The sequence below is a fragment of the Salvelinus alpinus genome, chromosome 32 (genome assembly GCF_045679555.1).
Source record: "Salvelinus alpinus chromosome 32, SLU_Salpinus.1, whole genome shotgun sequence".
Classification (NCBI taxonomy): Eukaryota; Metazoa; Chordata; class Actinopteri; order Salmoniformes; family Salmonidae; genus Salvelinus; species Salvelinus alpinus.
In genome coordinates, this window is record NC_092117.1 from 6,468,051 (window position 1) to 6,597,219 (window position 129,169).

The following is a 129,169-nucleotide window of genomic DNA, read 5'->3' on the forward strand; positions in this document are numbered from 1 at the left end:
AGGTCCCGAATGGCAGGAAGCTTGGCCACAGTGATGTACTGGGCCATACGCACTACACTCTGTAGCGCCTTGCGGTCAGATGCCGAGCAGTTGCCATACCAGGCGGTGATGCAACCTGTCAAGATGCTTTCGATGGTGCAGCTGAAGAACCTTTTGAGCATCTGGGGACCCATGCTAAATCTTTTCAGTCTCCTGAGGGGGAAAAGGTGTTGTCGTGCCCTTTTACGACTGTCTTGGTGTGTTTGGACCATGATAGTTCGTTGGTGATGTGGACACCAAGGAACTTGAAACTCTCGACCCGCTTCACTACAGCCCTGTCGATGTTAATGGGGGCCTGTTCGGCCTGCCTTTTCCTGTAGTCCACGATCAGCTCCTTTGTCTTGCTCACATTGAGGGAGAGGTTGTTGTCCTGGCAACACACTGCCAGGTCTCTGACCTCCTCCCCATATATTGTCTCATTGTTGTCCGTGATCAGGCCTACCACTGTTATGTTGTCAGCAAACTTAATGATGGTGTTGGAGTCATGTTTGGCCACACAGTCTTGGGTGAACAGGGAGTACAGGAGGGGACTAAGTACACACCCCTGAGGGGTCCCAGTGTTGAGGATCAGCGTGGCAGACATGTTGTTGCCTACCCTTACCACCTGGGGTCGGCCCATCAGGAAGTCCAGGATCAATTGCAGAGGGAGGTGTTTAGTCCCAGGGTCCTTAGCTTAGTGATGAGCTTTGTGGGCACCATAGTGTTGAACACTGAGCTGTAGTCAATGAACAGCATTCGTACATAGGTGTTCCTATCATCCAGGTGGGAAAGGGCAGCGTGGAGTACGATTGAGATTGCGTCATCTGTGGATCTGTTGGGGCGGTATGCGAATTGGAGTGGGTCTAGGGTATACGGGAGGATGCTGTTGATGTGAGCCATGACCAGCCTTTCAAAGCACTTCATGGCTACCGACGTGAGTGCTACGGCGTGGTAATCATTTAGGTAGGTTACCTTCGCTTCCTTGGGCACAGGGACTATGGTGGTCTGCTTGAAACATGTAGGTATTACAGACTCAGTCAGGGAGAGGTTGAACATGTCAGTGAAGACACTTGACAATTGATCCGCGCATGCTTTGAGTACACGTCCTGGTAATCCGTCTGGCCCTGCGGCTTTGTGAATGTTGACCTGTTTAAAGGTCTTGCTCACATCGTCTACAGAGCATTATCACACAGTCGTCCAGAACAGCTGGTGCTCTTGTGCATGCTTCAGTGTTGCTTGCCTCAAAACGAACATGAAAGGCATTTAGCTCGTCTGGTAGTCTCGCGTCACTGGGCAGCTCGCGTCTGGGTTTCCCTTTGTAGTCCGTAATAGTTTTCAAGCCCTGCCAAATCGATGAGCATCATAGCCGGTGTAGTAGGATTCAATCTTAATGCTGTACTGAAGCTTTACTTGTTTGATGGTTCGTCTGAGGGCATAGCGGATTTCTTATAAACATCCGGATTAGTCTCCCACTCCTTGAAAGCGGCAGCTCTAGCCTTTCGCTCAATGCGGATGTTGCCTGTAATCCATAGCTTCTGGTTTGGGATGTACGTACGGTCACTGTGGAGACGACATCGTCAATACACTTATTGATGAAGCCAATGACTGAGGTGGTATACTCAATGCCATTGGATGAATCCTGGAACATATTTCACTCTGTGCTAGCAAAACAGTCCTGTAGCATAGCATCCGTGTCATCTGACCACTTCTGTATTGAGTGAGTCACTGGTACTTCCTGCTTTAGTTTTTGCTTGTGAACAGGAATCAGGAGGATAGAATTATGGTCAGATTTGCCAAATGGAGGATGGGGGAGAGCTTTGTATGCATCTCTGTGTGTGGAGTAAAGGTGGTCTAGAGTTTTTCCTTTGGTTGCACATGTGACATTCTGGTAGAAATGAGGTAAAACGGATTTAAATTTGCCTGCGTTAAAGTCCCCGGCAACTAGGTGCGCCGCTTCTGGATGAGCATTTTCTTGTTTGCTTATGGCCTTATAGAGTTGGTTGAGTGCGGTCTTAGTGCCAGCATCGGTTTGTGGTGGTAAATAGACGTCTACGAATAATATAGATGAGAACTCTCTTGGTAGATAGTGTGGTCTACAGCTTATTATAAGGTACTCTACCTCAGGTGAGAAATACCTTGAGACTTCTTTAATATTAGACATCGCGCACCAGCTGTTATTGACAAATAGACACACACCCCAACCCCTCGTCTTACCAGATGTAGCTTCTCTGTTCTGCCGGTGCATGGAAAATCGCGCCAGTTTTATATTATCCGTGTCGTCGTTCAGCCACGACTCGGTGAAACATAAGATATTACAGTTTTTAATGTCTCGTAGGTAGGATAATCTTGATCGTAGGTTTGTCGATTTTATTTTCCAATGATTGCACGTTGGCCAATAGAACAGATGGCAGTGGGAGTTTACTCGCTCGCCTATGAATTCTCAGAAGGCAGCTGACCTCCGCCCCATTTTTCTCCGTATTTTCTTCACGCAAATGATGGGGATTTGGGCCTGTTCCCCGGAAAGCAGTGTATCCTTCTCGTCGGACTCGTTAAAGGAAAAAGCTTCTTCCAGTTCGAGGTGAGTAGTCGCTGTTATGATGCCCAGAAGTTATTTTCGGTCATAAGAGTCAGTAGCAGTAACATTATTTACACAATAAGTTAAAAAAATAAGTTACAAATGCAAAAAAACTGACAAAATAGCATTAAAAGGGAAATCTGCAGTTGCTACATTCATTTTTGGACTTATAAATGAATGATATGTACCCATTGATTCTAATTCATTCATAGTTCAGCTGGCGTATCCCATCAGAACCCAAAATATAAGCTTATTGTATGCCAATGTTTGTAAACAAATACTAGATAGCCTCAAAACACGGTTGAAACTATAATTGTGATATCATGGATTGTCAGTCCTTGCATCGTTAGCTCAGTCTATGAATTTGAGAGTGGTTACATTTCTCCAGCCCCATCCCTCAGCTTTATACCGAAAGAGGGGTGTGGAGTACGCTTTATTGTTGTTTCAACTGCTGATTGCCGCTTGAACAATTTGCTAGCTACCTTCTTCATAGCAATACAAAACTTTTGGACTGCATTGATCACTTTCACTCAGGGGTTCAATTGGGATGTCGTTGGTGGTGTCTGCCTCCCTGTAGCCAAAACTGTTTACTTTTCCATGATCATTTAAACAAACATCTGTTCATTACTGACTGTGCTGTCGCCTCCATAATTCATTATATGATCAGTGTTACCCAGGACATCTTAGGTTACAGCATGTCTTTTTTGGAGTATACCTGTTCTGTGAGTCTGCGGTGTGCATGTGTTTGTGAAAAAATAATCCGAATAAGCTAAGTCAAACGATGTGTACAAATAGCTGTAAAACAGTTTTTTTTAACCCTTCAGTTGTTTCAAAGTTAGACCTTAACACAGGACATTAAGACACATGGTACTTCAGGATACTTTATATCGTTTATTAAATATTGCATAATACCGAAATATCAATAATATCACTGCAGTAAATAGTGTTGTCTTCATTTTAATATTGACATGGTAACAGCACCGCAAAAAATAAGCAAACAAAAACTGTTGCAGGTTGAGTCTCGAAAAACGAATGAAAACATATTTATGATGATTAATAATTTACTTGAAGCGTTGTGTCACACTTTAGTCCAGTAGCTATCGTGTTCTTTAGTACATGTCTTCTCCCATCACAAATACTAAAAAACAACGGGGGAAACAATAGTAATATCCTTAAATATGACATATGGATACATTTCTGTGATAATCAATAAAAGCTAATGAAAATGAGGCACAATTTGCATCTGACACAAGGCATTTACGATCCTCATCAAATGGCAGCGTAACGTTACTTCATATGCATCAAACGGTCTGTGCTCAATAACTCTTCACTCTGTGCTTTGCCCCCCCCCCCCCCCCCCCAAAAAAAATTCCTTCGGGAACAACAGAGCTTCATGTGACTTTTCCCATCGCTTGCATCGCATACTTCTTTATTATACATATTTACAATTCTTATTGTGCCAGGCTGTTTAATGTTTAACATGTTAATTCAAGCTGACAGCACGGATCCTTGTTACATAACGAGTGTTATACAGTACTCCACAATCGTACATTCATACATCCTGCGATGCTTCACGGAGCACATTATCCCATCAACATTTTACACTGACTTGTGAGGCTATGATATGATACCACAAGAAGAGGGATTGCTTGTTGCCAAAGTCTATCATACAGTCAGTTTGACATGGAACAGACCTTTCCGTGTTCAATTGTCTCGGGACCTTATTCTGTAAGCTTTGCTTTGACTTTGGATGCCATTGTCTCTGAGTTGGAGATGGGTAGTAATAGCTATAGCGCAAGTGCTAGCATGGTGGAAACCACAGAATTAAATAGAACACATTTTTTTATACTGTATCTCTATGGGGTAAACAGCTCACAGCTGAGTCACAATACAACCACTCGGATTATCCTTCAGAAACAAGTTATGGAAGTTATGTACAGCGAACCAAGGGGAGAAATACTGAAATTTACAAACACATGAATGGCCATACAGTAGAAACCATCATCTATGTTCTGTATCTCTACACCGTCTCTACTGTATCTCTAGAGTCACAATACTACCACTCGGATTATCCTTCAGAAACAAGTTATGGAAGTTATGTACAGTGAACCAAGGGGAGAAATACCGACATTTACAAACACATGAATGGCCATACAGTAGAAACCCTCATCTATGTTCTCCTAGTGCTGCAAAATACTTCTTGATAGTCATATGAATGATGTAGAGACAAACTCAGCAACTTAGTACAATGTAACTGGTTTCGTTAAAAACAACTGTCACACAAGACTATATTCTCATCAATGTTGGCAATTGGCAGTTAACAAGCTAGGGAAAAACAATGATGTTGAATGTTTGGGTGTTGTATTGTCTCATGTCGATTACAAACTAGTTAGTTACCACATGTTCTTGTCAAATGGTCAACAAAGTAGCTAGTAGTTAGCCAAATAAGTCTAAAAACCACTTGAGGGCAAATAAATCAGATTCGACCATTAAGACAAGTCACATGGCCAGAAATCAGATATGTATCTGACTTCAAACCACCTTCGAAATGTGGCTTTAAATATCAAGATTCCATGTGGTTTTTGGCTGTTCAGACTGCAGGACAAAGAAAAGATTTGAATCGGAAATGAAAATAAATAGGATTTGAGTCACTTCAAACTGACAATGTGAACATGGCATTAATAGCTTTAAACGATATTTAACGCAAGTCATCATTAAGTAGATGAAGTATTACTATAAAGGTAATAATACTAGTTAGATGTTGATACTCTTATGACAGATATACTTCTTTTGTCTTAGAAACACGTTTAAATTCTATTGCCTAGTGAACCCAGACTACTGTCACTCATGACATTGAGGATTCCTTTGAAGAACGCATAGCAGTGAGTCATAAGGAGGAATAATTTGATACGAACAAAGTAAGAGAGGAGAAAGTAGAGCCGCCACGACACAATACATTCTTATATCAATCTGCTGCGTTTTTAGGATATATTCTGACGTATGGTGGCTGTTACCGGCGTAGTGATCTAATGTAGCTCTCAGATTGAGGACCTCTGTCCTCACAGGAAGACTGTCTCGATGCGTTGATATCCGAATTCAAAGCAATCTTCACTGAAGGAGCAGTCCAGTTCAAAGATAATGAGTGATGTTTTTCTGGTTGTACCTGCTGGCCTCCAAATAATAATGGCATTGATATAGTTTAATGCTCTTAAATAGCTTAGCACTCTCAGATGCTACACTGAGGCTACACATAGCCTACTGTGTATAAAAGGCCCCTGTATCCAACAATATTGGGATATATAATTTGTCAAATGTAAAAAGTAAAATGCTCACAAATTAAAATCAATCGTTACTCAAACAAAGAGTTACATTTACATTTTAATCATTTAGCAGACACTCTTATCCAGAGCGACGTACAGTTAGTGCATTTATCTTAAGATAGCTAGGTGGGTCAACCACATATCACAGTCATAGTAAGTACATTTTTCCTCAATAAAGTAGCTATTAGCAAAGTCAGAGCTAGTAAGGGGGAAAAAAGTAAAGTGCGAGTGTTAGTTCACGAAAGGCTTTTTTAAACTTCAAATGAATTAGTATACAATTGGTGTGAGGAGAAAGCTCAAAAATTACCTCGGGGCGGAAGTTAAGTGCTTTAAATTAAAAAGAGTGGCATACCACCCCTGTCCTGTGGTTTCACTGGAGCCAGTATAGCTTAGGCAGCTGTCTGCCACCAGCTACCTCACAGGAATCACAAAAGATCAGACAGCTAATGTTACTTATAATTTTAAGGGACAGATATGCTGTACAAGATGACAGAAAATCTTTTTTTGATAAGAGATGTGCGACACATAGGTGTGACACACAGGCGTATACGCTTGCTTGCACGTACACTCCTTCATACCCATGCGCGATCTCTCTTAATCAGGTATGTACATAGCACAACCAGTCTTCCTGATTGTATTAATCACTTCAACTGACAGAAAGCTTAGCTAATATTAGCTAACGTGTTTGAGCATTTCCAGATTTCTATCATATACATGAACATGCTCGAATTATAGTACACACCTTGGTTAGAAAACAAAGGCAATACTAAAATGGCATTGGAAGCTTTTGGACTACACTGAGGTAAGAAACGCTCTGCTATTTTACGAAGACTACAATTCTACATTGACTACATTGTCAAAAACATAGCTTTATAGTTTTCAGTGCATTCTGAGTGAATAAAACCAAGCCATTCCACGATTCTACAAATGTTTTTTTTTTTTTTTTTTTTTTAGAAGTTCACTGTCAGGTCAATGAGTTTTCGAAATTCGAATCAAGGAATATGGTTTGTTGGACACTGTCCAAGTATGTGCCGTCACACACAGCCTGATACCTCCATGGTATGTCTAACCAAACACTGCTAGTTACCGGGTTTACCTAGGAAAAATATTTGTCTTCTAGACGACTTAGCATGTCATGTAACCTTCAGATGCATGTGTCCGCATTCAAAATGCTTTCGCCAAAAAAGGTCCTGAAAGGTAGCTGATGAATAACAGCTCATATTTCTCTAGCTCATCAACAACACATTTGAGCCCTCCTGATCCATCATGGTAGTTATAAGATCCACTCTCTTGATCCATGAACTGCTCTGCTGCTGACCTCCCCCATATACTGTAGATAGACAGTCATGCGCTTCAAAAAAATACTTTGTGTAGTAGTTAACAATCACAATGACACACCGCAGCTACTATATACACTGTACAAGAATACTGACTGAGTGTACAAAACATTAAGAACACCTTCCTAATATTGAGTTGTTGAAAGCATGTTGAAAGCGTTCCACAGGGATGCTGGCCCATATTGATTCCAATGCTTCCCACAGTTGTGTCAAGTTGGCTGGATGTCCTTTGGGTGGTAGACCATTCGTGAAACACACGGGAAGATTGAGCATTAAAAATCCCAGCAGCGTTGCAGTTCTTGACACAAACCGGTGCGCCTGGCACCTACTACCATACCCTGTTCAAAGGCACTTAAATATTTTGTCTTGCCCATTCACTCTCTGAATGGCACACATACACAATCCATGTCTCAATTGTCTCAAGGATTAAAAATGCTTCTTTAACCTGTCTCCTCCCCTGCATCTACACTGATTTGAAGTGGATTTAACAAGTGACATCAATAAGGGATCATAGCTTTCACCTGGATTCACCTGGTCAGTCTATGTCATGGAAAAATCTTGTGTTCATAATGTTTTGTAAACTCATTGTATAACGTAGTCTGTATGTGTTGACATTTTCGGAGGAGTTTTTTTTACTACAAGTTCCATTGTCAGAATATTATTTTATAAATTCAGCCATGTACTGTATAGGATATGGTTGGAGTACGTATACACCACACTAACGTTTGGGCAATGAGTCAACAGCAAAGCTTCCTCCTGTCTTCGCCTCATGTACATTAACATACCTCACACCAAACTCATCACTTACACCAGACAAACGTATTCACCTGGCTGAATGACTATCCTAATTTAAACAATCAAGCGCAATAGTAATGCCTTCCCAAAACTTGAATGGTAACCAAGGGTTAGAGCTGGGTTCTCCTCACACTATAAATGTTTGTTGACAGGTTACAAGTTGACCTCTTTCACGTAGTTTCCTGGAAACGTGCCAAACTGTTTTGTCCTCTTTGAGGTACCTGAGAATGAAAAACAACAACAATATTTGTTAGTCTTTGCACTCAAATGTGCCTACTCAGGCAGAACCAATGTAAGTTGTGCACTCTTGAACTCTATGTGTTTGAACATCTATGTGAGAATTTCTGAGAAATGACAAACATGGAAGTTTAACCCTCTGCTGTCACCCTATATGGATGGATGTGACACAGTGATTATGACTATATCTTCGGGCAATCTATCCTGAGGCCCCAGGCACATACCAACAAACCAGCCGTCATCGCACTTCTCCATTACGCTGACAAGATCTCCCTCCTGCAGCTCCAGCTCATCTTCATTCTGTGGCACGTAACAGTATAAAGCCTGGAAACTGTAGGGTAACACTACATAAAGTCAGAAATACAACCATAAAAGGACTTGAGAGACATAATATCAAAAACGATAAAATAAATGTATTTACCAAACCAGGGCCGTGTTCATTAGGCACCAAACGGATTGAAACCAACTGAAACAGAGGGACTACTGGGACTTATCCCACCCCTAAAAACGCTCATTTTAATTTTTTCGTTGCAAAGCTTTCAAAAACTTTCCCCGTTGCGTGCCCTAATGAACATGACTCTTGAACTGGGGCTTTGAATCCTTTAGTCGGAGTATAACAGTATAACAGTAACAAGTGTATCCAGAGCTAGACGTAGGGACAGACTTCAGACGGCCATACTCACATTCCACAGCTGAGACGACCTGGCTCCGGGCTGCTGCTGTGGGACTGGGGTTGCTGGGAAATGATGAGAGATTGTTTACTGGGGTGAAGGGGGGGCAGGAGTCGGTGAAGGACAGAGTCATGGGGGTGGGGGGAGAGAGTGCGGCAGTACCTCACCGAGGTCTCAGCTATATTCATGATCTCATTACAAACCGCTTCCTAGTGACAGTGGTCAGGTCAGAGGGAGAATTCCCAGAATTTCCACAGAATTCCCAGTCAGCCCAGAAGAGGAGAGATTATGGAGTTGGGGAGAGGGTTGGGGCGGGGCAGGGCAGGGAGTTAGAGGACGTACAGGAAGAAGGAAGGTAGGATGTCCGGTGAGTAGCAAGGCAGAAAGAGAGGGGTCCGTTAGAAACCAGGAAAAACCAGGAAAGCCGTGAAACACCAGGAGAGATCGTGTTGGAGTCCGGCAAAGGGGTACGCATGGAAGAGCAAGACAGTAGAGTGAGTGGCATGTAGAATGTACACAGTCACAATGAAATATTAGTGAATGGTCTGATACCATTCAAAATAAGACATGCACAACCAATGGAGAGGAACAGATGGCAGCAAGGTCATGCAAGAATGCTGTCATATTAATCTTATTGACTTTTATTTTTTTTATTTTTTTACAGAAAATCGAAATAAAAGTCGGAAGCTGAGTGATGCGGTTTAGGATAAACGATTCGTTAAGTGATGATGTTAAGTCAAATGAATATCTTGACGTTGATGAGTTAAAGGAAACGATCGCCGTAGATCAGGGGTGTCAAACTCATTCCACGGAGGGCCTAGTGTCTGCAGGTTTTTGGTTTTTCCTTTCAATAAAGCCCTAGACAACCAGGTGTGGGGAGTTCCTAACTAATTAGTGATGTTAATTCATCAATCAAGTACAAGGGAGGAGCGAAAACCCGCAGACACTCGGCCCCCCGTGGAATGAGTTTGACACCTGTGCCGTAGATCATCGAGAAACGAACCCCCACCGCATATTTCCAATCCAGAAATAACAAACATATACGTACATTGTCTAATAGTATCGTCAGCCCCACGACATGCAAACCAGCACCTTACCTCAAATGAGTTGGCTTTCATGTTGTTGTCGTGGATGTCAAACAACATGACAGGGCTCCTGGAGGTTCTACCATGGTAGTCACTCTCATTCTTCACCAGCTGCAAGAGGAACAACACACACATTAGACTCATGCATGGATCGCAAATAGGAGTTCATGTCTACAGGACGCAATTCATTTTCAACAGCGTGCGCTGTAAACAGAATTGCAGTGGAAGTCAATTCACACTCTTGGTTAGACGTACACTATACATACAAAAGTATGTGGACACCCCTTCAAATTAGTGGATTCGGCGATTCCAGCCACACCCGTTGTTGACAGGTGTAAAAAAAAATCGAGCACACAACCATGCAATCTCCATAGACAAATATTCGCAGTAGAATTACCTTACTGAAGAGCTCAGTGACTTTCAACGTGGCACCGTCGTAGGATGCCACCTTTCCAACAAGTCAGTTCATCAAATTTCTAGGAGCAACAACGGCTCAGGCGCAAAGTGGTAGGCCACACAAACTCACAGATCGGGACCGCCGAGTGCTGAAGCGCATAAAAATGTACTGTGCTCGGTTGCAACACTCACTACCGAGTTCCAAACTGCCTCTGGAAGCAACGTCAGCACAATAACTGTTCATCAGGAGCTTCATGAAATGGGTTTCCATGGCTGAGCAGCCGCACATAAACCTAAGATCACCATGCGCAATGCCAAGTATCGGCTGGAGTGGTGTAAAGCTCGCAGTCCATTGGACTCTGGAGCTGTGGAAACGCGTTCTCAGGAGTGATGAACCACGCTTCACCATCTGGCAGGCAGACCGACAGACGAATATGGGGTTGGCGGATGTCTGGAGTTTGGGGAAGGCCCTTTGCTGTTTCAATATGACAATGCCCGTGCACAAAGCGAGATCCATACAGAAATAGTTTGTCGAGATCGGTGTGGAAGAACTTGACTGGCCTCTACAGAGCTCTGACCTCAACTCCTTCGAACACCTTTGGGATGAATTGGAACGCCGACTGTGAGCCAGGCCTAAACGCCCAACGTTAGTGCCCGACCTCACTACTGCTCTTGTGGCTGAATGGAAGCAAGTCCCCGCAGCAAAGTTTGCGACATCTAGTGGAAAGCCTCCCCAGAAGAGTGGAGGCTGTTCTAGCAGCAAAGGGGGGACCAACTCCATATTAATTTCCCTTAATTTTGTAATGAGATGTTCGACGAGCAGGTGTCCACATACTTTTGGTCATGTAGTGTGTCTCTCGAACAAAAGTAATTTTCTATTAAAAAAACCAATCACAAAATGTATATGTTCTATAAAAACATTCATACACTTGTTTCATATTGTTCCCAAATCAAACTTGATCGTCAAATAGTAATCAAATTGGCTCCTCTACGACAATATTTTACAACATCCCACTGGGTACACACTGGTTGAATCAATGTTGTTCCCACGTCATTTCAATGAACGTGGAATAGAGGTTGAATTGACGTCTGTGCCCAGTGAGATGATGCTATAGTGGTGGGGGGGGTGGGGGGGTCAAGATTCTGCAACAACTCCCTGAATCATTCAACACATTTCAAAAATACAAATCATGCACAGTCACGTGGTTTTCATTCCAAACGCCTGAGGAGATCATGTACCGCTCAACCATGTGCATGTGAGTAGGGAACACACAAGAAACACATGCAGACCAAAATATGACACAGGAGTCGTGTAAGCTCTGGTGACTGCATTGGAGGGGTCAACATTAGTTCAACATTACAGTTAGTCATCATTCACTGTCTATTTGCACAATTATCTATCTAGAGGCATCATCAATGGAAACATCCTCTTATTGTGGCTCATGGAGGTCAGATCTCCAGTTCCACAGTGAGCCTGAGACGCAACACTGCACACCATGCAGTAGGCCAGATACCTCTGCAGGGCTATTTCGCCAGTAGCCCAGGGCTTCGCGTCCAGTGCCCCTGTCTCCCTCTGCCCCCTCCCCCTCCATCAAATCCCTCTCCAGGAGGCGCAAGGGACTGGCCCCTGTCAGCCAGCTCTCCAGGCCTACCCCCCCACAGGGGCTCAGACTGCGGGACAGACGAGGAGAGGGAGGGGAGAGAAGGAAGTCCTCCCCCTGGGGCGGGGTGAAGGTGAGGTAAGGGGTGGCCGAGCCAGGGCGGGGTGGGGGCAGGGGGGAGGCGGAAGGGGAGGCCATTGGGGAGATGCAGTAGGGGCTGCCGCAGGTGGGCGGCACGGGGCTGGCGGACATGGAAGGGGGCAGGTACTCGCCCCAGCGATAAGACACGGAGGGGAGTGGGGGTAGAGGAGGGGTTGGGGCAGCAGGGGGGCCGGCACCCCCTATGGTCAGGGAGATCCACTCAGAGGAGATGGCGTGGACCTCGGGGGACACAGAGCGGCGGGGGGAGCGGGGGAGGGGCAGGGGGGACGTGATGAGCCGGTTGCTACGGACACGGTTCAGCTTATAGACCAAAATGGCCATCCAGAGAGAGGGGAGGGCGAGGGACAGAAATGGAAAGGAAGGATGAAACATTAGACATGAGCAAAAATGAACACAAATAATAAAGGAGAAAAAAAAGGAATATTACAGCTCCAAAGTAAACAACAACAAAAAAGAGACAAACTTGGAGAGTATTGTTGTATTCCTGGACAGACTGAAGTCTACAAGAGAGTGTGCCATTACCTGAGGGGAAGCATTGAGGCTGCGGTGAGGTGATTGGCCAATGGGTGGGTCTGGATAATCCAATCCATTCTTGATTCTGGGTCGTTTATGCACCTCTATGTAGGTGACGGGGAAGATACCCTGGCGATTGGACCCGGAGACCTTGCCCTCGTACCAGTTCTCATCGACCCTACGAATTAGGATGATCCTCTCTCCCTGTAGACACATTGGTATCGCGTTAGCTCATATGATCGCACATTTCGATGCATAGCATTGAATAACATAACATCAAGCACAAACTAAACACCAGCATGCACAATATTTATGTTAAACATACTGTATTTCCTGTATCATAACACTATGATGTTACTATGCTGTAATACTTTGCGATTTCCATTTTGTATTACGCAAAAAGAGGAACAAATGTTACAACTGCTCCTAAACTCAATAGCTTTAAAACCTCGCTCTTCAGTTTACCTTTCTAAATGACATCTCCACTACCGTGTCCCCTGTGAAGTTGAAACGTGCTATGGCCTCTCCATACTCCAGCACCTGCACTGGGGCACTCTTCTTTGGCTGGGCCTTCTCCGTGGGGGGAAGGAGCTGGAGCAAACATCCACACAAATCCACAAAATACATCAGTCAATTCCAATGCTAGAAACAAGTTTCAAGTTTAGGAGGGTTTCGGTTAAAGTCAACGCAAGGTACCAGTGTCACATTCAGGAGGGCACACTGTAGTAAAAACGCTTTGCGACAGGAAACACATATCTGTGTTTTTAATGGACATGTTCAGGTAGCACCTCCCTGTTTCACTCTGTTTCAGAACAGTTTCTTCTTACTGAACATGACTCCGGTGAATATCATTACTGGGACTCTTACTTAAACTTCTGAACTGACTGGTGTCATAACCCTGATGAATTGACTGGTATCATAATAACCCTGCCCTGACTAATCTATTTGGCACGTCCGTCTGTACTATAGTGAGTTCCATCTAGCAAGAAAAGGTCAGAGTTCATTTTGAGTCAAAACACAGGAAGTGGTTGTACCTCAACATAACTCCGTGGGAAGATGCCGACTCTGCCGTGATGCTCCCCTTCGAACCAATTATTATCCACCTGTCGAATGATGTACACAATGTCTCCCTTTTGAAATGGCAACTCCCTGGAAAAAAAGGGCAACAACAAACATAGGTTAGCTATTGGATTCAACAATATGCATTCATGTCAAAAATGCAATATGAGCATAATGTCAAAGGCATCTGAGCAATATGACAAAGTACGGCAGAAATATGACCACATATCACCCACTGTAAATATTTCACGCAAATACTTAGAATGACGTCTCCCCACGTGTAAATTGCTATGTGAGAGTGGAGATTCATCTAGACCGCCATCAGTCACACAAATGGTACATAGGCCTACATGTTACAGTCACGTGATGATTACAACATGCCAGTGTTTATATTTCACTGCAGCTTCAAATTATTTTGTACATGTTCTTGAAATCACTTATGGTATGTGTGCCAATGACTTTTACCCACTTTAGAGTCTCTGCTCTGAAGTCAAACCGAGCCAGGGCTGGAGTTCTCTGTAAACAAACAAAGCAAGGACTGTTAGAAAATAAGCATGGATAAAGGAGACTGGACTCCAATGCCCTGTGACATGTACGAAATGATGGTTATTCAGTTCAAGCTGATCTTGCATGCTAGTTTGCAAGATTCACACAAGACTATCTTCTGGTTTATGTTCACAGTCAATTATACCCTCATCTTCATACCCTGTACTCCATACATTTTCCCTGACACCCAAAAGTACTCATTACAGTTTGAATGTTTAGCAGGACAGAAAATGGTCCAATTCACATATCTATCAAGAGAACATCTCTGGTCATCCATACTGTCTCTGATCGGGCGGACTCACTAAACACACATTATTTACTTTTGATACTTAAGTATATTTAAAATCAAATACTTTTAGACTTTTACTCCAGTAGTATTTTAGTGGGTGACTAACTTTTACTTGAGTCATTTTCTATGAAGGTATCTTTACTTTTACTCAAGTATGACACCTGCAAATGCACTGCACTGCAAATGAACACTAACTTTGTTATTGTATGCTTCCAAAACTGAATAAAAACATTAACAAATATAATCCAGAGTACTAATTTGTACCGGTTACGTACAATAGTAATTAGTTAAAATGCATAAATGTTTTTGAGTGCTTGATTTCATCTCTGAGCTCATCTGGTTGTTACTTGTGCCCTTTCAGTGTCCCTGATCCACTGAGAATATTCTAGCAATGATCTGAATGAAACAGCTCTTGTGACTGTGTTTCTGTCCGGTGGTAAATACTGTGAGCTACAGTCAAACAGATAGAGCACTGCCAACAGAGGAAGCTGACTGATTAAAACGTAGTGCCTAGTGGTTAGAACGCTGGGCCAGTAACTGAAAGGTTGCTGGATCGAATCACAAAGCTGACAAGGTCAAAATTGTCCGTTCTGTCCCTGAGCAAGGCAGTTAACCCACTGTTCCCCGGGCGCCGAAGAAATAGATGTCGATTAAGACAGTGTTAAATGCGGAAGACACATTTCAGTTGAATGCATTCAGTTGTACAACTGACTAGGTATCCCCCTTTCCCTTTTAAATATGTGCCAGGGAATACACAGTGAACAGCAGGTTTATCATGATGATAATATATGTTTGGCAGATCTATTTAGCTGGTCACTGAAAATAGAGTAGTGTATGGTATTGTAGTGAGGTATGTTGAAATGGTAAATCACAGAAACATAACGGGGGAGGGATCAAAACTGTGTTGTGCAAGCGAGTAATGCTAGCCTATGATCTGCTTACCTATGTTGGGGCGAGGGGGGGGTATATTGGCCCGCTAATACAGGACTAATAAAGGCCCAGTACACTACCTTTATGAAGAAAAAATAAATATATATATTTTTTATATACAGTAGTCGTAAGGTTGCAGATGGGTTACTGGCATTTGCGGGCGGGTACGTGTGAACAAACAGCTGACGCACCACTTACGCACACACACCACCAAAATAGCTGTCATTTTGCACAATGAGAGGGATGTTACTGTACTGTACCTCTGATCCGGATTTCCTCTTGTCTGTGTCGTTGATGTTGATGTTGAGCAGGTCTCCGAAGCGCTCGTTAGTGATGAACTGGTGGTGGGTGGGAACGATTCCTGTGTGTCGCCTCGATGCTGTGTCAGCCTCCTCCTGCTCCCTCTTCAGCCGCCGCTGCTCTTCCAAGATCTTCTGTCAGGGAAACATACCATAATCTGCTAGTACATTTTTTTGTATTTCACTTGTTCTTGTATGCCACATTAATAGTTCTGAGGACCGCAGACATTTTCAAGATGAGGATACAAAAGCAATTTTTTAAATTGTTAAAATATTTCACCGTTTTTGTTTACACAGAAACGTTTAGAGTTCTATTTCTTGGTCAAAAAGAGAGTGAAGCCCTATCAGGTTTTGTTGAGATGACTAGAAACGAAACATTTCAGAATTTATTAAAAACTATAAAGAAATGTTACCTCTTTGTCTCCATGGCGTCTCCTAACCACTTCATCCTGGCCATCACCAAGGTCTCCTTGGGTCAAAGCCTGGGACGAGTCTGAATCTAGTACGAAAAATAAATTCATTATGTCCTGAAAATCTGATTGAACATTTTCACATAACAAAATTCATCAATAATGCTGCTCTCAATATCTGTAATTTACACTACCGTTCAAAAGTTTGGGGTCACTTAGAAATGTCCTTGTTTTTGAAAGAAATAACATCAAATTGATCAGAAATACAGTGTAGAAATTGTTAATGTTGTAAATGACTATCGTTACTGGAAACGGCAGATTTTTTAATGGAATATCTACATAGGCGTACAGAGGCCCATTATCAGCAACCATCACTCCTGTGTTCCAATGGCACGTTGTGTTAGCTAATCCAAGTTTACCATTTTAAAAGGCTAATTGATCATTAGAAAACCCTTTTGCAATTATGTTAGCACAGCTGAAAACGGTTGTTCTGATTTAAAGAAGCAATAAAACTGGCCTTCTTTAGACTAGTTGAGTATCTGGAGCATCAGCATTTGTGGGTTCGATTACAGGCTCAAAATGGCCAGAAACAAAGTACTTTCTTCTGAAACTAGTCAGTCTATTCTTGTTCTGAGAAATTAAGGCTATTCTACACTGTCTACACTATTCTACAATGTCTACACTGTATTTCTGATCAATTTAGATGTTATTTTAATGGACAAAAACATTTGCTTTTCTAAGTGGCCCCAAACTTTTGAACGGTAGTGTATATATTTTAGTTTTTTAAATAACCCTAACGCATTGCAATACCACAATTCCAATAGATGTATAAAGCATAGTTTGACAAAGCAAGGGAACTTGTAACATTGTACCATATAGAACTAGTCATGCTCCAAAGAAAAGGTGTCATTTTCAGTATGATAAAGAAAAAATACACACACAACCCAAAAAAATAAGGAAAAAACATACACTAAATGTACAAAAACATTAATAATACCTGCTCTTTCCATGGCAAATACTGACCAGGTGAATTGAGGTGAAAGCCTTATTGATGTCACTTGTTAAATCCACTTCAATCCATGTAGATGAAGTGGAGGAGACCGGTTAAAGAAGGATTTTTAAGCCTTGAGACAATTGAGACATAGATTGTGTACGTGTGCCATTCAGAGGGTGAATGGACAAGATTTAAGTGCCTTTGAACAGGGTATGGTAGTAGGTGCCAGGCACACCGGTTTGTGTCAAGAACTGCAATGCTGCTGTTTTTTTTTTCATGTTTATCAGTTTCCCGTGTTTATCAAGAATGGTCCACCACCCAAAGGACATCCAGCCAACTTGACACAACTGTGGGTGTTCTGAATGTTTTGTACACTCAGTCTGTATTCTTGTACAGTGTATATAGTAGCTGCGGTGTGTCATTGTGATTGTTAACTACTACACAAAGTCTTTTTTTGAAGCGCATGACTGTCTATCTACAGTATATGGGGGAGGTCAGCAGCAGAGCAGTTCATGGATCAAGAGAGTGGATCTTATAACTACCATGATGGATCAGGAGGGCTCAAATGTGTTATTGATGAGCTAGAGAAATATGAGCTGTTATTCATCAGGTGGGGTGGGGGTGCAAATCACTATAAGGAAGGTGTTCTTCATGTTTTGTACACTCAGTGTATATTCCCGCATGCACGAAACAACAACAAACACAGCAACACACTATGACTAAGCTTTAGGGTGTTGTTGATGGAAAAAAAGGCAGAGAGAGAGAGATCGACAGCTATAGAGGCAACAAATACTGTACAAAACATTCCGATACAATACTGTGACTATGATATGGCTGGTGTACAATGTGAATACATATCACCCTACCCATATTACATATCACCATCACCAATGAGTAATCTAAATTCCACACTGACATGTTTAGTGCCTCATCACAGTCATCACTAATTGTACTATGTTACTCATCTTGCTTCCCACCCAGCCTTTACCAAAATAGACATTGCACAGTGCCTCCAAGCAAAGCACCATAGTAAACCCCTATAACTCCCAACCTCTTGTGACAGAAATCCATGTTTTATCACACAGAATAAACACAGGAAATGCCAATACCAGCTATGAAGACATAAGAGGGAAAGCACATAGTCTCTAATTGAAATACCAGTCCTGTCAGAAGGAGGATGACAGATGAATGGAGGATGCATATTTGTTTACCTCAAAGCTGACCAAAACCAAATCCACAAAGCCTTAAAAAAATTCACGGTAACACATTACTTGAGGGTGTATACAGTACACAAGCCATTTTACACGAAATTCAATATATTTGAATAAAAATGAAGGTGTCATGCAAAGTTACTCAAGTGTTTTGTGATGGGTTGGTGGGGAAACAATTTCGTCGGGCAAGAAAATGAAAATGGAAAAACCACCAAAACACCAAAAACTGAAATGGAGAGGCTGCATTGTCACTTTGTCACGAACCACAGAGACTAAAAAGATGGAAGGTGGTAGCATCACGTTGTGAAAAAAAAACAGACACAATGTCAGGAAGAAAAGTTTTGGAGAATAAACAAAATGAGTGGCCATAGAGATCGGCATGGGTGTGTAGGAAGGGTGACACTCAGGTGAAAGTATGGGGAGGAGATAGCCACCTCGTTGATGAGCTGCCAGTGGCTGCAGAAGATTCCCATTGGCGTCCATGCTTCCCCCATTAGTCAGGTTGTTGTCACTGTCGGTCGGCGCACCAACTCCAGTGCCAAGCCTCTCCAGCACCTCCAAGGAAGAGAGACGCTGTGGGATGAGGGGCCTGGGCTCACTAGAATGGGTCTGTGACCTTTGACCTGCCATCACCTTAGCGGCTGAGAAATAATTTTTGGCCCGGTGAGACTGGAGAGACCTCTTCACCATGAATGGTGCAGGGCCCATGAGCAAGAGGTTTGCGGGGAGAGAGGAGGAGTTCTTTATTTTCTCCTGAGTGGAGAGTTTGTCCTGCTGGGCTGAGGCCTGCTGCTGCCTCTCATGCCGCCGGATGGTGGTGAACCGGGTATAGGAGGCTGGGCAGGAGCCTTTGCACTTGCTGCTGGGTTTAAGGTGGTGGTGGTTGTGGAGGTGGTAGTTGTGTGGGGGAGCAGATGGAGTGACTGGTGCTGGCGGACTGTTTGAGGTTCTGGAGAAAGTGACCACTGGGGGTTTCTCTTTTGGTACTGGGGCTTTCTCTGTGGAGCCGTGCTGCTCTATCTCTATCTCAGTCCCAGAGAGAGACTCGACTCGCAGGGTGTCACTGTACTCCGAGGATGCCACCGCCTCCACTATCTCGCTGCCTGATCGAGAGGCCTCGTCTTGGGCTGCCTTGCCCTCCGTGTCCTCCAGAGGGCAGCCCTCTGTCTGCCCAGGGTCAGTGACCAGCAGCAACTCAGCCGAGACGGCACACGCCATGAAGAGGTTGGCGGCGCCGTGGTTGTGGGTGGTGCCAGTGGGTAGCGTTGGCATGGAGGAGGAGCGTGTGGGAGTCGGGCTGGAGCGCTGGATGATCAGTTCAAACGCCGACACCCTTGACGACACAGCGTCCCGCCGGGGAATGTTCCCCCCTGCCTCGTCCCCCTCCCCATCAGTTTCATTGATCCCCACCTTTTCAAACAGGGAGGTCAGGCTACGGACACTCCCGTGGGGGCTGGAGCCCGCCGAGTAGGAAGGTCTCTGGATGCTGTGCATGTTCCGGTACAGGGTGGAGAACTCTGCTGTGCTCCTTCTAGTCTCAGGGTTGCCATTTTGAAAACCAGTCTCAGAGTCAAGGGGGAGATCATTGGAGTCTGAGTCTGTGTTTGAGTGTAGTCCGCTCTCCCGGGCCTCTGCTCCTGTGCTCCCTGTGTATATATCCTCACAGCTGTGTGCCTTTGGGTGCCTGGCGGGCACAGTCCTCCTGTCCTGGCTGTCACCACTAGGGGCCATCAGCTTAGGTTTGAACTTCGAGGGGAGGATTTGGGGTATGCAGGCTTTGGCGGCGGATAAGGGCTTCTTATTCTTACACTGGTAACCTAGGGCATTACTGGCAAGAACTGATCGACTATTTACAGAAGAGCAGGGTGAAATTATATAGCCATTCCCACCTTGATAATCCACTGGCAAGCATGCAGAACAACAGAATAAACAGCGCATTAGGTTACAGTGGTCACAAATTCACACACACTGAAGAAAAGACAGGGTCAACACATTTCTAAGGTTCCATCAGAAGTTGATGGGAGGGAGAAAAAAAACTTGATTCATTTCACATCAAGTAACAAATGACTGTTATACAACAAATGACTTTGTTATACAATTAGTAAGGATACTTGTAAAATGAAGTAAAACACTTCGCTTTGAGTGGAGCAGTGAAAATGTTGATTTTGACCCAAGTGTGTAGTATTTTCATTGGATCTGATATGCTTATTCAATCACAATCATTCGGAATTAAATTGGTGGTGATCGTAAGCAGCAACATAAAATAAACGAAACAACAGAGAGGGGCAAAGAGCAGGGAAGTATGGCATGCGTGAAATGCTATGTGGACGTAATGTTGGTAAGCTTGTTGTTCGAGTGAAACACTGGACTTCGTTTTCTAATATTTGCAACTTTAACCGCACAACAGAGAGTTAGCTTTGAAAATGTGTATTACATTTTTTTAATCCAGTTAACAGTTCATAATGTACGTGTTCATAAGAAATACAAAATGACTCTATAAGCTACTTGCCTATCTACGCACTACTTAACACAATGCTTACGAAATAAGCCTCAGCGTTGAGGAATTAAGCCCAAAAAAGCCCTTCCTTCTCAGGGACCATCACGGGACACAGTCTCAAATAAAACGGTAAAAAACGACAAGGTCGTTCACACCCCTGTGATGAGTAGGCTATGGTTGACTCTCACCTCAGTAAGCGATGTGCTAGTAATGCCAAGTACTGTATGTGCTGGTTCTACCACAGTAAGGAATGACACATCACAGTAGGGAATGATGACACATAACTGCCACCAGCTGTCGTGAAAGTAACTCTACAAGGATTCCAAATTCTAACTGTCATTATTCTTATGAGTCTGTCATTTTGGCTCAGTCATATACGGCAGATCTGCAATATCCTCAGTGTCCTGTTTGAGCTCCACACACTGAAAAAGTTGAACGCTACTGTTATTTACATGACTATGACATTATAAGGGGACGTTACAATCTTAGCCTCTAGAACAGCCTGCAGGAAGCAACGTTCGGTGACAAACAAAGTGTTCCATTATTGTTTGGAAGAGCACGAAGCAGAGCCACACGATGAGTTGTTTCTTTGTCTCTGTCTGCACTTTATCTTGCGCTGTTTGTACTGTAACCGAGTGTCCACAGAGCTAAGGTGGCGTGTCTCTGGCAAGACATAACGAGAAAGCGCGCTAGTCAGTTGACTAAGTCTTCTCAAGATAACTCTGGGCGGAATTCTCTTTACAGCAGTTTCCACAATGTTATGGAAAAGGGACTTCAGTCAAGACTTTTATAGGATAGGGACTTGAACTGCAGTCAAGTCATCTGGTAACTTTGTTTCCCAATACAGTAGGCCTACTAGCCATCTAAAATCATTCTGCTGAGAACAAATATTTCTTATTAACTGAGAAGGGCAGAAGGCTCACAAAAAAATAAGAATATAAAGAATACATTTGTGCATCTGGCAAAAAACGAAAACAAACTCCAAATGGACTGGCGCGATGGTGGCTTGGGGCAACATCACCTGGCTGTGCCCCTTCCTTTCTCGTCCCCTTCCCTGCTTTCCTCTCCCTCTCCCCATCGCATTTCTCTCCCCTGGTCATGTGTGCAGGAATTACACCCTCTGAACTCCCTCTGACAGCTGACTTCCTCATTCCTGACCACCCTGCTACGTCCTTCTTGTTTATCTCACCCCTGTCTGGCCCAGCCGTGAAAACCAGAGTCCTGTTTATCTCCCCCTTTCCTCCCCATCCGTCCCCTCGCCTGGACCTTTGCTCCCTGGCTTAAGTACCACTTCGGAGCCCTGCCCCCTAAGCCTCTCCAACGACCGCCTGGCCCGCAGAGGCAAATAACTGAAGACGAGGGGAAAACCCAAGGTTAGCCTAATAGCCTTCATTCATTGATTTCGCGTGAAAACCTTCAACAGCCTAACTCTCAATGGATTTCCAAGCGGATATGGACAGTTTGGTGAAAGACCCGTGATTTCAATAATAAATCAAATAAACATCTGAGAAAAAAGAAATGCTGCGAGATGATTGGCCCCTGGTGTGAAAAGAATATGTGAGCCACTCAAGGACATTCAGAGTTAAAAGGAAACACATGTATCCCTGACAGACACTTTTATGGTTCATCATCCCCGTAAGTCATTCGGTTCTGTCTGAGTGGTAAAAAAAAAAAAACTTCCAGAGTCACACTGTGAAGCCAGTTCAGTTCCCCCCACGATTTACTGGCAACATGTGTTGAGTGGTGGAATCCTACCTTTAGAGGAGGTGCTGGCATGGCGCTTGTTGAGGGCCCGCAGGCCTTGCAGGGGAATATCACCGCCCTCCAGGATGCTCTTGTAGACATAGCGGTCGCATTCTGGAGCCGCTGGCTCGCTGCCAGACGATCCTTCGTCCTTCTCCACCTCGCTGTGTCCGGCCTTACACCCGGAGCTAGATATGGGGTGAGAGAAACAGGGAGTAAAGAGTGATTCAACCTAAAAAGCAGCTTTACTCAGAAAGCCTGATTAGAACAGGACTACGTGTTTACACAACCAGCTACTGTAGCTAGAAGGGAGCATGCTTCAGTACATGCCAGTGTGGGCAATTAAGTGCAGTCTAACTGAGTTAAAAATGTTGTATAAAATGCATTTTATGAAAGGATAAAGAAGCATTGCATTTGTATTTACGCAATTTTGCGAGTCGCAATATGGTTCGACTTATTTTGAACATTCTGTGGTTCATTACTTGTTGATTCAGCCTTTTTGTTTACTTGTATTATGGGAACATGAAGAGTATAACGACGCTTTCATATAAGAATGCTTGGAATTTGGACCTTGACGTAAAACACTCACTACTTGTGCTCACCACCCTTATCTTAGCATTCCACAGGGGCCGTTTGGAGAGATTTCGAAAAAAAATTGCCTGAACGTTACCACATGTTGCTCCTGCCTCTCTTCTGCTATGCACCTGTACTTTTCTCAGGATTGCTCTGAGGAGAGGAGAGAACTTGACGTCTCCCTGCCTTTCTATTTGTGCTGCCGTGTACGAGTGGAGGCCATTAAACTGACGATAATTTTCCAGTAACGTAGTAAGTCACGTGGAAAAATAAAACAAAGCCTGACAACAACTTTTTTTCAGCAAAAGGAATCACTCCACCGACAGTATCTTTACAGGGTAACACAAAAGTAGTTTAATTCCCATTGCCGGATATTCTACTTTCCTGTGCTGCAAATGAACAATAAAAAAACTTTTGGGGACACAATAGACACACATTTGAGGGCTCAAGTGAAGTGAGGCGTGAGGAGAGTAACAGGTTTTCCCCAAATGAGTTAGGCACTCTGACATGGTGCCTGGTTACAGTTTAACAGGAAGAACCAAATGTTGGATTATAAATACCTCCTTTTTTTAAATTCAACCCCCTTAATAAGAACCTATTTCATAGTTCTCAGAAGAACCAACCATTTGGGATACTGCCTTCATATTCAATTTAAAAAAAACGTAACTTTATAGGGTACATGCAAATATTCAAATAAATACCCCTTAGCAGGCTACATTGGCTCTACAGCTCCTTGGAACCAACATCCCATCTGTCATACGACTGAAGATGTTCTGACCCAATAACATCTAACCAGCAGGCATCGAGCTCAGAGAGCTTGATTGTTTGATGATGGATAAAATTGCAAGGCTAAGAATAGATTGATAGGAGCTTAGCCTGTTTGAAAAATGGCAATATTTGAAATACAAAGCCTACAGCTGATAGCATCTCATTCAATCGTGAACAGTCGAATGACTGAATCCTGTTTGCGCACACGTCCGTTGCTGACCTATACTGCACTCAGAGCTAAAAATATCTGTTTGAGTCCCTTGTTTATACACACGCCTGTATACAGTAAGCAATGTGGTACACAACAATGAGGTAAATGTGTACTTGAAAGTTCTTGAATATAGGCTAGGCCTCCAATTTCAAAGAAACCCCGGTAAAACTCTCACGCCCTAAACATGTGTCTCGTATCCGCTTGAGGAAAGCACGTGGGACGTACAGCTTCGTCTCAGCAGCTCATGGCTATTTGAAACACATTTCTTGAACAGGCGATAGGCTTCAGAGCACAAACTGTTCTTGACGCATCACAAACATGATAAAACATTATAGCAAATCAAAGCGGTTCGGGCCAACGAAGCCAGTGGTCTGACAGGTATTATTATTTTTGTTCGTCAAAGTAATGTGCAACTATGATTAGCTATTGACCGGAAACAAATCGTTGTTGCTCATTTTAAATGGGAATTTTCAGAACTTGGGAGTAGACAGTTGATGCAACAAGTTACTATACATATTTGTTAGACCTCTACAAATACATGTTTATTTATTGACAAAGAAAGGCTTTAGACTGAACCAATGCATTAAGCAATCCATCTAGACTGTAGGCATTAGTTAAAGCATGTAGTATTCATAAAATTACATATAATATAATATAATAAGTACAAACAGATGTCTCTGTTAATTAACTTATTGCAATACATGGCAATATCAATAAGCTGTGCTACTTCATATCCAACGAGCTGACGACAATGAATGACGTCAAAGATTTAGGATGACAATAAACTGTTCAAAAGAGTTAGGGAATATCATGCAGTGAAATCCTAATATACAGTGCATTCGGAAAGTATTCAGACCCCTAGACTTTTCTCTTTTTTTTTTTTATACGATAGTGCATTATTCAAAAATGCATAATATTATTGTTTTTCCTCATTAATCAACCCCATAATGACAATGCGAAAACAGGTTCTTGCTATGAGACTCGAAATTGAGCTCAGGTGCAATCTGTTTCCATTGATCGTCCTTGAGACGTTTCTACAACTTGACTTGGAAAGGCACACACCTGTCTATATAAGGTCCTACAGTTGACAGTGCATGTCAGAGCAAAAAAGCTGCGAGGTCGAAGGAATTGTCCGTAGAGTTCCGGGATAGAATTGTGTCGAGGCACAGATCTGGGGAAAGGTACCAAAACATTTCTGCAGTATTGAAGGTCCCCAAGAACACAGTGGCCTACTTCACTCTTAAATGGAAGAAGTTTGGAACCACCAAGACTCTTCCTAGAGCTGGCCGCCCGGCCAAACTGAGCAACCAGGGGAGAAGGACCTTGGTCAGGGAGGTGACCATGAACCTGATGGTCACTCTGACAGAGCTCCAGAGTTCCTCTGTGGAGATGGGAGAACCTTACAGAAAGACAACCATCTTTGCAGTACTCCACCAATCATACCTTTATGGTAGAGTGGCCAGACGGAAGCCACTCCTCAGTAAAAGGCACTTCACAGGCCACTTGGAGTTTGTCAAAAGGCACCTAACGGACTCTCAGACCATAAGAAATGAAATTCTCTGGTCTGATGAAACCAAGATTGAACTCTTTGTCCTGAATGCCAAGCGTCACATCTGAAGGAAACCTGGCACCATCCCTGTGGTGAAGCATGGTGGTTGCAGCATCATGCTGTGGGGATGTTTTTCAGCGGCAGGGACTGGGAGATCAGTCAGGATCGAGGGAAAGATGAATGGAGCAAATTACAGAGAGAACCTTGATGAAAACCTGCTCCAGAGTGCTCAGGACCTCAGACTGGGGGCGAAGGTTCACCTTCTAACCGGACAACGACCCTAAGCACACAACCAAGACAACGCAGGAGTGACTTCGGGACAAGTCTCTGAATGTCCTTGAGTGGCCCAGCCAGAGCCCGGACTTGAACCCAATCGAACATCTCTGGAGAGACCTGGAAATAGCTATGCAGCAACGTTCCCCACCCAACCTGACAGAGCATGAGAGGATCTACAGAGAAGAATTGGAGAAACTCCCCAAATACAGGAGTGCCAAGCTTGTAGCATCATACCCAAGAAGACTCGAGGCTGTAATCGCTGCCAAAGGTGCTTCAATAAAGTACTGAGTAAAGGGTCTGAATACTTATGTAAATGTGATATTTCTGTTTTTTATTTGTAATAAATTAGCAAAAATGTCTAAAAACTTGTTTTTACTTTGTCATTATGGGGTATTGTGTGTAGATTGATGAGGGAGAAAAAACGATTTAATCAATTTTAGAATAAGGCTGTAACATAACAAAATGTGGAAAAAGTCAAGGGGTCTGAATACTTTCCAAATGCACTTTAAGTTTGGAGAGAGATGGAAAATTCCATGTTGAAATGGAGGGACAACTTTCAGCCAATGGACCTCAAGAAAGTCACCATGGCGAGGGCTAGAATTCCTTACATTTTATTGCGGAAACAAAAATAGCGCACATAAATCTCTGCTGACAAAAACAAAGTGATCCAAGTCGTAACGCTGCTGGTTTGCTTAATGACCAAACACCCGCTTTCATATAAAAGTTATTCTTGTTATACGATACAGGCGCTTCACACACCCACTCTGGGGGGATAACGTTTTACGTAGCTGTAGGGGTGGAGTAGAGTGCAGTTCCCTGTCTCTCTCCACTCACAAATGACATCCAGGTTTGACTCAGGGACTGTTTTCTTTCAGCTTTAAATAAATTGCCACATAGTAACCATGCCCCCCACCCCCAAATTTTCTCCAAAGCAGACAGAGGACACACTGTACTGGCAGCTTTTACCCTCGTTAATAGGAGCCTCTCTCTTTCTCTCTCTCTCTCCCTCTCTCTCTCTCTCTCTCTCTCTCTCTCTCTCAGGAAGCAGTCTCAGGGGAACTCTTCACAGTGTTCAAATGCACACAAAAAAATCCCTGCTGACAGCACTCCTAAAAACGTACCCTAAACACAGACAAACACACGTTTGGGAATGGATAAGCAATAAGACAGAAGCATAGAGGTAAGATAAGCATGGACTTACTACTTCTGTAGGTCGGAGGGTGTTTCCAGAGGGCTGAAAGAGGGGGCACTCTGCAACAGACCAAACAAAGAAGTCATTGATAAATCCACAGGAAGGTCTCTTCCAGCTAGAACAGATGCAGGAGCATTAGCTGTCGTGAGGTTCTCTTCTCTCGCTCTCCTGTGTCTGTCTGTAGTCTCTCCAACGCCTGGGATTCTTAGCTCTGCTGGACGAAGCTTTTACATGGAGGAGCAAGCGTGTGTTTTGGCCGGCATGCAAGTTGGAGAACAAGCGGCAGTGAGGAGGGGTGCAGGGGGGTGGGCGTGCATCGGTCAGGGGAGGGGGCCCATGTGTGGAGGGGGCTCTCACTCGGCTCAGCCAATAGGCTGGTGTCTCTCACAGAGGGCCTCTCTTTTGTCTGGTATTGAGTCACTCTCATTACCACTGGACCAGACCGGGGGACAATTAACCAGCTGGTGGTGCAAGCAGGCCAAATTACACACACTTGTGCACACACATACACACAGAAACACACACACACAAATATCGTCACAGTATAATGCAAATAACAACAATTCCTGAATACAGTAAAAGCAATTAGAAACGGTGTCAGACATTTACAATAACACACAAATAAAGTAAAACCAACACAATGACATATAGTATAAGCACAAGCATACATACATAAACAAACAAGGAAGGGGTGTTTATAGGACAGCGCCGTGCGAGCTAACAACACACGTTAACGTATTTGATGTTATTCTGGGGAGGTTACTAACCACAAAACACAGGGAGAGCCATTCGCTGGGGGGGGGGGTAGCACCCGCTAGCATTTTGAATGGTTTAGAGCTCGCTAATTTTAGCCCACTGTTTCTGTTGCTTTTCTCCATGCGACGTCACAGAGTGTCAAAATAACAGACATGACATGCGGGCTATGAATAAAAGCACAAGTGTTGTTTGCAAATGAGATTGCACAATCCCAAGCGCCAGCCTGGTCCTTCTCATAACACCACACGTCTTCACACCCGCCCCATCTCAAACAGACGACCAGACCAGTAGCATACGGCACAGGCTTATTTCCCACAACATTCATTCCCTCTGGTTGCCAGGGGAGGAGGATCATTAATAACCTTTCAAAATGAATGCCTATCTTTATAAGACCAGCATTCAGCCTGGAAGGTCTATAGACTAATCTATTTATAAAGCCAAATGTTCCACGGGCACTTCACCCCCTCTTCGAGAACATGCCACTGCCACAGAATTGTCTGTCTTCTCACTTTCTTGTCCTTATATCCCTCTCTGTCTGACAGAATTGGGTTCAAACACTATTGATAATCATTTCAAATACTTTAGCTGGACTTGATTAAGCTTGCCTGGCACAATGGAGCCAATAGAATAGCTGCAAAACTGCATTCCACACCCATCTGGCACGCCAAGCAGGCTAAAGTAAGCGCTCAAATTGAACCCAGGTCTGCTGACTGAACTCCAAGTCCCTCTCAACACGGGATAAAATGAATGGTTTCTCGTGCTACTTGTGGTTAATTGAGCTGACATTACGCTGCTCTGATGGAAAATAAACAGGAAATAGAGGTGAGAGGCTTATCTGAACTAAAAGAAGTAGATCTCATTCTGATTATTTACAAGAGATTTACAAGCCTGGGGATTCTCAGCAATGTACGTTAGATGTATAGATACCAGTGGAGGCTCCTCAGAGGAGCAAGGGGAAGACCATCCTCCTCAGTGAATTTCAGAAAAATGTAAATATTGAAACATTAAAGAGCAAAATATGTAACTTTTTGGGCAACCCGACCAAATTAACATAGAACTGTGAGTTACAGATCTATAATTCTATGTGAAAGTAAGTCTAAGAAGCGGTAGATCTGTTCAATATGTGCTATTTATATGCTTGGTTTTTGGGTCTTCTACTTTCGGTGTTACACCAGCTTCAAACAGCTGAAACAATATTTTTAGTTGTGGGAAATATATTTCACAGCAGTGATTCTCTACACTATACTATCTTATTTTGTCACATAAACTGAAATTAGGCAAACTATTCGAGTTATAGCAACCAGGAAATGGTGTAGAGATTTCTGCATAGAACAACTTTTAAAAAGTGATCATTTTTAGATAAATCTATACTAAATATATTCACGTAATCAAATAATTGAATAAAACACACTGTTTAGCAATGAAAGTCTACAGTAGCCTCAACAGCACTCTGTGGGGTAGCACCGGGTGAAGCCTGAGGACAGCTAGTTTCCGTCCTCCTGTGGGTACATTGACTTCAATACAAAACCTAGGAGGCTCATGGTTCTCAACCCCATCCATAGACTTCCACAGTAATTTTGACAACTTCCAGAGGACGTCCTCCAACCTAGCAGAGCTCTTGCAGCATGAACTGACATTTTGTCCACCTAGTACTGAAAGCATAAGCTACAGCTAGCTAGCACTGCAGCGCATAAAATATGGTGAGTAGTTGACTCAAAGAGAGAGAAAGACAATAGTTGAACAGTTTTAAACAAATTAATTTCTTCAAAAATGAAGGAGAAACAAGAGAGAGAGAGAGAGAGATAGCTATATTTCACTTTCTCTTTCACGTTTTAGCTAGTGAATACAGCTAGCTAGTTTACCCTACTCAAACACCTGCTAAAACAGAGAGAGATGCCATGTTAGCTAGCTGGCTCTGGCTATCCAGCACTGGAACTTTTCCAAGTCAAGGTAAGCTTTTGTTTTTATTAATTCATTGCCACCGGGACCTGCCTGTGTAACTGCTAAACTGCTTGCTGACTGTACACAGTACTGCATGATTGTAGCGGGTTTACTAATGCATTACTTCTAGCAGCTATGTTGACTATGATGTTAGCTAATATGGTGACAATGATGTAGGCTGTGTGTAGCGGTTATGATTTGAAGGTTTGGCTTTGAAAGTTTTTTTTCGCCTGGTCACAGACAGCTGATGTGTTGTACACCAGCGAAGAGAGAAGGTGAGAGGAGGAGAGCGCGTAGACGCGAGAAGGAATTAACGAGCAAAGTGATCATGCTGTTTGTATGTGGCTGCTATAAAAGTGAACTGTGTTTGTGTGTTCAGGGGTGTATTCATTCTGCCGATTCTGTTGAAAAACTTTTCTTAAATGGAAGCAAACGGAACGAAGCGGAAATAAATATAGCAGAATTTGTCCAATAGAAACTCTTGTTTGCAACTGTTGGACTAATGATTACACCCTAGATCAGCTAGATGCAGGCAAAGGTGTGCAAGGCAGTATTGAATGTGTCACTGTCTGTCACCTTGATTACAAAATAATGTATCTTTCATTCATAGGCTAGGTTGTAGCAACGTATGATGGGTATAGGGAAAATTAGAGTATCATGTAGTAGCCTAAAACTATCGACGTTACATTTAGATGGGTAAATGGATTATGAATGACAGTCATCCAATATGCTGTAATAGAAATAAGGCCATGCTCATTAAAAATAGTATCGTCCTCCCTCATCTTAAACGGCACTGATACAGTATAGTCTATGGGCAGGTTGACAGAACAATAAAACGTTGAACAGAAACAGACATGCTTTGCAAAGGTTCACCCATATGTTGGATGCCAAATATGATTAACCCTTCAAATCAGAAACATTCCATAAAAAGTGGACTACAAAAGAATGCCACTGAAGATGGAAAGTTCATGTGCATGAACAACTGTCACTAGCATGCCAAGATCCCTGAAGTCAAACAATGATTTCGGACAGATATTGCAGACATCTGACGTCTCTTTGTGTAATGTGTGGTTTCAATGGAAATTATGGGACACATCATTTTAGAAGCGGTTTACCAATCTGGGCGAATGAAGGTACCGTGAATTCCTTTCCCCTGGCGCGTCAGAGGACCACTGTTTTAACATTGTTTGCCCAATTTCATACGCCTGTTTCCAAACAGGTGTCTGTGATGACTCAAAGAAATGTACTACTTTGCTGGTGGGGGATATAGGCCAACATTGCAGGTTGAGGTGCTATGGGCTTTGTTTATTTACATTCAAAAATAGGAATCATGAGTGTATCACTATGTAATGGGAGCCTTTCCTTCGAAAAGTGAATCCTCATTTAGACAAGTTCTTATAAAAACACTGGCTCCCCTAGCATGTTGTTACAGCTGTATCCTTAACCCTCTCCACATAAAGTGCTTAGAGATAAAGGTTCATTATGAACCGGGTGGCTCGAACCCTGAATGCTGATTGGCTGAAAGCCGTGGTATATCAGACCGTATACCACGGGTATGACCAAACAATTATTTTTACTGTTTACGTAAAAATAATACGTTGGTAACCAGTTTATAATAGCAATAAGGCACCTCTGTATCCAGCCGTTGAGCCTAAGAACAGCCCTTAGCCGTGGTATATTGGCCATATACCACACCCTCTCATGCCTTATTGCTTAGGTATATAACAGAGGTCATATATGAAAACACAATGAGCTGATGGGATTATGAGTTACTTCCGGGCGAACATTAAGGTTGTGATGGAGTATCATAATGGAATGGCACCCTATTCCCATTATAGTGCACTACTTTCCACCTGGGTCTATAGGGCCCTGGTCCAAAGTAGTGCACTATATGGGGAATAGGGTGTCATTTGGGACTGAGTATGACTCAGAGTATGACTCAGAGTATGACTCAGTGCAAAGACTGTGGTCAGAGTCAGACACTTTATCAGTGGTCCCACATGCAGCTGCCCCCTCAGTGACAGCGTTCACTAGACAGACTAGTCACTGACGGAGTCACTCAGTCGGAACACAGAAGGCCAAAATGTTCTTCCTAACCGTAAATATGTATGGCATTTTGGCTTCCGTTCCGCCTTGTATATCCACGGAGCTGTGATTGAACGTAACTGTGATCATACGAATGTCCAGACCCCTGACTGTGACCTCATACATAAGTTGTGACCTTTGAGATGTATTAATGATTGATGTGATTAAACAATAATATCACTGCATCTATCTGGTTATTAGTGATGGGGGGAAGAAATCGATACAGATACATATCGGGATAATATTTTTGACGGTATATCGTGTCGTTTTGACAATATTTCAATTTTCTTTTTGCGCTAGTTTGCTGTAACCTGTACCAAAATTCATCTTCTTTTTAAATAGGGAGCCAATTTGTTTTCAACGTTTGTTTGGAACATCGAATCGCAATAAAATCACAGTATCGAATCACAATACATATAAACTGAACAAAAATATAGACGTAACATGTAAAGTGTTGGCCCCATGTTTCATGAGCTGAAATAAAACACCCCTGACATTTTTTATACACACAAAAAATTGTTTCACGTCGCGTTTTATATATTTGTTCAGTATAGAATCACGAGAATCGCAATACATATCGTATCGGCACCTAAGTATCGCGATAATGTCGGCTCATCAGGTCCCTGGCAATTCCCAGCCATACTGGTTATGACCAGGCTTTTGGAGCAACAGGGATTGTGATTATAAGACAATGTCCTACAAGTATAAGAGGTCCGAAAATCACTTTATCTATTGTTAGATCATTATGCTGTCAAGAAACCATTCAGCTCTTGGACTTAACTTTGGGAAAAATATTAAGAACAAATATTGTGAAAGAATACTCAGGTTTCCTCCTTAGGTTGATCATCATGTGTTACATGGAGTCTAGACTAGCTAGACCTTCCAAGAAGGAGCCATCATCCCATGAGCACTCTAAGAACTCATAGATTGAGTCGCCATAATCCAGACGAGATATGCCAATTTTAACCCAATGTGCCAAGGTGTCTAGCCCACCCCTTGAGGGTCAAATACCAGGTGTATCTGGAGCGTTGAGTCAGTAGATCATCAAATTGAGCTAACCTGGCAACCATCCACGCGCCCTGAGACATCTCGCTTGGAGGCCAAAGTTTCTAGTACTACCCACTCCTAACCCTCATATAACCAACCAGGAGTCGCCGGACAGGAGTTGCTGGAGTCTGAGACGGACAAGACTTTCCATGGATGCCACTGTGACTCAAAGAGAAGGTTGGGAAGAGGAGAATATGTGGTTTCCAGGCAGACTCCAAGGTGGAGGTTGGCCCTGACTGACTGACTGACAGAGCAGACGGCAAGGAGACGGAACATCTGTTTGTGGGCAGCCAGTGAGTCTGAATACTTGTCTGGTGCCAACTGATGCCCGAGGCATGTAGCCTACCGGTATTTATCAAAGCCACCCACCATATCTCAAACTTCTGAATCAACCTTGACAACATGCCCTCCCTTGGAAAAGTTACTATAGTAAATTTACCAGTCTAGACAGCACTCCTGATTCAATAGGGGCTGTCGTGTAATGCTTGCATGGGTACTGTTGGACCCTTTTCAGGCTATAGGGCTGAGCCAAGCCATTTTGTGCTGGCCTGGTTTTATATACTACTACTGTATAGTTGTCAGACACTGTACTGGAAAGGACCACGTGAAAGGAAAATATCAGAGCCAGCACAATACAGTTCGGGTCAGCATGTAAGTATGAAAAGGGTATAACAGTTTTGATCTGAGGGTGTTTCCACAGTTGAATCACCATGCCCAGGACTCTGGCGTTTGCTATGTGTCCCCATTTGTAGGGTTCCCATCAATGCAACAACCAAAAAGTTCCACATGGCTGCTGAGTTAATGACATGGTACAGAGGGCATGGTGACAGTGTTGGCATAGCCGGGAGGATCCTGTTGTAAGGGACAAAATGCAAAGATGGCTTTCTGCCTGATACAGCCATAACAGCTGTGGGATTTATCACTTACATGTATTCTTCCTTATCATATACAGTGGCAGTAGGACACCTAACCCGAATTGTATTGGATATATAATTAGCCTCGCAAATGGACAATGTGTAAAATTGCAAATCATCAAATCACCGGATAAGGCCCATGTCTACTGTTAGGTCGTCATACAATGTTCAGCTGCCAACATAGTTGATATAGCTAAGTTACAATCCAAACTCAGCAAGCCTCACAGATGAAGAGCAGGTGCCAATATTTACAGGATGAAAGTAGAACAGCATTTTACAAAGACAGCCCACTTTCGGGTGTTACTGAAGTCAAAAGATGGGAGTTGACACAGAACGTATAGAACGTACAAAATAAAATAACAAGCAATGATAGCGATGATGGCATGAGCATTGCAAACAACCTAATAGCCATGAACTGCGTTGCTTTGCCACAGACCCACTTGTCTGTCACACTTCTGACTGAGAGTAGAAAGAAAAATGCGTTGTATATACAATGACAGAGCTATATCTAGAGTTCATTGAGTAACTATAGAGCTGGGAAAAGTGATCGCAGGCAAATTACTCAAGGTAAGGTCGCATTGCGAGATTTTTAGGAGGGGATAACAGTTTGTTTATATTCAGTAAAGGTTTGCAGATGTGAGGTAAAGTTGTTGGAGTAGTCCTTACAGACAGACATATTCTGAACAAAAATATAAACGCAACATGTAAAGTGTTGGTCCCATGTTTCACGAGCTGAAATAAGAGATCCCAGAAATCTTCCAAACGCACAAAAAGCTTATTTCTCTTCAATTTTGTGCACAAATTTGCTTACATCCCTGTTAGTGAGCATTTTTCCATCTTGTGCTGGGGACAATAAAAGGCCACTCTAAAATGTGCAGTTTTGTCACACAACACAATGCCACAGATGTCTCAAGTGTTGAGGGAGCGTACAATTAGCATGCTGACTGCAGGAATGTCCAACAGAGCTGTTGCCAGATAATTTAATGCTAATTTCTCTACCATAAGCCGCCTCCAACATAATTTTAGAGAATTTTGCAGTGCGTCCAACCGCAGACCATGTGTAACCACGCCAGCCCAGGACCTTCACATCCGGCTTCTTCACCTGCGGGATCATCTGAGACCAGCCACCCAGACAGCTGATGAAATTGAGGAGCATTTCTGTCCGTAATAAAGCCCTTTTGTCGGGAAAAAATCATTCTGTTTGGCTGGGCCTGGCTCCCCAGTGGGTGGGCTTATGCCCTCCCAGGCGCACCCATGGCTGCACCCCTGTCCAGTCAAGTGAAATCCATAGATTGGGTCCTTATTAATTTATTTTCAATTGATTGATTTCCTTATATGAACTGTAACTCAGTAAAATCGTTGAAATTGTTGCACGTTGCTTTTATATTTTTGTTCAGTAGTTTGTTTAGGCATTTAAACATGGATGTTATTACCACATGCATCGTTTAAATACACTGTCACTTTAAGACAGCGACCACTTACCGCTTTATCAAACTGCATCTCTGAAAAGAATCTATACCAAGGCTCATTCTCTATATCTACATCTTCTGGGCAAATGTGCTGAGTCTACAGGGGCATGGCAACAAGGAGAGGAGAAAGACACAGAGAAGACAGTTCAGACAGCACAGAATTTACAGACACAGGCAGTGAGGCTTTGACACATTCTTGACGTGATCCAGACAACACTCCCACATTCCTGACATGCTGAATTTCTAAACAAAACATTTCCTAATCCAAAGGAATTCCTGGAGATTGGTCTTTATGACAGGTGAGTTGTCCAAGGCGGAAAAACAAGTGGACATTTCTCAAACGTATAAAGACGTAGAACGCATATTACGTGTGACATCAGCAAATCATATTAAGCAGTCGTCAGAATCGTACTCGACCACAGTGTGCAGTCTGTGCACATGTGTAAGAGAAGACACAGACGTGTGCTTTCATAGGTCCCATCTGCTTCTTATGATTGTATCCCTACTGAAATCGTATTATTCTACTTCTTAGAATGTGAATGTATCTCCTAACATGTTTATGTATAGTATATTTCAATCATCGAGCCACAATGGCAATAAGGAAGACCATAATTCACAGAACAACAGATATACTAGGCTAGATGAAAATAAGAGACCGAATAGCCTTCTGCTAATGCTGCCAGGAACCTGACACAGAACCACAGACCGTGTCCTGTAATTAAAGAAATTGTCACGTCACATACAGTGTCTGTCTGACAATGGTGGAAAGCATTAGCAAGGCCTTGATCTCTACTGTTCAGTATGTGGTGCCACTGGGATGGGTCCTAACGCATAACAGCTCACCATAACTGAGCTCCAGACAAACAATGATTACATTATGATATAATCAAATAACTATTGTACTGTAGAGAAGCATCTCTGTTCTCTTCTGTATGAGCCACACAAAGAGGCTATCAACTAAACCAACTGTCAGCTAAAACCCATATGCAGCATTTGTTTAAAGGCCCACTCACTAATGAATCTCATGAGACATTAATAAGTGATACTGTTTAAGAATCAATGGGTGTATGTCATCGAAAAAAAATTGACTGTAAATATCAGTGGGCCTTTAATGTCCCTATCACAGTGGGCCTTTAATGCCCCTATCACAGTGGGCCATTAATGCCCCTATCACAGTGGGCCATTAATGCCCCTATCACAGTGGGTCATTAATGCCCCTATCACAGTGGGCCTTTAATGCCCCTATCACAGTGGGCCATTAATCCCCCTGTCACAGTGGGCCATTAATGCCCCTATCACAGTGGGCCATTAATGCCCCTATCACAGTGGGCCATTTAATGCCCCTATCACAGTGGGCCTTTAATGCCCCTATCACTGTGGGCCTTTAATGCCCCTATCACAGTGGGTCTTTAATGCATCTATCACAGTGGGCCTTTAATGCCCCTATCACAGTGGGCCATTAATGCCTCTATCACAGTGGGCCTTTAATGCCCCTATCACAGTGGGCCTTTAATGCCCCTATCACAGTGGGCCTTTAATGCCCCTATCACAGTGGGCCATTAATGCCCCTATCACAGTGGGTCTTTAATGCCCCTATCACAGTGGGCCTTTAATGCCGCCCGGATTCAGTCCTTTCAGTTGAACCCGGGTGGCATACACTGTATTGGGACACTGATCTACAGGTATTCATACTGTAAAAGATAATGAAAAATATCCATAGCATTTTTTGTCCATAAACTGTGTACTGTGTCAGACTTATTTTCAAGAAGATTCAAGCCAATTTTTGCTGTTGAAATACTGCAAGACAATGGCCAAGGCTTGTAAGTGATACCTCCACACCACCAGCTAGGTCATCTGTCATTGTAATAGTATCCTCCTTTAGGAATGTTGTACACATGGCAATTCAGTCTACACATACAGTGGGGAGAACAAGTATTTGATACACTGCCGATTTTGCAGGTTTTCCTACTTACAAAGCATGTAGAGGTCTGTAATTTTTATCATAGGTACACTTCAACTGTGAGAGACGGAATCTAAAACAAAAATCCAGAAAATCACATTGTATGATTTTTAAGTAATTAATTTGCATTTTATTGCATGACATAAGTATTTGATCACCTACCAACCAGTAGGAATTCCGGCTCTCACAGACCTGTTAGTTTTTCTTCAAGAAGCCCTCCTGTTCTCCACTCATTACCTGTATTAACTGCACCTGTTTGAACTCGTTACCTGTATAAAAGACACCTGTCCACACACTCAATCAAACAGACTCCAACCTCTCCACAATGGCCAAGACCAGAGAGCTGTGTAAGGACATCAGGGATACAATTGTAGACCTGCACAAGGCTGGGATGGGCTACAGGACAATAGGCAAGCAGCTTGGTGAGAAGGCAACAACTGTTGGCGCAATTATTAGAAAATGGAAGAAGTTCAAGATGACGGTCAATCACCCTCGGTCTGGGGCTCCATGCAAGATCTCACCTCGTGGGGCATCAATGATCATGAGGAAGGTGAGGGATCAGCCCAGAACTACATGGCAGGACCTGGTCAATGACCTGAAGAGAGCTGGGACCACAGTCTCAAAGAAAACCATTAGTAACACACTACGCCGTCATGGATTAAAATCCTGCAGCGCACGCAAGGTCCCCCTGCTCAAGCCAGCGCATGTCCAGGCCCGTCTGAAGTTTGCCAATGACCATCTGGATGATCCAGAGGAGGAATGGGAGAAGGTCATGTGGTCTAATGAGACAAAAATAGAGCTTTTTGGTCTAAACTTCACTCGCCGTGTTTGGAGGAAGAAGAAGGATGAGTACATCCCCAAGAACACCATCCCAACTGTGAAGCATGGAGGTGGAAACATCATTCTTTGGGGAAGCTTTTCTGCAAAGGGGACAGGACGACTGCACCGTATTGAGGGGAGGATGGATGGGGCCATGTATCGCGAGATCTTGGCCAACAACCTCCTTCCCTCAGTAAGAGCATTGAAGATGGGTCGTGGCTGGGTCTTCCCGCATGACAACGACCCGAAACACACAGCCAGGGCAACTAAGGAGTGGCTCCGTAAGAAGCATCTCAAGGTCCTGGAGTGGCCTAGCCAGTCTCCAGACCTGAACCCAATAGAAAATCTTTGGAGGGAGCTGAAAGTCCATATTGCCCAGCGACAGCCCCGAAACCTGAAGGATCTGGAGAAGGTCTGTATGGAGGAGTGGGCCAAAATCCCTGCTGCAGTGTGTGCAAACCTGGTCAAGAACTACAGGAAACGTATGATCTCTGTAATTGCAAACAAAGGTTTCTGTACCAAATATTAAGTTCTGCTTTTCTGATGTATCAAATACTTATGTCATGCAATAAAATGCAAATGAATTACTTAAAAATCATACAATGTGCTTTTCTGGATTTTTGTTTTAGATTCCGTCTCTCACAGTTGAAGTGTACCTATGATAAAAAATTACAGACCTCTACATGCTTTGTAAGTAGGAAAACCTGCAAAATCGGCAGTGTATCAAATACTTGTTCTCCCCACTGTACGTACGTTACCTACTAGAGCTGCCCTAGTTAGTGAAGCAGCCACCTAAGCTCTTAGAGGGAAACAGCTTACACAACATGCGTAGAATAGAGACTGCAGAGGCAAACACAGAATCACACGCGTGGCATTGGGAGCATGGCTGTCGTACCTTTCTCTCCAGTTTCAGCACCGACGATTTTCCTGGCTCGTACTCGAAGATGCTCTTGGGCTCGGCACGGTACTTCCTGGTGTCTACCTTTTTGTCAGGGGGCTCCCAGTCGTTCCTGTAGGGGGGAGGGGAGGAGAGAGCAAATCCCTATTAAGTCAAGCAGTCTCCATGGCAACTAGCTGGGGCTAATTCTTTTCTGTGACAGCTCCATCATCAACAGTGTTTTCCTGTACAGTAAAGCTCGTGCCCCTCCCACTCTCCATCTCTTTTAGTCTCCCTCTCTCTCTTTCTCTCTCTCGCGCTCTCTCCATCAGAGCTGTTGTAAGAGATTATTTAATAAAGAATCAAATGTATGGTCATGTCAAGGCATGAATCAAATCATGCTAGCTAACTAGATTGAAATAAAGACCCTAGCTGCATTTCCTGAGAGAATAGACCACAAGGTAGGGGTGGCAGATAGCCTAGTAGTTAGAGTGTTGGGCCAGTAACTGAAAGGTTGCTGGATCGAATCCCTGAGCTGACAAGGTAGAAATCTGTTGTTTTGCTCCTGAACAAGGCAGGTAACCCACTGTTCCCCGGTAGGCCATCATTGTAAATAAGAATTTGTTCTTGTTCTAGTTAAATAAATATTTAAAAATATATATATATATATAAAAAGTGTGGTTAATGAATTTGCTTCAGAATATACAGTGAGCTCCAAAAGTACTGGGATAGTGACAATTTTGTTGTGCGTTTTAGCTCTGTACTCTGGATTTGAAATGATACAATGACTATGAGGTTAAAGTGCAGACTCAGCTTTCATTTGAGTGTATTTTCATCCATATCGGGTGAACTGCTTAGAAATTACAGCACTTTTTGTACATAGTCCCCGCAATTTAGGGGACCAAAAGTATTGGGAGAAATTCACTTATGTGGATTAAAGTAGTCAAAAGTTTACTATTTGGTCCCATAATCCTAGTTTGCAATGATTACATCAAGGTTGTGACTCTACAAACTTGTTGGATGCATTTGCAGATTTTTCTGGTTGTTTTTCAGATGTAAACAACTGGCCCTAGTGTTGCATTAAATACTTTTACGGAAACAAATGCTTTCTATCACACTGAGACCCAGCAATAAAATGTTTTCCTGTCTAGTGGACATCAGTTCTTGGTCCGTATCTCTTAGGACATGCAAGCCACTGTGTTAAGTCCTGTTGTCCCTTTGAGAGGGACAACTTTATCGTCCTGGTTGTTAAAAGAAATGTCTGCCGTCAAAATTAGCACATTTTATGGACATTTGAAAAGAAGTGTGTGTAATTATTAAGGATACTTTTTGAATATTCAAATGGTTTCTAGTAAGTGAATATCTCAGGAATAGTTAAGTGAGTTGTCAGGACTGTGTAATAATTTTGATCACATTAAATAAGAGCTAAATAAGAGCTTATCAAGAAATGTCCTCACTATGTTTTTCATCTCCTGTACCCATTGACTGTAATGTCACGGTTTTCATATTTACGTCCTAATTTTGCACTTACAATAAAAGAGAAATAACAATATTTTTTCACAACATTTTCTTGGTTAAATGATTTTTTTATACCCCAAACACTTACTGTATGTTATGTAACAATGTAATAAAAGAAATAAAATTAATCTACACTTTTTGGGGGGGCCTCAGGAGGCTGTTACCCCCATTACTTATGGATCAAACTGCTTATCGTCGGCAAAGGCCGAGCTGTTCACAAGGGGATGCGTTTTTGGTAGCACTTTTAGATGAGGGACTGTAATGAGATACAATAAGAGGTATACGATTATATTCATTTAAGTAAGTTCATTGGGTTAAGAGGTCTTGGAGGACACACTATACTCCTGTCCATATTTAAAGGAGCGGCAATAGGAAAGGACTTACCTTTTGGCAGGTTTGAGGGAAGAAGACCGTGTTGGCACAGGCATAGACGACCTATGGTCAACTTCAGCAGCACCTTTTGACCGTGGGACCGCTTTCACTGAAAATAAACACACAAGAACACCAGACCCGGCTATGACAGCGGCTTGTAATGTTTTGCTTAAACCAAAATAAATGGAAATCTTTCTCAGTGTCTAAAGTGTTCGTGTAGGGGCTCGTCCTCACAATTTGATTGTACAGTCAATTTAAACAAGATCCAAAAACCATACTATTGAGATCACATTATAGATATTCTGTTATATATATATATATAATATAATATCCAATCCAAATTGCCTCGACTCCCAGCCTTTCATCCAAAGTCATGAAGAGACATTCAATCTCAATCTCTACCATCTCAATTTAAATGTGGCGTTTGTTTGTTCTTGGCTTTTTATTAATGCACTTTGAGACTCTTTTCTGTAATAAAAAGCGCCATACAAGTTAAATCAATTCTTATGATTCATTTCTGAATCTAAGGGGATGACAAAACGCACCATCTTCCACATAACCACAGGGCGAGTGACCCTCATCTGCAACAGAGAGAAACACCATTATTATAGATAGACTATAAACATGCACATACTAGCCTGCTCCACTGGCAGTTCCACTTGTACACGTCTATGCTATGCAATGTTAACCAAGGGTGGGTGACCCCATCTATTGTCTGTTAATAGGCTTGATGTAGTGGTGCTACATATTTAGATCCTCAGTACAACCAGTAGAGGTCGCTTTGATAGCAGCAGTGCCACACTATAAACGACAGAATTCTGGGAACTGCTTACTATAGCAATGTTACAAGCAGTGCACTTGTGGAACGGCAAAGTCAAGTATGTGTTTACTACGTTAATCAACTGCTCAAGACGGACTCCTTAACGCATCGTCGAAGATATCTAAAACAGAAGTGAGATTAATAATAGCAATTAAATGTTTTTAAAAATGTAGACCAAAAAGACATCTACAACAATAGCTTTCCGGGGGTGGGTGGGGGTATAGTTTTTAAAAACATCTAATCACGATACCTGAAAATCAATATTCATTGTTAATTGAAATACATTATGCTGACATACTATAGTTTGTTGACAAGAAATTTGTGGAGTGGTTGTCAAACGAGTTTTAATCACTCAAACCTAAGTGTATGTAAACTTCCGACTTCAACTGTATGTATTCCATACATTTCTGCTGTAACGCATGTTACAGCCAGAGCCGTATGTAATACATCCAAATATAAGGCTGTAAGGACGGGTACAGCTCTTCAAAGGGCACAGTACGCGTCTCTTCCTCCTCTGTTAGTGCACAGTACAGTATGCCCTTAACTCCATCAGGTCAGCTATTACACTTCTTCAAACACACTGTAAACAGAGTGCTTTTCAGAGGCTGTCAGACAAAGCACTTTGGAAGACGCATTGACATATCATCATGAATAAGTAATGCTGTTCTTGGAAATCTTGGAATAGCGTCCAATTTTCGTACACACTTTCTTTGATCAATTATTCGATTGATAAATTGATTGACTCAGTAAATAACCAGACATCAGGTTGCTTGGAAGCAGACATGAGCAGAAACAAAGGGAAAATAAGTAGATCTGTACAGAGCATATACACTGAGTACACCAAACATTAGGAACACTTTCCTAATACTGAGTTGGGATGCCGGCCTATGTTGACTCCAACGCTTCCCACAGTTGTGTCAAGTTAGCTGAATGTCCTTTGGGTGGTGGACCATTCTTGATACACATGGGAAACTGTTGAGCATGAAAAACCCAGCAGCGTTGCGGTTCTTGACACAAACCGGTGCACCTAGCACCTACTTCCATACCTCGTTCAAAGGCAATTACATTTTTTTTGTCTTACCCATTCACCCACGGAATGGCAAATGTACACAATCCATGTCTCCACTTCATCGACACTGATTGATGTGGATTTAACAAGCGACAACAATAAGGCATCATAGCTTTCAACTGGTCAGTCTATGTCATGGACTGACCATGGACTGACCATGGACTGATCTATGAACATTAGCCGTTCCTAATGTTTTGTATGCTCAGTGTATACTGTACAAAACTGCATGCAAGGTGATGTAGGCCTACATTAGACATGCTTGGCATTCATGATTTAAAAACAACTGTCAACTGTTAGATAGTACAAACAGGTTAATAACTATTATTTCAGTGGGTCAATACAGAATAAGTGAATACACATGCACACACAAATAGAGGGCTTTGCACCAACTAGACCGGTTTACAACTTAGTGTAGTGTAAAAATGCTGATATACTGTACATGGAACACAGACAGTGTGATCTACTACCGCCTGGATAGTACATACAGAGCCTCTCTGTCATGCTTGGTTGTTGTAATACATAGCACTTGAGCACCATCTAGTGCAGGGATGGGAAACTTTATTGGGGGTAGGGGCCACATAAAATCTGAACTCATCATGAGGGGCCGCAGTGGCTCGCGGTTCTGCGTACCCACATCCTTACCTACACATGCAGTCAGAGCCTGCCTTAGGCTTTTGGGGGCCCTAAGCACATTTTGGTTTTTCTCTCCTCTTAACAGTGGAGAGAAAAATATGACGTTTTAGAATTGCTTTCCTGCAATTCTACACATTTTGCAATGGGGCTTAGAGAAGATTTAGCAATTTTGCGATTCTACAGATTTTTCCATGGGGCAGAGAGAAAAATTGCAGTTTTGACAGCTAATTTCCTTCAATTCTACACATTTTGCCTTGACTTATAACATGTTAATATGATATCTGAGTGAAAGTGACATACAAACCAATGCCCCCCCCCCCCGGTCCATAATTTGACCATGATTACTACAAGTTTAGAAAGCTGGCTAGACTAAAGACTAGCTTACCAATACATAAAACAATCGCTGGCATGGGCTTATCGAACGTCTGTCATTGACTAACAAACCACGAGAACAACTGCTGATGCACAACCAGATTTTGAAATTGCACCTTGCGTATTCTACGATTCTAACTCTCAACAGTAAGTCGGGACCCTGATTGAGTTCCATTTTAAATTGATCCACGGGCCTACAAAAAGGGCTGCCAGTTGCCCATCCCTGATCTAGTGTCTCAAACGTTCCCAATCTATCTCCAGTACTGCGTCTTTTGATCGCTGATGAAATGTCTGTTCATGAATATATTCATATTAAAAGATGAGCAGAGCTTACAATATATGGTCCGTGAATTAGGTCGTGCAAAACGGTATTCATGTTAAACATTAGTTCAAGTGTATTCATGGCGTAGTCTTGTATTAATCTCACTCTTAGTTTTACTGAGCAAACCAGTGGTCCAATTACTGACCCGTTTTCAAGTCTATCAAACAAAAGGAGAGTCAACACAGTCAGAAGGGCATTATAATGAAGGGATTATACATGATTAGTAAAGTCAGGAAGTGGAGCCATGATTGCTATCGGGTACCTGTTGTTTTCATCTGCCTAGGATCATAGGATTCAGGGAATATGTAGGTGGGGCGATATGGGTTTTCCTCAACAGGTTCTGAGCGAGGCGACGGAGACAAAAAACACACACAACGTGACAACAACGAACACACTCGCAGACTCACAAAGACAACGGGCTTGACGGAAACAACAGACATGTGGGGTCTACATCAAATCAAAACACACACATGAGAACAGGGAGTCCGATTTTTGTTATGATCCCCTTACCTGGAATTCTGTGTATCTGTTTAAACATGTTCTTGTACCAGTCCTTGGACTTATCTGTGTTCTGGAAAAAAACATATTCATGTTATTTATCATATTTAAAAACAAACAGGGGTCCTGACAAAAATATATAAATGGATTGGCATTTGGCAGTGAGGCATATCGTTTTTTCACCACTGTACTCCCTACCTAAGCATTAAATGAAAAATGCCCTGTGAAGGGGGCTTCCGAGTGGCGCAGCGGTCTAAGGCACTGCAGTTCAGTGCTGGAGGCGTCACTACAGACCCTGGTTTGATTTCAGGCTGTATCACAACCGGCCGTGATTGGGAGTCCCATAGGGCGCTGCACAATTGGCCCAGCATCATCCGGGTTAGGGTTTGGCCGGGATAGGCCGTTATTGTAAATAAGAATTTGTTCTTACCTGACTTGCCTAGTTAAATAAAGGTTACATTTTTTAAAAATTAAAAGGCTACAGATTATTTTTAAAAGGCACAAGAAAAAAAAGGGACTTACACTTTACACACAACTCATAACATCTGGACTGTACACTCATAGGTGTGTCTTCTTAGCCTGATTCCAGATCTGTTTGTGCTGTATACGACCATAGGAGTTGGCTATACAGCTCAAACAGATCTGGGACCAGGCATGCTACTGTCCTCTCTTTATACAGTAACTTCATATTGTTTTCTTACCCGTACTGGCACGATGGGCTGGTTCAGTGGGACCAAGACACGGGATTGAGAGTACCTCATCCTCTTGCCGTCCATATCTGGGTGTTGCCTTAGTTCTCTCTCTGTTCCAACTACAGGTCCCGGATCAGGCGATTTGTCCCTCTCTGGGGTGGGGTCTGAAAAAGCCAACATTGCTGTGTCAAAGGGAAGAGAAGTGCTACAGTGGGTCCTACCAGTCAAAATCTGCCCTGGCAAATAGCTCTACATACCCCATACGATCCACAAGCATACTATGCAAACGATAAACAGTCATTTCAATGGTAAAACATGATTATGAACAGATGACACGAAAATACACACAGCAATTGAGATAACGAATTACAAAATGCTTTACAATGAAAAATGTAACCCCCCCCAAAAAAATATAATAAGTGCAGCAATTTATAAGATAGCTTGGTATTGTTATGAAGTACTCTTCTTATGTAAGTATGAAAAATGATCCAATATCTCAGAGCAGGAGCATGAAAATGCGTCACATTGGGCCGACATGAGGCTGACAGCAAACATATTTAGGCACTGTTCAGGCAGCAAGGGGTGAAGGTAGTAGATGGATCCTGCTCATTCGAGACTACACGGAAGAAGATGGACTGAAACAGGTAGGGGCGATTTTGAACCAACAAACGAGCTAAAATCGACCATATTATCAGGTAATGAAACTAAAGCCAGCCAGCAGGAACTAAGATCGAGAAGAGGAAGCAGTGGACAAGACACAAGACGCTCCAGTGCATACCTTCCATATTAGAAAGCTGCTTTTGTTGCTCTGTTGTGAGGAGAGGACCGAGATGGACAAAGGACAATGTAACAATGCTAATCAAAGGGGTCAAGTCTGAGCTGCTTTGAGCTGGTCAATCCATGTTGGGAAACATACAGTAAAAGACCAATCAGCCTTCCTGCCAGTCTCACTTGACTCTCTATTCCAGGCACCTACATTCAGAATTTAGTCCACACTCAACAGATTTCATGGCAATTTCATCCGTAACCCACATACAGAACTACCCAGAATCAGGGGTCCTTACCTCTGTTGTGTTGTAGCAGAACTATGTTTGGGTTGACACTGTTAGTGGTGGATGGGTAGGCAGAGGTGGCCTTTGTGGACAAAATATAGTTCTGAATGTCAAACGAGGCAGGAATCTGGGGTTCTTCTGTCTTCACAGGTGAACTTCCCTGGTAATGAGTGAAGAACACTTGTGAGCGATGCTTGTTCCTTTCTTATATACACGTTTTTGATAATAATAATAATAAACTGGAGTTGTTGAGAGTAGTTGAGCAGGAACATATTCTGGTTAGCTAAGAAAAACACAGCTTTTAGGCAATAACTTCAATTGACACATGATAAACAGCAAAGAAACACCAAATACGGCTATTTATATCACGCTGAAATGTGATTTTATTCACATTAAAACAAGCATGCAATTATCAAATGTATTATCCCATAAATGCCCAAAATAGAGGGAATTAACACAAATCTTAGATGATAACGCACCTGGGCTTGAGTTCTGTTGACTGTAGGTAAATCAGCTGTGATGTCGTGGAAGCGTCCATCAGCCAATCCCGTTTGAGAGCTGTCTCCATTGATCTGGCCAATCCAACCACCTGAAATGATCCCAAAACAATCTCAGTTTGGCCAGCGAATAACCGTGCAAGACGACCAGAAACCTAACAATACTGAAAGATACACAAACAAACCACTGTACTCTTGGCAATCTTTGTCTCTTGGCAATTAACACGTTTCAGAGATTAACACCAAACAACAAACAGGAAACGATTAATCCTCAATTAAATAAATCTCCCGCTGATCCTGCGGTGACCAAACGCTTCCTATAGCGCTTTTCCCGGACAGAGATGCTAATATCTCCATGGAGAAAGAAACCCAATGATTCTCCCACAATCTGTGAACTTTGTCATCAGAACAAGGCGCCTATTCAGTGGTCTGTAAAGGCTGATTGTTCCAATGGCCTTTATATTCAGTCTCAACAACAATTAAAGCATCTCCCCAAAAGCCTTGGCCAGTTTAAAGCCCAGTTGTAACGTGCTGAATTCAACAAACAAGTCCACAATTAAGGCCCTGTTTCCAAAGTGCAGTGTGGGCAGGTCCGAAGTAAAGTTTTTTTTGACAAAACACTGGAAAATATGAGCAATCATTGTCAACGATTCTCTGTTGTGCTGGGCAACCAAATATAAATACACTTTCAAATGTGACAAGTTATCTCACTTTAATATCAAAACAACAGAAATATGTGCATAAGTGAGTCCAGCTGTACTTGAAGTACAGTATCTCAAGAATGTTAAGACTTCTGTGAACAGAAAAGCTTGGCAAAACAGGGAATTTCCCTCCATATGCATCAAGATAGCAAAACAAATGACAAAATAGTCATTATTGCTAGTGAGTCATACTATGACATAATCAAGATATTACAATGTGCTATTTTGTTAACGGGAACATTTCCTTCCAGTTTGCCTCATCAGCTATATTACTCCAGCTATACATCTGGCCTCCAACTTGTCCCTTTCACCGAGCTATGCTGGCGTTTCCCTCGACTCTGTAGTCGAAGGAGAACTCCACACAATACCAGAGATATTAGATATACTGTACATATGTACATGCGCTGTAACATCTACGAGTTTAGAGAGCAGCTTCAGCGTTCTCTTTGACTTACTTGGTGCCGTGTCAACGTTTGATTCTTCACTGACGCAGTCCTCGTCGTCTATGTGGACCAGAGTGGCCCTCAGAGTCACGACCCCCTTCCCTTTACACACCCTTGTAGGGTCCAGCTCTATAGATAGATAGGACAGGTACACACAATGATGTTAGCACCAGACTTTCATTGGATCTTCACAGTCACTCATTGAGGCAAAAAGATGTGTGAAACATCCTCACAGACACGCATTGTTTGACTCTATTCTCAGAGTGAGCTTCAGTAATCACCATGAGACACAGTTCTATTGCCTCAGGTCCTGAGGGAATCCATGTTACTTCACGCCCCAAATTATAAAAATAGAATGTAAATGTCAAATCCAGGCCAGCGCTTTAATACTCCCCTCATCCATATAATTAATTACGCGCTAACACCATTAGACAAACTGAAATGGTCCACACACACAGACAGTGTGGTGAAGAAGGCGCAACAGTGCCTCTTCAACCTCAGGAGGCTGAAGACATTTGGCTTGTCACCTAAAACCCTCACAAATGTCTACAGATGCACAATTGAGAGCATCCTGTCGAGCTGTATCTCCGCCTGGTACGGCAACTGCACCGCCCACAACCGCAGGGTCCTCCAGAGGGTGGTGCGGTCTGCACAACGTATCACCGGGGGCAAACTATCTGCCCTCCAGGACACCTACAGCACCTGATGTCACAGGAAGGGCAAAAAGAGTATCAAGGACGATAACCACCCGAGCCACTGCCTGTTCACCCCGCTACCATCCAGAAGGCGAGGTCAGTACAGGTGCATCAAAGCTGGGACGAAGAGACTGAAAAACAGCTTCTATCTCAAGGCCATCAGACTGTTAAAAAGGCATCACTAGCACAGAGAGGCTGCTGCCTACATACAGACCTGAAATCATTGGCCACTTTAATAAATGGAACACTAGTCACTTTAATAATGGCACTTTAATCATGTTTACATATCTTGCATTACTCATCTCATATGTACACTACCGTTCAACATGTTGGGGTCACTTAGAAATGTCTTTGTTTTTGGAGAAAAGAAAGCTATTTTTTTGTCCATTAAAATAACATCAAATTGATCAGAAATACAGTGTAGACATTGTTAATGTTGTAAATGACAATTGTAGCTGGCAACGGCTGATTTTTTATGGAATATCTACATAGGCGTACAGAGGCCCATTATCAGCAACCATCACTTCTGTGTTCCAATGGCATGTTGTGTTAGCTAATCCAAATGTATCATCTTAAAAGGCTAAATGATCATTAGAAAACCCTGCGCAAACTGTCTCTAACCAGAATAGAAAGAGGAGTGGGAGGCCCCGGTGCACAACTGAGCAAGAGGACAAGTACATTAGAGTGTCTAGTTTGAGAAACAGACACTTCACAAGTCTTCAACTGGCAGCTTCATTAAATAGTACACGCAAAACATCAGTCTCAACGTCAACGGTGAGGAGGCGACTCCGGGATGCTAGCCTTCTAGTTTTCAGCTGTGCTAACATAATTGCAAAAGGGTTTTCTAATGATCATTTAGCCTTTTTAAAATGATACACTTGGATTAGCTAACACAACGTGCCATTGGAACACGGGAGTGATGGTTGCTGATAATGGGCCTCTGCACGCCTATGCAGACATTCCATTAAAAATCTGCCGTTTCCAGCTACAATAGTCATTTACAACATTAACAATGTCTACACGGCCTCCCGGGTGGCGCAGTGGTCTAGGGCACTGCATCGCAGTGCTATGCTGCGCCACCAGAGTCTGGGTTCGCGCCCAGGCTCTGTCGCAGCCGGCCGCGACCGGGAGGTCCGTGGGGCGACGCACAATTGGCTTAGCGTCGTCCGGGTTAGGGAGGGTTTGGCCGGTAGGGATATCCTTGTCTCATCGCGCTCCAGCGACTCCTGTGGCGGGCCGGGCGCAGTGCGCGCTAACTGAGGGGGGCGGGTGCACGGTGTTTCCTCCGACACATTGGTGCGGCTGGCTTCCGGGTTGGAGGCGCGCTGTGTTAAGAAGCAGTGCGGCTGGTTGGGTTGTGCTTCGGAGGACGCATGACTTTCGACCTTCGTCTCTCCCGAGCCCGTACGGGAGTTGTAGCGATGAGACAAGATAGTAATTACTAGCGATTGGATACCACGAAAAATTGGGGAGAAAAGGGGATAAATTAAAAAAAAAAAAAAAAAAAAAAAAAAAAAAAAAAACAATGTCTACACAGTGTTTCTGATCAATTTGATGTTATTTTAATGGACAAAAAAACATGCTTTTCTTTCAAAAACAAGGACATTTCTATCTGTTGCATCTTAGCCTATGCAGCTCTGACATTGCTGACATTGCTCATCCATATATTTATATTTATATATTCTTATTCCATTCCTTTACTTAGATTGGTGTGTATTAGGTACTTGTTGTGGAATTGTTAGATATTACTTGCTAGATATTACTGCACTGTTGGAACTAGAAGCCTAAGCATTTCTCTACACTCGCAATAACATCTGCTAACCATGTGCATGTGACCCCCCCAAAAATTGATTTGAGTCAGTCACTACATCCAATTAGTACAACTGTGTTGTAACACTGGCAGAGACACTATAGTAGCTTATTATTGTTGTTTAACATGGATGCAGATGGTTAACAAGTGATCCTCCTCGGCATATCCAGTGCGTCGAAGGTGTCCTAGAGTTCAGGCTGATGAAAGATAGATGAGAGAAGAGGAGGAGGTGGCAGAGGAGTTAATGAGTGTGTTCACCTGCAGACGGAATCAGATCAGGAGAGCCTTTCATGCTTGTCAGAGGGGTGATTCTGACTGCAGACACACAGCGAGGACCTGAGGGGACCGGAGGAGCTGCCAAAACAACAGACAGACACAGTGTACAAGTGTAAGCTGGGGGCAAATTCTCCAAAGTGAACATTAGCAATGGTAGTTGCATTGGCAGGGAGGGGAGTTCAATGCATCAAGGGGCAAAACAAAGCGGATGTCTTTTTGTTAACACTTGAACTGAACCCCTGGGTGTAAGTGAACCTCAGCAAGGAATGGTCAGCAAAATAGAGCTATAGTACACCTGTGTCTTTTTCTATTACAACATATTTTGGGACATTAGCTGATGCTGTACTACTTAACATTGTATGTTACGACATACGCAACATCCTGATGAAATAAATAACACCCGTTAGTTGACAGATAGCAGCGAGGAGAAGTGTTGACACAGTGAGGAAAGTGGAGCTGGAAGACAGATCGCAGGGAGGAGATGATAGTGGCAGATAGGGACACACTGCTGCAACAATGACCTTTGGAAACATAAAAGACAGTAGGCCACTGTCCTTTTCCCGACAGAGAACAGAACTACAAGTGTACAGTAACAGATGCTGTCGATGATTACTTTACTGGAATATCAACCACGTAGCTACATCACATACAGAATTGTGATGAAATCTTGCATGTTGCCATGCAACTTTCCCTCTGATGATGAGTAGTGGGTGAATACAGTATTTGTGTCCCCTCCACCTAAGCTGTCAATGCCGCAAACGGATGCAATCACAAACTCGGCCCATGCTAACATGTAGCCTACTGTATGTCAGCCCTCCATCATAAATAAGCACTTTCGTTGTTGTTCACTGCTTTTGATTGTTTCTCAATGCTTAGCTGATTGACTGGAATGTATGGTTAGAGTGGTGTAACATTTGATTGGCCTATTTCTTGTATGAGTAAGCTGCTGCAATGATACAAATTAACTTAATCATTGAGGGCTCCCGAGTGGCGCAGCGGTCTAACGCACTGCAACTCATTGCTAGAAGTGTCACTATAGACCCTGGTTTGATTCCAGGCTGTATCACAACCGGCTGGGAGTTCCATAGGGCGGTGCACAATTGGCCCTGCGTCGTTAGGGTTTGGCCAGGGTAGGCTGTCATTGTAAATAAGAATTTGTTCTTAACCGACTTGCCTAGTTAAATAAAGGTTAAATGAAAAAATGACACTCAACAATCAAATACCCTAAACATCACTAGAGCCTTCTGCAACAGCAGAGCTTATTCTTCTCTTCTATGGTATTATGGAGGTCCGCAAACACATGTTAGAGGTGCATGCCGCCACCTACTGTCTGCTGTGAAAACTGGGAAACTTTAACGCAGAAAACAACAAGGGAAAATAAGGAAAGGGTGAAAAAACATACTCATATTATTCACCCCCCCCCATTTAAAAAAAATAATAATATGTTTTTACTCCTTTAGTAAGATTCAAATGTCTACTCAGATCCCTACAGGCTCTGGGGCCTGAAAGGGAAAAACATCTTCAGACAATATTCCCTGTAATGTTTCAGCTACGAAGGCCTGGAGATCCAAAAACATTTAGGCTGCATTCACAACTATGTCCATTGTCTTTGACTTCTTGTTTGTTTGTTGGCCTGTGCAGTATCACCTGTGTAATAAACGCACCCAATCTACCTCCTTCACTATAGTATTTCTGGATCTGTTAACAGATGAACAAGAGTTTCTGCAGGCTGCGGGGCATCCATTTCCACTCCCTCCTTCAACCATTTGCACTGCTTCCATATAGGAGACCTGCTGGACAGCCCTGATTCTTGCTATTTCGACCTCCTTCATCCTTGCAGTGCACTTCCTGGAAGCAGAACGGAGCTATGCAGTACAATGAGAGATACAGTCTGAGGAAAAGAAGTGGATGAAACTTACTCTGGGATTGGTCAAATCTCACACTGCCCTCTGTTGGACAGCCCTGGAACAAAAGAAAGCCAGAGGGAGAGAGTTATTGTAAAGCAAAGCAGATTTGAGAAAAAATGTATTAATTTACAGCATAGTGGTCAGCTCTTTTAGGGTCATCGTGAGAGTGCAGGAAGTCTGAGCAGCAGTTTATTTATGGGCAGGAATAGGCTGGGGGTATGGTGGGAACAAGCATTAATGCATTTGAAGATGAAGGAAAAAAACACTTGCAAACAATGTATAGGCCTACATGGATGGAGAAAGTGATCATACTTATTTAATTATTTGAATTAATCACTTTAACATGATGAACTGTAGGTCAATATGTGCTGCTGGTACTGATGCATACAATATAATATAAATGTAACATTTTCACATGAATCAGACACGTGGTTTTCAGACACGTTTAACGTGTCACGTAAAAAAAAAAATGACACGTTTCTTTTTCACCACTTCCAGCTACGTCTGGTCTCCCATTCGGGAACGATCAGGACAGACCCTGCTTAGCTTCAGAAGCAAACCAGCTGGAAGGAATATGCCAAAACTTGCAAATGAAAAAAAGGCAGAGAACGCAAAGGCCAGGGTAACGAATCCAAAGATAGGGAAAATTGCAGGAAAGAGGAAAGCATTTGTATTAAACTGCATTATCATAACTATTTTCACAAAGAAAAAAATATTTCCTAGAAATATTTTGTTATGCTATCAATACTTTTGGTATCATGTTTTGCTTTCAATATCATTATTTTTGTTTGCAATACTAAGAATGCTGTTCTCGACTTCAGAAGTTTTGCTTGACATTAATGGCACAAAAGTAACTCAATCGCGAGAGGATTGCACCATATATTAACTCTATGACTCTATTAAAAGGTGTTTAAAGCCGGAATCCTTAATTGAAACATTAAGAAAGTGTTCCCCGCCACAGTTTCGGTAAAAAGCTGAGGGAAGGGGCTGGAGATACAACCACTCTCAAATCCATCGATTCGCTATGGATGCCAGGACTGACCATCCATGATATCAATATTATAGTTTTAACCATGTTTTTAGGCTATACATATACTTGCAATTCCACATGTGAAAGTGAGATTTTCACATGTGAAACTGCATATCCAATTCTCACAGAACAATGAGCAGCCAAGGAAGGTATGTGTTCATCACATAGAGGGGGTTCACCTCATTAGTCGGCAGCGGTATGATTAAGTACACAAACAATACTACAGTGATGCGTACTACCACTGTAGACAGTGCTGCTATTGATACTCAATGCAAGGGAACACATCAAACGAGTCCCTTGTGCGACAGCTAAATGTGTCCTCCAGGACTGGTTGAAAGAAAGGAGAACAGGACATACAGTATGCTAATCCTAGCTGCATCATTGGAGCATGCAGAACAACACCAAGGCCACATAAAAGAGGCAGTGAAACACTTCCAGGGAGTCCTCCATTGTATATCGCCCTGAGGACTGATTTAAGAGACACTCAGAACACTCCCATTTATATTGCCCGGCTGTAGAGAAGATTGGAATTCAGTTAACAGACTCAGATGTCTATCCCTCGCTATACCTCTAAACATCTCTCTCTCTCTCTCTCTCTCTCTCTCTCTCTCTCTCTCTCTCTCTCTCTCTCTCTCTCTCTCTCTCTCTCTCTCTCTCTCTCTCTCTCTCTCTCTCTCTCTCTCTCTCTCTCTCTCTCTCTCTCTCTCTCTCTCTCTCTCTCTCTCTCTCTCTCTCTCTCTCTCTCTCTCTCTCTCTCTCTCTCTCTCTCTATATATATATACACACACACACACACACACACAGATTTGAGTGAGTTTCCAGACAAAACCCAAGGGTACAACCAGATCGTAAGCATTTTCTGGAGAGTAATGAGAGTTAACTGCATTGTTTTTGAAGCCCTACCTCTATCTGAAGAAATTATAATCAAATCGGAAAACAATCTATTGAAAGATACAGTACAGATGGTCAATTTACAGGGCCGGTATCCCAGACATAAATGATGCCTAATCCTGGACTAAAAATAATTTTCAATGGAGATTTTCCATTGACAGCAGTTTTAAATCCAGGACTAGGCTTAACCTGTATCCAGGAAACCGTCCCTAAGTGTTTTCAAACACTGAATCATAAATCTACCTTGCTGACAATAGAGAAGACGTAACAGCTAACACCGTACAGTACACTAGGTAAACACATCAGTGCAAAGATTGCTTCAGTCTTTATTAGGAAGAGAGATGCCTCCGAACAGAGATCGTCAGTAGTCCGACCAGAGAGAGAGGGTGGGGGGGACAGGTCTGGCTCATCAGCCAGCAGTGCTCAGGCCAAGACAAACAGGAGACTGAGATAAACTATAATCAAGTAAACCTCCAGTACTAAAGTCCCTACCTAAATGCACATTCTCTTGATCCGGACAATCTGAGATGATTTTAGAGCTCATTTACCTTAACAAATACAGGTCAATTTGGCTCAGTGGCACACACACACTGAAGAACAAACAGATACTGTATGAAATTGAGAAACTCAAAACCAACATTCATAACCAAATTCATTTTGGCATTCTGTTTGGATGATTATATACTGTATAGTGCTCTGCTCTCAGATATCTAATGAGAGGGCTGCTGTAGGTCATACACTTATGAGGCTATGAGGTGGCTGCCTGGCAACTGTTTCCCGCCTCTCAGTGGCCTCTGGTCATTGGTCATTCATTAGTTAAACATGGGGAGGGGTTGGGTCGGAAGAGAGACAGACGCTGAAACCTGACAACAGACAATGAATGACAGCGTCAGTGCATGGACAATTCTTCTGAAAATAAATTATGCTGAACACTGCCAACACTCAGGTCTTTAAAAAAGTCTCAGACTGAAATGTTGACAATAAACTAGCAGAGGTAACCTGTGTTCAGGAATTTCAATTTATTTCTATGAGGTAACTTTCAATTCGGTCTGTAACCACATGGAATTCATCACTTACAGTGGCGGTTTTAGCATGTAAATATTGGTGGGGCAAAGTACTTTAAAAAAATTTTTTTTGATGCATGCCAGCAAAAGCCACTACACAACACAACACAACACCAAACAATAAAAAAAACAAGAGAAGAGAGTCGGACCGAGAATTGAACCCTGTGGCACCCCCATAGAGACTGCCAGAGGTCTGGACAACAGGCCCTCCGATTTGACACACTGAACTCTATCAGAGAAGTAGTTGGTGAACCAGGCGAGACAGTCATTTGAGAAACCAAGGCTGTTGAGTCTGCCAATAAGAATGTGGTGATTGACCGAGTCGAAAGCATTGGCCAGGTCGATGAATACAGCTGCACAGTATTGTCTCTTATCGATGGCAGTTATGATATCGTTTAGGACCTTGAGCGTGGCTGAGGTGCACCCATGACCAGCTCGGAAGCCAGATTGCATAGCGGAGAAGGTACGGTGGGATTGGAAATGGTCGGTGATCTGTTTGTTAATTTGGCTTCCGAAGACCTTAGAAAGGCAGGGTAGGATAGATCTAGGTCTGTAGCAGTTTGGGTCTAGAGTGTCTCCCCCTTTGAAGAGGGGGATGACCGCGGCAGCTTTCCAATCTTTGGAGATCTCAGATGATACGAAAGAGAGGTTGAACAGGCTAGTAACAGGGGTTGCAACAATTTCGGCACATAATTTTAGAAAGAGAGGATCCAGATTGTCTAGCCCGGCTGATTTGTAGGGGTCCAGATTTTGCAGCTCTTTCAGAACATCAGCTATCTGGATTTGGGTGAAGAAGAAATGGGGGAGGCTTGGGCGAGTTGCTGTGGAGGGTGCATGGCAGTTGACCGGGGTAGGGGTAGCCAGGTGGAAAGCATGGCCAGCCGTGGAAAAATTCTTATTGAAATTCGCAATTATCGTGGATTTATCGGCGGTGACAGTGTTTCCTAGCCTCAGTGCAGTGGGCAGCTGGGAGGAGGTGCTCTTATTCTCCATGGACTTTACAGTGTCCCAGAACTTTTTTTAAAGTTTGTGCTACAGGATGCAAATTTCTGTTTGAAAAAGCTAGCCTTAGCTTTCCTAACTGCTTGTGTATATTGGTTCCTAACTTCCCTGAAAAGTTGCATATCACGGGGGCTATTTGATGCTAATACAATACGCCACAGGATGTTTTTGTGCTGGTCAAGGGCAGTCAGGTCTGGAGTGAACCTAGGGCTATATCTGTTCCTGGTTCTACATTTTTTGAACGGGGCATGCTTATTTAAGATGGTGAGGAAGGCACCTTTAAAGAATAACCAGGCATCCTCTACTGATGGGATGAGGTCAATATCCTTCCAGGATACCCGGGCCAGGTTGATTAGAAAAGCCTGCTTGCTGAAGTGTTTTAGGGAGCGTTTGACAGTGATGAGGGGTGGTCGTTTGGAGGCCACTGTGTTCTTGGGGATCTTCAATGCTGCAGTATTTTTTTTGGTACCCTTCCCCAGATCTGTGCCTCGACGCAATCCTGTCTCGGAGCTCTACGGACAATTCCTTCAACCTCATGGCTTGGTTTCTGCTCTGATATGCACTGTCAACTGTGGGACCTTATAGAGACATGTGGGATCCCGGTGGGCTCCCGAGTGGCGCAGCGGTCTAAGGCACTGTATCACAGTGCTAAAGGTGTCACTACAAACCCTGGTTCGATCCCGGGCTGTATCACAACCGGCCATGATCGGAAGTCCCATAGGGCAGAGCACAATTGGCCCAGCGTCGCCCTGGTTAGGGTTTGGCCGGTGTAGGCCGTCACTGTAAATAAGAATTTGTTCTTAACTGACTTGCCTAGTTAAATAAAGGTTAAATAAATAAAAAAGTGTGCCTTTCCAAATTTACCACAGGTGGACTCCAATAAAATTGTAGAAATCATCTCTCAAGGATGATCAATGGACACAGGATGCACTTGAGCTCCATTTCGAGTCTCTTAGCAAAGGGTCTGAATACTTAAGGTATTTCTGTTTTTTATTTCTATAAATTGTCACCATTTTTTTTTTTTTTTTTTGCTTCGTCATTACGGGGTATTGTTTGCAAATTGCTGAGGATTTTTTAGTTTTTTAATCCATTTTAGAATAAGGCTGTAACATAACAAAATGTGGAAAAAGTCAAGGGGTCTGAATACTTTCCGAAGGCACTGTATAATGTGATTTGACGTAATTTTATCTGTGGCCAATGACCTTAAGCTTTCTTGGATGGGCACTTCTAATGATACTCCATGTCAGGGCTTGAATCTTTTTGCTCTACCCTTAGATTTGGCGGTGACGTAGTGTCCCTATGAGTGACAGAACACCGAGCCAATCACGGCACAACTAGAGAACATTACCCAATCACGGTGCAACTAGAGAACATTACCAACCCCTACACTCCGTATTTTCTGCTGGCTACCCCGTCAACACAGAAAGTACTGAGCTAGGCTGAAACACCTGTGTTTTGGAGCCGCCTTACTCAAGAAAGCAATTATTATTTTATGCATTTTCTACATGGTTTGCAAACTGATATGTGACATGTATTAATGTAAAAAAACAACATGCAAAACAGCTTAAAAGCTGTACCCCATCTGCCCTGAATGACGGGTTGCCACTGATCACTCATTAATCTCGACATTTCCCATCAACATTCATCTCTTAAAAACCATTGCCACCTCTTTACTGCCTCTTGCAAGAGAATGAAAACACAGAGCTTTGTTTATTATTTGACATTTATTAGGAAGGCACTGTTTATTGGGACATGAACATCAGGTGCTAAATAAAGTGTGGACAGATTTGTTATATATGTATATATAAGAAGAAAATAATGAATAAAAAACGATTAAGGATATATTAATACCAACATACAAATAGGTATTACTGTGAATAGATCAATGAGGCTTGAACAATGCCTCACACTGTCACAATGTCATGATGTCAAATCTACAATGTATGTCCTATAACTCTGTGCTGTTGTTTTTGTCGCACTGCTTTGCTTTATCTTGGCCAGGTCGCAGTTGTAAATGAGAACTTGTTCTCAACTGGCCTACCTGGTTAAATAAAGGTGAATTTAAAAAATACAAAAAAAATACAAAAACACACAGCCAATGTAAATCCCCACGATAACGGCAAATGTAATGCAACATATTTACACTAGCAGGACCCCACCCTTACGGGAGGTAAATCATGATGTTGTTTGTATTTCTTCAGCTATTGGGTCTCTGGATTCTATAGCATTCTTAAGTCCCACATTTCCCCATGGGATAATGGTACTTGTTTCTTTCCCTTTAAAATTCAATGATTTGACAGGCAAACCATGAACCCATGTCACTCACAATTTAAAAAAAACACACACTCATGTCGAAGAAAACTATACTATCAAGGCCTGTATTCATAAAGACTTAAGTCGCTAGAAGTGCTGTCCATTACCGAATAAGATGATATTTTACTGACTCATTTACAGCATGTTAACACCTGGTTTAGACAGAGGTGGAACCAATTGATATAGAGACCTTCCCTGGCAAGATCCTCAGAGGATTAAAACGTAAAGTAGACATGTACGGAAAAACTCTCTCTTTGAAAGGATGCGTGAATTTGTGAAGTTCCGTGTTATCAACTGGGTCAACAAACGAAAGCTCTCCCTTTTTCCAGTTCAGCTGCATTCGGATTCTCTGGGGCTTTCTCACTTTGAGGGGAGTGCATGGAGTACATTCGTCCGACAAGGAATGTGTAGTATATTCCCCGTCTTTACACTGCACACCAAAGGATCCATGTCTAAAGCCAATCGTTTGCTTCCTCTGGACAGACTCTGAAGCTACACCCAGAGCCCAGGCTTTATTTCCTCCAACCTCAATGTCCCAACTATGTGTCCCCGAGTTAAAGCCCTTAGAGCCTAGGACCACAAAGAGGTCGTCATACCTCTCTGGGTTATCAGGAAGCTGCAGTGCGTCTTTGCTGTATGTCACACTCATCAGATCCTCGGACAGGATGAGATGCGGATGGGCCGTGTTGGGGTCCAGAATCACAGGAGTGTATTTAACTATTTCCTGCATCTTCTCCCAGACTCTGAACTGCAGGTTGCCTAGGTACTTTGCCACGTGGATCAGTGATCCTGAAACCTTCTGTGGATTTGACAGGGTGCACTTTGCTTTTTTGACTGTCGCCTTGAAGTTCTGCAGGAATGAGATATCGTCGGCTCCCAGCTCTTTCTCTACGGCTCTGACTGTGTCTGAAAGTGATGATATCTCCCTGCTCATCTCTTCAATCTTTTCTGTCATCGTCTGACTCTTTTGCTTCTCTTCCTTCCTCAGTGCAGCAATCCTGGCTTCCTCTTCATCCTGTAGAAACTGGTGAAGCTTCCCAAACTCCTCCTTAATCTGCTTCTCTGTGTGCTTGGCCTGTGTCTTAATGTGCTCTGCTGTTTGATCACAGGTCAGTTTAACTTCATTTAAGACCTCCAGCATCTCCTTTAGGGGCTTCAGTGCAGTCTTAACTTCCTCCCTATGATCCATTGCAGCTTCATCTATGGGGATGCAGTCATGCTTTTTATGGTTCTTTGAATCCCGGCACACTACACAAATTGACTGCTTATCATCCAGACAGAACAGTTTGAGTTTCTCACTGTGCAGACTGCAATGCACCTCTGACCCTGTTGAATATCCCTGACCTTTCTCCTGTAAGTAGGCATCACACAGGTTCTTTAAAGCTAGGTTACATGGGGGGTTATCCATTGACAATCTTTTCCGGCACATTGGACATTCTCGAGATCCCTTCTGTTTCCAGAATTCCTTCAGAATGGGTACATGACAGGAAAACCGGATCCCTGAAGATGTCACAGCACACAGTACAGCAGAGATCCTCCTCTGGGAGGGAAGGTTTAGATGCCATTTTCTCACCACCACCGTCTCTCTTCTGTGATGGCTTCTGGAATTGAGGTTTACTTTCACTTTTGAAAACTTACAGCAGTGAGGTCAGTAGAACTTGGAAATCACAATGTATAGTAGATTATGCTGTTTCTTCAACCATCTTCAATGGTTATTTGAATGTTGATTATTTCCAACAATTATAAATCCATAGATAAGGCAAATAAATCATTTAGACCGAATGTTGCGAGCATTACTGAATAGCTACATGCTACAGTGTGGTTCCGTTGTGAACTCTACTACTTCCTGGTTGACAGATAATACATGGGTGGAGCTCTCTGCAAAGTAGGAGTCTGCATACATCTCACGTGTGTGTGTGTGTGTGTTATCAAATTGCAGAAGTAGAACAAGCTCTCTTCAATACAGGACATTAACAAAACTCTAGCTCCAATTTACAATTACACAACACAAGGTTGCCACTACAATATCATCGTATATCATTAAAAACATGTCATCAATGGCAGTCATATGCTGCCTTCAAATGCTCTTCGGAATCTCGTATTTCCCAGTTGGTGAAGTCGTTTATACAACATGCGTGCATTCAAGTGCTTTTTAAGAGATTTAGGCGTTAATATTGAGTTTGTCCCCCCCTTTGCTCCTTTAACAGCCTCCACTCTTCTGGGAAGTCCTTCCACTAGATGTTGGAAAATTGCTGCGGGGACTTGCTTCCATTCAAACACAAGAGCATTAGTGAGGTTGGGCACTGATGTTGGGCGATTAAGCCTGGCTCGTAGTCGGCGTTCCAATTCATCTCAAAGGTGTTTGATGGGGTTGAGGTCAGGCCTCTGTGCAGGCCAGTCAAGTTCTTTGTTACGTTCCCCAGTTTCTGTGTTGTAGTTTGTGTATTTGTATGTATGTGTGTGTTTCAGGATGGCTTCCTGAATTCCCCCAAGCAGCTGATTGGTCGGCCATTGCTAATTAGACCTGACCCGTGTATTTATTAGAGGTTTAACCTTGATCTTTTGTTTGGGTTACATCCCTGTGTTTTTGTATACGTGTTTGTTTTGGGCTTCGTACCTTTGCCTTTCATGACATGTTGTATTTTTGGGTGGAGTATTAAACCCCCCTTATTACGTATTCCTGCGCCTGTCTCCAATCCTTTATACAACGTGACAGCTGCCTCCACTATTCCAGCACCATTTCAACTTCAACATCATCAAATCACCTCTGCTTAGTCTAATATAGTGACAACTAAAAGATACCAAAAATTATTAAGTCCAATCAACATAAGTTAAATATGATGTGGCTCTGCATGGTTCTGATTTCTGTGTGTGTGTTTGTGCGTGTGCGTGCGTTCGTTCATGCAAGTAGAAAAACTAGACCGGACGTGCGCGTGCATCTGTGATCGCGCGCAAGTTGATTTTGTCCATCCACACTAGACACGATCAGGACACACAGTTTGAAATATCAAAACGAACTCTGAACCAACTATATTAATTTGGGGACAGGTCAAAAAGCATTAAACATTCGTGGCAATTTAGCTAGCTACTGAACTGGAGTGTGGACCTCAGTTCATCTTTCAGTCACCCATGTGGGTATATGCTCCTAAAAACCAATGAGGAGATGGGAGAGCCGAGAGTTGCAGCGCATCAAGCATCACAAATAGAACCAAGTTCTATTTTAGCGCCTGTCTACGCAGGCGCTTGTTGGCGGGTGTGGGTGCAATGACGCGGGCGGTGTGGTTAGAATGTCACCCTACTTGTAGAGAAACGGCAGTGCCATCCTCCTCTCTTTCATGTTGACAAAACGGTCTATCACTCTGTCATACAGTACATGCATTTTATTTTTTGTTGTCCTAGGCTACCGGGCTAAAATGCTTGCATTAGCCTTCTACACAGTGGCAACCTGTCATTCAGGGCAGCAAAAAAACTGTACTAATAAATTAATCAATATCAAAAACAAGAAACAAATAAATAGTTGAATAACAATAATATGATTTGTGATATAGTAATAGAAAAATAAATTCCAACAGTTAAATTTCACATTACGTACATTATTACATATTGATTGATGTTAATGATTGGTATCTATACACATAATTGGTATTAATTACATAATATAAATTACATATATTTTCCCCCTGTTTTTAATCACTTCAAGACCCAAAAACTAAGTACTGAGATTTTTTTTATGTGCCTATTTTGCATGTTCATTTGGCATTAATAGGTGTCACATATCAGTTTCCAAACAATGTAAAAATATAAATAATCATTGAATTAATAAAGCCGCATACAAACATGGTCTTTTTTTTGCTTGCTTGAGTAAGGCAGCACCAAAATGCAATTGTTTCAGCATAACTCAGTGTTTTCTCAGTAAGATACTTTCAAAATCTTAGCTAGCAGTCATAATCATGAATGAAGTCGACAATCTACTGGCAAATCCTTTTCAAGAAATAATGAAGATAAATTATAAATAAAATGTATCAGTGCTCATCGGCCATTGGACATAAACATTACACAACTAGTTGGAAATGGCAAATTCAACAATGAGTGGTTTGGAAGGAATCAGTGGCTAACTGCAGGCATTACAAAGCAATCCCTAGCCTGCTATAGTGAGTGTGTGGTCTAAGTATGGGTTTAATGGTCTATTTTCCAAGCTTAAAACGATAAAAATTCAACATTGGCCATGCTGTCAATCCAGCATGAATCTGCTGCGCTCAAAACAACTGAAAACTCGGAACTGGGAAATCTCAGACATCCGTGAGTTCAAGACAACTGGGGAAAAAATAGCTCCGACTGGAAAACAAGAGCTCCGACCTGAAGATCACTGTGTTCCCAGTTGTCTTGAAAGCACCATATATCCAGAGAATGGCAGATGACAAAGTTAGATGACAAAATTTGCCACGAAGGACCGCCGCGCCACCTTCCTGTTCAAATTAGAAAAACACAACAAGGTGAATCCAAAAATTGATTGTATGCTACTGCATAAATTATGTATAATATGCCAGGGAGATATACTGTAGCTAAGAAAGTAATACTTAGTGTATGTTGTGTAGTAAGCTGTTAGTAGCCCATGTGCCTCACCCTAATAATTTGGTCTATTTTCCCCTCATAATTTAGCCTACTGTTCTGATTTGGCTGTTGGGACAGCTTTATGTAGACCATAACAGTTTGTGGGCACCGTTTGTCACCGTTATAATGCAATTAATGGACTGTTTAGTAGGGATGCACGATATATCAGAATCGGCCAATTTTAGCTAAAAATGCCAACATCGGTATCGGCCCGATGTCTAGTTTAACGCCGATGTTAAAAACCGATGTCAAAGCTACCGTGCATACCTATATACGTAGGTACATGACATAATGTAATATTTCATGCTACACGTGCAACACAGCATTCCTAAACTAGCCCACAATGTCTGCTGTGTGTATCGAGCAGTCAACAAGTCGAGCAGTCATTTGAAAGAGTAAGACAATTTCAGCGATACAACTCAAAGGCGAAATCCATTAAAGTCAAGATAATGGAATTCATTGCCCTTGACAATCAAACGTTCTCTGTCGTGGGTGATGTTGGCTTTCACCGACTGGTCGAACACTGATACACACTACCAAGTGCGCTATTTTTCAGATGTTAATAGTACTGCTATTAGCTTCACGACATACATATAATGGAACGCCGTTTGGGTCTTTGTATGTCAAAGAAGAAACAGTAGCACTGTCAACGCTGTACAAAAAAACAAGCAAATGCCGGCCACAAACGATGTGTTTACAATACCACGTTGGTAATAAAGCATAATTTGTTTGACTGCAACTTCTGGGGTAGCTAGCTTTAGCTTGGTACCTAGCTAGCACCAATACAACCAGCCTGAAAACAATGACCAGTAGAACCTGCAGTCATTTTCATTATTCTTAGCAATGATTTAGGAATCCTTGTGAGTAAGTATTAGCTATGTTGCCACTTGTTATTTACCTATTGAAATTGAACTTCAGTTCATGAAAATAAATAGCTATTCAGCAACTTAACCCTGTTGCCCAAAGCTAACGTTATAAGCAGCCAGCTAGGTCCATCTGGCTAATGAGGCTCGACCGGACCGGGTTATGTGTTGTGAAGCTAGCCACAATAAGGATTAGGCACAATAGTGGAATTTGCGGTTTGCCTTCAAAATAAAAGTATGTCATTGACAGTAATGCAAATTAATACAAATAATAGCCATACATTTATTTTGAAGGCTAACCGCAAAGTCCACGAATGTTGCTAATCCTTATTTTGGCTAGCTTCATATAAATGGGTCCGACCACCATTAATCAAATAAGAACTGTCTGATAAATTAGGGTTATTTTAGATGATGACACCTAGCTACAGTATATAGTTAGCTAGCTAACGACAGCTGTCCCGTGTGGCTCAGTTGGTAGAGCATGGCGCTTGCAGCTTGCAGCGCCAGGGTTGTGGGTTCATTCCCCACGGGGGACCAGGATGAATATGTATGAACTTTCCAATTTGTAAGTCGCTCTGGATAAGAGCGTCTGCTAAATGACTTAAATGTTTAAAAAAATGTGGAACAGATGTTGTGTTATTTTACACATCAAATAGTGTTATATACGTCTATCTTTTTTGACACACAAAGACCCAAACGGCGTTTCATAGAAATCCTGGTTGAGAATGAAATGACTGAACAAATGAACAACGAAATAGCACAGCAAGTAATTGAAAGAAATAGGTTTTGTGGTGGTGGGGTAGCCAGCGGAAAATACGGAGCGTAGGGGTTGGTAATGTTCTCTAGTTGCGCCGTGATTGTGTTGTTTAGTGTTTTGTAGTGGCTTTGCTGGCATGCATCAAAAACAGTTGGGGGGAGTTTGCCAACCAAGATTTAAAATCGCCACTGCTACATCGAGCTACATATTGAACTTCCATCCTCTCAGGCCATGAATTATGGTTGGATCAGAATCGCCTTTATAATCATTTGCCAGTATGGAGAATTAAGTACTACCACAAGTTCAAATCCCTATCTCCATCCATGGCTAATTTAGGAAAGTGCCAATTTTAGCTAGCTAGCTAGCTAGTCACCGCGATAATACAATTCAAGTTGTTTCTGTCGTATGACGCATGCTCTCAATGCAATTTGATAGGAGTGATGGCAAAATCCAAGCTGGCTTCACTTGACACATTTTTGGGTGCGAAAGGACCATTCACAGATGAGCTCGCTCCGTTTAGCTCAACGCTGATTGGCACCTTTTTTATAAAAAGTTTTTATCAAGGAAGGCCAAATGCTCGCTGGCTTCCTTTGCATTCAATGCTACGGGTGGCGACAATGTCATACTCGTTGGACCAGACAGCATCAGATAGATGGCCTACACGTAGAGAGACAGAGAGGTGCTGCTTCATTCGCTCACATGCTTTCTCCTGTGAGATACATTCAGCTTCTTGCAAATTGAAGGGAAATGATGAAACACAGAGAGACGAAAGACACATTATTTTATTTTTGTATTTTTTTCTTGGTCAATTGTTTTGGGAAGACTGGCTCCCCTTAGCATCCATGAATACACGCCACTGGCTTTGATCTAACTTGATTAAATGAGCACCATTCTACATTCATCACTGAAATTCGCCAGAGAAGCCAGTTCTCTGGGCAGCCGAACGAGTGGAGCATCCCACAAAGTAGAGAATCCCACACAAGCGCAGAAGTTTAGGATTTTATGCTATTGTGAAGAGGCTTCCAAAGAATTTGGAACCGCAGCCACTCCATAACAAACACAGTTGAAGTCAGAAGTTTACATACACCTTAGCCAAATACATTTAAACTCCGTTTTCCACAATTCCTGACATTAAAAATTCCCTGTCTGTGGTCAGTTAGGATCACCACATTATTTTAAGAATGTGAAATGTCAGAATCATAGTAGAGAGAATTATTTATTTCAGCTTTTATTTCTTTCATCACATTCCCAGTGGGTCAGAATTTTACATACACTCAATTAGTATTCGGTAGCATTACCTTTAAATTGTTTCACTTGGGTCAAACTTTTTGGGTAGCCTTCCACAAGCTTCCCACAATAAATTGGGTAAATGTTGGCCCTTTCCTCCTGACAGAGCGGGTGTAACTGAGTCAGGTTTGTAGGCCTCCTTGCTCGCACACTCTTTTTCAGTTCGGGCCAAAAATGTTCTATAGGATTGAGGTCTTGGCTGATTTCTTTTGATTTTCGCATGATGTCAAGCAAAGAGGCACTGAATTTGAAGGTAGGTCTTGAAATACATCCACAGGTACACCTCCAATTGACTCAAATGGTGTCAATTAGCCTATCAGAAGCTTCTAAAGCATTTTCTGGAATTTTCCAAGCTGTTTAAAGGCACAGTCAACTTAGTGTATGGAAACTTCTGACCCACTGGAATTGTGATACAGTGAATTATAAGTGAAATATTCTGTCTGTAAACAATTGCTGGGAAAAATGATTGTGTCATGCACAAAGTCCTAACCGACTTGCCAAAACTATAGTTTGTTATAAAGAAATTTGTGGAGTGGTTGAAAAACGAGTTTTAATGACTCCAACCGAAGTGTATGTAAACTTCCGACTTCAACTGTAAGTGTACAATTTTTTTTTTAAAGAAAGCTCACTCTCCCTAATGTGTGATTCAGGACCAACAGAGAAACGCATATTCATTGTAGATATGCATCAGCTGAGGATCCACAACACAGATAGCTACAGAAATGTAGCCTTCCCTTCAGCACAACTTCAAAATCAAGGATCACCTCAAAGCCAGAGCAAGTTGTTTGTTCTGAGGCTTGACAGATGTCATGTGACAAACTCATGTCTAATATTTGAGGAGTCCAACACAACTTGCTTGTGGCGGACATTTTACTGTGAATGTAATATGTATACATACAGGAAAAACACATCCTCTGATTTACTTCCCATAAGACACTAAATTCCCTCTATTCATCACATTAAAGATCACACTTTACTTACAAGATTCTTTGTAAACCAGATCAACCAGCCTGGAGTAGGAAGCCCTCTCAGATAGTCAACAAGCCTACGACTCTAGACAGACCCTCTTTAAGATCTCTTTTTCCTCAGTCTTCTGACTTCTGAGACTAACTGGGTGAGGTGATATGGACTGGGCCCTTCACCCTCAGACCAACAAGGGAGTCTGGGGTTCTGGTTGCTTTCAGCACAAGGCGTGCCCAGATGGACATGTCACCACATGCCTCCTGAGAATGTGGCACCCACTCAACAACTGCAGCAGATCATATCAAAACATTTGGCCCCCCCATCCAAACCCAGCCCATGCAGAATAGACTGGACATTACAAGATGTCTGGAATTAGCTACAGGACAACCCTGGGGCTTGACTCACAAGCTCTCTTACTGTGTTGATTACATACATTGGTCAGCCAATCCATTTCACTAAGTTCATTAACAACATGTATGCATAACATTGACATACTGAAACGTAATTATGGTCTTCGTGGAACTGTAAAACTGCATGGTTGACAGTCGCATGTGTTTTTTTCATCCAGCTTCCAACTGTCTATCTCAGAAGCATGATAAGAGATGTAAACACTATAAAAAAAATAAAATAAAGCTAAAAAAAAAAAGACAAATGAGAGTAATGTGATACTGGTATGGTGGAAAATATTTCCCTAAGTGTATATTTTTTCAGTCTAATTTCAACTCTTGTAACTCAGTGTCACTACCAGTGAATGAGAACAGCTGTTGTGTGCTGTAGCAATCCGTTAGGCTCCACATGTTCGAGAACTGCTGTCTGCTTGCTTAAAAGAAAAATAGCTGAACTATGATAAACCTCACACAGCCAGGGATCCCTACTCTCATTCTGAGACTTCAAGTGAGCCGTGTTCATATATAACATAGCTCTCACCACAAGGTCTGGTGTACTACAGAGAAAAATAGCGGGAGCTGTTACGCAATATAGTTTTGACTTTTTCTTTCTCGACAAATGGCAGAGGAGAGAAGCTGTCCAGTGCTGAGCGTGGATCTCACCAAACATGGCTCGAAAAGGCCAGAGAAACAGCTTAGTCCTCTAATTGTGAGGACCCCTCTCTTCCATAAACAGCTTCCACACTGGCTGTGAGCCCGAGGGTTCTACACATTCCACATAAGAGCCATTGGATGTTCAGGGGCTAGCAGTTTTAAACAACTGCAATATAAAAGGAAATGCATGCAATTCTTTACATATTCTAGTTTTCTGGGTTTCTAGTGTTTCAGGGAAAGACCATTAGTAATTGTCGAGAGGGAAAATATGGCCAACACATACCTACTGGACTGGAGTATTCTGATAATCCTACAAGTTCTTACAAGATAAAGTGAAAAACAAGTGAGGTGGCACTCTTTTCACGGGAGGAAAAACATCCACCCAGTGTGTTGACCTGGCTAATGAAAGGTTAGTGCTTCTGAGATTGGAGGGTAGTTGTTGTCGGTGCTGCGGCTAGCTAGCATGGCCATGAAAAGCCCTGACAGTTATTGGGCATTGACAATGACCAGATCCTGAGGACAGAGTGGGCTTGGCACGTGTGAAGGTCCTGGGGAAGGCGCTGGCTCACCACATGGACACAATGTCTCACATTTTTAGAGAGCCAGTCTGGGCACAACCTGACAGCTCAGCTTTTAGAGCCAGTGTAATGAGAATGTCACTGAGCTGAAAGTTTACCAGGGACGATACGGTTGCCTCACAAGGAGTCTAGGCTGCCCTCCAAGATCTCTTGGTAGAGAATACACAAAGAATCACAGATAGAGAGAGGATAAACAATTATACTTATTGTTAGGCACCTGGCCAAAAGTACAGAACAATACAAAGATGAAACTGGGATTATTATTTTTTTTAAACATACAATATAGATATAGATCAGATGCCATTTGTCTGACATAGAGTATAAGATTTGATCATTCTGTAACTGGAAGACCTCATCTACACTGTCACCGCCAGAGGACAAGCCACGACCTAAGATGTGGATTCCTGTCGGCTTAGACAATCGGGAACCCTAACGTGTTTATGTGAGCATGATTAATTTTCAGGTTATTTCCTGAGAGAGTGTTGAAAGTTTCACATTATTTCGGGGTGGTGTTTTGACTCAGACATGGAATGCAGGCTTACTGTTGAGTTTTCCCCATGTTATAACTCCCTGAGTGGTTGTGTGACCTGACTACTTGATTCTTTTGTCATAGGATACAGTAGCTACACATATCTAAAAAGAGCAATGCGACAATCCAGTCATTTCAAGTACTTAGACAAAAGTAACAACGTAGGTCTCTAAAAATGTCTCAATATCTGCCGATTTTAAGTGTGCCACCCCATGTCTGTCTATCCTCTTACCGTGACACAAGCACTACAGGGCACTAATAGCCTATTATCTGGCAGCTCCAAGAATGATAGCTTTATCTTTCAGTTGGATAAGCAGGCACTCAGCTTCATCACGACAGTGTGGTGATGTAACTGGTGTGAAATGGCTAGCTAGTTAGCTGTGCGCGCTGGTAGCATTTCAATCGGTGACATCACTCGCTCTGAAACCTTGAGGCAGTTGTTTCCCTTGCCCTGCAAGAACCCCGGCTTTCTTCGAGCGATAGCTAACGATGCTTGTTCAGAGGGTCCCTGGTTCAAGCCCAGGTTGGGACAAGGAGAGCGACGGAAGCAAGACTGTTACATTGATGCTGTTGTCCCGGATCACTCAGATGGGCTCTGCACAGCTGCTGGGGTTGCTGCAGAGAAGGAGGAGGTCAACCGGTGTGAAATGCCCTCAGAACAACCTCAATTCATCGGGGTATGGACTCCACAAGCTGTCGAAAGGGTGGTAGACCATTCTTGATACACACAGGAAACTGTTGAGCGTGAAAAACCCAGCAGTGTTGCAGTTCTTGACACGCTCAAACCAGTGTACCTGGCACCTACTACCATACCCCGTTCAAAGGAACTTAAATCTTTTGTCTTGCCCATTCATCTTCTGAGTGGCACACGTACACAATCCACGTCTCAATTGTCTCAAGGCTTAAAAATCCTTCTTAACCTGTTTCCTCCCCTTCATCTACACTGATTGACGTGGATTTAACAAGTGACATCAATAAGGGATCAGAATTGTTACCTGGATTCCCCTGGTCAGTCTGGCATGGAAAGAGCAGGTGTTCCTAATGTTTTGTACACTCAGTGTACAGCTTACAACTGGCTCATTCATCCCCCTTCTCTCCCCTGTAACTATTCCCCAGGTCGTTGCTGTAAATGAGAATGTGTTCTCAGTCAACTTACCTGGTAAAATAACGGTAAAATAAAAAATAAAAATAAATAAATGCTTGGCTTTTACATTTTAATTTGATATTCTACCGTGCCTGCATGGTGCAGTGTGGGGCATATGGCAAGACTGGATGCTTTTGTCGAAACAGCTGTCAACAAGTGTTTTTGTTTCCCCTTGTTTTTCCACCAGAGCTTGCAGTGCCAGCGAGAGGGTGACAAGAAATCAATCACCAAACCATAAATTCTCTATTCACTTTCTTGTTTACTCACTTCCATTGGCGGGCTTCTCTTTGTGTGCTCAGACCTCGAAAAGCCAAAGCATAACACTTCATGTAGCACTATCCACTTTGGCCAATGGGAGCAGATGGAGAAAAGGGGGAAGGGAGGTTGCTAAGCAACATGCAGTAACATTAACACAGAATGGAAACAGAAACCTTTCTGGTGTGTCTGGCAGAAACATCCGGCCTGCCCAGAGAACCATCAGTTATTTAGAATAAAGAGAATGTTGTTTTCAAATGCACTCACAATCTGGTACTGTCTAGGATCTGTAAACAAATCATATGCCATCAAGCAATATGACATAACAAAAGCTCTTGATTTGGGTATTTGATGTATAATAATAATAATTGACAACAACTCCTAGATTAATATGCTGGCTTTAAACCTGCCTTGGTTTCCATTCGCACTGAAAAAATACATGCAAGTTGGATAAATGCATTTAGAGTCTAAGAAAATCTATCTAGCTACAGCTTACCATAAACTGGCTTTGGTTTCGATAGAAAATTCTCCCTTCTGACTAAGATCCTAAAGATGTTAAAAAAAACTTATAATGGGCATATAAAGCACCTCTTGAGACAAATCTGAAATTCAGTTTTGATTCGTCTCGTGGTTGTTCTTCTCACTTCAAAGCGGTCCAAGTAACATGATTCTAAAGGATTGATCAAATATTTACCACTCAACACAAATAATTAATCATCAGCCTGAGAAGACATTAATCATCCGCCTGGGAAGACAGAAACAACAAGCCATAGACAATTCTCTCAAAAAATAACTATTCAGAGTACTTACAATTCCATTTTCCTTTTTAGTCATTTATCAGATGCTCTTATCCAGAGCGACTTACCGCAGTTGGCCCGTACAATTTTGTGCTGTTCACATGTTATGGGGTGACATTTGTGTTTGCAATGCACCTGTGCCATTGGACATGTCAGCATAGGAACACTGAGGCAGAATATGGCCACACATGAGGAAATGTTTTGGATGGATAAAAGTTAGCTCCAACATTTGAGCGATGCCTGTTAAAGAGGACAGGTCTGACGTGAAGGTTTAAAGGGAGTGCATTAATACGGTCTGTGAGGGACACGTTCATTCTAAATGACAAAGCACATAGGGTATCTTAGCACTATAGATCCTTCGCCAACTGATAAAGAATGTGTCACCCATTCAGCATGTTGATCCCTATGTCATGTTCATGTTAAATGTTTCTGGTAAAAGAGAGATTTCCTTAGACAATAGACTACAGTCCTTCATTGTATATAGTGTTGATTTATGCTCGGGTTGCCTGAAAGGTGTGCTGGCTCACATGGTAGCGCGGTTTACAGCTACAGTCCTGAGCGGACCTAGCCCCCTGGATTCGAGGTTTTACTGGTTCACAGGAGTACTCAAATTGGTCTTGCAGGACAGGGCAGAGTCATGGTACACATGGGCTGAATGGGTGTAGATGTCTACACGAAAACACTATCGTGTAGACACGTGAATGAGGCAGTGTTGTCATGCTCTCCATCCAGGGAGAGGTCACAGGTCAACCCTGAGGTCAGTCATTCAGTGGCTACTGAACGCCTCCGTGCCCCTCCCCGTTGTGTGAAAGTACATGTCACATGCACTTAATCAGGAAGCCTGCCTGTTTGTCAAAGAAACTGTCTGAACATGGAGGCAGCCATTCAGTGTGTCAATCACTATTGTACATTCAGTCCCTATGGGGCATTCAGTTGCTTTCGTCTCTATGGGTGAAGTGTGGGTTTGTGAAGATAATCAAAAATATCATAATCCAGAATCTTCATTTTTTTATTTTTTTTAACATGCAAAAAAGGTACTTATTACCAAGGAACGGCTTCCAGAGGTTGAGGTTCTCATCTCCCACTAGGTGACCATGAATAGTCTATTGTTTGTTTCTTGGTTTGCCTGTTTAATACTGCAGCTCATTCACGGAGTTATGCAGTAATCATATTAAGTCCAACTGCAGAGCACAGTATGGAGTTCCAGACAGCCGTTTGCCTGTTTAATACTGCAGCTCATTCACGGAGTTATGCAGTAATCATATTAAGTCCAACTGCAGAGCACAGTATGGAGTTCCAGACAGCCTTATGTTATTCATTGTGTCATTTTTTACACCTCCACACAGATTACACAGAGAACCAGGTAGGCCTACACTGTACAGGGGAATGCAACGCAAAGAGAAGATAAACTCCCGTTGTTATTAGGAGCTCTGGACTCATTTTCCACACTCACATTTAGAGACGCTAGTTTTTAAGTAGACAACCATCCACACGTCATTATACTGTACTGTGCCTTTTGTACTGTGCCTACTAAAGTTGAATGGGGTTACCTATCAGTGCCGCATTATGTGCATTACAGCCCATACATTATGTGCATTGATGCCATTCATGTATTTACCTACATACCATGTTGCCATGTGTTATTTCTGCTATTATGGAAAAAAAATCCTCGATATTGTGAACTAATCAAGAGTAAAATATTTTGGATAGAGTTCAAGTGACGGTGTTCAATTATGTGCACGCGGCTTGTAGCGTTCACTGGAAAAAATAAAGGTTTTATTCCTTAGTTCCAAGATTTAGCATACTCTATTTTACAATCCTATAGTGTCTCGACACAAGGATGAGCTGGATGTGATGGATGTGTCTCTACTGCGGTATTTAGCGCATCAATGCAGGTAATAGGTAAATGCTAGAATTACAATCAAACACTCGTGATATTAACGCATGTCACTCGAGCCATCAAATGAAAGACACATTTGTCAGCGTTTATGTTGTCAGGGGAGCGAAATTATCCAACGTGGGCATGATGCAAATGGTCTTATGTACGATATTTATCTGACGAGCAAAATTAAGCATATGAGAAAGGCAGACAATACAATGACAAATGTTTACCTTTGTAGAGTGGCAATCCAAATTGTCTTATGTACGATATTTATCTGACGAGCAAAATTAAGCATATGAGAAAGGCAGATAATAAAATGACAAATGTTTACCGTTGTAGAGTGGCAATCCAGTGTTCCTTATCAATATCGCTGCCACACGCGGCAGTGACGTCTCTACTACAATGTACAGTCGCCACAGCGAGCTACACTACACAGCGAGCACACAGGCACACACACACCCACCAATCTCCCCGACACTGTTTGCAATCTCACTCCTTGCTCACATACATGCGTCTTTCCCTCCTTGAGGACAGGCGAAAGGATGGAGGTGGCGTCAGGACTCATTATGTCGTATTATGGGATATCTTCATCGCTTTTACATTACAGGCTTCTTACACATGTATCAACATTAGAATGTTGACGGATCATTTGATTAAGTTAACTCGTGTAAAATGCGAAATTCATGTAAGATTAATTGAATGCATTTGATTAATTGTAGCCTATGAGGTGGTAGTAGGTTTGGTAAAGTTGGTGTTTTTAAAGTGTATTTTCTGGTTGAAGGACCACTGTGGACCACTATGCATAGTGACTCAGGAACAGGTGCAAATGTGATAAATTAATACACCATAAGTTTAGCTTATTGGATCCATCTTGGGCTCACTTGTAAATTAAGCTATATGGAAGTGCATGAAATACACTCTAATGTAAGCGAACAATAGTGTGTTGTGTTGTGCAGGTTGACAATGAAATATACATCAGACAATAGATAATTGATAGTGTTACAAAAGAAAGAAAGAAAGAAAGAACATGCCAAACATCACTCATTTCATACAAAAAACGGTGTAAATCATGTACAGAGCGCCATCAAGTGGCTCATATTGTACGTTACATACACTATGTACAGCGTGCGGTGTAAAATGCGTGTCTGCTGATGACACTCCTTTCAAGGAAATGAATGCTCATGACCATGTCTTGTGGTGCGTGCCAAACAGGAACTCAAAACATTTATTTTAAAACAGATTACATAAATGGTTCATCTTTGCATTTGTAAAATCAAAGTTCATTGTGTGATCGGTTGTATAATAATACAGTAGTACACAATCCACGAACAAGCGTGACAAACAAACACAATCCTTATTTGATCAATTTGTTGAAACCCCTTTACAATTCTAACGCATGAAGTTATTACGAAATCATTTACACTACCACTGCGTCTAGTGTAGGGTTGGAGTCATTAGAATTCAAGTCAGGCAATTCAGAAAGTTATTTGAATTTAACATTTTAAAATTTAAAAAACGTTTGAAATGAATAGCTTCTCCATTTCAGCTTATTTAGAAGTAATTGAAAATAGATGCCGTTTTTTATTATGCTTATACAGTCCCATCCCTCAACTGTTCACCAAAAAAAGTGACAGGGTACCGCTTTGTTGTTGTTTGAGTCCAAGAATTCCCTTTTAAATATGAATTTCAGTTTACTTACTGAATTGACTTGAGGATGATGTTCTATGTGGTTCTGTTCTACACACTCAAACCTTCATGCATGATGTTCATATACAGCCTAAACACAATACCACATAATGTCAAAGTGGAATTAGGTTTTTAGATCAATTCAAAGCTGAAATGTCTTGAGTCAATAACTATTCAACCCCCTTGTTATGCCAAGCCTAAATAAGTTCAGGAGTAAGAATGTGCTGAACAAGTCACATAATAAGTTGCATGGACCCACTCTGTGTGCAATAATAGTGGTTAACATGTTTTCTAAACGACTACCTCATCCCTCTACCTCACACATACAATGATCTGTAAGGACCCTCAGTCAAGCAGTGAATTTCAAACACAGATTCAACCACAAAGACCAGGGAGGTTTTCCAATGCCTCTCAAAGAAGGGCACCTATTGGTAGATGGGTAAAAAATACTTGTGTGAATGAGATATTTCTGTATTTCCGTTTCAATAAATTTTCAAACATTTCGAAAAACATGTTTTCATTTTGTCATTATGGGGTATTGTATGTAGATGGTTAAAAAAATATTTTTATCAATTTTGAATTCAGGCTGTAACAACAACATGTGGAATAAGTCAAGGGGTATGAATACTGTAAGTAACACTGCTTGATTTGTTCTTGATAGATATTTTAGAGGGCAGTCATTTAAAATGCTATAACAGCGGAGCTGTGTGTCATCGTGTTCTCCGGGGTATGAGAGGGGGAGAGGTGGTCCTCTGAGGTGGTCTCTGAGGGAGAGCTCGAGAGGGGTATGATACGTAACGCTCCTCCAGCAAACTCTCCGCAGCCCTAAAATGTATAACAGATAACCACATAGTTACACTTGGCATGACAAATTAAACAGAGATGATACCCCCGAATTAGCATAATAATACAAAACATAACAATACGTCAGTTTAAACTAGATATCTGTTTTTCTTCATTGGATGCGTCTCATTCCTCCACATCCGTCTACGTCGCCCTTCCTTATCTGCGGCGGAGGGTGACAGAGCTAGAGAGGTGACCATGAGACATCTCGAAAATGGGTCTTCTCACAAAATCGTCTGTAGCGTCCGAACGGTTCGGCTTACAAACCTATTATGACCCCTCTATGGAAAGATGAGACTCTCACAAAACACAATTACGTTTTGTCTTGGGACTCGTCTGAACAGCTGATCTGCCAACTTCTGTCTGGAGCATTCAAACTAACTGTGGAAAGGTGATACACTCACAAACACTTACATGTCGATTGTTTTGCTCTAGGACTCCAACAGGCCTCACCACACTCGTCTGAAGGTACCAGTTGACAAATGAATGGAAGTATATATGGACACTGTTTAGCTATAGGGCCAACACTTCAGAACAAACTTCTGTTGTTCAATGTAGTGAATGTTATTCAATGCGTTTGTATGGGCTAATAGCCAAATACACATTTTCATAAAATAATTTTTTACATATTTCTTGTTATCATTCAAAATCAAATAGCTAAATTATCCTTGGTATGACCTTCTTAAAACAATTCCATATGTTCATGTGAGACAAACAGTATTTCAAGTCATTTCAAAAGAGCGTCAACTTACAGTCAACTGTAAGTGCTGTTATTGTGAGGTGGAAACATCTAGGAGCAACAATGGCTCATCCGCAAAGTGGCAGGCCACACAAGCTCACAGAACGGGACGGCCGAATGCTGCAGTGTGTAGTGCGTACAAATTGTCTGTCCTCGGTTGCAACACTCACTACAGAGTGCCAAACTGCCTATGGAAGCAACGTCAGCGCAAGAACTTCGTTGTCAGCTTCATGAAATGGGTTTCCATGGCCGAGCAGCCGCACACAAGCCTAAGATCACCATGCGCAATGCCAAGCTTCGGCTGGAGTGGTGTAAACCTCGCCGCCATTGGACTCTGGAGCAGTGGAAACATGTTCTCTGGAGTGATTAATCACACTTCACCATCTGGCAGTCCGATGGACGAATCTGGGTTTGGGGGATGCCAGGAGAACACTACCTGCCCGAATGCATAGTGCCAACTGTAAAGTTTGGTGGAGGAGGAATAAAGGTCTAGGGCTGTTTTTAATGTTTGGGGCTAGGCACATTAGTTCCAGGGAAAGGAAATCTTAACGCCACAGCATACAATGACATTCTAGATGATTCTGTGCTTACAACGTTGTGGCAACATTTTGGGGAAGGCCCTTTCCTGTTTCAGCATGACAATGCCACCGTGCACAAAGTGAGGTACATACAGAAATGGTTTGTCGAGATCGGTGTGGAAGAACTAGACTGGCCTGCTCACAGCCCTAACCTCAAACCCATCAAACACCTTTGGGATGAATTGGAACGCAGACTGCGAGTCAGGCCTAATCGTCCGACAAAAATCCCCGACCTCACTAGTGGTTGAATGGAAACAAGTCCCAGGAGAAATGTTCCAACATCTAGTGGAAAGCCCTCCCAGAAGAATGGAGGCTGTTACAGCAGCAAAGCCGGGACCAACTCCATATTAATGCCCATGATTTAGGAATGAGATGTTCAACGAGAAGGTTTCCACATACTTTTGGTCATGTAGTGTAGCTGATTGTCTTTCTCACGGTTAGTCCAGTAAGTTTCAGCTGGATATGCATATATTATTTTTACATTTCAAAATATAGCCTCAACTTCTAGGGTAAAGAATCATGAGTGTTTAGGGTTGGGGTTGGTTTTGTGGTGGGCAATTTGTGATGCTTATCAACTCGGTTTAATCACGTGGTTTTATTTGAGAAGCAAGTTGCACATAACTATCAACATAAATATATTCTGGGCAGTTTCATTACAATTAGGAAGAATAAATGGCAACACTGCTTTTGAATACCCTCTTCAAAATGCCTGTTTAACTCCTCATGAGCAGTGCATCATGTATAATAATGGACAACTTAGGTGCTAATAACTGCTTATAGACATCTATGACTACATTCACACTGCATTTTGACCAAGGCTCTACAATGCAAATGTTCATAAGAGTACGGTGAACATGAAACTAGACATTTGAAATTCTCTATGAGTAGAATAATATACGCGTTGTCATGTTAAACTCTTACTCAACATCTATCCCTCTCTCGACCACATGGAGAAAATGTTGAACTTGTATATAGCCTATCTTCACACTTCAGGTTTCCTCTCTGCACGCACAGTCAGTGGTGGGCCAATATTTCCTCCTTATCGCTTCTGTCATCTGACCTTTACCACTGCGTGTAGCCTACAGTGTAGAATACTCACTGATATGTTTCTCAAGTGTGCTTGCCTTTTCAATATGTCGTATACTCTGAAATGAAACTGTCGGTTTGCATATTACTCTCCGTTGAGCTGTTATCTACAGCGTTACTAAATCACATTGTAATAGTGTAACATTGGTCGTTATACTGCAGTATAAGACCCTCTGTGGTCCTTCATTTTTACAATCGTCATATTGCTGTCATACTATAAATTGCATGTTTAAGTTGCATTTTTGTTGTTGATTTCCATGAGGAGGAAGTCACCTTGCTATCTATGAAGATGTCATATTACTGATTAATGTTGCCTTTCTGGAATTCCATAGTGCATTACATGTAATATAACGTTCTGTAATCAAGTTACAGCTAGTTTCAGTGATACTGACACAGGAACGTATCAAAGGGCCTCTCTTATCCAGAGAGAGGGCTTACCTGTCTGGGAGTCGTGGTGGGATTCTGGGGGGAGGAGGTAGAGGTGCGGCCTCAGCGGGCCGTGGGGGTAGAGGGAAGAAGTCTGCTGTGTCCTTTCCATGGATCAAATCAATACACAGCATAAGAAATCATGAGAGAATCTAACAAAGGCACTGTCGCAGTTGACAGATTGTAAATACATTGACTGGAGTACATGGTAAATAAGTACATTGTGCCTTCATAAGTATGCTTGTTTTTTTTTCTCGCAATATGTCCATCACAAATGTACTTAAATGTAACTTAAATGTTTTTTTTTGCGGTGAGTTGATTCCATCGGATTGAATATCTCTCCAGCAACAACGTGTATGAATACAAATAAGCTATTTAGCCTTGTTTACTGAACCGTGGATTCACAAATACATATACTAAAAGTGTTTTGTGTGAACTGGGCCTTGAAGAGACTTTAAAGAGCAGTTTGGTCTCACCTCAAAGTCAGGCTCAGTTCCGCTGCTGTAGCTAATTGTACTATGTGTGCTGAGTCTGTTACTGCCACTACCTGGGGAAAGTAAAAGTAAAAAATGGTAAGGTCAGGAAAGGAAGAAACACTACAAGTGATTATGAAACAGTTTCTTCAACAAGAGCTTGTGGTGGGTTGCTACGAATAGCCAAGAGTGCACATTAAATGCTAGAGATGAAAGCCACTTAGAGAGAGGAGCTGAATAGAGCAACAATAATGGGGAGAGTAATTGTGCTACAGGTTTTCATCTTTTAGACATAATGACCATACGGGATATGGAAATAATCAGAGTTGATCAGCCAAACAAACGGCCAATTGCGTTTCAGATTTCATCACTTCTCCAAATGAAAATGATATTTCCAAAAGCACTATCTTGGTACTAATACAGATTTTTGATAATAACAATAATATAAACAGCATCAAAACGACAAAAAAAAGACCAACTTAATAATTACATCAGTTGTCATTTTGTACTACCATTTAGGCTCATAGTGACATTCAAACGACAGAGATTGTACTCACTGGATGTGCTGGAGGTACTGCCAGTCTTCCAGGTGCTTCTCTGGCTTGACCGTGTCACAGGAGGGGGTTGGGCAATGACCCGTGGGGTGGGCTCGTACACAGAACACTCCACAGCCGTGTTGGAGCTCCAGGGAAGGTTCCTCTGCAGTGGGGCGGTTATCTCCAGACCTCACAGGGTAGAGGCCAGATCAACAATAAGCATCACACATCAACAATAAGCTAAATATCATACCTTCATTGGTGTTACAAAGTACCAGTAGTGGCCTGTCATTCAGGGCAGGTGGTTCTGAGCCCCAACTGTTTAGCTATACATTTTTTTTAAATATATATATATATATATTGTTGTTGCCTGTTTTGCATGTTCTTTTGACATTAATACGTGTCACATATCAGTTTGCAAACATGGTCTCTTTTTTGCTTTCTTGAGTAAGGCAGCACCAAAATGCAAGTGTTTCAGCCTAGCTCAGTGCTTTCTGTAGTGGTGGGGCAGCCAGCGGAAAATATGGAGCGTAGGTGTTGGTAATGTTCTCTAGTTGCACCCATGTCACTCATGGAGACACTACGTCACTGCAAAATCTACGGGTAGAGCTCGAAATTTCCAGCCCCTTGGGTGCTGCCATAGTTACATTTGTGCCCATCCAAGAAGCCTAAAGGTCATTGGCTATAGATAAAATGACGTCAAATCATGTTATATCTACCGTAGCTTTGATTGGACTGATCATGTGTGATTGGGCTCCCGAGTGGCGCAGCGGTCTAAGGCATGGCATCTCAGTGCTAGAGGCATCACTACAGACCCTGGTTCAATTCCAGGCTGTATCACAACCGGCCGTGATTAAGAGTCCCATAAGGCGGCGCACAATTGGCCCAGGGTCATCCGGGTTAGGGTTTGGCCTGGGTAGCCTGTCATTGTAAATAAGAATTTGTTCTAAACTGACTTGCCTACTTAAATAAAGGTTAAATAAAATAAAAAACTAAATTCAACATCATACTTTCAAAATCTTAGCTAGCAAGCTAGCAGTCATCATCATGAATGAAGATAATAATCTACTGGCAAATTCTTTTCAATCCTTGTATTATAAAGAGAAATTATAGATAAAACGTATCGGTGCTCATCGGCCATTGGACAAAAACATTACACAACAAGTTGAAATCGCAAATTCCATAATGAGTGGTTTGGAAGGAATCAGTGGCTAACTGCAAGCTTTGCAAAGCAATCACTAGCCTACTATTCAGTGGAGTGGGTGTGTGGTCCAAGTCTGGGTATAAAGGTCTCTTTTCCAAGCTTAAAAGGATAAACATTCAACACCATGGGCAATAAAAGGTTGAATACATTGGCCATACTGTAATTCCAGCATGATTTCTGCCACGTTCTCAGACTTCAGTGAGTTCAAGACAGCTGGGAACTCGGAAAAAAACAAGCCCCGACTGGGGAAATACGGTCATCCAACTCGGAATTCCAAGTCGGGTACTCAGGCCTCTTTCTAGAGTTCCGACCTGAAGATCATTGACGTCATGATTCGACCTTGTTTTTTTCAGAGTTCTCAGTTGTCTTTAAAATACCATAAATCCAGAGAATGCCAGACTTTAACGACAACATTTGCACACGAAGGACCGCCACGAAGGACCGTCCTGTTCAAGTGAGCACAGCACAACAAGGTGTCAAAAAATGTATTGTATGGTGCTGCATAAATTATGTAATATGCCGGGAGATATGTATACTATAGCTAAGAAAGTAATACTAAGTGTGTTGTGTAGTAAGCTGTTAGTAGCCCATGTGCCTCACCCTAATAATTTGGTCCATTTCCCCCTCATAATTTAGCCTAATGGTCTGACTTGGTGGTGCACTTTTAGCAGCCTTTAGGCACCTTTAAAGAAATTTAAACATTGAATATTGTAAGAGCTTTCAATATCTGCTTATATGCCCCATTTATTTACCCTACGGTTCTGACTTGGTGTACAGGGAGAATACTGTAAGAACGGCCCATGTTCTGAATTCTGTCTCTGTACATTTCAAAAGTGCTGAACAAATACTTAAATTGACTACGTCTGTCCTAGCTCGCTTATTAATGTCTTAATCGAAATAACGGATTGCCTCTTATCCGCTAGTTGTCCCCTTATGCCATAGTTTGTACATCTCAATTGTCAGTAGAAACCACATTTGTTTCAGCAAGTCAGCCATATCAGCTATGTTTTTTTTAAAGGCAGCAAATGAGGCTGAATGAACTGTTTCACTGCCAGACAAGGGTCAGCTGTTAACCAGGTGTAGCAGTGGTAAGGATTCACCACATGGTTCTGAAAAGAAAGCTGTTGGGACCGCTTTATGTAGGCCCTAACAGTTTGTAGGCACCGTTTGTCACTGTCATAGTGCAATTAATGTATTGTGTGTGTACTGGCTTCGCGGGCATGCATCTAACATTACATTTTGTAGTTTGCCCCACCAAGGTATACATGATAAAATCCCCACTGCAAAGTACACTACATGACCAAAAGTATGTGGACACCTGCTCGTTGAATATCTCATTCCAAAATTGTGGTCATTAATATGGAGTTGGTCCCCTCTTTGCTGCTATAATAGCTTCCACTCTTCTGGGAATGCTTCCACTAGATAGTGGAACATTGCTGCAGGGACTTGGTTCCATTCAGCCACAAGAGCATTAGTGAGGTCCAGCACTGATGTTGGGCGATTACACCTGGCTCGCAGTCGGCATTCCAATTCTTCCCAAAGGTGTTCGATGGGCTTGAGGTCAGGGCTGAGTACAGGTCAGTCAAGTTCTTCCACACCGATCTCGACAAACCATTTCTGTATGTACCTCGCTTTGTGCACGGGGACATTGTCATGAACAGGCCTTCCCCAAACTGTTGCCACAAAGTTGGAAGCACAGAATCGTCTAGAATGTCAATGTATGCTGTAGCGTTATCAACCATGAAAAAACAACCCCAGACCATTATTCCTCCTCCACCAAACTTGACAGTTGCCACTATGCATTCAGGCAGGTAGCGTTCTTCTGGCATCCTCCAAAACCAGATCCTCCAAAGCCAGATGGTGAAGCGTGATTCATCACTCCAGAGAACGCATTTCCACTGCTCCATAATTTAATGGCGATGAGCTTTATACCACTCCAGCTGACGCTTGGCATTGCACATGGTGATCTTAGGCTTGTGTGCGGCTGCTCGGTCATGAAAACCCATTTCATGAAGCTCCTGACGAACAGTTCTTGTGCTGACGTTGCTTCCAGAGACAGTTTGGAACTCGGTAGTGAGTGTTGCAACCGAGGACAGATGATTTTTATGCGCTATGCGCTTCAGCACTTGGCGGTCCCATTCTGTGAGCTTGTGTGGCCTAGCACTTCTCGGCTGAGCCGTTGTTGCTCCTAGATGTTTCTACTTCACAATAACAGCACTTACAGTTGACAGGGGCAGCTCTAGCAGGGCCGAAATTTGACAAACAAAGTGTCATCCTATGATGTTGCTACGTTGAAAGTCACTGAGCTCTTCAGTAAGGCCATTCTACTGCCAATGTTTGTCTATGGAGATTGCATGGCTGTGTGCTTGATTGTATACACCTGTCAGCAACGTGTGTGGCTGAAATAGCCAAATCCACAAATTTGAAGGGGTGTCCACGTACTTTTGTATAGATAATGTATATCCATTTCAGTGTTTAACAGCAACTGCTAAGACATTATCATGTTTTGTATCAAATATATCCTTTGATGCCGTCTTGTGACCTACAGAATCGTAGGCATAGTCAAATATCAAAACAAACACTTTTCAGTAACCCTGACAAATGAAATGTAATTGAAGTACAAACTATGCTCATCACATGTAGAGACAAAGTATAGCTAGTAGTCTCCAAATATTCTTACCGATCTCCTTCCCAATCTTCTCCCTCTCTTTGTGGCGTCTGGTAATGCTGCCTCGTAATCTCTTCAAATTTTCCTGTAACAAAAAAGTTATTCTTTATTCAATGAAGTAGTGTTTCAGGTTATCATTGTACCCCCCAGAGGCTAGGCTTGGGCCACAGAAAATATATGTTTCTTGTGTTCTGCCAAGAGATTTGAGTAGGAACTATAATCTACTACTGTACCTGTTGATTACGCAGAGACTGAGATCTCCTATTCTCATCAAACTGCCAGGTCTTGAATTCCTTGACAGCATCATCCACAGTCAGGACCCCCACCTTCACCTTCTCCTGCAAGGCTATGAGCTGCCTCTGGCCTTGGGTCTTCACCTCAGCATAGGGGTCGTGGGAAGAGGAGGTGGAGGCTCCATCTCTCACAGGCCTCACTGGAGGTTTTGGAGGCACATACATAGTTTACTAATTAGTGGAGAAGATGTGATTCAGGACAAATAAAATCAACTAATCTGCTTTTCAATTTGATACATACCAGTGGATGACTCTGTTTCTCTGAGGTCCATCTGTGGATTTGATTCTTCTTTTGCTGAAAACACTGTGAATCAAAAATCATTGTTATTCACCTCAACCTAAAATACTTTACACTGGTTTGACAACTCATGCACTAGCTAATACCTTTGGAGAACTGTTTAGCCATCTACCTCTTGAGATGTAGGTCTTGGACTCCTCCGGCTCTGAAAATGTTACAGGTCTCGGAACGGGGGCTGGTGGACGGTTGACAATTTCCGGGAGATAGCTTGCATTCTCGTCCACCGTGTCATAGATTTGATCAGAAATACACATATTGTAAAGTTCTTCTTCCTCAAACTCCTCTGGTTCTTCCACCTGGTCTCCCGCCTCTTCATTAGTTGTATGCTCCCCAACTTGGGGCACACCTGCATCAGGTTTACCTAAAAAGAAAAGCCACATCATTTGTAAAAAAGAGAAAGGCATTTTAGGATCTGAATATCTAGACTATAAACCATACTTAAGTCCACAAGTCCAATTACAGTACAGTACAATGCAGTATTTTGCAAATTTACCTTGAAAAAATGTTCTAAGTATGACTTCCTCCGGGTTATGAGACTCTCCTAATGCCTTCTCCATGTCCTCATCTGAGGGAAATAAAATAGTCAAAGATCTTCAACATCATCATCATCATCATCATCATCATCAAAGATAAATGGTACTTCATGTGATTAGTCATAGTTAGTCATACATAGGTCTTCCATGGAGTCAGGGTTTAACCCGATCATGGTCTCATAGATGTCTTCTTGACACCCAGGGTTTAGGCAGTCGTTCATGACGTCTTGAGAGGAGTTGGACATGGACTCGTACACCTCCTCATCTTCTTCAGCCGTGTCAGCTGTCTCCTACAGAGTAGATATTGTGAACATAGTCTTCAGTACAGATGTGTTATTCAGAAAGCTACAACAATAACATTTACCAGTAGCTTTTCGTTCCTTCTTGTGCAATTCATAGTATAAGCATAATGCATTTCCATTCGGTATAGGTGACAGTGAGCTGGCTGTGGCCATTGACATAATTGAGATCACACTTCAGAGATAAAAGATAAATACATCACGGAATGAAAATACTAACAATGGACTTACCACAAAGTCATCTATGAACTGTCTCAGTTCAGAGAAGCCGCTCCTCTCTGCCAGTGTATTTGGGTAGTCTCCATTCTTATTCATCACGCTGTAGGCCTGTAAGGCACCTGGACACTGGAGCAGGACTGTTGTCAGCTTCTTCAGCCCATACTTTGCGGCAAAATGAAGCAGAGTGGGAAGCTCCTCCTTTCGCTGATCTGAGTGACACGAAAAAGTCGAATTAATCAATGTAATCCATTCCACTTTTCTGAACGTTCTTGACGACTTGAAAACTATCAGGATATAAGTTGAACTTGCAAAAAAACGTTGCCAGTTCATCTAGTACACATCATTAATTGATATTTTGGAACTTGGATCACATCCCTGGATGTCAACATATGTCAATGGGTGTGGACAACATTTTTGGACCTCCAGATAAGATTTTTGTACATGATTAGATGGGTCGTTCCACACTCTTATAAAAAAATGGTTCCATAGGGGCTATTCGGCTGTCCCCATGGGAGAACCCTTTTTGGTTCCAGGTAGAACTTTTTGGGGTTCCATTTTAGAACCCTCTGTGGAAAGGTTCTACATTGGAACCTGAAAGGGTTCTATCAAGAACCATAAACGGTTCTACCTGGAACCAAAAAGGGTTCGTCAAAGGGTTATCCTATGGGGAGAGCCGAAGAACCCTTTTAGGTACTAGATATAACTTAATTTTGCACTAATCGAGCGCCTTTTGGATAGTGTAATTTTGTCCCCAAAACATGTTGCTGTCATAAAAAGCACATGTTCAACTTCATAATAACCATGTTTTCCCATCTCCAGAGGTAAAAAAATAAATAAGATGACTAGAAAAGCTGACAATTAAAGTAGCAGGGTTGACCGTAACAGGGTTGACGATTTCATCTTAAATCAGCCGTAAATCCCCTTGTGACCGGGGGAATGGAAGCTTGTTGTGTGCAATAAGGAAGGGGAATTGAAAGCTTAACAAAACATTTGAACTTGTTAAAACATTCCTAGCCTATCTATGGGTAACAGGGTTGACGTGTTATGCTCGAAATGCTTAGTTTTCGTCCACAAAACACCAGGAAACGGCCAGAAACAATAAACTATTACTTGACTTTTAGATGTTCAATGTTTCTTTAGAAACTTAGAAAAGACTAGTTTTACCATATTAAAACGAGAGTTCGGTTCAGTTAAAGGGTTCAGGAAGGTGACCAAGAACCCGATGGTCACAGAGCTCCAGAGTTCCTCTGTCGAGATGGAAAAACCTTCCAGAAGGACAAGCATCTATGCAGCACTCCACCAATCAGGCCTTTATGGTTGAGTGGCCAGATGGAAGCCACTCCTCAGTAAAAGGCAAATGATAGCCCACTGGAAGTTTGCCAAAAGACACCTAAAGGACTCTCAGACGATGAGAAACAAGATTATCTAGTCTGATGAAACCAAGATTGAACTCTTTGGCATGGATGCCAAGTGTCACGTCTGGAGGAAACAAGGCACTGCTCATCACCTGGCCAATACCATCCCAAAGGTGAAGAATGGTTGTGGCACCATCATGCTGTGGGGATGTTTTTCAGCAGCAGGGAGTGGGAGACTAGTAAGGATCGAGGGAAAGATGAACGGAGCAAAGTGCAGAGAGATCCCTGATGAAAACCTGCTCCAGAGTGCTCAGGATCTCAGACTGGGGTGAAGGTTCACCTTCCAACAGGACAATGACCCTAAGCACACAACCAAGAGAACGCAGGAGTGGCTTCAGGACAAGTCTCTGAATGTCCTTGAGTGGCCCGGCCAGAGCCCGGACTTGAACCCGATCGAACATCTCTCGAGAGACCTGAACATTTCTATGCAGCGACGCTCCCCATCCAACCTGACAGAGCTTGAGATGATCTGCAGAGACGAATGGGAGAAACTCCCCAAATACAGGTGTGCTTGTAGCATGATACCCAAGAAGACTCGAGGCTGTATTCGCTTCCAAAGGTGCTTCAACAAAGTACTGAGTAAAGGGTCTGAATACTTATGTAAATATGACATTTATTTACTTATTTTTTTACCCCCTTTTTCTCCCCAATTTCGTGATATCCAATTGGTAGTTACAGTCTTGTCCCATCGCTGTAGAACTGTTGATGTGTAGACGAGCAAATGTATCATTCCGTTATAATTTCTGTAAAAAATGTTAACACTTACATGCAGCCATATTGTCTTCCTCTAGCTGTCTGATTCCAAACACATGAAGTCCACTTGCAGGGATCCTGCATTGTAATGAGTCTGTCAGCAAATTGTCAAGTGACTCTGTGGTATTGGATGTAAAATTGAATGCCTAGAAACACAGAAATGAATAACACACTATTAAAGAAAATATTATACGTCCAGCCTAAAGAATTTATTCAAATCTTTTTTGGGGCTTTCTTGAGGCTTTGGTCTGTGTGAGATCACACCTTCAATGTCATTGAACAATGTCTTAATAAAAATACATGTATTTAGAGTTGATGAAAAGTGAATTTGTCAGTATTCAGTATTGTGTTTTTAGGTAACACTTTATTTGGACAGTCCATCTGTAGATGCTTAACAGACTATTTGCAGTAACAGTTCAACAGTTCAACTAACTCCCTACGAACCCTAACCCTACCCTAGCCCTAGCCCTAACCCTAACCTTAACCCTTATGTTAACCCTAAACTTAACCCTTACCTTAACCATAGCTCTAACCTTAACCCTTACCCTAATCCTTATTCGAGCCCTAACCCTAACCTTAACCCTTATGTTAACCCTAAACTTAACCCTTATGTTAACCCTAAACTTAACCCTTACCTTAACCATAGCTCTAACCTTAACCCTTACCCTAATCCTTATTCTAAAACTAACCCTAACCATAACCTTAGCAAGCAGTTGCTTATCAACAGATAGTTCGTTGATAGTATGACCATCTGTAGAGCATCTACAGATGGACTATCCGGACTATCCAAATAAAGTGTGACCTATTTTTACTCTATACTGAGCTGACTCACCTGACACATAAAGTTCAGGGGAGCAGCTGCATGTTCAAGGTAACTGCTGATTTCTCCCATGGCTGTGTAGTATGTTACAGGCCTCAAACAGACTGGTGAGTCGTTGCTATACAGAGTGAGTGACACCTCTCCTGCTGGCATATCTGGGAAAGATAAATGTTATCTGAGTTAGCGTCCTGTATTTATACTGGCTTATCAAATTACTTCAAATTATTCACATTGGTGGAAAAAAATGTCCACAATAGGAATGTGAAAATGAAATAGAATAATAAGTAAAAGTGAAATAGAAGACCGGGGTAAGTGGTCTAAAAGTTCCTCTTTAGATTTGTGATCGAAGGACTCTAAAGGTAGTTTACTTACCAGGCGCATTAATACTGATAGTGTATTCATTCTCCAAAGTCCCGAGAACCCGTTTTGCAGTTGAATCTTCCGAGGCAAACACCACCTCCATTTTCAACTGGTTGTCCAGTTTATTAGAAAAGATGATAAAAATAGTTGCATGGTCCTGTAAAACAGGTAAGAAAATTGCATTCTATGTTTAAATAGTTGTTTCCTCAAAAAACTGCCATTGCAAATAAAGTTGTCCTGATTACAATTTGAGGGTGATTTGAAGTTGTGCCTTGATATTAATCAATGAATCATTTAAAAAAATGAACACAAAATATATGAAGGAACCAAGAGGCATGGTTGTCCGACACTATACACTCCACAAACTTTTATACTTACGACAGTATCATGTACCTGTTATGTAACATTAATCTTTCCTTATGTGGTGCTTTCCAGATTAAATATTTGAACATTGTTCAGGACCATTTCAGAGTGGTCTATATGTATGTTTAAGCAATTCTTACCCCGCATAAAACTCTGTTTGGTTGAACGGTGAGACAGGTGGGATGTATGGGGCTCGTTGCCTGGTTTGGGTGGATCTCTGTTCTCACATCGTCGTTGTCGTCCTGGACACACTCTGGTTGTGTCACGGACTCTTCCTCTGTCCCCTCCGCTTTGGGGTTCATAACCACAGGGATTTCACACTCTGTTTTTGCTTCTGGTTTTGCTTCTGGTTTTGGTGTAGCTTCCGCCTCATGTTCAGCCTCTTCTGCATTACCTTTGAATACAAAAGTCAAAATAAAAGCCTATCATCACTTGTTCTCAGTTGAATATGGGTAAACGTGTGAATTGAATTAACAAGACTGTAAGTTCACAACTAGAGGGTATGTGATCCTTTGTGAATATAATACGCTAATGGTAAATTACTCATGCACCTTAAACAAAGACACAAAAACTCAGGAACATAAACTCGTCCAGTTATTGTATCTCTGAAGGTTATGAGAATCTGGCTATATACTTTCACGTTGTACCCACGGTGAAGGTTTGCTGCTTCCCCAATCAAAAGCCCTGGATTAGCACGGAGGTTGGCGCTAAACTAAAGAGCAGGGCTACTGCACACAGGGCTATCGTAGAAAACCCTGATGCTACGGCCGAAGACGGGAATAAGCACAAGAAGGCCTGCTATGACCTCCGCAGAGTCATCAAACAAACAAAAGGAGAATATAGGAATAAGGTGGAATCATATTACACAGGTTCTGACGCCCGCGGCATGTGGCAGGGGCTAAAGTCTATTACGGATTACAGAGGAAGACCCAACCGTGACCTGCAATCTCAATGTCTCTCCACAGTACCCTCACCCACCTAGATAAGAGGAATACCTATGTGAGAATGCTGTTCATTGACTACTGCTCAGCGATCAACACCATTATCCCCTCCAAGCTCGTCACAAAGCTTAGGACTCTGGGTCTGAACACCTCCCTCTGCAACTGGATCCTGGACTTCCTGACGGACCGACCCCAGGTGGTGAGAGTAGGCAACATCACCTCCACCACGCTGACCCTTAACACAGGGGCCCCACAGGGGTGTGTGTTTAGTCCGCTCCTGTACTCCCTGTTCACCCACGACTGTGTGGCCACGCACAACTCCAACACCATTATTAAGTTCGGTGACGACACGACGGTGGTAAGCCTGATCACCGGCGAAGATGAGTCAGCCTACAGGGAGGAGGTCAGTGACCTGACAGTGTGGTGCCGGAGCAACAACATCTCCCTCAACGTCAGCAAGACCAATGAGCTGATCGTGGACTACAGGAAACAGGGGGGGGGGGGGGGGAAACGACCCCATCCACATCGACGTGGTGGCAGTGCAGCATGTAGACAGCTTCAAGTTCCTCGGTTTCCAAATCACTAAAGACTTAAAATGGTCCAAATACACACACAGTCGCAAAGAAGGCACAACAGCTCTTCTTGCCCCTCTAGAGGTTGAAAAAGTTTGGCATATGGGCCCTCAAATCCTGTAATGGTTCTACAGCTGTACCATTGAGAGAATATTGACTAGCTGCGTCACTGCTTGGTATGGCAATAGCACCGCCCTCGATCGCATGGTGCTACAGAGGGTTGTGCGGACAGCCCAGTACATCACTGGGGCTGAGCTCTCTGCCATCCGGGACCTCTATATCAGGCGGTGGGAAAAGAAGTCCAGTAAAATCTTCAAAGACACCAACCACCAAAGCCATAGACTATTTTATTTTCTGCCACACGGCAAGAGGTATCCCCAAGTAATACGACTGATAAATAGCTAATAAAATAGCTACACGGACCGAGTTTACCTCGTGTCTTTATCAATCTTTTATTTCAGTATGCACACCCACAGAGCCCTACACACTCACACACACTGTCACTCCAACACAAACAAACTCTATCATTTGCTCACTTACAAATAATATGCACATACATTTATACGTACGCTACACACCCGCACACCCACTCACATACAAGCTGCTGCTACTCTGTTCATCTTATATCCTGTTGCCTAGTCACCTTACCCCTATATACGTATATCTACCTCCATCACTCCAGTATCTCTGCACATGTAAAAATGGTATAGACACTGACTTTTTAAATATCTCCAGTATATAGTATGCTAATTTACTTGATCATATTCTTATTTATCGTGTGTTTTTTCTTCTTCTCGTAATAGATTGTTATTGATTATTGCATTGTTGGGTTTTGAGTTGGCAAGAAAGGGATTTCACTGTACTTGTGCACGTGACATTAAAACTTGAAACTTGAAACAAAGTTAGGCAGAAAAACGACATGGGTATTATAAAGCGAACATACGGTCAGCGATGGATTCCAGAATGGTGGAGATGTAAAGAGCAGGTTCGTCTTCAGCATACAGTTTTCTCCAGCGCTGCCAGTTTTCAAACCATTCAGTGGGTATGTCATCCTCCGACATCCCACACAACAGCGCCACCACTCTGTGTGGAGGATGAAGGAGTCTCTGAAAAGTTCCCAGGACTTCAGGGTCATTTAGAATGTCCAGGATTGCTGTTGTCAGCAGCAGCACGATGCATTTACTATTATAGAAAATGTTAAATTCGCATTCATGTAGCTGTTCAGCACGGTCAACTGCATACAATACGATAGACCTCTTGGGAAACTTGCGTGAAGACTTCAAGATTTTCTGCAGATATGTAGCCCATTCCTGAGCCTCGCAAGAATGTACAATCAACAGCTCACACGTGTAGTGGAATCCAGACATTGCTGGAAGACAGAAAATTATGGGATTTAATATCTTATCAATTAATTATCAAAAAACAATTGAATTATTTACGTACAGTGCAGTCTGAAATTATTGACACCCTTGATAAAGATGAGCAAAAATTACTATAAGATAAATATTTCAAATACTGAGCTTTATTGTATGCATTTAGTTTTTTTAAATGTAATTATTTTATACTAATACAATTGCTCAGAGAAAGAGATTTTGTTTAACAAGTAATACATTTTTGGCACCAAGCCTTTTCTTAAAATGTAAGCGTTTGACGCCATTTCCTACTTCACAGTAAGGCCGTTATAGGGCCTTTTTTGCTGAACATTTTGCAGAAATACCTTCTTGAACATGTGAACTTTCATATGCCTTAATTACAAATATGAATACAAATGTTCAATTATGAGCCTAGTTTAGCCAAGGAGAAAGCACCGAGCTATGTAGGGAGAAAGGCAGGATCCGTGATTGGCGGAGACAATGGAGGGTGGTAATAGAGGGACTACATTCTGGAGGACAATGCCATGCCGACTCATGTGTTTACGTGTGAATTCTTAAAGAGATGGAAAATGCTAGGGCTTAAGACGGTGTGAACGTTGATGAATGGGAGTAAACAAAGACAATTTCTCCAGAAAGTGTGAAAGTCATTCATGGTCATTTTTCTGCTACTTGTTCCCAAAGTGGGATAACAAGTTTATTTCAAATAAGCATAATTTCCTCATGCAGTCCTCCCAACTGTGTATCATATACCATTTTGAAGCTCAGAGTCTGTACTTTTATAAAATTAAAAAATTAAAAAGACAATCTTGAAAATTTGACATAAGCTCACCTTCCTGAATTCAGTCACAAATGTTTTATGAGTTGGAGAACACATTGGGAAGGAGCTTAGACCATTTCTCCGTACAGAATCCTTCCAGATCTTTGATATCCTTAGTCTGCGCCTATCTTTATCAAGGGTGTCAATAATTTAGAACAGTGTATAACTGTACTTAACACCTAAATTCATATATCAAATTATATTCATAGATATATTGGTTTCTCTCTGAAATGATTTGAGAAAAAGAAAAGTCAAGGTATAAATGCTGGGATTATGCTTAATGTTGCACAGAAACTGTACACGATACCAGGTGTTCAAAACAGCCCGAGCTATGCGATTTCAAGGTTGCCGTGGTTAAAGAATGAATAGGCATGCTGTTTGAGATGTCAACACCGAGTACAGTCAATAAGTAGCTGAGCAAACACTGACCAGAGTCAACATTGGTCCGGGTAATTTGTTGTAACTCATTACTTTACTTAATCAAGCCAAGTTCACCCTTGTAAAACCTAAAAGGAGGGCGATACTACAGTGTGTAGTACAGTCTTCTCCAGTATACTACGCAATTCTAAAGTAAGCACTATATGATCAAGGAATATTAGTGTGTAGTGTGGTATTCTACAGTACACTACAAAAGTCTATAGTAAGCACTACATGATCAAGGGATACTACATTGTGGAGTATAGGATTCTATAGTATATTACAGTTTTCTACAGAATTCTATAGAATTGTATAGTATGTACTACAGTATTCTATAGTAAAATGTAGTCCTTTTTAAATTTTTAAACGTGGGTTAACCCCAATCCTAAACGTGCTTCAATCATACTGTACAGACATTTTTTTGCAAAGATATTGCTGAGTGGACATGCAAAAACTTGTCACCAATGCAGCTGTCAACTATATCTACAGGAAGAGTAAAACACTAACTTCCTTATTTCTAAACCAAATCTGTCAATGGTCTTATATTATACGTCAATCAAACAACAACAAAAACCATTGCAGTTTTAGGTAGATATCATATTGAAGTTTCTTCATGAAAACGTTCAATTCTTTAAAACCATGAGTGTGCAGTGAGCGCTTATAGTATTGCTTTAGTTTGTAGAATTTGAAACGTTTCTATTTTATTGTCAGGCTAAGGTCAGACAAAAGAAATAAAGAAGTGTAAGACGTCAAACAAGACCACCGCTTACCTGATTCTGAGGGTGAGACAACTCCATCCATAATTGTGAAGTTTCAGAACAGGTGCATCAACTCACCCCACAGCACAAAACATCTGCCCTTGTGAATGGCTCGTCTTACTTTTTGGACTTAAGCCTTTCTTTTTACAGAATTTAGACTCTTCTCATGAACAGCTTTCACCCAATAACTCCCCTTGTACTGTCATATTAATAGAAATGGTTTGTTTCCTGCTATTGGGTGACACTCTGTCACTTCCTAAAACAGATGTGACATGTGAGACCTGCCCCTGCGATAAGTGTGAGGGAAATGCAGTTTATTGTATCGTGTTATCATTTGTGTCGACATGATCTAGTGCTTGTGACATGTTTCACATGAGTTCTCTCTTCTCACAAAGTTTGGTCTGACAACTTAAACTAAAACAAACCTCAAGTCAAACCAATAATGACAGAGCAAACATACCAAGACAACAAAGCAGTCATTGTATCTTGTATTTTCCACCCACTCACACACCCACCCACCCACACACCTGATAGTTGTCACATTATCCTTTTTTCACTTCCTTACACAGTGTGTGTGTGTGATTTTCAATGTCAACCTGAAAACATCACAAAAAGCATGTCAGAGACCGAGGGGACGTGTGAGTTTACATATTGTCATAGGCATCTTGCGTTCACACATCACTTACATACAACTCATCTCATAGCTTCAAATAGCCTATTCAGTGCAGCATATATTTCAAAACCAGTTTGTGTTGCTAGAAATTTCTATGGATGGGACTGTATCGGCATCAAGTACTCATACCAAACCCACATTACAACCATCATAAGCACATCTGAGAGGTATTCCAGAACCGTATATGCTGTACGGCGGGGGTAGGCAACCCTGTTCCTGGAGTGGCGCAGTTAAGGCAGGATTTTGTTCCAACTAGGCACCACACCTGACCAACTGAGCTAATTGATCAGTTCAGTGTTTGCCTAAATTCAACACACCTGGTCTTCCAGGTCAGTTAAATCAAAAACATGATGTGCCTGCAGCACTCCAGGACCAGGGTTGCCTACCCTTGCAGTCCAGTAACACAGGCCCACCAGAGGGCAGCATGTTATCACTGAATGCAAAGACAAACTCCAGCTCCAAATCTACATACACTACAAACTGCCTCTGGAAGCAACGTAAGCACAAGAACTGTTTGTCTGGAGTTTTATCAAATGGGTTTCAATGGCCAAGCAGCCGCACACAAGCCTGAGATCACCATGTGCAATGCCAAGCGTTGGCAGGAGTAGTGTAAAGCTGGCCGCCATTGGACTCTGGAGCAGTGGAAACGCGTTCTCTGGAGTGATGAATCACGCTTCACCATCTGGCAGTCCGACGGACGAATCTGGTTTGGCGGATGCCAGGAGAACGCTACCTGCCCGAATGCATAGTGCCAACTGTAAAGTTTGGTGGAGCAGGAATAATGGTCTGGGGCTGTTTTTCATGGTTTTGGCTAGACCCCTTAGTTCCAGTGAAGGGAAATCTTAACGCTACAGCATACAATGACATTCTAGACGATTCTGTGCACCAAACTTTGTGGCAACAGTGACAATGCCCCCATGCACAAAGCGAGGTCCATACAGAAATGGTTTGTCGAGATCGGTCTAGAAGAACTTGACTGGCCGGCACAGAGCCCTGACCTCAACCCCATCGAACACCTTTGGGATGAATTGGAACGTCAACCGCGAGCCAGGCCTAATCACCCAACATCAGTGCCTGACCTCCCAAATGCTCTTGTGGCTGAATGGAAGCAAGTCCCCACAGCAAAGTTCCAACATCTAGTAGAAAGCCTTCCCAGAATAGTGGAGGCTGCTATAGCAGTAAAGGGGGACCAACTCCATATTAGTGCCCATGATTTTGGAATGAGATGTGTGACGAGCAGGTATCCACATACTTCTGGCCATCTAGTGTACACATACCAATCATCGATTCTAAAATGTTTACTCTATTACCTAATATTGGACGTTTCCACAATTACAATTCTAGAGCTATATGAGACTGATACATATTATTGAATGATCTAAATATGAAATAATGTTGGTGCCCCCAGGCATGGAATCACTCTGCACTTCTCTTTTCTCTTTAATACGTAAAACTCTAAGCCGTTGGGGGGTTTCTAAGCTGACATATGGAATTGTTTTAAGATGGTCATACTATGGATAATTGTATTTGATAAAATATTGAATTTGGCCTTTACTACTATAGCCTAGAGAAACACATTGAATAACATATTCATAAATGGCAAAAAAGACAGTAAAAAAAATTATCATAAGAAACAAGGTTTTTAAGTGCTTGTCTTATATCTAGGAGATATAAGAAAGCTCAGGAAATATACTTAATACTTCCATTTTCCTTTTACCGGTACCAGTTACCTTCAGATGAGTTCCGTGACACTTGTGGGGTCATTGTGTTTGTGAGAATCTCCCCTTTTCACGGTTGGGTCACATTAGTTTGAAGCACAAACGGTTCGGATGCTACAAACAGAAGTTGGCACATGGACTGAATCGACTTCAGACAAGTCTCCTGACACTTGTGGGGGTTGTAGAGCAAAACGAAGACCATCATCGTGTTCGTGAAAATAGCTTTGTGAGTAGACCGATTTTCGAGATTTCTCATGGTCTGAAAAAAACCAAAATCGCTTTAGCTCTGCCACCTTTCACCTCAGATGTGCGACATCGGCAGATGCGGTGGAATGAGACGCATCCAATGCAAAAAAAAAACAAAAAACAGATATCACTAGTTTAAACTGATGGATTTTGTTGGGGATTTTGTATCATGTTACTTAGATTGACGCAACGGTGCGCTAATCGACTCTTGGGGCTTAATAACAGATTGCATTTGTTTTGTTTTGATCCCCTTCGGTTGTCTTTTGAATAGTTCTAAGAAACGCTCACCTCTGACTTCTGTAACTCTCTCTGAAGTCTGGTGATCCATGACCTGTCTCCAAGTTAAATTTCCTGTGGAAATATCCTTATTTCTTTTAACTCTGCCATTAGCACGACTGTACCTTCATCTTTTGTTTGGACTCCCTCAAAACCACTGTCTATTAATAAGTGGCTCAAGTCAAATCCCTGCAGCCTGAGATTAATAAGAGCATATTTTGCTCCTATATTTTAACCTTGTTATCCAATATCCTGTATTTTATTCCTCGGTGAGTGTTCAACGCATGGCTTTGACCTTACCAGAGAACCTGACTCAGTTCAGAGCAGGGGCTGCAGTGCAGTGTTTCAGAATTGCAAGTTCATTGTTCTTCTGGACCATTGTTCTGTCAATTCTATGCTCACTTTGTACACACTAGCGTTACAGTATATGAAACAATACTAGACATTGTCATTGCTTTCCATTTATCTTGTCCCTTCCACTGTATTGATCTCAACCCTACTATACATGATATGCAGTAAACTGACCCTGCAGTGTCACGTTTCTCTTTTTTTTACCAGGCAAGTCAGTTAAGAACAAATTCTTATTTTCAATGACGGGCTAGGAACAGTGGGTTAACTTCCTTGTTCAGGGGCAGAACGACAGATTTTGACCTTGTCAGCTCGGGGATTCAATCTTGCAACCTTCAGGTTACTAGTCCAACGCTCTAACCACTAGGCTACCTACCGCCTACCACTATTGAGAGGAGAAATAATCTAAAGGTTGAACGTTTGAGATTTGGGAAACTTGTTTCATGTACTGTAACGCTAGGGAAATGGGTTATTCAGCTCAGTTTTTCCAGCAGACGGAAACTTGGAAATTGCATAATTCACAATTTGACAAAATAGTAGAAAAGTTAAACATATGTATGACTCATAGAATTATAACCCAGTCATTCTCAACAAATGTAGAGCAATATCTGCATTTTCACTATTACTAGAATTTCCCTGGGATATGTTCTCATCTCAAAGATATGATTGGGATTTGAAGTGCTATCTTGAAATATCCTGAAATTAATTAACTTTTTCAGAAATATGCCATTTTTCTGTTTGAAAAACACTTCTTAGAGTAGAGTGAGATATCATTTAAAAAAAGGTGGAGTATGACTATGCCGATTCATTTTACTTACACCAGGACATAAGAGAACAATATTGCAATGCATGGCGTGGAGACATGGATGGAGCCACAGAGGCACAATGGGCCAGACCAGGACTGTACATCTCACATTACAGGAAGACGTTCATGTTACCAGCTCACTCACTGTACTTCCCCATCCTTGGAGACATCTCCCACATATCTGCATTAGTAATAAGGGAGTTTTTCAGGAGTTTTAGAGCAGAGGGAAACCAGAAACAAGTTGCAACCTAAGTATGTGGAGTGCAATCTTGAAATGCAAAACTGAAATAGGAAGGGGTGGTATAGCCTAGTAGCTAAAATGTTATTTGGATGATAGCCTGCATAAGAAAGGCACTGTGTTTCGTTTCTCATTGAGAGTCAGCAGCAGGGCTCATTGTGATAAGGAAATACGTCTAATGTTACCTGATCTGGTATAATGTGGACCAATTACCACTCCATTGCACTTCATTACAGGACTGTAATAGGGCCGGGGTCAGCGCTCCATTTGGAGTGGATAATATGATAAAAAGTGACAGTGAGAGGCCCCTCCAACAAATTATTGAAATGTACAGTTGGTAGGGGAAACACTATAACCTCATTTGGTAAGCAGCTAGCCAGCACTTGTGGAAAGCAGTCCCTCAGACACAATGAGACGCTAATGGAAAGAAATCTAAAACGATCTGAGAATAGTTTTAGGCACTGCATATGGAGTCTTATATCTAATGAAAATATATTCAGGTAATTGTATTTACACACTCACATTAGGCCACACAGATACATCTTCAGAAATGAACTTCTGTCTTTGAGATTTGTTTTGCCGTCAGAGGTTGCTGTACAAAATATGATAACATATTTGAAATGATTTTAATTGGTAGTTAAATTTGGATGATCACACTGTATGTTTCTGTACCGACTAACAATAAACTCTTCAACGAGTCGAGAACAGAAAATTGTTTTTCAAGTTTGAGATCAGTATTGCACTTCTTTAACCCAATCAGGGTGGGAGAGTGGAAATTAGGATTTCCCAATATGGTCTCATTAGAAAATGTAAAAATAGTGATATTTAACCAAAAGTGACATATTAGTAATATGTAATTTGCAGCGAGATATTAGGTATATGTCATTATAAGACATACCAGTTATTTGTTCTAGTTTTTCATAGATCATTAGATACAACACAGTAATACAAATGATGACAAACTATCAACATACACTATCGTTCAAAAGTTTGGGGTCACTTAGAAATGTCCTTGTTTTTTGAAAGAAATGCAATTTTTTTGTACATTAAAATAACATAAAATTGATCAGAAATACAGCGTAGACATTGTTAATGTTGTAAATGACTATTGTAGCTGGAAAATAAGCAATAAAACTGGCCTTCTTTAGACTAGTTGAGTATCTGGAGGATCAGCATTTGTGGGTTCCATTACAGGCTCAAAACGGCCAGAAACAAAGTACTTTCTTCTGAAACTTGTCAGTCTATTCTTGTTCTGAGAAATGAAGGCTATTCCATGCGAGAAATTGCCAAGAAACTGAAGATCTCATTCAATGCTTGGTACTACTCCCTTCACAGAACAGCGCAAACTGGCTCTAACCAGAATAGAAAGAGGAGTGGGAGGCCCCTGTGCACAACGGAGCAAGAAGACAAGTACATTAGAGTGTCTAGTTTGAGAAACAGACGCCTTACAAGTCCTCAACTGGCAGCTTCATTAAATAGCACCCGCAAAACACCAGACTCAACGTCAACAGTGAAGAGGCGACTCTGGGATGAGCCTGTAATCGAACCCGCAAATGCTGATGCTCCAGATACTCAACTAGTCTAAAGAAGGCCAGTTTTATTGCTTCTTTAATTAGTACAACAGTTTTCAGCTGTGCTAACATAATTGCAAAATGTTTTTTTAATGATCAATTAGCCTTTTAAAATGGTAAACTTGGATTAGCGAACACAACGTGCCATTGGAGCACAGGAGTGATGGTTGCTGATAATGGGCCTCTGTACGCCTATGTACTGTAGATATTCCATTAAAATCAGCCGTTTCCAGCTACCATAGTCATTTACAACATTAACAATGTCTACACTGTATTTCTGATCAATGTGATGTTCTTTTAAATGGACAAAACATTTGCTTTTCTTTCAAAAACAAGGGATTTTCCAAGTGACCCTAAACTTTTGAACGGTAGTGTAAGTATAAGCAAGGTGTCAGAAGCATTGCACAGGGATCCTGGTCCATGTTGACTCCAACGCTTCCCACAGTTGTCAAGTTGGCTGCATGTCCTTTGGGGGGTGGACTATTCTTGATGCACACGCAAACTGTTGAGCGTGAAAAACCCATTAGCGTTGCTACTACCATAACCCGTACATCTTTTGTCTTGCCCATTCAGAGGGTGAATGGGCAAACTCAATCCATGTCTCAGTTGTCTCAAGGCTTAAAAGTTATTCTTTAACCCGTCTCCTCCCCTCATCTACATGGATTGAAGTGGATTTAACAAGTGACATCAATAAGGGATCATAGCGTTCCCCTGGATTCACCTGGTCAGTCTACGTCATGGAAAGGGCAGGTGTTCATAATGTTTTGTACACTCAGTGTATGTCACTCCTATATTCCCCCAGTGTTTTCATGCGTCTATGTCATGGAAAGGGAAGGTGTTCATAATGTTTTGTACACTCAGTGTATGTCACTCCTATATTCCCCCAGTGTTTTCATGCGTCTATGTCATGGAAAGGACAGGTGTTCATAATGTTTTGTACACTCAGTGTATGTCACTCCTATATTCCCCCAGTGTTTTCATGCGTCTATGTCATGGAAAGGGAAGGTGTTCATAATGTTTTGTACACTCAGTGTATGTCACTCCTATATTCCCCTAGTGTTTTCATGCGTATAGGTAGATTATACCGTATGCTGTGCTGGAGTACCTGAGCAAAGTTTTGTTTCCCTCGATAAAACTGCTCCATTTGTAGCCCCGAAATAAATCAAATTTACCTCCGTCAGACCTTCTGTTTACGTGAACTGGAACTATTCTAAAATGTTATTATAAACTTAAATGGAGTTTAGGTTGAGAATAACCACACACGGGAAATTATGAGCAAACAGCAGGATAAGATTCCAATTATTATTTAAACAAACATTGCATTGTCTAGCACGGAGGATAGCGTTGACATTTCCCTCAGCAGGGACATTCTATTGAGAGGCTTACTCATAAGAGACCACAACAAATCCTATTCATGGACTTTTAGACATTAGGTAGTCATTGGCAGAGTCATACGAAGATATGTGTGCCACTGAAGGGTCCAATTTCAATTTGTCATTGTCAAAATACATGGGGGTGGTTCCTAAACTGTTGTCGTTGTTTTACGTTTTAGCCAAGTCATTTTGCGCTATTATAATTAGCTAGATTTCAAAAGTCTTCCTTAAAGGCACAGTTCACTTTTCAGTTCAAGTTTTTAGTATCTCTGTGCCTTTCCTAGACAGATTTGGCTAGCCAGGAGATTCTGGCTGTTGCTTAGTAATAACCTGCAAACTAACTAGAAAACAGTTTGGATGAAATGAATACACCCCTAGGTAAATTAAACTTAAACCTAATAAAAAATAAACTTAAACCTAAAGAAAAGTAAACTATCAATTCTACTACCTTTTTTTACTAAAACAAACGAGTGGTGGCTGCTATTGACAGTAATTTATGACAAATTGTTACTGCTAATATTGTATATTTTGGTCTTGTAACAGCAGAAAAATAAAGACTATGAAAACCAATAAGTTTACAATTTTTATATTTCCCACCACTGCTGCTGCATGCTATTGTCAGTAACATTGATAATACAATGAAGTTGTGAAGAGATTACCACTGACAAAAAAATATTATTTGCGAACCATTAAAAGGACCAGTTAGCCTAATCTGGAGTATCTAAATAGGCAATATACCGAATGTATGCTTCATTGATCAAAACTGTTGTGGAACAACTTATCGAGCCACCATCTTAAACTACTATTTAAAGATCATTTTGCTTTCATCTACTGTTTCTGCTCCGCTGGAATCACTTGGACATGATAAGACAGCCAATTTGGATGTCAGCCTTGGCCTACACTAATCATGCTGTCCAGCAGATTATTCCTGCTTTATGTATTTATATTGGGCACGGTGCGCGTCTAGTTGGAGATAATTGTTTCATTTTGAACAGAACGTTTGTAGGGTGGCCTCATTGTAAAGGTAACAGTGTTTATATTGTCTCAATATAGAAAGATGGCAGAATACTGTGGACAGGTAGTCCACAAGTACAGAGTTTATGGCAGAAAATGGACTAATGCTACATAATATTCTGCATACGTACTGACGTTTTGTGCAATCCTTGAAAATGTGGAACATCAGAGGTATATTTTTTTATAAATAGGGTATATAGTGAAAAGATGTTTAGCAAGGTGCCACCCATGGCAGGTGTATGATTAAATGTACGGCCTTATTTTTTTGCTTAATCCAGTATCTAATTAAATGATGTCAAGGAGTAACAGATTGACATGTGACAATGTAAAAATACCAAACTGCACCACAGAGGTGAGAAAATAAAACCGTCTATGGCATACGGTATGCTTTTCATCCATTGATTATCCCCACTGTCATATGGAATATGTTGTAGTTGTCAGCAACATTTGTTGGTGTTGAATAATAGTATTTTGTGTACTGTAGACATCTCATGAAACAGAATCTCAGCTCTCAATGCTGGATAATAGGTAGAAAACGGAAGATTTTACATACATAAGCAGTTTTTTTTTTATATAACATGGTCAAACAGCAAACTCAAACTATCCAATTGCACATAATGTGAAGTCCTAAAGTGACTTCAATGTTTCACATGGGTAGTCATGGGTTAAATGATCTTGCCACATACAGTAAAATATATTCTATCATACTTTGCATTCACACAAAGTCTAGATGCATAAAAATTTGCCCAAAAGAGTTTTGCTGGTTTTCACAGTGGCAAAATGATTCATAATTCATTCTGTATTTCTCGATTAAGTAGCACACTAGTGCACTACCTGGTTGGTTCACAAGAGGTCAGAGCTCCACTGCAAATACATTTGCAACTGTTCTCATCTATGCAAGAAATGAATTGTGTGCAGCTCTCTGTCTATCCTAAAGGCCAATGCTTGAAAAAATTGAATATTGAAATAAGTTGGCATAAAATGTCATTACAAATCCAATTAAGGATGTGAATAATCGAGATGAGCCGTGTGACAATTCTGTATGTATAGTTTAAACATATATACACATATATATATATTATATATATATATATTTTAAATTATGTTTAGTTGATATTCTATGCAGCATATTGCTTTTGCAATTGTGCTAGTGTATGGTAAATAGCAAACTTGAGGTGAGAGAAGAAGAAGTTTGTGGAAATTTGTGGAAGAACAAATGAAAGATAAATGCGGCTTCCAAACTTGTGTCATGGTACTGTAACTACTTTATAGAGAGTCGGGTTTCGAATCCATCAGGAGTCAAAGGGTCATACAAAACATTATTTTACACCCAATTTACTGAAAATATTTAGTCTCCATTTGCTGTTGATAAATCGCATGGACTTGATCAGTCAACTCATTGACTCCTTCACTTCTACACCATTGACGACATTGAAATACAGAGGATTAAGAGGTAAATCAATACACACAAGCTCTGTGAGGGCAGGTACATCAGCTGATACCTACACTCTGTGGACTCTCTGATACCTGCACACAAGGGCATCTCTTAAGCCTTGTTGTAATTGCAGCTCAACACTCTTTGTAGCACTGGTTGATAAACTGTATTCAGAGAGCTCCTATCTTCATGGTGAACCATATGGGTCATTACCAACTAGACCATGGAAGGTCACCTCTCTGTATAATAACATTGGTTCATCTAGGACCAACCCTTGTGTCTAATGCCATATGTATGTGATGTGTTGTAGCTCACGCTGTAACTGACTGCACAAGAGTTTAAGATTTAGGAAAACACACTCCCAACAGTACGTTTCTAATGTAAGTCAGTCTCTACAAATCTCTGATCATGTGTCCATTGTCTTTCCTCTTTCCCCATAATTGTTCTCCGTCTGGCATCATTTCTATCCAAATAGACAATATATCTGATCATGTGTCCATTGTCTTTCCTCTTTCCACATAATTGTTCTCTGTATGGCATCGTTTCTATCCAAATAGACAATATATCTGATCATGTGTCCATTGTCTTTCCTCTTTCCACATAATTGTTCTCTGTGTGTCAACCTTCAGATCCAAATAGACAAAGATAATGCTAATATGTCAGAAATGAATGTCCCCCGACTAGATCTGCCTTACTTGCCCGTCACTACAACTACTTTCCGTTTCCATTTTGGGCAGAAAGTAGATCTCTAGCTTTCAGCAAATGACACGGAACAAGAGGAGGCGAGACTGCCGAGCAGACAGACGAGCGTTCCACTCTCGAGCTCTTAACAAGCATAGTAATACATCAGTCAAAAGCAATAATTTTACAATTAATGAAATTCCAATTTGCCTTCCGTGCATTTCACATTGACATTTTCCACAAGGCAACAGTGCTTTGATAAAGTTTTTAAAATGCAAAAAAACGCATCTAAGCGGCTAAAGACCAGCCCGGGTGTCAACGTGCCTGCCAGAGGACTATGGTACTTAATTTTTATCGCCGTGTGCCTGGAGCAATGGAAGCCTGAATGTTAACATTGGCTTCATTTTCATTATCACCATATGATTATGGATTTTACTGCATTGAGCTGATAATACAACTAGGAGCTCACCTTAAAAGAAGTTGCTGGGAGGTTTCATTTCTGCCCAAATGAAATTTTCATTTGACAAACAAGTATAATTAGGCTGCACTTCTTGTTCAGTGTCAGTCTGTTTTCTGATTGAACTTAGACCAATTTGCTGCCACTAAATGAGTTTGAATAATTTCCATTCGGAATGTCTCGAGGACATTAGCTTTGGGAGAGCTAAGTGGCAGCATGCTTTTTGAAGTTGCTGATTATTTGATGCCATCCCCTCTCTACCTATATGCGGTTTCCAGCTTACTTCAAAGTTAACAAGTAAAAAAAAAAAAAAAAATGACATACCTTGGAGTACAATGGGAACTTAAAAGTGTTTTGGCCAGGTCTGGGAGGCAAAGAGGAAATTACTTTAATATGTGTGTAATACACTTCGTTGACTTCCAAGCTCTTTGCTTTTTCACTTTCTTTCTTTCATGCAACCAGTTTGATTGTATTGAATGAGTGGATTTGTTTCTGTTGAAACTGTACTCCTAAAAACTATTAAAACAGTATCAGTATCAATTAAGAAGTATTACCTGCTAATTACACATTAATTGTGAACCCGTGCATCACAAGAACTGCCGCAAATTCTGAGTCATTTACTTAGAAAGTAGCATTTGTAATTGATTAATAATTCAGCCATGCCAAATAAATAACCTAGAAAAACCCGGTAACACTTTTAATGGTAGGCTAGCCCTACATAAGGACTTCATAACCAGACATAACACATTCATAAGCAGCAGTTCATAATTGTAGCAATTTGATAAGGTCCATTACTGTGATATAACCAATACATTAGCTGTTGACATAAGAACGATGCACTTCTTATGAATGGGTTATGTATGGATTATGAATGTGTTAGAAAGTATTTATGTAGGTACTTTTCATCATATTCAGTTATAAGCAGGGACACAGTCTCTACTATACAACCCTAAACTAACGGCATTTTCACTCAAGTTTTTATCCCTTCTCTGCTTATTTCAAATCCCCTGTGTCTTACCTCTAAAATCTGTATACAACTCTAAATACCATGCTATGGCATTGTACTCCTCCATCAGATATCAGTGGCCATTCTGCCCTATTGACCTCATCTGTTATTGATCTATGGTCAACCATTTTCAAGAACACATGTGATTCGCCTAGTGGTTAGAGTTGGGCCAGTAACCGAAAGGTTGCTGGATCGAATCCCCGAGCTGACAAGGTAAAAATCTGTCGTTCTGCCCCTGAGCAAGGCAGTTAACCCGCTGTTCCACGGGCGCCGAAGACGTGGATGTCGATTAAGGCAGCCCCCCCCCCCCGCACCTCTCTGATTCAGAGGGGTTGGGTTAAGTGCGGAAGACACATTTCAGTTGAAGGCATTCAGTTGTACAACTGACTAGGTATCTTCCTTTCCCTATTATCACATCCTTCTAGTTTAGACATCCATAATTAGCATCAGCTAATCAGCCTTAGCCTCTCATCCCAAGAATAAGTTGTAGTTTTGCTGTAAGTTAATTAAAGCATTGTAGCATGCTTTTTGATGAAAGGGTTGAGACACATTCTTGTGAAGTCACAAAACCAAGCCTTTCTTTAGAATCCAGAGTGTGAAGAATTGCATCACAGTATGTTTCCACCGTTACCCATTGCTTCAACTTTCATTTGGGGTCTGTTTGTTGTCAGTCTTGTAGGTAATCATTCAACAACACTCAACCTCTCACCCTCATACGGCGCTTATTTTAGTCTAATACTATAATGTAAATATATTAGGGAAGAAAAAGTGTTGCAGATTACCTCCTATCAATGTGGCACTAAGCTCTTGGCTCAGCTCATACACGACGAGGAACTGTTGAAAAGCAGGTCACTGTGGACGAGAGAGAAAAGTGGGGTTATATGTGTGGTTTTTTTCCGAAATGGATTTGCTGTTGACCTCAAATGTGAGTTACAGCTATTTCAGTAAGTGTAATCCATTCATTCCCTCGGAATTTGAACACCAACGCAAGGGACGTGAAAGAGGGAAACAGCGAGAGTGAACGGGGGAGAGGGAGAGAGTGAAAGAAGGGACCACAAATACAGCAGCAGGGTGTGGGACGGATTAAAGGCACAGAGGATTTTTGACAATGTGATTACTAAGTAATGGGCTACTGAAACATACGGGTACTGTAGAGAAACAGTAATTAAATGAAGTAAATGTACTCAGAAAAGGTTGACCGGACCCTCTTTAAGCAAACAACTTATAAAGCTTAGAGTCTTCATAAGCACTACATAGATGCTTCACAAATCATTTATAAGCACACAGCATAAAGGGCATAAAAGGCCCTCAGATCTGATACGTCTCTAAACGTGTCATTATCTCTTTGTCCCGCTTTGTATTGCACAACATTTACTGAACTATGAATGATGTATTTACCATCTATATAGGCTTCACAAAGGGTTTACGGACACTTCATTTCCACTTTTCATTAAATAACAATTTTAAACCCCATCATAACCCTCTACATTACTCTATCAGTCCACTTTGGTAGGTATTTATGACTTTACACAAGTGGAACAAAGCTTTGTTTTCCCACCCCCAACCCAGGCAAACACTCCCCTATTGGTGTCATGACCTGCGGAAGCAAAATTACCCCCCCCCCCCCCCCCCCAAACACCCTGCTTGGTCTCTAATACAAGCTCTCTGTAAACAGAAGGGCATTACTGAAATATTTCCTTATTGGGAGAGTTGGGCATAAAGACTGTTGGTTTACAAAGGGTTACATGTATTGAAGAAACCTAACTACAGTAGGCATGCCAGACACTAATACAACCTGGTACTAAAACAGTTGTCTTCTGTTTAAAAGTCTCGACTCAATATATAGATTAAGATACGCTAAAGAGGGAATGCCAATTGAATTGTGTTTGTAATCTCTTCTTGGCTGCTTTTTGTCAATGTTTTCAAGGCAATGAGACACAAACGCCATGTAGCACATTTTTAAGAAAATGAATAGCAAAATTTATAAATACTGTAGCCTACTTTTGTCATGGGTGCACTCAATAGTATCCTTATGAAATATGCCTAGGGTACAAACTGGTAAGAAATAAACATCGATTGATTTACAAAGTTGCCCTTTCTCTGTTCAATAAACGTAAACGCTTGGAAGCGTTAAAAACCAATAGAGATTTTACAAACCCGCCGCTTTGTGCCGTGGACTTGGAGGCCACGAGGAAATGCTTTTATTCTGAAAGGAATAGAATGACCTCACGGTGGGAAATGAACAAGTCATGGGGATGGATATAAAAACAAACAACTCTAGCCAACAGGACATTCAGTTAGGCTATAACAGCTCTGTTAGTCCGAGTTCAACGCAGGAAATGTTGCGAAGTAATGTTCCAGACAGTGAAAAGTATATACTAGGCTGTATCGCTGTATACCCGAAAAAGAGGTCCATTGTTTATGATTTATGGGACATCTGAAATGAGCATGAACGAATAGCACATCACAATTTTCAGTACAGTTCACATTCAGAAAATGTTTGAACTAATTAAAGCAAGTTAGATATGCTTGGTAGGCTCCCTTGGTAGGGATCTCAAAAGATCAAATATCTGCTAAACCACTCAACAAACAAAAGCTAAGTCATAAATCCAAAATCTGATTTGGGGTATCTACAGTCCACAGTGTATGCGTCCCCATCCAAAACAGAGCTTCTTTGTGCTGGCAGCGACAACACTCTATGCGTCGCTCAACTTGTAATGGTTTCCAATGCTGTAAAAACTCTGCTCTGGGCCATTATAGGGCAAAATACAGGATCTGATGCATCAAGGATGACAATCCAATAGTGATGTGCGGCAGAAATCACTCGCATCCCACTGGGCACCGGCTGAATCAACATTGTTTCCACGTCATTTCAAAAGAAGTTACGTTCAACCAACGTGGAATAGACGTTGAATTTACGTCTGTGCCCAGTGGGTTACTCATCTGGTTGGCCTAGCAAGTGAAAGTGAATACAAATAATGGGCTACATAAGAAGGTCTATTCTGCAATTCCACCATTAATCAAATCAAATTGTATTGGACACATACACATGGTTAGCAGATGTTAATGCGAGTGTAGCGAAATGCTTGTGCTTCTAGTTCCGACAGTGCAGTAATATCTAACAAGTAATCTAACAATTCCACAACAAATACCTAATACACACAAATCTAAGTAAAGGGAGAGAAAAAGAGTATGTACATATAAATATAAGGACGAGCGATGACCGAGCGGAATAGGCAAGACGCAATAGATGGTATAGAATACAGTATATACATATGAGATCGGTAATGCAAGATATGTAAACATTATTAAAGTGGCATTATTAAAGTGACTAGCGATCCATTTATTAAAGTGGCCAATGATTTCAAGTCTGTATGTAGGCAGCAGCCTCTCTGTGTCAGTGATGGCTGTTTAACAGTCTGATGGCCTTGAGATAGAATCTGTTTTCCAGCTTTGATGCACCTGTACTGACCTCGCTTTCTGGATGGTAGCGGTGTAAACAGGCAGTGGCTCGGGTGGTTGTTGTCCTTGATGATCTTTTTGGCCTTCCTGTGACATTGGTTGCTGTAGGTGTCCTGGAGGGCAGGTAGTTTGCTCCTGGTGATGCGTTGTGCAGACCACACCACCCTCTGGAGAGTCTTGCGGTTGTGGGCGGTGCAGTTGCCGTACCAGGCAGTGATACAGCCCGACAGGATGCTCTCAATTGTGCATCTGTAAAAGTTGGTGAGAGTTTTAGGTGACAAGACACATTTCTACAGCCTCCTGAGGTTGAAGAGGCACTGTTGCACCTTCTTCCCAACACTGTGTGGGTGGAACATTTCAGCTTGTCCGTGATGTGTACTCTGAGGAACTTAAAACGTTCCACGTTCTCTACTGCTGTCCCGTTGATGTGGATAGGGGGGTGCTCCCTCTGCTGTTTCCTGAAGTCCACGATCATCTCCTTTGTTTTGTTGACGTTGAATGAGAGGTTGTTTTCCTGACACAACACTCCGAGTGCCCTCACCTCCGCCCTGTAGGCTGTCTCATCGTTGTTGGTAATCAAGCCCACAACTGTTGTGTTGTCTGCAAACTTGATGATTGAGTTGGAGGCATGCATGGCCACGCAGTCATGGGTGAACAGGGAGTACAGGAGGGGGCTGAGCACACACCCTTGTGGGGCCCCAGTGTTGAGGATCAGCAAAGTGGAGATGTTGTGTCCTACCTTCACCACCTGGGGGCGGCCCGTCAGGAAGTCCAGGACCCAATTGCACAGGGCGGGGTTGAGACCCAGGGCCTCAAGCTTAATGATAATTTTGAGGCTACTATGGTGTTGAATGCTGAGCTGTAATCGATGAACAGCATTCTTACATAGGTATTCCTCTTGTCCAGATGGGATAGGGCAGTGTGCAGTGTGATGGTGATTTCATCGTCTGTGGATCTATTGGGGTGGTATGCAAATTGAAGTGGGTCTAGGGTGACAGGTAAGGCGGAGGTGATATGATCCTAGTCAAATTACATCAGCACTAAACAAACAAAATATCAACTAAACATTTTACTCTTTGAAATCCAGCAAAGGAGCATTAACTACAGAACAAAGGCCTGAGATATCATAATAACCACTTTTGTTGGTGAGGGACATGGGAATGAAGCTTTATGATGGTCATACCAGACATATACCATAAATAAAATATCTATAGGCCAACCAAGTACACTGAGTATACCAAACATTAGGAACACCTTCCTAATATTGAATTGCACCCCCCCCCTCCCCTTGATACACACGGGAAACTGCTGTGCGTCAAATTCAGCAGCGTTGCAGTTCTTGACACAAACCGGTGCGGTTGGCACCTACTACCATACCCCATTCAAAAGGCACTTAAGTCTTTTGTCTCACCCATTCACCCTCTGAACGGCACACATACACAATCCATGTCTCAATTTTCTCAAGGCTTAAAAATCCTTCTTTAAATTGTCTCCTCCCCTTCATCTACTCTGATTGACGTGGATTTAACAAGTGGCATCAATAAGGGATCATAGCTTTCACCTGGAATCACCTGGTCAGTGTTCCTAATGTGTTGTACACTCAGTGTATATCTTGTTACCTATAGTAAGGTACCTTGCTGCTTAGAGTGTTTGCTGATATCACTTTGAGCAACTGATCTGTGAAGGTACACATAAAGGCCCTCCTTCGGCAATGTACACAGAACACTTCTATTGGAGTACATAAAAACGTCTCCCTGCCACATTAAACAGCGTGGAGGGGGAGGAGTGGGGATGCAGGAGTGGGGGACGGGAGACTGGGGGACTCAAACAAATGCTGGAGAGTGTCAAGTTTGCATTGCCCATACCAACAAGCTCCTATCTCATTAACAAACCGCTGAAATAAAAGAGTGCTTTTTTTTGGCTCACAGCTATAAAAAAAATTATCATAGTGATGATGTTCCTCGGCCGTCAACAGAGCTGCGATAACGTTGTTTGATGATGACTTTCCCATGAATGTTAAGCAGCCGCCACAGCGGAGGAAAGGAGCTTATCAGTGCCTAATGCCCATCTCTAATTCCTGCCCTTCTTGAACCAGCCATTTTCTAACAGCGTTAACTGTCAAATTTACATCCCGTCTTAATGCCACTAAAGAGTACGGGGGAGAAGAGTAAATGACAGCAGTGTAATGAGGAAGGCAAGGCATTCCTCTCCCTCTCTTCCTCTAAAGGCAGGAGATTTTCACAATCTGGGGGGCTTTTTCCCCCTCTGTCTCCCTGTGCTATGATGGAGAGCTTACCTGAGCACTTTGCTACAGGTGAAAAAAATTAGCAGAGGGATCACAAGCAAAATAATCCTTCAATGGATCACAAGCAACAAAAAAACTAAAAAACACCTGAAAGTGTCCCCAACGACAAAACATTTGAAAACTATGATACTACTTCTGAGGTTCTGTTTCCATTCAAAACGACAACAATGGATCTAACAGCTACAATATGAATCCCCAGTAGAGAAATAATTCATTTTTCTGAACAAAGGATGTTGCTATAACAATGTCGGGGATCAATTGTGGATCTGTTGTTGATCACTAAAGACATATAGTACATGTTTAACATTTGTTACACATACGAGTTGTAATGGGGAAATGTAGGATCCCTAAACTCTGACCAAACTGGCCATCTCTGAGTACAGAATGAATGGCTGCCCTTTGTGGATGGACTTCAAAAGAAAAACTTGAGAATAGCAAATGGCAAATAGAAAACTTGAATTTATAAATAGGAAATGCTCAGGGAAAGGCATTTGAGGATGCTGCTATTATACCATACCATAGGGATAATACAGTAACAATTGGTACCCCACTGGGCACAAACTGGTTGAATCCATTTCGAAATCATAAATAATGTCATGACATTGAATTAACGTGGAAACTGATTGGATTTGCAAAAGTCAACATAAAGTAATTTAAACCTAAATCCAATGACGTGGCTCAAATTTCTGTTGATTTCACATTGAATTAATGTTAGTTGACAACTCAATCAAATGTAAATCAAAACTAAACGTATGACTGAAATATTTTCCCAGTGGAACAATACTTTTGAACATCAATACACTTCAGCAGGTTTTGCCATTTTCAAGATGGACACACCTGAGTGACATTCTGGCTCCCAACCCCATAAACTGTTTGTGATTTCCTAGTTTAAAACGAAGAGGACGCCTAGACTCAGAAGCATTGTTGTCACAGCTGCTTCTTCCATCAGTAAGGCATTTGAATGACATGAACATTTCCACTGACCAAAATTAAAAAGAGGATATCAGTCAGCTGAGCATTTTTTATTTCCACTCTCTAAATTGACATTCCCTCCCTCATTTTAGTCAATTAAAATGACTGTAGAGAGTAATTTTCAAACAGAATGTCACCTCAGACATTAACATGAAATGAAAATGGAACAAGTTATTGTACCAATACTTTCATTGGGAAAATAAATGAGGTTAAAATGAATAGGGTGAAGCCTTCGATGTACTATTTGGTGTAAACTGGGCAGGAGTTATTTCATTATAACACTTATGTTATTTAGTAGAACATTGTAAATGTGTTTACTAATAATTACCTTGTTTCCAGTTATCTATTCCAGGAATACAATTTCAGTGCTGTGTGCTTTACATTGTGATTTGGTGACCGATGTATGAGAATCACTATCAAGACTGGTACCAACTTCTACTCTTTTCACACTATGAAGCCTAGCCAAGCTGTAAAATCAGCCCGTTTGGTAAGGTTCAACTTGATTGTGTGAAAAGATTCCAGCCATACTAGACATGTTTTGTTTTGTTTTGTTAGTATTACGACAAGGCCCAATTGATTCTGGATATATTTCTGAAACACTTTCCAAACAACTACCCAACTCTTTTTACACTTGTATGCCTCTATGAAGTCTTAAAGTGACTTACATTTACATTTAAGTCATTTAGCAGACACTCTTATCCAGAGCGACTTACAAAAAAAAAAAACTTGGACTTGTTGCACATACTGTAGAATCCACTTTTGAAAGGAGTATTTTCCCCTGTCAGAGGTTATACAGAAAAAAGACATGACAAACCTAACCATTTATGATGATTGGTACGCAATGATGTACTCCATGTGATGTGGACCAGTGACACAGTTCGATGCTAACAGTTTGGTGCTAATGAGTAATAGCTTAATTGTTGGCAGTATATTTAAGTATGACCAAAGGCCTAGACCAAATACCCCAAAAAAATTGTGGATAATATTTTCTGCTCACTAATTGTATGTGGGAAGAAAAAAAATTGGATCATATTTTCTGCTCACTAATTATATGATTTATAATTTATTACAATTATTTCATCAATTAGCCTTCACCGGGAGTGTGCCGGCCTCTCTGAGAAGCAAGGCTCCACTTAGTGCTCCTCTTATGCAAATGAGACAAGTTGAAAGTTTTCCAATGCCTGCATGTAATTTAAGATGGCATTTAAGCTTCTTACCCCAGATGCTATCGCGTAAATGAATTCATCAGGTAATATTTCCCATTATTCAAAGGCATTATTTTATGTCAGGCAAGGCAATGGAATGATAGCAAGGGCATGAACACAAATTAGCTGCAAAACACAACGTTCTCTCTGCTGTAAATGATACATTAAGCAACTGGAAATGAGTGAACAGGACTGTTTTATGCATTAACACATCAGAGAGTATAGGAGTAAACTGACTGAAGACAAGATGCTTTGTTCATATTGTATTTATCCACCACGTGAGATGAGTTCTCCTCCCTTTCGTTCGCAACACTTCCAGACTCAATCAATGAGGGCCATTATAAATCTTCATTTTCACATAGGGAAATTGAAAGAATGTATACATGTAAGGAAGGTTGTACCTCCTATCTCTGCTGCTATAATCAACCATGTAAGTGAACCTAGGAATATGTTGTCCATTTCATCAGAGGGGACTCACTCCGGTAGGGCAGACAGCTGATGATTGAATCTCAGCCCATCTTATAGGAGCATGTAAAGATTCAAACTGAGCTTCATTTTATGCTGATCTGGCTGCCTCCAGTGAAACGATCCAAAAAGGGCTATAATGACTTGGGGAAAAAATGAGACAACAGATAAATGGTGAAATAAAGTTGAAGGGCCCCCCTTACCGTACCTCAGAGGATAAATATTTCAATTTAAATGTATAATTTTATCAGGGTATGATATACTGCTCCAGCTGTGCAGCTCGGCGATTAAACTAATTAAAGATGAAATGTGTTGAACTTTCAGCAAATCGACAAACATGTGTTTTAATGTACGTGGCTTGCATTTTCAAGCAAATTAGGGGTGGCGGGGGATATATCCTCATCCCCAGGCTATTGCGCACTACGCATATAAACCTGGGATATCAACCACTCAAAGTTGGCCTTAGTGGGAGTGACCACAGAATTGTATGGGAGGAACATACTGAGTAAAGTATTTGTCATAATTCAATTTTAGCGAATCACACTGCTGCGAGGCGTGGCTCTGTGCGTGGCTCTGCTATCATACGAGGGAAGTTTAGGGGGAAGGTGTTGTGGGAGATGATTGGTTGGAAGGTTAAGCCAATTCAATTGGCCCTCTGTATAGGCTAACGATGGCCAAGTTCGACTCGTTGTTCCACTAGACTCTTCGCTCATTTGGGCTGAAGTGTCTGGGAACAGGAATACGGGGATGTAATCCAATGGCGTTTTTGTTTTGCCATGGTTTAACCTTCAAATCAAGTAAACATCTATGTGTCACATGGTGTAGACTTTACAACTGGTGTAGACTTTACTGTGAAATGCTTGCTTACGAGCACTTCCCAAAGATGCAGAGTTTAAAAATAATTCTAAAATAGTCACACAAGAGGAATAAAATAAAATACACAAGAATGGAGCTACATACAGGGAATACCAGTACCTAACCTTAACCTTGAAACCTAACCCTAACCACTCCCTATCATGCCTAAACTTAACCTTACCCCTAACCAGTTGCTAGCATGCATGTCTAACTTATCGCATTTTCCTGTAATAAGTATAGTAGCTACTGTAGTTGGTAAATAAAGATACTGCATAAACATCACCGTGCCTAGTTTAGTTTGAATTCCAGCCTTTGTTTAATAGACTTAGTATCATGATCTGCTAAAAGATTGCTTTTCAATCCTGTGTAATTTACACTGAATTAATATTTCTGTGACAAAACATTCACAACGTGTTGTTAAATAATGATGCCATGTAACTTTCCTTCAAATGCATGCAATGTCTAAACTAGCTTATATGTTGTTGGTCAGAAAGCTGTCAATTGGAGACCAAATATCCTAGGCCTATCTTTACTTACGATTTCTTAAAAAATATTTATTTCTTGCTTCCTGCAGAATTGATAGCAGCTTTCCTGTGTGTTGAGGAGAGCCCTGTATCTGCAGTTGGCTGTTGTTGAGATTTGCCTGTGGGCATTATGGATTTGACACTAGAGTGCTGATGAATCTCATCTGTTTAATGTGTTTATGCTGGCTAAGCCCTCAAAGCTTATTGCTGTTCAGTGGAGTGCTGCAAAGTTACCTCATCTCCCCGTAGCCCTCTCTCTCTCCTCTCCCTCTCTTGGCAAGCCAAGTTCCCTGCTTAAACAGACATTCTATGCAACCTGTGGAGAGAAAACACAGATTGATTGGTTAAGTCTCAATGACTTTTGTGCATCACAGAATAAACTTTGACTGACAGACATACTGATGGATGGACAGACAGATGGACACAGACAGATAGCAATATACATTTTTTACACCTTAAATACAGTTAATCAATGTGTCTTTCCCGTCTACATCGTCCCTTTCACTAACTGTTCACAGTACGTTCTTTATTCTTATCTCCATTGCTCCCCTCATCTCCCTCATACGCATACCAATAGCACAGCCAGCAGCTAAGACCCGGTATTAATTAAAATGTCATGCCTCCAAATCAATATTGTAAAACAGTTCAGACACAACTCAACATAGCTGCTGTGATAAGTGCTTTTGGGTGACAGGTGAGTTGAAAGAAGGAAGTATAGGAGAATGGCATGATGGCATTATCCAGAGAACATGTAACAAAAAAATGTGTGACCCCTTATGTGTTACTTCATCTCTCACAGTTGCAAATTATTCACACTGCCATGTACTCTGCTAAACTGACATATCCACAAGTCAGCAGAAACAGGCCACGGAGCTAGGTGCAAGAAACGTCTAGCTTCACTTATTTAACTGCTGTCTGTGTGTAACATTGACTAGACACTCATTTGGAAAGGTGGCTGACGGAGCGGAATAGATCAGAGTCCTTATTAAAATAGGATTTACCCATTTGTGTTTATATATTTATTCATGTTGTCAGTGTGAAGGCCATGCTATTTCTACAGTAGTAAGCAATCTTTATTTTACTAGGCAAGTCAGTTAAGAACAAATTCTTATTTGCAATGACGGCCTACCAGGGAACAGTGGGTTACCTGCTTTGTTCAGGGGCAGAACGACAGATTCTTACCGTGTCAGCTCTGGGATTCGATCCAGCAACCATTCTGTTACTGGCCCAAGTCTCTAACCACTAATCTACCTGCCTAACCACTAGTCTACTCCTGGGTTCATAACATTAGACATATTGAACTCTAAACCAGGGATGGGCAACTTTGATGGAGCTTGGGACCACAAAGAATCTGCAGTGGCTCGCGGGTCTGCGTACCTACATCCATACCCACACATGCAGTCAACTGATTTGTGTAATCAATCAATTTGTGCAGTTGCACTACTTAATTAAATTCCTTATACCAGTAGCCAGGGCCGGCCCTAGCCTTTTGGGGGCCCTAAGCTAGAATTGGTTGGGAGCCCCCCCACCTACACTCTTTTTGACAGCAGAGAGAACATTTTAAGTTTTAAAGTTAATTTCCTGCAATTCTAAACATTTTGGCATGGGGCGTAGAGAAAATGTTGCAGGTTTAAGACATGTTTTGTGCAATTCTAAACATTTTGCCACGGGGCAGAGAAATAATTGTTCAATTTTCTAAAACATTTCATGAAATTCTACTTATTTTACCACGGGGAAAAAGTCACTTTTTTGGTCATTTAGTGGCTAATTTCCTGCAATTATATAATTTTTTTCTACGCGGTGGAGAGAAATATTTGCAGTTTTAAAGCAAATTTCTTGAAATTCATTTTTTTTTGCTATGACTTCTGCCATCTTAATATGATATCTGAGGGAGACCAACAAAATCAAATGGGGGCCCCCTGGAGGTCAGGGCCCCTGGGCACATGCCATGTGTGCCTGGTCAGTATTCAGCCATGATTACTACTGTCACACCCTGATCCGTTTTACCTGTCTTTGTGCTTGTCTCCAACCCCCTCAAGGTCTCGCCCATCTTCCTCGTTATCCCCCGTGTATTTATATCTGTGTTCTATGGTTGTCTGTTGCCAGTTCGTTTTGTTTCGTCAAGCCTACCAGCATTTTTCCCCATGCTCTTTTCTGTCTCTAGTTCCTGTTTTCTTGCTTTCCCGGATTTTGACCATTCTGCCTGCCCTGACCCTGAGCCTGCTTGTAGTTCTGAACCTTGTCACACCACCCTGGATTACTGACCTCTGCCTGCCCTGACCCTGAGCCTGCCTGCAGTTCTGTACCTTTCGGACTCTGCTCTGGACTACTGACCTCTGCCTGCCCTTGACCTGTCGTTTGCCTGCCCCCCTGTTTTTGTAACAAACTTCACTTCGAAACTGTCTGCATCTGGGTCTTTTCCTGAGCCTTGACAGTACGAACTGGCCATGACGGACCCAGCAGACTCGGACCAGCTCCGCAACACTGTCTCCTCCCGAGGAGTCACCATTGGAAGGCACAAGGAGTTGCTTCGTGGTCTTATGGAAGGGTTCCAGACCTCGACCGAACACCATGACTGCTCGTTGAACACTTTGCTGGAGCAATTCCGCGGGTTGTCTGTCAGGCAGCCTACCACGATGGTAACCTCCCAGCCCCTTAGTAACCCGGCTGTTAGCAGCGCGGCCTCCCCGACCACCCCGGTTTCCTGAGAGCCACGCTTACCTCCCCGTAAAGCTTCGCTGGAGAGTTGGGAAACTGTCGGGCGTTTCTCACACAGTGTCCTCTCATCATCGAGCTGCAGCCCTCCTCCTTCCCCTCGGACCGCTAGAAGTTAGTGTACCTCATCATGCTTATGTCCGCGAGGGCTCTTGCCTGGGCTACAACAGTTGGCCGTATGCTTCAGTCTGGAGGAGTTTGTGCAGAGGTAAAGAAGGTTTTTGATTCTCCATTGAGAGTGGCTGTCCGGAAGTTACTCTAGCTTTGGCAAGACTCTGGCAGTGTGGCAGACTATGCAGTGGATTTCCGCACGTTTGCAGCTGAGAATGCCTGGAACCCGGAATCGCAATCGGAGGTGGTTACGGACGAACTAGCAGCCCGGGAACTACCAACGGATCTCGACTCGCTCATTGCCTTGACCATCCGAATCAATGGGTGGCTACGGGAACGCAGGAAGGAGAGGGGTCCGATTCCACTCACCCGCCCAACGATTCCACCTTGCCTCCGTGGCATCCCGGTAGTCCCCGATGTATCTGTTCCCCCAAGAGTCTCAGAAGTCTGCCGAATCACCTCTTCCTCAGCCGATGCAACTAGGCAGAGCTAGGCTGTCCCCAGCTGAGCGTCTACACCGGCTTCACACAAAGAGTTGCCTGTATTGCGGGACTACTGGTAATTTTATGTCCTCTTATCAAATCAAATGGTATTGGTCACATACACATGGTTAGCAGATGTTATTGTGAGTGTAGTGAAATGCTTGTGTCCACTAAAATACCAGGCTAACCAGTAGGGGTGAGTACTCTCCATACGGAGAACTTTTCCTCTCCCATTACTCACACCCCTTTCCATGCCATCCTGCTGTGGGGGAACCAGTCGAAATCTCTCCGGATACTCATCGACTCTGGGGCAGATGAGTTTTATGGATGCTACCCTGGTGTCCGAGCTGGGCATCCCCACTCAGCCCCTCTCCATTCCCATGGACGTTAGAGTGCTGAATGGGCACTCTATAGGCTGGGTTACCCACAATACCACTCCCATCAACCTACAAGTCTCATGGAACCACAGCGAGGTTATCCAATTATTAATAATTAAGTCTCCTCAGGTTCCAGTGGTATTGGGAATCTCTTGGCTCTCACCTTTCGAGTGTTCACCAGTGTATTTATACCTGTGTTCTGTCTGTTGCCAGTTGTTTTGTTTCGTCAAGCCTACCAGCATTTCCCCCCGTGCTCCTTTCTGTCTCTAGTTCCTGTTTTCTTGCTTTCCCGGTTTTTGACCATTCTGCCTGCCCTGACCCTGAGCCTGCTTGTAGTTCTGTACCTTGTCACACCACCCTGGATTACTGACCTCTGCCTGCCCTGACCCTGAGCCTGCCTGCCGTTCTGTACCTTTTGGACTCTGCTCTGGACTACTGAACTCTGCCTGCTTTTGACGTGTCGTTTGCCTGCCTCCCTGTTTTTGTAATACACTTTTGTTACTTCGAAACTGTCTGCATCTGGGTCTTCTCCTGAGCCTTGACAACTACAAGTTTAGATAGCTGGCTAACTCATTTACCAATCCGGCTGCCTTAATTACCAATAAAAAGTTGTTAGCTGACATGGCTAATTGACTGTCAGTGACTGACATAAGAGAAACACTGCTGATGCACAACCAATTTTTGAAATTGCCCCTTGTGTACTCTACATTTCAACAGTAAGTTGAGAGTTAGTGAATTCAACTGGATTCCATTTTTTCCGATATTTTTTGGGGTCGGGGGCCCCGTTTTTGGAAATTGATACCAGGCAACCAGTTGCCCATCCATGCCCTAAACCCTGAGAATAAAAAAAACACAGCACCAACAGTTCCCATATGCCGAGCTCAACCCTCACCACGTCAATGCTTCTTTCCCCTGTCCTTCCATCTCTGGCTCCAGGAAATGTACCACAATTTTGTATGAAACAGTTTTGTCTAGATGGTATACTGCCAGGGGCGTCATGCACCCGAAAAATCTGAGGGGGCACAAAGTAAGCAAGAATGGCTGGGGGGATGGTCTGTAGGGGGCTATGCCAAAAGTTGGAGAATTTTGACTTTTTCAAACACTTGAAACAGCTTTTTCTTGCAGTCTAGAGACAATCATTATACTTCATTCTATGTAAACAAATATATATATTTTCCTGCATATCTAAGTATACCTCTTAGGACTGGGAATTGCCAGGGACCTCACGATACGATATTATCATTATACTTAGGTGCCAATACGACATAGTATGTATAGCGATTCTCACGATTCTATATGTAATGCGATTCAATACTGTGATTTTATTGCGATTCGATGTTGCAAACATATTGCTCACCATACAGTGAATTGCGAAAGTATTCACCACCCTTGGCATGTTTCCTATTTTGTTGCCTTACAACCTGGAATTAATTGGGGGGGGGTTGTATCATTTGATTTACACAACATGCATAGCACTTTGAAGATGCTAAATATTATTTTGTTGTCAAATAAGACAAAATAAATACTGAAAACTTGAGCATGCATAAATATTTACCCCCCCCCCAAAAAGTCAATACTTTGTAAAGCCACCTTTTGCAGCAATTACAAATGCAAGTCTCTTTGGGTATGTCTCTATAAGCTTGGCACATCTAGCCACTGGGATTTTTTATCATGACACTAGGCGAGACCCAAATGCAGACACAGGAGGCAGATGTTTGGAGTTTAAAGATGTTTAATAAATCCAAAGGGAATAGGCAAGAGAATGGTCGTGGACAGGCAAAATGTCATAACCAGATCAGAGTCCAGGAGGTACAGAGTGGCAGGCGGGCTTGAGGTCAGGGCAGGCAGACTGGACAGGCAGGTGGGTAATGAGTCCAAAACAGGCAAGGGTCAAAACTGGGAGGACTAGAAAAAGGAGAAAAGGCAAAGCAGGAAAACGGGAAAAAACGCTGGTAGGCTTGGACATACTAGACGAACTGGCACAGAGAGACAGGAATCACAGGGATACAAGCAACACCTGGAAGGGGTGGAGACAGTAACGAGGACAGGTGAAACAGATCAGGGTGTGATATTTTTGCCCATTCTACAAGGCAAAACTGCTCCATCTCCTTCAAGTTGGATGGGTTCTGCTGGTGTACAGCAATCTTTAAGTTATACCACAGATTCTCAATAGGATTGACATCTAGAACGAGGCCATTCCAAGACATTTAAATGTTTCCCCTTAAACCACCCGAGTGTTGTTTTAGCAGTATTCTTAGGATCAATTTTAGTCTCATCTGACCAGAGTACCTTCTTCCATATGTTTGGGAGTCTCCCACATGCCTTTTGGCAAACACCAAACGTGTTTGCTTACTCCTTCAGGGTTATCTTTGGTCTCTTTGTTGTCTTTAATGCCCTCCTTGCCTGGTCTGTGAGTTTTGGTGGGCGGCCCTCTCTTGGCAGGTTTGTTGTGGTGCCATATCATTTCCATTTTATAATAACGGGTTTAAATGGTGCTCCATGGGATGTTCAAAGTTTCCGATATTTTTTTATAACCTAACCCTGATCTGTACTTCTCTACAACTTTGTCCCTGGCCTGTTTGGAGAGATCCTTGGTCTTCATGGGCCGCTTGCTTGGTGGTGCCCCTTGCTTAGTGGAAAACCATGCAGTTTATTAGGCTACAGATGAAATAAGATATGATGAACTTCACAGGGGGGTGAAAGTGCACAGTGATCTTGATTCTCCTTTCAAATAAATAATGAGGGTCTTATTCTGGTGACATGATGATCGATGCTTGACTGCCGTTTGACAAAAATATTCTCGCTCTAATAATCTCATGTAGACTAGCCTAACCACACAGCCTACCTGCAATGTATCTGCAAGCTGTTGGCTAGAGTGCACGTACCAAGACCAGAGTACATTTACTATTTACAGTGCCTTTGGAAAGTATTCAGACCCCTTCCCTTTTTCCATATTTTGTTACGTTACAGCCTCTTTCTAAAATATATATTCATCAATCTACACCCAATACTCCATAATGATGTAACGAAAACAGGTTTAGAAATTTTTATTTATTTATCAAAAATAAAAAACAGAAATACCTTATTTATATAAGTATTCAGACCCTTTGCTTTGAGACTCGAAATTGAGCTCAGGTGCATCCTTTTTCCATTGATCATCCTTGAGATGTTTTGGAAAGGCACACAACTGTCTATAAAAAAGGTCCCACAGTTTACAGTGCATGTCAGAGCAAAAACCAAGCCATGAGGTCAAAGGAATTGTCCGTAGAGCTCCGAGACAGGATTGTGTCGAGGCACAGATATGGGGAAGGGTACCAAAACATTTCCCGCGGGATTCCCCAAGAAGTTCCCCAAGAACACAGTGGCCTCCATCATTCTTAAATGTAAGAAGTTTAGACTCTTCCTAGAGCTGGCCACCCGGCCAAACTGAGCAAGCAGGGGAGACGGGCCTTGGTCAGGGAGGTGACCACGAGCCCAATGGTCACTGACAGAGCTCCAGAGCTCCTCTGTTGAGATGGGAGAACATTCCAGAAGGACAACCATCTCTGCAGCACTCCACCAATCAGGCCTTTATGGTAGAGTGGCCAGATGGAAGCTACTCCTCAGTAAAAAGCACATGACAGCCCGCTTGGAGTTTGCCAAAAAACACATAAAGACTATCAGACCATGACAAACAATATTCTCTGGTCGGATGAAACCAAGATTGAAGTCTTTGGCCTGAATGCCAAGCGTCACATCTGGAGGAAATCTGGCACCATCCCTACGGTGAAGCATGGTGGTGGCAGCATTATGCTGTGGGGATGTTTTTCAGCGGCAGGGACTGGGAGACTAGTCAGGATCGAGGGAAAGATGAACGGAGCAAAGTACAGAGAGATCCTTGATGAAAACTGGCTCCAGAAGGCTCAGGACTTCCGACTGGGGTGAAGGTTCACCTTCCAACAGGACAACAACCCTAAGCACAGAGCCAAGACAATGCAGGAGTGGCTTTGGGACAGGTCTCTGAATGTCCTTGAGTGGCCCAGCCAGAGCCCGGACTTCAACCCGATCAAACATTTCTGGAGAGACCTGAAAATAGCTATGAAGCAATGCTCCCCATCCAACCTGACACAACTCAAGGTTGTAGTCGCTGCCAAAGGTGCTTCAAAAAAGTACTGAGTAAAGGGTCTGAATAATTATGTAAATGTGATATTATTATTATTTATTATTATAAATGAGCAAAATGTTTTATTTTTGCTGTGTCATTATGGGGTATTGTGTGTAAAAAAAACTATACAAAAAACTATACATTTTAGACTAAGGTTGTATCGTAACAAAATGTGTAAAAAGTCAAGGGGTCTGAATACTTTCCCGAAGGCACTGTATCTAAATTTTTTTGACAAAACTATCGAAAATCATTGGAAAGCTCCGAAGACAGAATCAATCATTCTGTTCGTTGACGCCAAATTGTTGTGGAAAAATTCTTACATAGGGACACACAAAGTCAATCTTAAATGAATCACTGTTTATTGTCAGTGCGCTGGAGAGGTTCCAACCACTCAATGCACCATAAAAAAATGGGGTATTGTCAATCAGGAGCTCTCCCTGGGCAGACCCAGCAGTTATACACAGGCGATACACAGGCAAGTTATATTTGCATGATTTAGCATAATTAATTCATCATTACTGTTTTGTTTGTGACCGACCAATACTGTTACATAACCTGTGACATACCAACACCTCACAAGGCTTCTTAAAACACGGTCGTTCATTCACAAAACACGGCCTGGGCATACTGACAATTTGCAGCTACTGATGGGTGATTTGTACAGATAGCCACTTGCATGAACACAGAAATTGGTTTATAGAGCAGCACATAAATAGAACACAGACATTGGTTGTAAGAAAAGCACAAACATTAACATTTCCATTACAGGCCCCTTACACTTCCATGTTGTGATGCATAAATTCTAGCTAAATGTATAGCGCATAGAATTTAAAAAAGGTATTGTCGGATATTATTCATGCTAATCAGACTTTTTACATTGGGGATAATATAGGACAAGTACTGGAAACAATAGAACACTATGAAGAATCTGGGAAACGAGGCCTGCTATTCATAGCTGACTTTGAAAAGACATTTGATAAAGAATGATTGAAGTTTATATATAAATGCCTGGGACATTTCAATTTAGGAGAATCTCTTATAAAGTGGGTTAACATCATGTATAGTAACCTTGTGTAGAATTGTAAATAATGGCTATTTCTCAGAAAGTTTTAAACTGTCAAGAGGAGTAAAACAAGGTTGTCCACTATCGGCATATCTTTTTATTATTGCCATCGATATGTTAGCTATTAACATCAGATCCAACAATCATATCAAGGGGTTAGAAATCCAGGGTTTAAAAACAAAGGTGTCCTAGTACACTGATGATTTATGTTTTATTTTAAATCAACCATTTGGATCCCTCCACAGCTTCATAGAGGATCTAGATACTTTTTCTAGCCTCTCTGGATTACAACCAAATTATGATAAGCATCTAGCGGATGGAATGAGCCGGCGCTTCGTACGTTATTCAGAAGAGGACTGCGCGAGGAGGTCCAGACGGAACTGGCCTGTCGAGACAACAAGCTCTCCTTGGACGCACTCATCGCGATGGCCATCTGTCTGGATAACCTACTTCGGGAGCGTCGGCACTCTCATCGCTTCTCTCCCTCCCTCAGTGAACACTTTGGATTAGAGCCTGAACCCATGGAGGTAGGAGTCATATGCTTCCCCGCGGCGGAGCGACGCAGACGGACACAGCTGGGGCTCTCTATTGTAGTTTTTTTAAATTAATCTTTTATTTTATTTTTATATTATTTTTTCTTTATTTAACTAGGCAAGTCAGTTAAGAACAAATTCTCATTTACAATGACGGCCTACCCCGGCCAAACCCTAACCCTAGTCAAGGATGGCACCAACTCCAGCAGTATCCGGTATGTCCTAAGTCAGGATCCACGAGAGCCGAGGGACAGTCACGTGATCTTCCACCTCTGGGGCAGGTGTGAGCATCCCCTCTTCATCACTGGCTTAGCCAATGCTCTGTCAGTGTCCCAGGCATTCTTCAACGAAGTATATCGACGACATCCTGGTCTACTCGGCTACCTTGGAGGATCACATCACTCACGTCCAAGTAGTCCTGGAATGCCTCCTGACTAACCAACTGTTTGTCAAGGCTGAGAAGTACCAGTTTCATCTGGAAGCTGTCTCCTTCCTACGCTATCAAATCAGCCCACAAGGAGTGAAGATGGACGTCAAGAAGGTAGATGCGGTCAGGTCATGGCTAGTCCCAACCACCATAAAGGGGTTACAATGGTTTTTGAGGTTTACCAACTTCTACCACCGTTTCATCAAGAACTTTAGCTCCATCAATCGACGTTGCCGGTTTAGTAACCACCGGTCCTGGCAATCATTATTATGCGCACCTGGCAACGATCATTACGCGCACCTGTGCTTCATCATGAGGCACACCTGGACTCCATTACCTCACTCATTACCTCCCCTTTCTCCAGCGCTCCCTTAGGTTCTTTCCCCAGGCAGTATTGTTCCTGTGTTTCATGTCAAGACGCTACTCCTATGTCCTATGTATCGTTCCATGTTCTTTGTTATATTAAACTTACCACTTGCTTCTCAACTCCCAGCGTCTACGTTACACAAAGTGTGCAAAGCTGTCATCAAGTCAAAGGGTGGCTACTTTGAAGAATCTCAAATATAAAATATATTTTGATATGTTAAAACTTTTTTGGTTACTACATGATTCGATAAGTGTTATTTCATAGTTTTGATGTCTTCACTATTATTCTACAATGTAGAAAATAGTAAAAATAAAGAAAAACCCTTGAATGAGTAGGTGTTCTAAAACTTTTGACCGGTAGTGTATATATTTGCAAACAAATGTATGGGGGATTGGAAGTGATGCAGACAATTACATTGATGGAAGCTACAATCTATCTGCAAAATTAAAGCTGATCTACCCCCTAAATAAAAAATACAAAATAGTTTCTGACATTTTAGGACTACTAAACAACTATTGATTTAGAACCATGGAGAGTTACCGTAAGTTGCAAAACAGTCCTATAACTGTGAGGTACGTTTCAAACAAGCCTTTCCATTGCTCCCAGGGAATGACAGGATCGCCTGGGTGAAGCAGAAACGAGTCTGGAGGAGGCAGAGAGAGGGTGGGAATGACAGGTGGATGAAGAATGAGACTTAGTTCTCTAGAAACGGCTCGGATTTATTAGCCACAACTCTAAGGTCCTCACATTCGTGAACTAGCAAAACAACAGCTGTTTAGCCAAGGTACAGTGGCTCCCGTAGAACATCTACGGTGAGTCAAAAGGAACACAACAATAACTCCCAGGGGCTACATATCGAACATAACAATGTTATATTCAATGGTGGCCTCAAGTTTGCATGTGGTGGCCTTATCGGTATGTGCTTTTATCCAACTTGTTCAACTATATCATTGTCGATGATAGTCAGAGGAGTTTGCTACAGCACATACAGATCTGAGACCAGACTACAGTAACAGAGAACTAACACAATTATATTTTCTGAGGATGACGTTAGATTGCACTCACTTTTCATCAACAGACTCTCGAAAACCATGATCCATTTACATGTTTATATATTTTAACAATGCCATGTGTGAAACCCATTAAGGTGAATTAAAACTTTGTGAAATTTGACTTTACTCATAAAAACACCATTGTTCAAAAGCTATTTTATTTTATGGATAAAATGTGACAAATTCCGTCCGAGTAAATATGGTTTAATAAATGAATTAGCTTCATAAATAATGTCTGTAATGACATTTTAGGGGACAATAAGCCTGAGCGTTGTCAGGAAATAGTTGATGTATGAGTTTCATGCCTCAGCGGTTCCTCAAAATGAATAGGCTTGGGAAGATAGCTGGGGCCAGCAACCAGCCTATTTCCTAGAATTATCTACTTGTTGTCAATTTGCACAGTGGAATTACACATGCAAATTGAACTGCCTGCACAAACACCACTTGGAGATGATAAAAACAAATTAACAAAGGCTATAGAAGGAAGATTTATTTCACTGGCTAACCCAGGTCAAGCAATACATGTATTTGATGATTGTGTGTACCCAATTTTGGTGTAATTATATCAGCAAATTATTCTTTGTAATCTTATAATTTTCCCACAACCTTCTCCTTACACACAAAATTAGCTTCCTCCGTATCCTTGCAGAAAACAATTCTTCTTAATTCCCTGTCGGATAACACTGCATAATCTGATTTGCGCCTCGTATTTTTCCGTTTTAGATACAACGTTCAAAGTGGCTGACTGCCATGTGTGGAAGGTCAAAGGTTAGGTGATAAAGTATAACTGACTGGCTAACGGCACACACGGATCCATATAGGGTAAGTCAGAATATTAAAATATATATAATCGCCTCTTAACATCATCCCTCATCTTTGTCAGGAAATGATGAATCCCTGGACCTCCACGTTTGCTATTAGATATCTCATTTACTTTGTACACACAGTGCTAATCTGCACTAATGAATTCTGCCACCCCAAGCCAGATCGAGATTACTTAAAATTATTACCACTTCCACAGATATGCCTTTCCTCATTTGAGGCTCAATTTGGTGAGCTCGCAAAAACAGTCTGTCACACTAAGATACTAATAATTAAGGGTTTAAGATGATTAGTTTATCTCTCTGCACTTACAGTACTGCTGCCTCTTATCCACCATGGCCAAAACTTAATAAGAGACTCCAAGTTTAAAACAGCCAACTCCAAATTACCAAGAAATTATGGAAATAATGAGCTGGAGTACATGCCAAGGAGAGAGAGAGACAGCTCAGAGAGACAATAATTCAACTGTGAAATAGAACACAAAGTCTGGTAATCAATACAAAATAATTCAAGCTTCTACTGCCACCATGTTATTAAATAATATTTACCCGGACTTTGTGGTTCCTCGTTTACCTTCAGAGTTCACCCTGCTTTTTTCCATCACATTGTCACATAAGTAATTTAATGGGTAATAATTCTGAGTGAGTGATAGCAGCTAATGGTAGCATATTTAAGGGGATAACATAGAGATTTCACATTTTCAGAATGACATTTTAATATACTAGGATAGCATAAGCCCTATCACCCTGGTTTATTTAGCATATTACATTTCTATTTAAAGTAGAGTAGAGAATATTTCCCACAAAGGGCGCAGGGAGATCAAGGAGATTCAACCTCAGGAGGCTGAAGAAATTCGGCTTGTCACCAAAAGCACTCACAAACTTCTACAGATGCACAATCGAGAGCATCCTGTCGGGCTGTATCACCGCCTGGTACGGCAACTGCTCCGCCCACAACCGTAAGGCTCTCCAGAGGGTAGTGAGGTCTGCAGAACGCATCACCAGGGGCAAACTACCTGCCCTCCAGGACACCTACACCACCCGATGTCACAGGAAGGCCATAAAGATCATCAAGGACAACAACCACCCAAGCCACTGCCTGTTCACCCCGCTATCATCCAGAAGGCGAGGTCAGTACAGGTGCATCAAAGCAGGGACCGAGAGACTGAA

At 42.0% G+C, this 129,169-nt stretch overlaps 2 protein-coding genes and 1 pseudogene across 7 annotated transcripts; all 3 read right to left on the minus strand.

Annotated features, from left to right (window-relative positions):
- Window positions 1-3,471: 3,471 nt before the first annotated feature.
- Window positions 3,472-74,307, minus strand: LOC139562262 (sorbin and SH3 domain-containing protein 1-like). Of its 5 annotated transcripts, XM_071379791.1 has the most exons (28): window positions 67,602-67,776; window positions 52,815-52,857; window positions 50,878-50,973; window positions 48,127-48,243; window positions 46,953-47,062; window positions 46,486-46,633; window positions 46,200-46,229; window positions 45,431-45,585; window positions 44,742-44,802; window positions 44,494-44,571; window positions 41,561-41,596; window positions 41,028-41,124; window positions 39,144-39,258; window positions 35,483-35,566; window positions 27,267-27,316; window positions 22,701-22,876; window positions 18,883-20,349; window positions 16,247-16,332; window positions 15,795-15,968; window positions 14,239-14,285; window positions 13,745-13,859; window positions 13,176-13,301; window positions 12,720-12,914; window positions 11,949-12,497; window positions 10,051-10,149; window positions 8,966-9,162; window positions 8,507-8,613; window positions 3,472-8,266 (listed from the first exon to the last, which is right to left on the minus strand). In XM_071379791.1, the coding sequence occupies exons 3-28, from the start codon at window positions 50,909-50,911 to the stop codon at window positions 8,199-8,201; spliced, it is 4,521 nt and encodes a 1,506-aa protein (XP_071235892.1). In that variant the 5' UTR covers window positions 50,912-50,973; window positions 52,815-52,857; window positions 67,602-67,776; the 3' UTR covers window positions 3,472-8,198. The 5 variants fall into 5 exon arrangements, with proteins under 5 accessions (XP_071235892.1, XP_071235893.1, XP_071235894.1 ...); XM_071379792.1 differs by lacking the exons at window positions 46,200-46,229; window positions 67,602-67,776 and adding an exon at window positions 74,140-74,307 and having other exon boundaries at window positions 45,431-45,603; XM_071379793.1 differs by lacking the exons at window positions 46,200-46,229; window positions 67,602-67,776 and adding an exon at window positions 74,140-74,305.
- LOC139562273 (E3 ubiquitin-protein ligase TRIM35-like) lies at window positions 58,495-60,945 on the minus strand (annotated as a pseudogene).
- A 688-nt stretch (window positions 74,308-74,995) lies between the features above and the next one.
- Window positions 74,996-94,497, minus strand: LOC139562396 (phosphoinositide 3-kinase adapter protein 1-like). 2 transcript variants are annotated; one of them, XM_071380090.1, is made up of 17 exons: window positions 94,291-94,497; window positions 91,857-92,282; window positions 89,541-89,794; window positions 89,050-89,194; window positions 88,690-88,832; window positions 87,871-88,003; window positions 85,702-85,898; window positions 85,308-85,461; window positions 85,132-85,203; window positions 84,751-84,999; window positions 84,582-84,644; window positions 84,281-84,480; window positions 84,060-84,132; window positions 80,197-80,364; window positions 79,643-79,713; window positions 79,179-79,270; window positions 74,996-76,319 (listed from the first exon to the last, which is right to left on the minus strand). In XM_071380090.1, exons 1-17 carry the CDS (start codon window positions 94,319-94,321, stop codon window positions 76,205-76,207), a joined length of 2,586 nt encoding a protein of 861 aa, XP_071236191.1. In that variant the 5' UTR covers window positions 94,322-94,497; the 3' UTR covers window positions 74,996-76,204. The 2 variants fall into 2 exon arrangements, with proteins under 2 accessions (XP_071236191.1, XP_071236192.1); XM_071380091.1 differs by lacking the exon at window positions 91,857-92,282 and having other exon boundaries at window positions 94,291-94,495.
- Between the last annotated feature and the right edge of the window lie 34,672 nt (window positions 94,498-129,169).

Excerpts from the sequence above, each read along its gene's own strand:
- LOC139562262 (XM_071379791.1), bottom strand. The coding sequence starts at position 50,911 with ATGAAAGGCTCTCCTGATCTGATTCCGTCTGCAG. Across the intron at positions 20,350-22,700 it reads TGCCAGCACCTCCTCTAAAG|TGGATTATCAAGGTGGGAAT; the intron begins GTAGGATTCCAC and ends CATGCTTGCCAG. Across the intron at positions 9,163-10,050 it reads TGAAAGCCAACTCATTTGAG|GAAGCGGTTTGTAATGAGAT; the intron begins GTAAGGTGCTGG and ends CACTGTCACTAG.
- LOC139562396 (XM_071380090.1), bottom strand. The coding sequence starts at position 94,321 with ATGGATGGAGTTGTCTCACCCTCAGAATCAG. Across the intron at positions 85,000-85,131 it reads ACTTAGAACATTTTTTCAAG|GTAAACCTGATGCAGGTGTG; the intron begins GTAAATTTGCAA and ends TTTTCTTTTTAG. Across the intron at positions 79,714-80,196 it reads CAGTACCTCCAGCACATCCA|GTAGTGGCAGTAACAGACTC; the intron begins GTGAGTACAATC and ends TACTTTCCCCAG.